The sequence below is a fragment of the Medicago sativa genome, chromosome 7 (assembly GCF_051527215.1).
Source record: "Medicago sativa cultivar Bolivia chromosome 7, Bolivia_mono, whole genome shotgun sequence".
Classification (NCBI taxonomy): domain Eukaryota; kingdom Viridiplantae; phylum Streptophyta; class Magnoliopsida; order Fabales; family Fabaceae; genus Medicago; species Medicago sativa.
The window spans coordinates 20,903,135-21,033,798 of record NC_140755.1 but is presented as its reverse complement, the minus strand read 5'-3'; the positions used below and the strand labels follow the sequence as shown (position 1 = coordinate 21,033,798).

General features: G+C 33.5%; 11 protein-coding genes across 17 annotated transcripts; 1 reads left to right on the top strand and 10 right to left on the bottom strand.

Annotated features, from left to right (window-relative positions):
• Nucleotides 1–16,254: 16,254 nt before the first annotated feature.
• LOC146904974 (F-box protein At2g39490-like) lies at nucleotides 16,255–18,496 on the bottom strand. The gene is made up of 3 exons (XM_085727116.1): nucleotides 17,540–18,496; nucleotides 16,834–16,986; nucleotides 16,255–16,723 (listed from the first exon to the last, which is right to left on the bottom strand). Exons 1-3 carry the CDS (start codon nucleotides 18,359–18,361, stop codon nucleotides 16,502–16,504), a joined length of 1,197 nt encoding a protein of 398 aa, XP_085583242.1. The 5' UTR covers nucleotides 18,362–18,496; the 3' UTR covers nucleotides 16,255–16,501.
• A 2,460-nt stretch (nucleotides 18,497–20,956) lies between these two features.
• LOC146904973 (aquaporin TIP1-3) lies at nucleotides 20,957–23,961 on the bottom strand. The gene is made up of 3 exons (XM_085722779.1): nucleotides 23,660–23,961; nucleotides 22,360–22,610; nucleotides 20,957–21,595 (listed from the first exon to the last, which is right to left on the bottom strand). Exons 1-3 carry the CDS (start codon nucleotides 23,790–23,792, stop codon nucleotides 21,221–21,223), a joined length of 759 nt encoding a protein of 252 aa, XP_085578905.1. The 5' UTR covers nucleotides 23,793–23,961; the 3' UTR covers nucleotides 20,957–21,220.
• Nucleotides 23,962–25,126: 1,165 nt separating this feature from the next.
• LOC146904972 (ABC transporter B family member 6-like) lies at nucleotides 25,127–37,104 on the bottom strand. Of its 2 annotated transcripts, XM_085722778.1 has the most exons (12): nucleotides 36,349–37,104; nucleotides 32,797–32,851; nucleotides 32,517–32,692; nucleotides 32,197–32,397; nucleotides 31,061–31,320; nucleotides 30,671–30,981; nucleotides 30,258–30,478; nucleotides 29,787–30,127; nucleotides 29,289–29,592; nucleotides 28,799–29,180; nucleotides 28,473–28,714; nucleotides 25,127–27,218 (listed from the first exon to the last, which is right to left on the bottom strand). In XM_085722778.1, the coding sequence occupies exons 1-12, from the start codon at nucleotides 36,730–36,732 to the stop codon at nucleotides 25,989–25,991; spliced, it is 4,107 nt and encodes a 1,368-aa protein (XP_085578904.1). In that variant the 5' UTR covers nucleotides 36,733–37,104; the 3' UTR covers nucleotides 25,127–25,988. The 2 variants fall into 2 exon arrangements, with proteins under 2 accessions (XP_085578904.1, XP_085578903.1); XM_085722777.1 differs by having other exon boundaries at nucleotides 28,799–29,592.
• A 4,393-nt stretch (nucleotides 37,105–41,497) lies between these two features.
• On the bottom strand, nucleotides 41,498–44,703 carry LOC146904971 (F-box/LRR-repeat protein At3g26922-like). 3 transcript variants are annotated; one of them, XM_085722776.1, is made up of 5 exons: nucleotides 44,586–44,667; nucleotides 43,005–43,360; nucleotides 42,391–42,632; nucleotides 42,060–42,209; nucleotides 41,498–41,949 (listed from the first exon to the last, which is right to left on the bottom strand). In XM_085722776.1, the coding sequence occupies exons 2-5, from the start codon at nucleotides 43,327–43,329 to the stop codon at nucleotides 41,683–41,685; spliced, it is 984 nt and encodes a 327-aa protein (XP_085578902.1). In that variant the 5' UTR covers nucleotides 43,330–43,360; nucleotides 44,586–44,667; the 3' UTR covers nucleotides 41,498–41,682. The 3 variants fall into 3 exon arrangements, with proteins under 3 accessions (XP_085578902.1, XP_085578901.1, XP_085578900.1); XM_085722775.1 differs by having other exon boundaries at nucleotides 42,391–43,354; nucleotides 44,586–44,703; XM_085722774.1 differs by having other exon boundaries at nucleotides 42,391–43,360; nucleotides 44,586–44,669.
• Nucleotides 44,704–52,989: 8,286 nt separating this feature from the next.
• Nucleotides 52,990–55,781, bottom strand: LOC146904970 (F-box/LRR-repeat protein At4g14103-like). Its single transcript, XM_085722773.1, has 4 exons — nucleotides 55,579–55,781; nucleotides 53,941–54,915; nucleotides 53,629–53,778; nucleotides 52,990–53,519 (listed from the first exon to the last, which is right to left on the bottom strand). The coding sequence occupies exons 2-4, from the start codon at nucleotides 54,889–54,891 to the stop codon at nucleotides 53,253–53,255; spliced, it is 1,368 nt and encodes a 455-aa protein (XP_085578899.1). The 5' UTR covers nucleotides 54,892–54,915; nucleotides 55,579–55,781; the 3' UTR covers nucleotides 52,990–53,252.
• A 2,413-nt stretch (nucleotides 55,782–58,194) lies between these two features.
• On the top strand, nucleotides 58,195–62,745 carry PPL1 (PsbP-like protein 1). 3 transcript variants are annotated; one of them, XM_085722772.1, is made up of 8 exons: nucleotides 58,195–58,291; nucleotides 58,373–58,484; nucleotides 59,647–59,727; nucleotides 59,822–59,904; nucleotides 60,366–60,488; nucleotides 60,577–60,648; nucleotides 62,398–62,494; nucleotides 62,571–62,745. In XM_085722772.1, exons 1-8 carry the CDS (start codon nucleotides 58,229–58,231, stop codon nucleotides 62,672–62,674), a joined length of 735 nt encoding a protein of 244 aa, XP_085578898.1. In that variant the 5' UTR covers nucleotides 58,195–58,228; the 3' UTR covers nucleotides 62,675–62,745. The 3 variants fall into 3 exon arrangements, with proteins under 3 accessions (XP_085578898.1, XP_085578897.1, XP_085578896.1); XM_085722771.1 differs by having other exon boundaries at nucleotides 58,370–58,484; XM_085722770.1 differs by having other exon boundaries at nucleotides 58,195–58,484.
• A 3,777-nt stretch (nucleotides 62,746–66,522) lies between these two features.
• LOC146904968 (large ribosomal subunit protein uL23y) lies at nucleotides 66,523–69,330 on the bottom strand. Its single transcript, XM_085722769.1, has 4 exons — nucleotides 69,214–69,330; nucleotides 69,071–69,104; nucleotides 67,101–67,464; nucleotides 66,523–66,778 (listed from the first exon to the last, which is right to left on the bottom strand). Exons 2-4 carry the CDS (start codon nucleotides 69,084–69,086, stop codon nucleotides 66,694–66,696), a joined length of 465 nt encoding a protein of 154 aa, XP_085578895.1. The 5' UTR covers nucleotides 69,087–69,104; nucleotides 69,214–69,330; the 3' UTR covers nucleotides 66,523–66,693.
• A 1,804-nt stretch (nucleotides 69,331–71,134) lies between these two features.
• LOC146904967 (uncharacterized) lies at nucleotides 71,135–71,803 on the bottom strand. The gene has a single exon (XM_085728409.1). It carries the CDS (start codon nucleotides 71,801–71,803, stop codon nucleotides 71,135–71,137), a length of 669 nt encoding a protein of 222 aa, XP_085584535.1.
• A 6,260-nt stretch (nucleotides 71,804–78,063) lies between these two features.
• MKP1 (mitogen-activated protein kinase phosphatase 1) lies at nucleotides 78,064–89,794 on the bottom strand. 2 transcript variants are annotated; one of them, XM_085723073.1, is made up of 3 exons: nucleotides 86,784–89,794; nucleotides 85,731–85,918; nucleotides 78,064–78,368 (listed from the first exon to the last, which is right to left on the bottom strand). In XM_085723073.1, exons 1-2 carry the CDS (start codon nucleotides 89,343–89,345, stop codon nucleotides 85,862–85,864), a joined length of 2,619 nt encoding a protein of 872 aa, XP_085579199.1. In that variant the 5' UTR covers nucleotides 89,346–89,794; the 3' UTR covers nucleotides 78,064–78,368; nucleotides 85,731–85,861. The 2 variants fall into 2 exon arrangements, with proteins under 2 accessions (XP_085579199.1, XP_085579200.1); XM_085723074.1 differs by lacking the exon at nucleotides 78,064–78,368 and adding an exon at nucleotides 84,056–84,375.
• Nucleotides 89,795–106,431: 16,637 nt separating this feature from the next.
• On the bottom strand, nucleotides 106,432–106,800 carry LOC146904965 (uncharacterized). Its single transcript, XM_085728408.1, has one exon. It carries the CDS (start codon nucleotides 106,798–106,800, stop codon nucleotides 106,432–106,434), a length of 369 nt encoding a protein of 122 aa, XP_085584534.1.
• Nucleotides 106,801–113,772: 6,972 nt separating this feature from the next.
• On the bottom strand, nucleotides 113,773–128,854 carry LOC146904964 (separase-like). The gene is made up of 27 exons (XM_085726722.1): nucleotides 127,237–128,854; nucleotides 126,919–127,099; nucleotides 126,741–126,836; nucleotides 125,970–126,104; nucleotides 125,399–125,865; nucleotides 124,953–125,061; nucleotides 124,723–124,848; nucleotides 123,007–123,267; nucleotides 122,791–122,910; nucleotides 122,456–122,677; nucleotides 122,234–122,344; nucleotides 121,880–122,023; nucleotides 121,423–121,788; nucleotides 121,252–121,341; nucleotides 120,198–120,461; nucleotides 119,978–120,101; nucleotides 119,080–119,874; nucleotides 118,393–118,630; nucleotides 118,176–118,278; nucleotides 117,712–117,885; nucleotides 116,945–117,000; nucleotides 116,620–116,849; nucleotides 116,281–116,515; nucleotides 115,434–115,791; nucleotides 114,833–115,072; nucleotides 114,613–114,700; nucleotides 113,773–114,501 (listed from the first exon to the last, which is right to left on the bottom strand). Exons 1-27 carry the CDS (start codon nucleotides 127,851–127,853, stop codon nucleotides 113,984–113,986), a joined length of 6,468 nt encoding a protein of 2,155 aa, XP_085582848.1. The 5' UTR covers nucleotides 127,854–128,854; the 3' UTR covers nucleotides 113,773–113,983.
• Between the last annotated feature and the right edge of the window lie 1,810 nt (nucleotides 128,855–130,664).

Genomic DNA, 130,664 nt, shown 5'->3' with positions numbered 1-130,664 from the left:
AATAAATTCTATTCATTTTTAATTTAGTCCATTATTTGCTTTTCACGTCCTTCAATACAATGAGAGTAACCAACATGAAATTGTATAGCTGTAGAGAAAAATATTATCTGCAAAGTAGAACATTGATTTCATTCACGTAACAAGCCATAATAATTATTTCAGATTCCATATATATCCTTTGAAATCAATAATGGTGTATCTTTTTCTTATGATTCATTTTATTATGCTTTGTAATTAATTTTTTCTAAACTTATATTGTGTAAGCTCTCTTTCTTAAATTGATGTACTTGCTAAATAAGAACTCGTTGAGGGAGTTCTCTTTCCCGCAATGAGATTCGGATCAAGTCAACAAAATAGATTTAAATTTCAAAAAGTAAAATAAAATAAAATAAAATAAAATAAAACAGACATACGTTTGTTGGTAGATAGAGTTAGTTGAGTATGCCCTAGACCAAAAAAAAAGAGTTAGTTGAATATGCCTAAAGGGGGGTGGACCATATAAATTGCAACCACCTGCATGTGCTTCACAAGTGTTTCTTAGTTTCCCTCTAAATAAACTGTCTTTTAGTGAATAAATTCTAGCGAAAATGCTACTTTTAGCGAATAAATTCTAGCGAAAGTTTCCTAATAGATACTCCATCCATCATAAAAAAAAAAATGCCAAATTCTCTGCCATGATTTCCGACCAGCAAGCAAGTTTATTGGCTAAAGTTGTTTCGCTATCTGCTCGGAACAAATTAATACTCGTTCAATATGGAAAATGCTACTTTTAGCGAATAAATTCTAGCGAAAGTTTCCCGATAGATACTCCATGCATCATAAGAATAAAAAAAAACTGCCAAATTCTCTCCCATGATTTCCGACCAGCAAGCAAGTTTATTGGCTAAAGCTCTTTCGCTATCCGCTCGGGACAAATTCTCTCTGGACATATAACAATACTCTTTCAATGTGGAAAATGCTACTTTTAGCGAATAAATTCCAGCGAAAGTTTCCTGATAGATACTCCATGCATCATAAAAAAAAATAATAAAAACTTCCAAATTATCTCCCATGATTTCCGCCCAGCAAGCAAGTTTATTGGCTAAAGTTGTTTCGCTATCAGCTCGGGACAAATTCTCTCTGGACATATAGCAATACTCTTTCAATATGGAAAATGCTACTTTTAGCGAATAAATTCCACCGAAGTTTCCCGATAGATACTCCATGCATCATAAAAAAAAACAAAAAAAAAAAAAAAAACCAAATTCTCAACCATGATTTCGGCCAACAAGCAAGTTTATTGGCTAAAGCTGTTTCGCTATCCGCTCGGGACAAATTCTCTCTGGACATATAACAATACTCTTTCAATATGGAAAATGCTTTTAGCGAATAAATTCCAACGAAAGTTTTCTGATAGATACTCCATGCATCATAAAAAAAAACAAAAAAAAAAAAAACCAAATTCTCAACCATGATTTCGGCCAACAAGCAAGTTGGCTAAAGTTGTTTCGCTATCAGCTCGGGACAACTTCTCTCTGGACATATAGCAATACTCTTTCAATATTTGATATTCTCTTATTTTGTTTTCATAAATATTACATTTGATTTTCTTTTCCTTGTATTATTATCATTATTATTATTATTATTATTATTATTATTATTATTATTATTATTATTATTATTATTATTATTATTATTATTATTATTATTATTATTATTATTATTATTATTATTATTATGATTATTAGTGGAAACACAAGCAATAAAATGCTATCCGCGTTCTCTAGGGGTGTTCGCGGTGCGGTTTAGTTCGGTTTTGAGACTAAAAGTCATCCGAACCGCAAAATAAAAAAACATGCGGTCTGGTTTGGTTCGGTTGATTTTTAAAATAAAATTCGAACCAAACCAAACTAATGCGGTTTGGGTTGGATCGGTTTGTGCGGCGTTTATCGAGACAATTCAATTTTTTGTTTTCAACAATAAAATCAAGTTTTTTTTTTTTTGCTAAGCCAGGAGAGTGGACAGGCATCAGGGGGAAGCAACGACATCCCAACTAGGTTGGCACCCCACAGAAGCCCCATCCTATGCCGCCAAACTCAGAGAAAAATTTTATTAAAAAAAGGGGAAAAAATTACATGAGGGGGGACTAGGCCAAAACCCTCAAAAATCAAAACATAAACAGAAAAGAAACAGAAAACATAGAAAAAAACAGCAGATAAAAAATAACATTTGTCTACGGCAACCTAGAGCGAGGAAACCCGGTCCGGTCCAAGAAGAAGTCTGTTTGAATAGTCTGAGGCAAAACCGAAAACCAAACATTCCCTTGAATTGAATGACCCAAGTTCGCAAGAGAGTCGGCGCAACAATTACCCTCCCTAAAGATGTGAGAAGTGATAACCTGGATACCTCGGTTGCAAGCGTTATACCAACGATTACGAAGTAGAACCGGGACAAGAGAGTGGTGTGTAAAGACAATCAGAGCACTTGTCGAATCACTCTCCAACCAAACATTTCTCCAACCGTGTTGGTCTGCATACTCCAAAGCAAGAAGGAAAGCATAAACCTCCGCATAAAAAACAGTAGAGTGGCCAATGTTACAAGCAAAAACACCTAAAGGGAAGCCAAGGTGATCACGGAACAGTCCACCACACGCCGCATGAGAACCAATCAAAGAGCCATCCGTATTCACTTTTATCCAGGGGGCCGATGGAGCCTTCCAAACCACCAACAAAATATCACTGACACGGTGGTTATGAGGTGAAACCGAGGATGCATCAAGAAGGTTTGCATCAGTTGCAATGCATTTACCCGTTGAAATATTACCACTAAAACTAATCGCCGCATGGATACGCGCCTTTGTCGAGTGCACAGAAGATGTCAGATTAGTGAACCGCAAAGAATTCCGAGTCAACCAAATGTCATGAAGAGAGTGGACCATTGCTGCCATATAGATGTCACGCATTTGGGATGAACAATTTGGTGGAATGGAGCTGATCAGAGTCTCAAACGATGCCAAATTAAAAGTAATATGTAAAATACCTCCCAACCAAAGCCAAACATTAAAATCAAGTTAAAAAGCTAAAAACAACATATTTGCAGCAATGTTTCCAACAGTGTTTTAAATTTCATCTATCAATATAACAACATAAACCAAATTAAAAACGTGTGCAAACAATAATATTATTATGTATGAATACAAATACTAAGATGTTATCATTCTCTAAAATGTCAAGTAACCAATAAAAATATTTTAGAAATTAAAAGTAAATAAGAAACTCCTTCAAAAAAAAGTAAAGAAGAAACTTATGAGAAAAAATATGTCATTTTATAGAAGTTTCTATTGAGTTTTTATGAGTATTGCTCTAGATGACATATATTTAAGGTTTAATTGAACACTTGGTCCCTTAATTAGTTTCTTGTTTTCGTTTTGGTCTCATACCTACAAAATCTTACATTTTAGTCCTTCAAGTATGGTTCTATTAGTCAATTTGGTCCATAACCGTTAATTTTAACTCCAAATTTCTAAAATAGAATACAAACAATATTGATCCACCATAGACCTTATGAATTATTTTAATTTTAACAATTCGATCTTTTTTATCAAAAAAATTATCGTTGGATCATGAAGTCCATTGTATCTTACGGTATATCGTCAATAGCTAATTTTTTTCCCCATTTATTTATCTTCTACCTCATCTTCATACCATCTTCATCATCAACATTCACAAAAAATCCAAAACAAAAAAAAAAACAAAAACAAAAACTTAAAGTGCATCTGCAATTGAAGTAGCGATCTTGAAGATGATGAAGAGGAGGAAAAAGATGAAGGAAGGAGATGAAGAAATGAGGAAAAATATTAGCTCTCGATGGTATACTGAAAGATACGATGGACTTCATGATCCAAAAGTCACTTTTTTGATAAAAAAAGATCTAATGATTAAAATTTAAAGAATTAATAAGGTTTATGGTGGATTAACATTGTTTGTATTTCACTTTAGACATTTCGAGTTAAAATTAACGGTTATGGACCAAATTGACTAACAGAACCATACTTGAAAGAGCAAAATGCAAGAATTTGTAGTTATGGGACTAAAATGAAAGCAAAGAATTAATTAAGGGACCAAGTGATCAAATAAACCTATGTTTTTTTTTTTAAGACATAAAAATGAAATATATTAAAAAGGCAGTGAAACCACCCTAGTACAAGATGTACTAAATGGCCACCCTGAAACAGTCAGTCATACAAAGTTAATACAATAACAAAGGTCAGTCGATACCCAAACATAACAAAGTGTCCGACCACCATCTATAACAACCGTACACAAATATGGCATTATTAGGTTTTAGCCATCATAACGAATGAAATTTAACTTATGTTGCGATTTGGTTCAGTTGGCAAATTAAAAATCGCAAACTGAACCAAATCATGCGGTTAAGTAAGAAAACGATCTGAATACATGCAAACTAAATGCGTTTTTTTTCAATTTCAATCTAGATTGGTTCAGTTTACAGTTTTTCTATTACATTGATTCGTTTTTGAACACCTGACGTTCTCTACTTGTGCTGCCACAAGAAAGTTTGCAGATACAATACGACCTACAAGATATGGTGGTATGTTAATTGCTGTCCTAAAAGGTAGAACATTAGCACAATATTTCAAGTTTTCCTTTTAGTTTTGAAAATATATATCCTCACGTCCAAGGTGCTATATGACAGTCATTTAGATAATCAGTTTACAATGTCTTGTGACATCAACTTATTACAAAAATGGCATGATGCACCATTTTAACACTGTAATCGTTGTAACCGGTTAAAAATGAAGTGTTTTTTTAGTCAATAAAAATTGATATCTGAATCCATAATTGATCCAAATATATATATTAGAGGAAGAAGAGCATAATAAAGAGAGTTCTCCTAGTTTACTTGAGATACAAGTTAACTAAATTTAGTTTGTTTAATCTAGTTCTTTTAGTATGTGATTATGCTAATTGTAATCTACTACTTGCCTATAAATACTTCATGTAACTACTTTCACATCTATGAGAAATGAGATCTTTTACACACTTTGTTTTCCATAACAATATCAATTTTATATTAACAAAATATTCTCTTATATCTTATATTTATGATTGGTGGGTGTATTTTTACACTAGTGTCTTCATTTGTTTACGCCATGAGTGACGGTAACAAGTTAGAAAATATAAGAAAAAATTCTTGAGATTCTATGATAATGAATAGCCACATACAACACACGATGGAATCGTCAAACTAGTTAGAATTTATGTGGATAACATTTTCAGTTCCCACGGGCGATTGCGACAACCGACAACTAATTCGTCTTATGCCACTACAAGTTACTTCTTTCATCTCAAAAAATGTTTAGCTTGACTATGTATATGTGCATTGTTTATACACGTTTCTTTCTTTTTTCTATTTTTATTGCGCTAATGTGTAAATTATTAACATTGTTTTAAATGAAATTTTGATTTTGTCTTCGTGAGTTTAGTTCAGTTGGTATGGACAATGCATAATATATGCAAGGTCTGGGGTTCAAACCCTGGCCTTTACAAAAAAATGAAATTTTGATTTTGATTGAAATTATAAGTATAAATATTTGCGACTTTCAAATAACAAACTTTTTTGTAAAAAAAAGTAACAAATCTAAAAGGCCATGTTTATGTTTTTGAATGAAAACAATAATATAATTTTTTTACCTTTTTAAATAACACCAACAATATAACATTAATATCTCTAAAAAAATTAAAAAATTCTCGTGTGCTTAACTTAGTTGGTATGGACGATGCATAAAATATGCAAGGTCCGGGGTTAGAACCCCGGCCACCACCAAAAAAATATCTCTAAAAAAAAAAACAATATAACATTAATATAGAAAAATTTGTTTAAGGGTATAATTGAAAGTGAAAAAGGCAACCCAAAATTATGTATTTTCTTTACATGTATTATATATAAAATATTTTGTTCATAATTTTTTATCATTAAAAAAAGATGAATAATAACATATAAGATGCTGAATTTATCTCTATTATATTCTCAAATTACCGAATTTTTATAACGTTCACTAATATATAATTTAAAATATTAAATATCAAAATTTATATTAACATATGTGAAACGATTGATTAGATCCCTAGTTTTAAGATAAGGGAGTATTACATTAGCTAGGTCAGGTGGATACACCAAGTTATCTAGAAAGAAAAAAGTGTCTTCTTTAATTGTCCAGCTAACCAAGGGATTAATAGTATACAAATCTTAATTAACTCATCTAACGTATAGTTCGGCAAAGTTTACTTGGTTAATAAGAAAATATAATCTATTTTATGTATGATTACGTAGCTAATTAAAGTAGACTTTTGTGATCCCAATCAGCATCATTATCGCCACCACCATATCCATCACCTCAGAGTAATTAACTGTCAAAGTTTTTCAATAGCAACTTCCATTTTAAGTCAAGTCCAATTCGAGACTAAATTTGGTTGAGAAGTTCATTAATATAAATAAAGGTATCCACTGGACCCAGCACAAGCAAATGCCAAATTGAAGAAAAAAGCTTTTATTGGCATTTTCGTAACTTTTTTTTATAAGATACAAGAAATCAAATGGAAACGTGGGAACTATTATATCAATTTCATGACTCAGTGAACATTATAGTCAAATAGGAAATAAGAAACTGAGTGTCATTATTTAATTATGTCGGCTACCTGAGAACTAGAATATAGACTTTAAAATTGTTCCAAACTTTTTTATTTTATAAAACACACGTTAAGGCTAAAAAAAATATCAAATACACGTTAATTACGTTGAAGTAATTGTGATATTCTTTTTTTATTTTACATTGGACATTCTTATTACCAAAAAATTGTGATTCTAAATAAAAATTATTAATTTCTGTATGTTCTTTTAAAAAAAAATAAAGAAGAATATTTTTTTTTTTTGGGAAATGAAGAAATTATTATTAGTAACGATAACGCTAACTGTCATTTTACAACTAAACTTACGCTTCATGTACATTTTTTTTCTTCATGTTTCTTAATTTACTATTATTTTTTAAAAGTTTATATTTTTATAAACATGCTAGAATGAAGTTATATTGTTTATATCCTGGAAAGGTTGTAATTGGGTTCGGCTTTGACTTGCATTGCATTCATCATATGTGATATACATTTGTCTTATAGACTAAGGCTTAGGATGCTAAAATACCATGCTAAATCTATGCATAAATAGTAGTAGCTAAATGGAAAGTAAGGCTTAGGATGGGAAATAAATAACCATGCTAAATCTATGCATAGTAGTAGCTAGGACTAGAATGGGAACAAATTACAAGTAGGTAGGTTAGCTTGCAAAATCTCCAGTATTAATTTGGTCTAACTAGTTTGGTCTCAAGCTGACCTTATGCTTCATTAGGTTTCACACTGGTTTGTCAAATCTAACTAAGGATATGCATGAGATGAGTCTCGAAGTTGAATATGACTAGATTTGTATGTGTCAGTTAATTAGAAGTCTAATGACATGTCATAAAATATGACCCGAAATTTATTTTATAGGTTAGGGCTCACAGATATATAATCAAATACATTTTGACAAACAGAACCGGTACACATGGGCGCTGACCCGACAATTAGACCAGGAAAGTTAGGGCGTTAGTCCTAAAAAAAATTAGGTTTTTTTTTTTTTTGAAGAAAAATAAATAAAATTAGGTTGTTTAAGCCTTCAAATATAGAGGTCATCGATTTAACACTATTTATGTTTCCATCATACACTCTTCTCACACACCCTATTTATTTTCAAAAATACTTCGGTTCAGATTATATAATCATAATAATTTTTAAGGGATTTTTAATTTGGATTATACAATCCGAAAATGTGTTTTAACAAGATTTTCAACCAACTTTTTAAAACATCAGTGACATATATTATTAAGATGACATAATTTAAAATGGACAAAAAATAACATAAAAGTAAAGAGACAAGATACAAATTATCAATAATTTAATATATTTTATTAATTAATTAATAGTTTTATAATACATTTACATTAACATAATGCTTATTACACAAAATTATTAGATAACTAAAACTAAATCTGTAGTAGAAGAAGATGGAGGAGGAGGAGGGGAAGGTTTGTTTCCTCTCGCACGTCATAAAAAGGAGAGGAAGTCAATGTTTGTCTCCCTTCGCACATCCTCAAAATGGGGAGATGGGAGAAGGAGACTCTGATGAGCAACCCAAATGATAAAGGGTGTAAATTTGCAAAGTGGCACATTGCCTTTTGACCACTCATACTATCCCTACAACATGATAAGAACTTTTGTATGAAAGGCCAACATGAAAACATTGTAGAATAAATTTATGAAAGAGAAAGATAGAATGTTAAATTGAATGAGAAATTGTGAAGAATGAGTTTGTATTTATGGGGGGAATTGGTGGAGAGTCTTCATAGTGTGTAATGGTAAATCAATAAGGATAAAAAAAATGTGGTCAAGATAGTATGACCACTCAATAAACACACAAAAAACACATGTTTAATGAGCAGTCTTGTTGTCCAAGCGAGCGTTCACATTCTGAACAGAATCAGATTATATAATCCAAAACCATCTCAGAATTATTCAAATCATTATATAATCCGAATTGGTCCAAAACTTTATTAAATGTGTGCTCTGAAGGGTTTGGAACATTTCAGATTGTATAATCAGAATCAGTCAAGCACAAGACTTTTATGTGGTTCATGTTGCACCCATAATTTATGAGGTCCACGATGTACAAAACTTCTATAAATTTGTGTGCTTGGTTCATTTGTTGTAAACCACATAACCATTAACACTTTATCAAGTAGCTAATTTCACCTTAATCCAATCAGCAATAGCCTGAAAATAAATACTTCGCGGTTTATCCTTAAATATGGGGCAACCAAGATATTGGAAGGGAATTGTACCAGCACAAACCCCAACAAGTTAGAAAGAGAATTCATGTGGGCACGAGACATGGAACCCGCATAAAACTTGCTCTTAGCATAATTAATCAACTGCCCTGAAGCTCAAGAATAAAACTGAAAAATATGAAGCAAGCACCTAAAATTTCGCTTCAAACCCTTGCAACATATGAGAATGTCATCCGCATACAGCACATGAGTATAAAAATTCATACCTAATTCATGGGACTTAAATGACCAGTCGAAAGAGCCAAAGATATGCCACGACAAAGCACTTCTTAGGCGAGACAAAATAACAAAGGGGAGAGCGGGTCACCCTGTCGAACTCCACGGGAGCAAGGAAAAAACAAATGGCTTTACCATTCCGCAAAATAGATATACGGGCAGAGTGAAGAATTTCCATAATCCAATTAATAAACGTCAAATGAAATCCAAACTGTTGAAGCACAAGACGAAGAAAATTTCAATCTAAAGTGTCAAAAGCCTTTTTAATTTCAACTTTTAAAGCCAAATTACCTCCTATGCACTTACAATCTAAAAGGTTGATGGCTTCATAAGAAATAATCACACACTAAAACATTTGTCGATCTCGAATAAAACCTTGTTGATTAACCGAAACAATCCGCATGGTAATATGAGCTAACCTATCAGCTAAAATTTTAGTAACAATTTTAAACTGAAAATTAGCCAAAGTAATCGATCGAAAATCACCCAAAGAATCAGCGCCTGGAACTTTTGGAATATGAATAAGAATATTTGAATTTAAATTAGGCAGCAACACCCCCGTTCTGAAGAATTCTTGGACCGAATGGACAACATCCTCACCCACAATATTCCAAAAATGTTGGTAAAAAAAATCTACCAAAACCGTCCGGATCCGGCGCACCATCTCCATTCAGATCAAAGACCGCCCCTTTGATCTCCTCGGCCAAGGGAAGTTTACATAAAAAATCATTATCATCTTCCTTTGCTAAATTCGGAATACAATTCTCAACCATATCATTCGGCACACAGTGATTTTTTCCTTCTAAATTAAATTATTATGATTTTTCTCTTTTAGATTAAATTTAATATATTAGTTTTTAAAAATATTTTGTTTTGTTTTTTTATATTTGGTTCTCTCGTAGAAATGTTGTTGTCTTCGTCACTGAATTTACAAGGAAGAAACAACGTAAACTAAGAGAAAATAAATAAAATATGACCGGAAAGGGTAGAAAAAAATCAATGAAAAAGAAGTGTGGAAAAAAAATAAAGAACCATAAAATGACCCTGCTTATTTTTAATTAAATTTTTTTTTGACAGAATTAGATTTTATTTTTTGAAAATATAGTACCTTGTTTAAAGACCTCAGGGGTTCAATCCTATCATTGATCTGCAGGGATGTTGGTGTAAGAGCTAAAGATCTAGAATTTTATTATAACTTGATGCTTGTATCGAATAATTATTTATTAATTATTTAGACGTTTATTTATTATGTTTATGTTTTCAAATAATAAAGTCTCTATAATAGTTAGTACGTTTAAATGGAATATTATGTACGACTTAATCGTTATACCCCATTAAATATAAGGATATTATTCTTAAAACATTCGTTGTCAAGATTTAGTGTGAAGTGAGATAGCATTAAAGTATAGTGATTATCATGTGGATAGACTGATGATCACATCTTACGCGTCATGGATAAAGACTTATCAAGTCTTCACATAGATATAAAATTAGGAGTAATATTTTTATTAGATTGACCCTCCATGAGAATGGTACATAGAACATTATGTAAATTTATAAGTTATTCTCATAGTGATAAGTGGTGCATTCCATCCTTCTGACTTAGAATACACCAAAATATCATCGATAAACACCACCACAAAACGGTCCAGAAAAGGATGAAATATTTTATTCATATACTCCATGAAGACACCTGGCGCATTAGACACTCCAAATGGCATCACGGAATACTCATAGTGTCCGTACCTCGTTCTGAACGCAGTTTTGGATATATCTTCCGCCTTTACTCTAATCTGATGATATCCTGATCTCAAGTCAATCTTGCTGAACACCTCCGCGCCAACCAACTGATCCATCAAATCATCAATCCTCGGAAGCGGATACCGATTCTTGATTGTCACCTTATTCAACTGCCGATAATCCACACACAACCTCATGCTTCCATCTTTCTTCTTAACCAACAATACAGGAGCTCCCCACGGCGAAACACTTGGCATGATAAACTGTTTATCAAGCAACTCTTCCAATTGCTTCTTCAATTCACCCAACTCTGATGCAGACATCCGATAAGGCGCAATCGAGATAGGACTCGTTCCCGGAACCAAATCAATTGCAAACTCAACTTCCCTCTCCGGCGGTAATTCGGTAATGTCGTCCGAAAAAACTTCTGGAAACTCTTGCACTACCGGCAAATCACCAACTCCTTTCTCACTACTTTCCTTCAAGGAAGCAAACATCATGAACACACTAGCTTCACCATCCAAGGACTTCTTCACTTGCTCCGCGGTCAAGAACTTCCCACCTTCCTCAGCCACCGGCTTAGAAAACGTTACACTCTTGGTCAAACAATTAATGTTAACACCAAAAGTCAACATTCAATCCATACCGAAAATTACGTCCATATGCTTCAATGGAAGACACACAAGATCCAACTCAAAATCAACATGAACCTTAACACAAACCACAACCAACTGAGCCTCTGCAGCCAAAGATACCTTCCCTTGCCAGACCCAACAAACCTGAAACAACCTGCTACTCCCCCACTACGCTCAAACCCACCTAAAAGAACGGAACAGCAAAACAAGTACCGACAGTACTTCCGTACATGTCGCATACAAACAGGAAAATCAACGGGTTTTGGCCTGGACAAGACCGACCACGGCTCTGATACCAACTTGTAACACCCTATTTCTATTAAGCGGTAAAACGCGCGAATACATCAGAAATATTCTAGAAATAGATGCTACGTCTCCGAATAAACCACAATTCATACATGCATAAAGATCATGTTATACTACATAACAGCGGAACAACATATAATTCATAAACAATTTCTGGATCTCCAAACTAAATACAAATGTATCATCCAAATCTCAAATAACAGAATATCTCAACTCCAAATACATAGTTAAATAAAACAACATGCAAGAACTACCCTAGATCAGAGCCCTAATCTAGACACTTGCATGTAAAGAGAGGAACTCCACTCCTCGGCATCAACAAGCAACAACTAAGCATCCTGCACGCCGTCTACCCATCCATACAGAGAGGCAGGCGGTCCACCACAGACCACTGAGGGTTAGCATTACATCATCATAATCCATAAAAGATTTAAACAAGAACATTGATATATTCAAGAATACAAAATAACAAATCATACATGTATTCACAGTATTCATGATTCTCATACCATTCAATCCATTCCATATCATCATTCCAAGTTCATATCAATCAGTGTATCATACACGTATCACATATACATAACCCTCCCTCCTAGAACACTAGCATCACATGATCATTATTATCCCTCATCACTTACATTTCAAGCTATCACATTATTATCATAGCATAGCATACATATTCAACCTCTAATCAAGTCATCAACAAAAGCTCATCATTTATCAACATCAATCAATGAAAACATTACTCACTTCATTACTCATCTAGCATGCTTATCTCAACAAGTACAATTTGTCATATCGAAGTTATAAGCAAGCCATCATCATTAACAAAGAACACCACCACATCATATATGTATAGATGCATATACAAATCTCACCTCTTCATTATTATTAAAATAATCATCATCAATTGATTCACCAAGTGTATAAGCACAAACAATTAAGACATGCAATTAGAGCATAATACAATTATTCACAACCCTCCACAATATTCACCAATGTACATATACACCAATCCACATAATCACAACATTCACCAACACACAAATTCACCAAGTCACATATTCATTTATGACACGACTCATCAATTAATCAAATGCATATGATGCTCTAGACTCTTCTCTAGATGCATGTGGTACCAAACTCCTCCAAGGTCGTCACCTTATGATGCAACAAAAACATCATTATCAACGGCTATAATCAACGGCAATATGGATACAAGTATCCGGTCAACGGCAATATGGATATAACATCCGACACGACATATGATGCATGAACATATGACTCAATCCACAATGCATATGTTCACCACGATTCAACGGCTATAATCAACGGCTATAAGTCAACGGCTATAATCATCATCCAACTATATCATATAGTTCATATCTCCACATAGTTCCTTACATTCCAAATAAAAGAACAATCACAACATATGATCACAAACATCATATTCATCACCTAACAACCATTCATACATCATATCATAATCATATCAATCTAATCATAGAGGGTTCATAAGCAATTGGCCCTCAATGATCATTTTCAATCAAGTTCGTCTCAAAAATCACAATATTGAAAATAATTGAGCACCTAAGCCAAAACCAAGTAAACGAGTTCAATTGCCTATGCCATGTATCCTCTCAAGTCACTTGTGCGTGCAGTAGAGGCTACGTAAGCATTTCATCGGCCAAATAGGACAAATTCATGAAAATCACGAAGTTCGTCTCACTTTTCACAAAAATTTCCATTTTCAAAACAAAACAAGTTAGATCCATCACCTCATAGGTTAAATGCCATTAAACACCTTAATTGAACTCATAAAACATAAATTATTTCTTTCATAAAAGTACCCCTAGATGATTAGAGAGAAGTCCCTATACTTAGGAATAAGTTTGGAAACGATTGGATTGAAGACAAATGCATTTTTGAGGTTTCTGGGCTGTTAAAATCGCTTCATGATCAGTAAGATCGCTTCACGATTTTCACAGCATCAGACTGTGCAGAAAAATTTGATGTTGTTGTCAAAATCGCCTCATGATTCACGAAATCGCTTCATGATTATGACAGCAACAGTTTATGCAGAAATCAACTTTCAAATACGAATTTTCTCAAATAATTGCTATTAAGTCACATAATCCCACTCCAATACTTCCCCACCATCTCCAAAACTTAACCCATTATCAAACCCCTTATAACCACCACTTAAAAAAACTTGAAAAATCATCTCTCATTCCAAAATCACTTAACTAGCTCTTCACATAAAAACCTAAGTTTCTTCCAAAACTTTTCACAACCAAATCTTATAACTAAAAACAGAATTTCATTAAACTTATACCAACACAACAACATCAACATTTCACCTTAATTCATCAAGAATCACAATCCACAATGAATAACTCATTTTCATCAAACTCTTAAAACAACAACTTCATTAAATGGAACACTCATGGCATAATTAACAACATCAAAATCTCTTCATCAATTCATCAATCTTGGTACCCAAAGCACCAATTCAATAACAACATGTTCCAAGTCAATAACAACAACTAATGAACACAAATTCATGCACAATTCAACACCACAACTTCAATTCTCATCAAACTTGCTCAAGAACACAAAGCACCAACAACTATGCATTTAAACATGTTAATTCACATACTAACATACAATTATCACATAAATCATGTTCTCAAACATAACAACAACAATTATGCACGAATTTTACAACAATTAGGTTCAATTCATCAATTTAACAAAAATGGGTAAAGAAAAAAAAAAGATGAATTATGGTTGAAACCTAACCCTCTTACCTCTAGCGCCAAGATTCTCTAACCCATGCTTCAATTTAGCTCCTAGATGATGAATCCCCTCCTCAAGCTCTAACCCTTGATCTTGTTCTTCCCTCTAGCCTCTATCTCTTCTCTTCTCAATGAAAATGAAATGAAAATGTTTGTAACCCTATCTCTTCTCACTAACATTAGTTTATAAAGGCTCACTTAATGGGCTTATCTCACAAACCTTAATGGGCCTAACCCATTTCTAATTCAACCTCAAAATGTTACTACTCACTTACCGGTAAAATATAACACTAACGGTCACTTAACGGTAATTAAAATAATTACTACACCCCCTCTAGTAACTTGGTAAAATAATAACTTCCACTAAACACTAAAAAAATAACTTTCTGCAAAATTACAAAATTGCCACTGCCCTCAAAATGACCAAAATGCCCCTAAGTCCAAAATGACTAAAATACCCTTCTAACACCGAATTCTACGATTCCCAACCAAAAATACACGCAGCGGCAAATAATCACATAAGAGCACATATAACACACATAAATAAATAATAAAATAAAACTACCGAAAATCGGGCTGTTACACGTACAAATGTCTTCCATAACAGGAAGACTATAAAATCCGTTGATGGGTACTTCATGAATCATGTTGAGGGACATGAGTGACCTAGATGAAATTCTCCCTCCTACATAACAAGAGAAATGTCTAAGGGCACAATATTGAATTGAACAAGGATGCCATGTTTTTCCTTGTGTTCAATATAGACATGAGGGAAAAAAGATATTAATACTCATGATCGTTATCACATAAAAGTTTCATTTGATCACATGACATTTTTGTCACTTAGATAGTAGTGATGTGTTGCCAGATACCGCTCACTGTCTGTAATATTAAATATAAGATTTGATATTATTGTCAGTGTTACAATAACTTAGAGAGTCACACACAAAAGGATATATAAATGAGAGATACAAGTGAGATTTATTATGTGGGGGTGTGTTTAGTATGTCGGGCTAACTAGTTAACAAAAGTGATTGGGTTATTGGGCTTACATATGCCTAGTAGTGATCATATGACTAGTTGAACAAACAAGTGGTTCTATAAATAGAATTCTTTTGCTAAAGTAAGATAACACTTAACCAAATTCCACAATTCAGAAACCCAAAAATCGCATGCTCTCTCTAAGTCTTCATTCGTAAGCAACTAGCACTATGATTGAACGAATTTGTTCGTGTGGACTGTGCAGCGGTCCTCCCAATCAAGTGGTGCTTGTGATCATCCATTGAATTTCTTTTTTTTAGGAAATAATCATGCATTTAATTTGACATCAAAGAAACTGCACTACAAGATGTAATACTTTAATCCCGGATCATGTCCACTCATAAGGATCCATTGAAAGGGAAATTATTTTATTTTATCCGCAACGTATATTATGTTTTGTTATATGATTTTCCTTTAGGAGCCCCATTTAAAGCCATTGTTTTGCTATGTATGGATTAGCCTGCCAAAATTGGCATCGTGGGAATCGAACTTAGGATCTTGAGAGAAGCACATTCCAAGATCTTAAATCAACACCGTTAGACAAACCTTTGCACCGATCATTCTTAATAAGATTTCTTGTACATTTTAAATCAAAACAATAAGACTATATTGTAAGAAAAATGATTAGATTACATCACTTGCTCTGTTTATCCACAAAATTGATCAAGTCAAATAGAAATAAAAATATAAAAAACGGAAGAAAAAAAAATATATAACTAGCTAATTCATTTGTAATATCTTGCTTAAATCCGTGAGAAATTTATTATTTATTATTCTCCTTTCTTTACTACATGAAGAAAGTCTGAGTTTAATGTGGTTGATGTGAACAATCACTTCAAGAACTTTAAATCCAAGCAACTCCCATCTGATGTGGTTATCTTTGGAAGTTTTCCCTTGATTAGATGAATCAAACATTTTGCCAATGAAATTTCATCTTTTTGACTTGTAAATCCCATAAACTTTATCAAACTTAGATGTTCTAACTTTGTGCATTTAGTTGCTTGCATGAACCATGAAACGGACCTTCCAGCTGAATAACTTTTAGCATCAATCTGCACCTCAATTAGTGAAACAAGGAAGAAAAAAATGTAATTAAGAAAGTTGTATTAACAAAAAAAATGTAGAAAAGAGCTACAATTATTCCCCAAGAAAAAAAACATACGGTAACAAAAAGTTGCTCCAAGGAAGGACATAATTTCAAGAAGGAGAATAAGGCATCCAAGCAATATTCATCTTTATCAATCCACCTTAACTCTTTCAAGTTATAGAAATTAAAGCATCCATATGGAGGACAAATTGATGGCCATATTAGATCCTGCAAAGTAAAACTTTGTGGGATTAAACTAAAACGTTACATTCTTCATAAAAAAAAAAAAAATAGATGAAAAATCTACTACAAGCTTTTGGAATGCAAATATTTTTTGCTCATCCATCTCTATCTATATCTATTTAAAATAAAACTCTCAACCATCTAATCTAATCTAAAAATAGATTACATATCTCAATCATCTAATCTCCAATATTAAAGTATGAGATTATTTAAAATTAACATACTAGTGTAATCAGAAACAACTAGATATCAAATTAGAAGCGAAGATTAATTATCGTGTGTAACTGCGTGATATTTTATACAACAAGGAATCTAGGACGAAGAGTGTGAGAGAAACAAATCCAACGGTGGCCAAATGAGTGATTGTACTAATGTTAAATTTCAATGACCGCAAAAAACTCGGTCCATGGTTTTGATCCAGTAATATAAGCTAGGTGAGAATTTTTTTACTAGAAATCATACTAGACTCAAATTAATCATGTTACAATTTCTCAATATAACAAAATAAGTAAAATTTTGCAATAGTGAGCAAGCATACCTCAAAAGTCCATCTGCAAAGTGTAAGAATTTGAGAGTTCTTGATTGTCAATAAAGTTGCATCAAAATCCTTAGTCTTAAACTTACCACAGCTTGGTCCTAATCTAAAATCAAGCATGGCATCACAAAGGTTGAAATGAAATTCCGGCAAAATCCAAGGAAGAGGTCCTCTAAATTGAAATGATTTGAGTTTAGAAGTTTTAAGGTGAAGATATTTCAATTGTAAACAATCCAAGATGGTTAACTTTTGAAGCTCAACGTTGGAGTCAATGCTCAAAGATTGCAATCCATTACATGAAATGATTACCAAATTCTCAAGATGGTCCAAACTTGAAATAATGGATGAAGCTACCTCACTAGTCAAATAGCTTATTGATTTCAAATAAAGAGATTTGAGTGAGAAAATATTGGAAGTAAAAGATTTGTAGCTTATCTTTTGTTGGTTATTGAGCTTGAAGTGAAACTCATAATGCATCTGAATATTTTCAATGAACTCTTTCTTCAAAGGAGAGAAATCTAGTAGAAGCTTACTATTATTTGCAATAGTAGCCAATAATACTCCATCTTCATAGTGGAATTGAAGCTTTCTTGGATGCTTTAATGGATCCAAATCATTAAAACTTGTAAGAAATTTAGTAACAACACTAGTGATTTCTTCTTTTGTTCCATATCTAACAATAGCTTCATTCCATAAGTCTCTCCACCTTGTAGATATGAGGATGGTTTCCAATGATGATTCATTTGGTAGAAAAGAAACTATGCGCCCAATAATCTCTTTTGGTAAGTTGCTAAATAAATCCTTTGAAGGATTGTCTTTTTCCATGGAACCTGCTGTTTCAATATGGTTTTTATGCCTTGTTTTAATCAACTAAGATATATAATGACATCTGTATTTTTACCTTTAAATGAGAAAAAATTAATCTAATGGTGCGTCGATAAGATGGTTCAAGCTTAACAAGTTTAATAGTAAGCTCTTTCAAGTCCTAATATAACTCTAAAAATAGTGTTAAAACAAGAAAAGACTATGTGGTCCATATAACTAGGAAGAGAAAGTCTAAGTTGATCACAAACATAAATAAAATATACGTAGGTACATACACGCTTGAATAAGAAAAATTTAAAGATAAAAATAAAAAAAAATAATGTGACTAATTTATTTCTCTTTTAATTTCTTTCATTTATGTGTGCGCCCAAATATTTATAATTTATGGTTATGATTATGTAAGTGTTTCTCATTCTAGGAATTAGTATCTAGTATCTACGATTGTCATCTCTTTTTTGTTACATCTACGATTGATTTGGGATATTCAATTGATGATGATGATGATAATAATAATAATAATAATAATAATAATAATAATAATAATAATAATAATAATAATAATAATAATAATAATAATAATAATAATAATAATTAAATGCAGGTCATGTAGGACTTGGAGTATTTATAATTAGGGAAACTACAAAGTCAATTAGTCTGTGGAGGAGAATTGAAATTGGCAATGTTGTCTTGGTCACACTTCCTACAAAGAGTCAACCATTGCTCACACTTCCTACAAAGATTATGCAATTTGTATTTTAAATGATATAAATTGATTTTAAAATATATTTAAAAACAGCATTGGCCATGCTTATCTTTTGTCTAATTAAATAATAGGTGATATTACTTATTTAAAAATGTTAATGGAAATAGTCTATTTAGTGTACTATACCAAACTTTCATAAAGATCACATTCATGCTCAATAAACCTATAACAAAATATAGCTCGAACTAACATTTTTTATTTTTGGAGTAAATACCTAGGACTAACTTATTTCCAACCATATATAGTGAGCAAAATAAATAAAATCGGTGTTGGAGGCTATAAAATGCATTTATTGTGGCAACAAGTAATGTTTGGTCAAATGTGGAACCATGAAATAATGCATTCGGTGGCTTTTAAATAAGTAGCTTGTGAAATTGGCAAATTTGCCAAGTTAAGAATTATGAATTATTGTCAAAAAATTTACCTAAAGATGCTTCGATTGGTCGAGGATTGTTAAAATTTATTTGATTTGAATTGATGCAAATCTTGTAGCTAGAGATGATGGACTCATTCCCACATAGACTTTTTGACAAGTCTTTTATTATTATTCCTTAGAAAGCTTATTTGTGCCATGTTCTAGAAATATAGTACACCCTCCGGTCACTAATATAAGCAAAAATCTACATTTTAGGTTCATTCATTTAATGATGTATGTGGTCTATAATAGAGACTATGTGCATCATTAAATGAATGAATCTAAAATGTAGTTTTTTGCTTATATTAGTGGCCGGAGGGTGTATATGTTAAAGGTCAAAGTAAAGGTATAGTGATGGAAGGAAAGAAGTTTGAGACTAATTACTAATTAGTATTCCTTTTTGAATTTATTTGTTGTAGAATGCAATTCCTATTTTTACGGTTTAATGGCTGAATTTTTGCTCATGACTATAGTGTGATGAATTTCATTGCGTACATTCGTAATATTTTTAAGAAAAAGGAAAATATTGTGAGAGTTCTAAAATTATAGAATCAAATAAAATACTATGAGAATGATAAATAAAAAGTAATATAAAATATGTTTGGATTTCATCTCAAAAACTAACTAAAATGAAGGTGTCCAAACTAACATTTGCTATACGGATTTTGCAAAATTTTGGTGTTGTATTTTTGGTTTAATGATTGTGTTCTTTATGGATTTGAAATTCAAATTAATAAGATGTATTCTTTCATGTTTACATATGTGCATTCATGAATCCATGCACCTTTGAATTTGAATCACTTTATCATGACTTGATATGAAGAGTTAGATGTTCTCTTCAAATGGTACTAATAGAATGCAAATTGCTGCAAATTTTTAACAAAAATCCATGCTTCTTTAATCCAAATATATGAAAATTAATTTCTAATTAAGTTGTCTGCTCCCTTATCTACACAAGAACAAGTTAGGTAACCTTTATTTTGTACTACTAAATTATTGTTGAAAAATAGTTTCGAAGTAAATAAGCAATTCACTTCAAGCATTTCAAAGTATCTTAAAAGAGATCGTAGTTGCCCTTATTGTATAAAGGAAATAATATAAGGTAAAAGAAGAAGAAAAAATTGCTCATAAGATGAAATTTGTTTACTATTAAGTAAAAAAATATTCATCCTGAAATGTCCTTGTTTGTCTCTATTTTTTTTTTTTTAAAACGGCAAATATTACTGACGACGAGGTAGTGTAAGACACACTAGAACTCGCGGAGTTGAAATTCATTTGTTAGGAACTAATATTTTTGTTGTAGTGTGTCTTACACTACAATAAAATATCATTGACGAGGTAGTGTAAGACACACTACAACAAAAATATTAAGTACTCAATCTTTTTAATTCCTAACAATCTCTAAAGGAGTTGAAAATTCTTCAACAGTTTATTCCCTCCACAATATGGAGAAAAAAACCATACAATAATTAAAATCAATATATATTCTAAAAAGAGGAATGCTACTTAGTACGATAGATATAACATACGAAACACATGAAACATTACATGTAATTGTTTGGAAAGGCGAAATCGCGGTAATTTTGATCTTAGCAGAAACCGCGCACATTGTAGTTGATAATTGACTGATCAGATTTATTCGCATTCTTTCGTCAACGTCGTAAACCCTAGTATTTTCCTTCTAGAAATCACTGTTTGAGAGGGGTTCATGACCATCATCACCAATGAAGATATTATCAAAGATAATAGCAGCAATTGCAGCACCAATAAACGGGCCAACCCAATAGACCCAATGATGAGTCCATGTCCAACTAACAACAGCAGGCCCAAAAGAAACAGCTGGATTCATGGATGCACCATCAAATGCTCCACCAGCTAAGATATTTGCACCAACAATAACACCAATTGCAATTGGAGCAATAATTCCTATATTTCCTTTCTTTGGATCTACTGCTGTTGCATAAACTGTGTATACCAATCCGAATGTCATCACAATTTCAAAAAGAAGTGCATTCCATACTGATATATCTGAGGATATTGCAAATGCTGATGTCTCCTGCAATATGCAAATTACAAAAAAAATCAATTTAATCATTAGTAGAATGTCTTGAGTGTCTGACATGTGTTAGTATCTTACAATGGTGCATGTGATTACATTTAATTAATTTTATTTTCCTAAATTATTATAGATGTCTACGTTTATGTGTTAAGTGTCGTGTCTATGTCTTTTACCATACCTATTTATGTTTAGGTTAGTGCATACAGATTAAAAATAACCATTGATATATATTTTGGACTAAAATACACTCTTTAATCAGTATCAAGATTTTAGTTTACTTCTCCCAACCAAGGGTTATAGTCATAAAATAGAAGGATTAATTAGACCTTAATTCTTAAGACATCATTAATTTGAAACAAGAAAAAAGTTATAACATCCATAACTAAGGAATGGAGGCAGAATCTAACCTAATAGGCCAAAATGGTCTGCTTTTTTCAGACTTGTTGTAATTAAGTAGCCCAACCTAGTCTAAAATATGGGCCAATTCGAGCGGGCTATTGGGTCAGACCAAAATTAACAACTTCACACGCGTCTGCGATGTGTCCGAAATCAACACAACACCGAATTTTTATCGGCGTCTATGTGCATGTGTTGTGTCTGTCTAATATCTAATATATTTGACACGACACATTCAATAACTTATACTTTCTTGAAATATTATCTATGTCTATGTTTCAGTGTCGTGTCTAATGTTTGTATCTATGTCATTCTTTCATAGAGTTCATAAGTATTAGCGTTTAAAGCTGAAGATTAATGGTTACCATTCCCCCAGTAGCAGACTTGAGAAGAATGCAAGCAAAAACTGAACCAAGTAACTGTGCAATCCAATATAAAATACTTCTCAAAAGTGTAATGTTTCCTCCAATGAAGGCACCAAATGTGACTGCAGGGTTCACATGTCCACCAGAGATGTTTGCTCCAACAGAAACAGCAACAAATAGTCCAAATGCATGAGATAGTGATGCAGCTATGAGACCAGCAGGTGTTGCAGGGCCATTGTTGGTAAGTTTGCCTGCCAAAATAACCAACAATCAGTCATTTTACTAGCATCTTAATAATGCATCAAAATGGATGAAAAAAATTTATTCTTGAACCATATAGTCTCAAAATTTTAGCATAAAAGTTACGGAGTCCGTTAGGCGCGAGCTCAATGGTAAAATTTTGACCTTGTAACTTTAAGGGGGCGGAGTTCAAATCTCCTTAAAGGTGTTAGTAAAATAATCATTCAGTACTCATTATAGTTAATGATAAAATCTCCATTCTCCAATTTTATTTGTTAATAAAAGAAAAACAAAAATGTTATGTAGCCAGAATTAAGTATTTACAGTGAACTATTAAATGCGTGAAAGATTTTTACTACTTTGTCTTATAAAAAATTTAACACTTCAAATTACTGAAAACTGAAGTTTATCTTTAAACTAGTGGCGGTGAAATCAAGAACATAGATGTTCATGAGGTGTTTGCTCAGTGGTAAGCATTTGAATTTTTTAACATTAAGAACCAAAGTTTAAATCCCCTGAGGAACGGTTCTAAAATGACAATTAATATCAATTTAATTGATAACAATTTCCTTCATTTAAAGAAAGTGTAAGAATATAGGGATTTTTAAATCCTCTAAAGTGAAAATAAAGAGTTGTTATTTTAACAAACTCGTGATTTGACATGACTTGCCTACGATATCTTCCTTTGTTTGTTACTTAATGGTTGATACTACTCATTTTACACTCTAAAGTGAATTGTTTAGTTTAGAGGAACCGGATCCGGAACTTAGGTAATAAGGAAATGTTTATGGTGGAAACAAAATTGTAAAAACATGACATGTCCATTCATGAAACAGTGACACAGACGATGACATAGACACCGATAATAATTTGAGAAATTGAGAGTGATTCAATATAAACACATCTGTTAGCGTCGAACGCTAACACATGTTTGACACTCGGAAACACCTACAATTTGAAATGTCGATTCTACCTAAAAGAATAAATAGAATGGATGGGGAAAATTAAGATAAGGTAGTAAAACACAAGTTTTAAGTGAATATGTAGAGTGCTTGCTCACTGTAAGCCATGCCAGAGCCTTGACCAGCGAAAACAAAAATGAGCATGGAAAAGAATTCAGCAAATGCAGCTCTAATTGCATCAGGTTGACCAGCCTCTCCAGGAGATCCAATTGCAATTCTATGGATTGCCATTATTATTATTAATTAGTTCAAGAATCGAAACCTATAGAAACAGATCAAAAGAGAAGATCAGATTCTTATTTATGTGTTTCTTGATTATATTTCTTTTCTGTATAATTTGGTTGAAATCAAGGGGAAACTATAAGAGCTTTGTTTAGTGTTTAAATACCAAAATTAACGGCCAAGGAAACGGTCACTGTATGAGACTGTATAGGTACAATTATATGTGCAAGCCATGCATGCAGGTAGTGAAGTGAGTGAGCTACTTGGTCATAGTTTTGCCATGTATGTGGCTGTGATGTAATGTAGCTGCAGATGAAATTTGAGATCTTAAAAGACATTGGTTAGTTGTGATTGTGTAATATTTTCATCAAAAGTTACGGGTAACCTCACATATGAGGACAAACAGAACTGACCAAGTTTAAAAAAAAAAAAATTAATGCGTTTAAGTTCTATAATAATACAGTGGTGATGCAATGGAATTGGTGTGATTTATGAATTGTGTCTGTGTTGTGATGAGTGAGGAGACATTTTTTATATTAGTGAGAGAAAAGTAAATCATGAGTGTTGGCCACATATACTTTCAATATTAATCATCAATGTATTATGTATTCACCCTTCTTACTCGAGTGTAACAAAACAAACTTTCACTAGATACACACATGTTAATAATAAGGCTAAATTGCAGTTTTGGTCCCTTAACTATCTAGGTAATATCGCTTTGGTCCCTTAATTAAAATTCGATTTATTTTGGTCCCTTAACTTCTCTTCTTTAAACATTTTGGTCCTTTCCGTTAGTTTTAATTCAAAAACGTTAAGTTTTCTTCATTTTCTTCTTGAATTTTTCTGAGATTCTTGTTGTTGAAGGTTGATGGAGATGACATGAAGATGAAAAAGAGGAGAAGAAGATGAAGAAAACCTAACGTTTTTGAATTAAAACTAACGGAAATGACCAAAATGTGTAACAGGAAGAAGTTAAGGGACCAAAATAAATCGAATTTTAACTAAGGGACCAAAGCGATACTACCTAGTTAAAGGACCAAAAATATAATTTAACCTAATAATAATATCCTTCAATATTATGTAACGACTTGTACAAGTAAGCAAGATGGTTATCTTTTTTCTTTCTGTATTCTTGTACTAGAAGTAATTTGTTTGAAACATTGTTGAGCACCGCCTTCAACTGGGTTTTAATCCTTAATTTGTCACTTTGTAAGAGTCTAACTCCATCCACTAGACTCGATCCTTGTTGGTTAAGATCTTTTTTTAGCAAGTTATCTTACCCCATGAATTTTTAATCAAAGATAAGTTTTTATTCAATTTTATTTTAATGTTTTGGCAACCAGTTTTTTTTTTTTTGGCAGAAGAATGTTTTTAATTGAATACATTTATTTAGGCCAGAAATATAAATGCATGCTAAGCTCCTTGCTCTTAAAAAATGTTACACTCCTACACATAAACAATGTTATAAACAACGAATTTTGAGCACAGATTCATTTGGCAAGTGAACGAGATCATCTATCGTATCTGTATAAAATATACACGCTGCTATTAATACAGTCATCCAATTTTTTAGCCGGAAGTTTAAACCAAATTAAGGGTTATAAAATGCAGTTGACAGTTTTTTGTTTGGCAGAATATGACGTGAAAATTTGCATCCATTATATACGAAGAAACACTTCGGATTCAAGCAGAAAAAGTGATGCCTTCTAAACTATAACTATATATTTACAAAGATTACAGCTCTTCGATCAGAATTTTCTACAGTTATCACAAGTTGAAAAAAACAAAATCACAGTAATGAATAAGTTTACCGATGCATGGGTTAGGGAGAGTGAAAAAGAAGTCCAAAGAAGGAGCCACCTCAGCAAAATTAACGTTTGATTCCACCCTCTATTGAGAAACAAATGAATACCGTGGACAGAGAACACCCCCAGTTGCCTCCAAAAGAATCCAGCTGAATCGAAAACCAACCAAATGAAAAAATCTTTTATACAGACACCCTACCTATCTATTCATCCTACTGTATCTCTCCTATGCCTACCAATGCCGAGAGCTAATGCAAGCACAGTCATTACAATTTCCACCAGATATTCTTGGAAAAATCCTTCAGGTGAAGAAGTCGTCAGTGGTATGTCTAAAACAGAAAATCAAACTATGTTCATGCACCAACATTCGTAGCAATCACTCATATCACATACTCCTGTACTATACAAGCCGATGCTGACGAATAGCCTTGCCAAAATGAGGTTGCATCAACCGGACATACAGACCATTTTTTGCCACCAACGAATCATGACTTCCCTCCTCCACTATCCGTCCTCCATTAAGCACTACAATATTGTCCACATGCCTCATCATTGCAGCTCTATGCGCTATTAAAACAGTGGTCTTGTTTCCCATTACTAGTGTATCTAGAGCTTCTTGTATCACTCGGCTTGACTCGGATTCAATTGATGAACTTGCTTCATCCAATAATAAGATTGGTGCATTTTTCAGCACTACCCTTGCAATTGCAATTCTCTGTTTCTGTCCTGGGGTTAAATCAACACCTCTCATCCCAACATGTGTGTCATAACCATGAGGCAAGCTGCTAATAAAATGATGTGCATTTGCTATTCTCGCTGCCTCTTTCATCTCAGCTTCACTGGCATTATGCCTTGCATATATAATGTTTTCCCTTATGGTTGTTGAGAAGATAATAGGTTCCTGCTGAATCAAACCGAGGTGGCTCCTTAACCATCTCAAGTTATAGAGCTTTAAATCCCTCCCATCCAGTAAAACTTGTCCGGCAACTGGATCATAAAATCTCTCTATTAAAGATATGATAGTGCTCTTTCCTGACCCTGAAACTCCAACAACAGCAACCGTTTGGCCCCCATTCACCTTGAGACTAAAATTGCTCAATACCAACACTTCAGGACGAGATGGGTAACAAAAATCAATATTTTTTAACTCGATGCTTCCATATACATTGGGTGGCTTCAACGCCGTGTTGTCATCAGGATCAATTTTAGGCTCACGGTCTATAATGTCAAACACTGATATGAGGGATTTTCGCCGTTTAAGTATGTAAGGAGCCAGTCCAAAAGGCTCCACAAGGGCAAATGTAGCAAATGAGAAAACCATGTACTCCCTCAGTGCAGTGGATGGATTTACGTAACCATTTTTAATACATATTGCAGTGTACCACAGTAGAAGGGCATTACAAGCGAAAAGTAGAAATTGTGAAAAGCCGAATGCAAAACCAATTGCCATTCCATGAAGAAAGCTCTGCTTAAATATTTTTTTTAGCTGCAGCCTATAGAGCTCCATTACCTTGTTGCCAGCACAAAATGCAACAACAGTGTATATATTTCTAACCGCATCTTCAAGAACCAAAGATGCTTTTCGGTGCATTTCCTGTATGCCCCTTGAAAATCCAGCTAGCCACAATTTCTGCAATATTTTAACAGGCTGTATTTAATATATATTTTAGGCAAAAGATTAAAATAAATCAACTAAACTTTCCTATCAGTCTTAGCAATCGTTAACAAGTCATTCATTTAATTAAGGAAAAAAACTTTACATTGTGTGTTGTGGAACTCACTTTTTCAGACCATGTTTAACTTTATTTGGATGACCAGGTCATAATTAATATCATCAATTAATGTAGGATAATATTTCCATAGAAACTGACAGTAATAAACAACGTTTTTAACCACTATGTGGAGTCACTAGATGAATCAAAGAATGCTTTACATTACAGTGAGATCGATGACAAAAGTCAAATTTCTTGAAGCATAAAATTAACAATAGACACTACCAAATTAAGCTAATAAAACCATTAATAAGCTAACTGAAATAACAAGATACATTGCAGTTTCATTATCAATATTATCAATGTTAATCACAACCGAATATGTGTTGAGTTTTCATGCAAGAAAACTTGTTATGCTTAATTTTAGAAACAAATAGATCTAGAAATAAAACAAATCAAAAATTACTGTTTTTTCCTTGCTTTTGAAAGTATTTCGAAGTCTTAACACAATACAGACATCTCTACGTTTTGTATTTGTTATCCCAAAAGTGACAATATTCTAGCTGTAAATTCATACCTATTTGTCACAATGAATAATGAATTGGATGAAAGGAAATGATGATATGCCATTGACATGATATCAGCAGAATAAAATCACACAATTGTGGATCAGCATTTATGTTTCATTCATAAACTGAATTATATAAATTTTAAAATCACAGGATTACCCCACTTAGTGGGATAAGGCTTGGTTGTTGTTGTTGTTGTTGTTAAAACCACAGGATTTTGCTAGAGTTATAAATTTCCACAAGCAGCATTGGCATGACAACAAAGAAATATAGGTTCAATCCAATCATCAGGTATTTTAGCTCCAAAACTGTTCATGTTTTGGCCCAACAGTTTTCGCTTTAAACATAGTCGATTCATGTTAAAGTCTTTATGACCAGGTGGTTTAGAGACTAATCCCTATTGTTCTCATTCTGCTACATATCAAAATCAGTTTCAACATATGATAACGTGGGTTTAGGCACTGTCTCTCACATAAGGGGACGTGTTGGGTATGAAGCCATTCCTGTGTTGTCACCCAACAAACTTACGCTTCTAGTATCTTTCGTTCATTGCAAGGGAAAATAGTTAGTTATATTTGGAAAACCAGATGAGTGGGTGAAAACCTGGGCAACTGCAGAAATACAAAGAACTGGAAGGGTTGCAAAAGCCACCAGTGCTAACCGCCAGTGCAGCACAGCACCAATAAGAAGGCCAACAATAACTGCAGCACCATCCTGTATAAATATGGAAAGTCGATTGCTAAAAGCAGCTCGTACAAAAGTAGCATCGTTGGCCAATCTCATGGATAAATTGTCAGCACTGTTTTCCTCGTCATCAAACCATCCTACTTCATTCCGTAGCATGGCTGCCATGTTATTGAAACAGATAAAAATGTTCATAAGTCCCATTTTTTAAAATTAAAAAAAAGGCAAAAGGATGAGTTATGCACCTGAGAACATCATTCTTCTAACTCTTTCTGTCATTTTCTCTCCCATAATACCAAAGTAGAAATGCTGCAAAAAGTTGGCAATAACTGTTACAATACCCATGCAGCCAATGATCAAGCACCACTTGTCTACCTCCTGTTCTAAGTGATGTTCATCGTCAATTCTATAGTAAGCTGCCACCACAAGGCCAATAACATAAGCAAGAAGGGGATTGAATGAACCAAAGGCAGCAGCACCAATGCTTCCTAACACAGCATAAAGCCACTCGGCAAAACTAAGCTCGACCAACTTCCCAAGTGATGGTGGTTTCCGCTTCTGTGGTTCCCTGTCTTCTCTCATTGTAACTGAAGCATCATCAGAATGACTATGTGGTCTACTGAAAGTCTGTGAATGGGAACGTTCATTTTTAGGATCAGATATTAAAAGTGGTGAAATGGGGGATTCTGGGTCAGAACCATTTGATATTTGACGATGTAAAGACTGTATATCAACCTTGGGTAACTCCGGCAGTCTCATTTCAAAACTATCCTGTCTTCTTATTGATGGCTCCTTATCATCTGCATCCAAAGCCTGACCATTTTCCAGCATCTTCTCAGGTGGTGGGCTCTCGACGTTAGGTGATTCTTGAAAGTTAAAGATGACATCTGAAGGCCGCGAATGAGATACATTAGAAATTCTTTGAAGAGAGGGTGACTTCGTCATTCTGGGGGATGGTGGTTCATTGAAGCTATGGCTTGCTGAAGAATCCTTCTCAATTTGAAATGCTGCAGTCTCCTTAAAGTTTCGAGCAGGCATTCTAGGTGATCATTAAAAAACAAAATGTATGTGATTAGCATACAAGTCCAGTGGGTACTTAAATACAGTAAAGACTATGTTAATATTAGTAGTTTATTATTCTAAGTCTTGCCACTTTCTCCATCCTTGTATTTGTTTTTGAACAAATTACAAACAATGTCATGGCAAAGGAAGGAGTATGATTTTTTCAAGTACCTCTTGGGAAGTCTTGCTGCCTCTTCACATCGTAGAAGCTCTGCATATAAGCCATTTAGGTTCAACAATTCGTCATGAGTACCCATTTCAACGAGTTGACCCTCCTCCATAACAGCTATATAATCAGCATTTTTTATGAGACTAAGCCTTCGAGCAATTATTATTGTTGAGCGTCCCAACATAAGCAGATCCAGAGCCTCCTGAACAGCCCTCTCAGCCTCAAAATCAAGTCCACCAGTGACTTCATCAAGCAGAAGAATCGATGGATTTAGAAGCACAGCTCTTGCAATAGAAAGTTTTATTTTCTGCTCTTCGGTCAAAGCTAGACCTGCCCTGCCAACCTGAAAGACAGGAACACCAGCTTTGGATATAAAAATGTGAATGCACTTGACTGGAAACAAATGAAAATACACTCCCCTTCCCCCAAAAAACAAAAGCCATAAACAAATGATCATGCCAACCAAACATCACCTGTGTGTCATAACCTTTCTCTAATGAGCTGATAAATGTATGTGCATGAGCTATTTTAGCAGCCTCTTCAATTTGATCCATGGTGACATCCCTCCCATAAGCAATGTTATCTTTTATACTCAAACTGAGCAAAGCAGGCTCCTGAGTAACTAGTCCTATTTGGTCCCTCAGCCATTCCAAATTCAAATTCTTTATGTTTTCACCATCTAAAAGAACTTCTCCTGAAACAAAGATTAGCATGCCAAGTAAAATTTGCAAATGATCAATAGAGTGCTGCTTTGAATGCTTTCTACATGCACACCATCTAAAAGAACAGGACTTTTCTATGTGCACACCATCTAAAAGAACAGGATTTTTCTACGTGCAAATGATCAAGCAAGGATTAATTATACAGTGTCAGGGAAAGTAATTACCTAATGTAGGGTCATAAAAACGCTCCATGAGTGGAATAATACTACTTTTCCCAGAGCCATTTCTGCCAACAAGTGCTACAGTTTTCTTAGAAGGTACAGTCAGATAAAATCCACTCAAGATAGGAATTTCAGGACGAGACAGATAGCTGAAATAAACATTCCGAAACACTATATTTCCTTGCACAGAGTCAGGGGAAGTGCCATCATGGCTAACAGATGAGGATGATCGGCTTATCATCTCATATAATCTATAAGCAGCTATCCGCCCTTGTTCAAAGGAGTAGAAATTTGTTGCTGCTTGATTCAATCCCCTGAATCAAAGTAACAAAGATTATTAAAGTAAAATAATGAATAAGCAATGAAAAAACATAAGTTGGGAAAGATGCTCACAGGCCACTTAGAATTACAGCAAAAAGAGCTGTTACAATTTCACCACCATGTGCTTTTCCGTGAATAACCAATAATCTTCCAACCCAGAGTTGTAATGCACAAGAACATATTGCAAGTCCATACGTGAATCCAAGACCAAGCCCTTGAACAAGACTTATTAATATGCCATATCTAAGAGTAGCTTGCAGTGATGTTGCATATGAGTACTTGGCAACCGTTTCATTTGTAAATGCATACAATGTCCTTACATAGGAGATTGCCTGCATTGCAAAATAAGGACTACACTGAGAATCAGCAGCGCTAAAATACTTCAGCAAATAAAGAAAACTTCACCATTCTTTCATACAATCCACATGGAACATTTTTATTTTTATTTTTGTTAAAAAAGGTTCAACGATAAGTTATGAAAAAAATATTATGAAAATTCATATTCATTAATTTTCATCACCTGCCTTTTTATTTTAATCTTAAAAACATATAATGTAATTATTTTTTAATAATTTAAAAATTGGTATATCTTAATTTCTCAATATATTAATATTAATTTATTACTTAATATAATATATATAGTATCGAAAATTGGCATATCTTAATTTATGATGCATGTATATATAGTAGGATTGACAGCTAAGCATAGCAGTAACTTCTTAACTAATGCCAGTTCATGGTAACTGACTGAGACAGTTTACAATGAATAGTTGCAGGATAAACAGAAGTGGGTATCGTGAATCATATGGTCTACACTTTAATAGTGAACAATGCTTTCAGAAAGAGATGACTCTAACAGAAACAACAACTTTATATATTTATTCATTTATTTATATCCCAACATAAAACCAAAGTCCAACATTAGATTGAAAATATGTAACAGGCTTATCATACTCACGAAATTTTATACCAACCCAACCATGTTAACAGAAGAAAGATATTCCATTCAGTTACCGAATTGAAACACTTCTATCCTAGCCAGAAAATCAGAAGCAAAAAGACTCTTCAGGAAGATATAACCACCTTGAGAGTTAATCAGATATATTTGACCGAAGAATATGGGTAATTTCTAGGGTAAAAGAATCAAATAAAAAAGGAAAATACTTGGATGCATGTATAACAGATTTAAAACTCAAACAACAAATCACCTGTTCAGCCATGCTAGCTGCTTCAGCATATGCATCTTGGATATTCTCTGCAAGTCTATGGAGGAATATATTTGATATTCCTCCTGCAGCAACAATAAAAGGACCTGTTGCTAATGTTATCAAAGCAATCTGCCAACAATTGATAAGGCCAATGACAAGGCCACTGAAGAATGTAGCCATATTATGAATATAATTTCCAACCTGTATCATCAAAAGAAAATAAACATGTTATATGGGATATACGACTGGATATATTACCTGTAAAGAAGATAACATTTTCACAAACTGGAGAAACTTATACACATTGAACCAAGACATACTTTTTCGCTAAGAGCAGACTGGATAAGCAGCACATCACTCAATACTTGACTCACAATGTCTCCATTATTCCCATAAGTGTCGAAAAAACTCATATCCTGATTTAGTAGTACTTGAACATATTTGGACCTGATGACAGCAGTTTGTCGTTCTCCAGTCAAAATCCAACATGAAACCTCTATTGAACAGGGAAAATACAGCATTAGTATGGCAAATGAATTAAATGAAATATTTAATAAAATGCATTTCTCATGATTAATTTCAATGCATATTTAATCTTACCAATCCAACCAGCAGCAAAAACTCCCGCTGCAATGTAAACAATGGTTAAAGCAAGCTGCAAATGAATAAAATGAGTGAAGTTAGCATAAGTCCATTGGTTCACATATTAAATGCTTTGCAGACTAAAGATCATTTTTCATCTGATAATGTCCTCTTCTAAAATTTCAAAACGTACATCAAAATAGAGCAACAAAGAATTAGATAGACAAATCATAAATAGAGCTGGAGGATAAGAGGGTTCCCCTGAATTCAAGCATTTTATGCTCCCAAATTTCAAAGGTCCCCCCCAAATAGTAGATAAATCAAATACACAGAAAAAAGCCCACAAAAAAATTTTTATTTTGTCTCCTTGAGAAATTCAAAAGGCAAATACAAACGGAATGTGTTTCAAAACTTGACACAGTTACAATGCAATAAAGGGAAGCCCGGTGCACTAAAGCTCCCGCATACGCAGGGTCCGGGATGGGGTCCCACCAATTTGGTGTATTGTACGCTGCCTTACCCTATTTATTACAGAAGAGGCTGTTTCCAGGACATGAACCCGTGACCTTTCAGTCATGTGACAACAAATTTACCATTGCGCCAAGGATCCCCTTAACAGTTAGAAAGCAATAATCGTAGATATAGCTGATACAAGTATGAAGCATTCAAGGCTAGTCTCTCACACAATAAAACTAGCTAAATGTAGTGACTGGCTTATAACAAGCCCAATGGCAAGTAACTCTCTTAATGATATCTCACAGCAAAAAGACCCAGTAAGAGTATTACAATATCAAGAAGTAAAAAGAAGATGATAGTGTTGAAATTCCTTAAAAGGAATGTATAAGCTTCTATAAACAGACTGTATCTGATGGTAAAAGAGGCCATCATTAGCCACAGAAACTGTATATTACTGAAGTCTTCAGACAGTTTGGCCATTCACAAGTTGTATGGTTTATGATAGTTGTTGCATGTACTTATTCCAAGTAAAGGGTATTTGTCATCGACTCATCATTAAACATATAACCATATTACTAATACAAATAGGAGTATGATCAGTATAGTCTAAACCTTCAATTTAATATTGTTGATTATTCTCTACTTATTATGGTTGATTTAGTTTCCTTATTTATGCTTTCTTGAGAGATTCTCTCTTATATATAAGTTTGCATACATCATTGTAATATACAAGTTATTCATTGCAAGTTATTCTAAGTAATACACATCATCTACCTTACATATTTAGCAGAAAACCAATCTTATTTTGATATCTTTTCTAGTAATAGTAGTAAGAGGTCTAAATCTTTAGAGGATTAGAACTTGAATCCTTAGCCATGGAGGATATGTCATTGATATAAGATGCATATTTAAAAAGTTGCAAAGATTCCTTTCTTAATAAGATGAACAGTTTTATGATGGTAGAAAATTGCATCCAAGTTATGTACTTTTGTAATGAAATAAAACCATAGATGTAAAATATGATGCTTAGGTTCCTCCAAGATTATCTTACTTTTCTCATTTTATACTCTATCCAGATTTGCTTCCCATGGAAGGCAGCAAAACCAATCAATTCCATCAAATTAAAACTAATTTACTAGCTGTCTGGATTTTCTTTTCCCAAAAATATACCAAACCCAAATCCCCTCTGCCCGCGGGTATTGTTCACAGCAGCCAAACAACCAAGAAACTCACCACTAGATATCCTCCTCTTTCTACAGCTTGCAAATTGCATTTCCTTGAACATCTGCTCAATGAAACTTAAATATTTTTCTAATCTTCACATCACTAGTAAATTTTAAATCATTAAATCCTAATCCCATCTATCATTTGTGTATGGTTATGAGATCAAAAAAGTTGTAAAGCAAAACAGGGCATATCCGACTGCCAAAAGCTCAGGTTGATGAGAAGTACTTCTTTAGTAGCTCCATGACTCAACCGATCGACTGACGTAGGACTCGTTTAACTATAAACTCACTGAGTTCAACAAACTATGGATAGCCCTGAGTCATGAAATTATTAATGCCAAACCCGCGTGAACAGAACCAGGTAATCCAAGACGATTTTATTTATTAAGGATAGGCCAAAATATCTCAATAATACTAAACAATCTGTTATCAGAAATGTGTACAGATAGACAAAGGATATAAATTCCAAGAAAAATCAATCATGCAATTACCTAAAGATACACAGCCCTGGTTCAATGCAAGAGGTGCAATTACTAAAAGAAAATGAAAAGAGTGCACTGCGGGGAGTGAAAACAATCAGTTTTCAAAAGCAGCCAAAGTCGTGATAAAGATCAGCAGAACTAAACAATTTCTTGAACTTCTTGTTGGAGAATCTGGCTTGAAGATTTTCTAAGCATTGATGTTTCCATATGTTGACCAATTTAGTGGAGACATGAAGCCGAAAACTGGGTACGGCCTTGTTTTGCAGCAACTTATTTTTCACCTTATAGCATAAGTGCTTATGAATAAGCGATTTCTATAATATCAGATAACATAAAGTCAAATTGTTTTCCTATAATTTGTTTGTTTTCATAAGCTATCCTGGAGAGTTTATGGAGAGAATCTGTAAAAAAAAGCTTATGAGCATGTCATAAGTTTTCATAGTTTCTCTGAAACAGAGCAGCAAGTATTTATCCCACTAAACACGTTCAAATAAGTCAATCCAAACAGACCTTAGCAGTACATGTTGTCTATTGCATATAAGATAACACGAACAACATACAAGACACATATTCATATGCATAGTTAAATCCTGAGTATTACTTCCCCAAAATATAGTCCACAACCGCAGTTGGGCCCGCATTTCCCACATTTTGCCGCATTATAAAGGTTCTAAGCATAACCGCAACTTAAAATTATGTCTGCTACCAAGTGAGATAAACCAAACTATCAGAAACCACAACCTACATCTACAAGCCATTCACACAAGCATCGTCATCACCATGTCTAACAACTATCAACCTCATTTGCCCGCATTTTACCCATCATAAAGGTTCAAAGCGGAACTACAACTGCAACCACAATTTAAAACCATGTCTGCTTACAAGTGAGCAAAATCAAACTATCATAAACGAAAACCTCTAAAGCAGCGACACTTATGATCAAAGGCATGTCCAGTGTCCAACACGTGTCAGTGTCCAACCCTAGTAAATTCTATAAATTATAAGTTCTATAAATAAGTTGTGCTTACAAGCTATTCCATGATTTTGAGAATCAAACTTCCAAATTCAAGTATCCATTACATCTCAACATCAAATCATTAAACAAATCAAAAAACAAATAAACAAAATCAATAATTGACAACCCCCAAGCACCAACACTTTTGATCGAAGGCGTATCCAGTGTCCAACACGTGTCAGTGTCCGACCCTAGTAACCTCTTTAAATTCTTTAAATCATAAGCTGTTCTATAAATAAATTATAAGCTGTGTTTACAAGCTATTCCATGATTTCGAGAATAAAATTTCCAAATTCATGTACCAGTTACATCTAAACGCAAGAAGCAAAACAATAATTCAAATTCAAAAGCAATAACTAGGGTTTTAAGCAAAGAATTATCAAAATCTAACCTCGGCAAACCGATCAAACCGTTCCTGCGAAGTCACCTGCCGATCATCCATCGCTAACACATGAATAATCTTGGCAAAATAATGCAAATAAACAACAAGCGCAGTACCATGCGCCGCAGCTGCAACCGAACCAACCGCCATAAGAAACCAATCAAACCGATCAGCACACGTGAAAAGCTTCGAAAACGGAACCGCAGCTGGAGGCGGCTCCATTTCCTCTTCGTCCTCCATTTCCTCTTCCTCCACCGTTTGCGTCGCCGAAACTTCACCGTTAGGGTCTACATACGGCGACGGCGATTCCGGCGGCTCGGAAACTTCCGATACCGGCGTTAACGGTTGCACGTGCGGTGGGGACCATCCGAACAATCCTCGGTTTATCATCATCTTCGAAATTCAAACGGAAAATTCTCTCTCAAATTCAACACAGATCGAATGAAAATTCTGTGAGAATTGTTGAAGATAATAGTTAATTGATTAAATAAAGATTGTTATGATTTTTTTTATTTTCCGGCAAACGACGTCGTGGTGGCTTTCGCCGGCACCGTCGTCGCCGTTGAGCGTTGCAGTTGCTCAGCTACGGAAACGGTTAGAAAAGTGAAGAGAGAGACGCCGTTGTGCGGTGGAGAATGCGAAATTTGTGAATACGAATTTTGATTTCGGGTTTGGGATTTTGGCTTTGGTTTGTTAGGTTTAACGGTCAAACGCCGGCGTCTAGAATGCTTTATGGGTGTTTCTTTGAATTGATTAAAAATTGGCAAAGCATTTGAATGGCATAACCAACCAATTTATGTCACCTAAATGAGTTTAATTAAATATCAAAAAAAAAATTGCATAAAACAAATATTTTTCGCGCGCAAGTGTGGAAATTAATCTCTCGAATCATTGAGTTTTAACGTTGTTACATGTTTAGGAATGAATTCAAACCTAAAAAGATATTAGTTAAGTTAGAAGAGACTCACGACATCTCATCTAAATATCTTGGGTACGAATCATTTGAAAGAATTGAGTTTGATTTGTTAGTAGAACAATTTATTGTATTTACTTCACGACCGAGCTTTGAATTATCGGTCTTTCCTATGAGAATCAAAGGTTATAAAAAAAACAAAGTATCTTCGTGGTAGAAATACTTAATTCACATCAAAAAATTACTCTCATAGTCCTTTAATCTAATTTCAAATAACAATTGTATCATTTTTTATTTTCTTTATTTATTTTTTGATGTCAATTTAGTCTGTTTGCAAATAATTTTCAAGTTTTAAATTTATGTTTTTATAATCTTTTTTTTTAGGGAATGTTTTTATAATCTTGTACGATCTCGAATTTTAAATTTATGACATTTCACTCAGATTTGCATATGAATTTTAGATTTGAAGTTTAAAATATGAAAATGACTTAAAATGAATAAAAATGTTAAATATGGTTTTTTATCTCTATTAATATAACAATTTTTTGTTTTAATCATCAATTTTGCTCCCTCTTCATAAGAATCTCTCCTAAAAAAATAGATTTTTTCTTGGAGTGATTCTTATAACTAAATCGTTGACCCGCGCATAATTTGTGCATAATTTCATTCAAAAATATAAAGTCTACACATAAGTTGAATAAGGAGCATCAAAAATGATGATGAAAAACTTTTAAGAAAATAAAAGTAGAAAAAAAAAATTAGGATATTAAAAAAAAAGTTGATATATTTATACTGGACAACATAATTGAAATTAAGCTGAATGATAAGTGTGTAGTTTTAATTTAAATATTTATTAGCATTTTTTTTTATTTTTTTGTTACAAATAAAGGGACAATGATGTATTTTTATTTGTTTATTATCAATATGATGCCTTTTTGGATTTAAATTTAGGTGGCATTTCACATGGGAAGGTATAAAACCTTCCCACCATGGGAAAATTCACTTTAACAACTAGGATCAATGGAAGAACACAATCTTATCATACACTTTCAACACTATATTATTTTCTAACACCTTCCACCACCCTTCTCTCTCCTTCCTCTCTACCACCAGCGACATCAAACAACATGTAATACATTGTTTTATAAAAAAAAAAATCTGCAACGCAGAATTAAAAAATTTGGAGAAGGTGAGATTGAGCCACCATTTATTTGAATAGGTGCATAGTGTTCATCTTACCCATTTTTTCTGCAATAACAATTAAAATTTTGAATATCAATTGCTAAAATTAATTAAAAAATAAATGACCGCCATTTTAATTACTGTTAAAGTCTTCCTTTATTTTTTGTTTCATTTTTTTTTATTGAATTCAAGGGTTCAGCCTTGAAGCTTTATCAATTGTTGACATGTTCTTTTTCTGGCAATTTTTTTTCCAACTATGGGGTCTGTTGTTTGTGCCCCTCACCACCATCCCTTTTCCCGCCGACCACTGCTTCCGCCTTCCCTCTGTTGTTTGGCACCGCATGACTAGTTTAAAATACTTCCTAATCTTTTTGTTTCTAATTATCAATTCAAACATTTTCTGCAATAGGGCGTAATTTTTAAGGGTAGAAGAATTCAGTCTCAAAGTTCAAGCTATCATCCTAAAATGAGCTGATGGTATTGAGGATTTATAAAACCAAATTGAAAATTTCTTGGATCTCAAATTTATTTGACGTCTTACTTGGGCATTTCTTTAAAAAATGAAAGAAGCAGGTTGTGGAGAGGGTGAATCTTGCAAAGGCAGGTTTGTGAAGGTTGTGGAGATCTGCATATTGTCTACAAAAACAGAAGAAGAATTTGGTTAGGAGGAAAATTGAAAAGGAAAATATGATATCAAAGTGAGATGGCTCCTCCACATTTCTGGTTCGCACTAGATGGGAATTAGAATTGGGATGAGATGATGGGCGGTGAAGCAGCTAGTGGTGTGTTTGATGTTGCTGGAGGTGGGAAGGAGAGAAGGGTTGTGGAAGATGTAAAAAAAATAATCTAATGTTGAGTGTCTATGATAGCACATTTAATCTAATGGCTGAAATAAATTTTCCCATGGTGGGAAGGGATTGTACCTTCCCATGTGAACCTTCACCTAAATTTAAATAAAAGAACAATGATATAGTGAGAGTGCGCTGTGACAAGAATGGCATGCATGCAGAGCTGGAAAAAGGGGTGTTTTTGGTAAAGTCACGGTCAATAATGATGGTTGTATTGTATGCTATGATAAAGAGTAAATGACTTTGATGACATTGATATAGTTTTTGAGGGGACCTTGACTATAGTTGTAAAGGTGACATGTCTTATGCTTGAGAAAGGGAAGAGAAAAAAAAAAACATTACCATAAAAATTTGATTCTTTTGTATATACAAAATAATGTTTTTCTTAATTTAAAATTTCTGGAAACAAATTAAAAAATTTGTTGTTTAGTATTACCTTTTTTCGGTTGATGATTAATGGTTTTACCTTTAAAAGTCCGTTAATATTACCTTTTTTTCTTTTTCAAATAGGCAATAGTTTTCATTATATATCCATTTGATGTTATTTAAGATATATAATGATAATTTTCCCTTTTATAACTATTTGGTCTATTGTTCGATCCTGATTAAAGGAAAAAAGATTATTTAATCCTAACCGATGCGTATGAAAAAACATACATTAAAGAGATCAACCTCTTAAATAGATTTCAGGTATCCGAAATTACGTGTGGAGGATAGGGAAAAGAAAAAAGCACAAAACCATGATCTATAGACAAACTAATAGTACCAAACAGCACACAATTCATCAAAACCAATATGAAGATCAGAATGAGAACTTTAAGTTAATCAAACTTCAAGAACATAAAGCTAATATCAAAATAATCTCTTGTTTTCTTTTCTAGGTACTATGTTTGCTTGCACATGAACTGATATGACAAAATAACATTTGCAGTGAACAAATAAATACTTACAATACACAAATCCAACTCAAAAGTACTTCCACTCATATTAGGAAAACTCATTAATGTGATAAGTTTTGACAACATATAAATCATTCATCTAAATAGAAATAGATTACAGAACAGTTTTCACTTCAACCATTACACAAAAACCAGGAGTGATAGTTTCCAAATATCTTATTTTGTAAATTTCAATGTTAGTGATAGTTGAATGTGAAATAGATTACAGAACAATTTTTATTTATTTAAGAAGTTAAACTAGTCCACCAAAATTTGCACCGGAGAGAATCGAACTTGAGACTCTTGAGAGGAGCACACTCCAAAGTTCCAAATCAAGACCACCGGACCAACCCAAGTGGGTTACAGAACAGTTTCTAAACCTCTTCTTTCCTTTACAAAATGCCTAAACTGTGTATTAGATACAAACCACTTGCAAGTTGATACTAGAGCTGCATTACACAGAAGTCTTTGTCATGTTCAATTTATTACAATATCAATAAGAGAAACTAAGCTTCTCAAGGAAAAACAAGCACAAGTTGGTGTGGTGGTAAGGGCAGAAATCAACGCAGTAGGGGAGATGACACTGTTCAAGTCTGGAGGAGAGCCTCGCAAGGAGGCGGATAAGAAGACACCGTTCAAGCTGCAACTAGGAGGTGAGGTGTGCTATGGCCATCACTGTTCAGCAGCACGTCCGTAAAGCAGCTAGGGCATTGAGTATCCCTCAAAGCAGAATTAAAACGATGCAACAACTTGAATAAACTCAGCACTTTATTTACTCTACCAATGCAACAGTACAACGAGTTAACAACTTACAACTATGTTGGAAGCTAGAATACAAGGAAGTGCAATTGTGATAAAGCTAAGTACTAAAAACAGTACTTATGACAGAAAATCAGCAGAATGCCAAGATTGCCGAAGGAGACGGAGAAGAGGAATCCGAAGAGCAGTATCTAATCTAGACTACGAATACACTTAAATATCTGTTGATAACAAACAATAATCTCGATAGAAAAATATCGAGTTTCGCATAATATGAACATGCATTAGACAAGTGTAGAAGCTTATGAAATACCATGATAAGCACAATATCTCAAGATCAGCACAATATCTCCTTTGATTTTGAGATAACTTTCATGTCAGTCAAGATTAAAGTTATGCCAATGAACATTTCCTACACTTCATATGCATGCTTAAAAATATACACTTCTACAAACTACAAGCTGATTTTCTATAAAATCTCACTACATGCTAAAGAATTCGACTTCAGGGAAACAAAATTTGTGAAATAATATCTATATATAAACTGATTTCATTCACAATGTGTATGCTCAATAAACTAATCTTGGCAATCTAACTAGGTGAAGCCATTTAATTTAACAACACCTTAATTTGGAAATAAAGTTAGATGAATAAATTGAATCCCTTGTCACAAAAGAGAAAGAAAACAAAAAAAAAAAAATGTCTACTGAAATGTCATGAGACAGCTTTCGGGGCATACAGCTTGCAACTGGCTTCTGATATTAACCAGATCAGTTGATATATCACTCGAACACACTATCTGGATCTCTTCTAAAACTTTGGCATTTTTTAAAACAAACTTAACAAATTGGATGTGCTGTTTAAGTCCACGAAAATCTGAAATGCAAAATGATTTGAGAGAATATTTGAAACAGCAAGGCACTGAAAGTAATGGCCAGTCGTCTTCAAGATGTATGAATAACACAGATCCCTACATAAAATTAAATTAAGAAACAAGTCAATGGACATAAGTAATATTAGTATTTTTTTTAACCTCGAAACATGGTACGCAATAGCAGTGAAGCATGATGTAAGATTTACCACGTGAAAATGAAGATCTTTCAGATTAGGAGTCTTTAGGAGAATGTCCATTACTACTCCACTAGTGAAAGTGTTAGCCCTCAGAAACAGATGTGTCAAATTTTGAAATGAAGGAAGAAGATGAATAGTATCCTCTGAAAACTTAAGACACTAGTACAACAAACATAAATAGTTTGATTAATGTGATATAAAGAAGTATCAAATGAAAAAACACACACATTATTAAGGCAACATTGTCAATTGAAATCATCTTATACAAAAACAATTTTGACCAAATCTTAGAGAATATTAAATAATATGAAAATGGTGGGAAGTAAAAAACAAAACATACCTGAAGAAAATCCTTTGATAATTTGAGAGATTTGACACTACTAAGTCCACTTAATAGCTCAATTGCACGTTGACCTGAAACTTGTGTTTCTTCTGGATTAAAACACCCGAGATCTATATTTGCATCAACTATGGAGGTTGATTTAACAAGGAAAAACTCTACTTCTGGATTGCTTGTGCAACATAGAGATAAAAGATTCTCAACATCAATTGTGATTGTACATTTGTCCGAATGATTATAATCTAGATAACAATGGTCAGAATAAATGGTCAACTTCCTTAATGTAGAAATTGCAAAATGGATATACCTTGTATTCATCCAATAACACTTATCCAAGGTCAACTCTTGTAGAACAGGACACCCTAAGAAGAGTTGCTCAACCGACTTCTCCTTTGCAATGATAACATTTGAAACTACTAATGTTTTCAGACCAGGAAAACAAATACCACTAGGAATATATAGTGGGCAATAAAATTCTAAATGCAGCTTGTTTAATGTATATGATGCCGTGAACCTATTAGGTAACACAAAACTACCTTCTAGATGTTCTAGGGAAATTTTAAGATCGTGTACTTTGTGCTTCACAACAGAAGATATAAAAGTACTAACTTTACCTACACCGACGAAACCTCCTTGTGTATTAACGCAGAGTCTTTCTACGCAATTAGATTTGTGAAGTAATTTGTCCACTTGATCTAAGAGGTAATCCGCGGACTTTGAATGATATGACACAACATGACCAATTTCAAAGTCAAAGACGGATAAGTTAGTCCATAAATACCTCCACTTTGTTGCTAATACGGAAGTTCTTATAACATCTTTGGTTGGGAGCAAAGAAAGAATATAGTGCAGAATATCACCAGGTAAGTCGCTAATCATATCTTTCCCATCACCCACATTATGGATTTTATGCTTTTCTAAATCTGTTGCAGATGACATTGTGCTAGCGATGACCTATATATGCCTGCTTCTTCAAAAATATTGTAAAGCAGTGAGAAGAGTTTCCGATTATACAAAGCAAAAGTATGGCTTTACTGATACATAAAACGTGTGGTACACAGATTTTTAATGATACATGCTTGGGAGAGAAGACATAGTATCAAAACGGTGAAATTGATGACACAAACGGGCCAGTAACAAATTATTCAAAAAATTAGTTTTCACTCAGTCACACACCAATGTGCCAAGAAAAAGAGATAATTTTAGTAAATACTTGATTTGGTCAGTAAAATTGTATATTTGTTATCAAAGACATCATTTGTATTTTTAAATACATTTCAGTCATTATAAACTTAATGTCATTATTATTAAAAGTTATTTTTGAATAATATTGATAACATATATAGGAATTATAATTTGATACTATCCTACAAACTAAATTAGGTGTTTAATCAAGGAAATCGAACGTGAGAAAGGAACTTTTCTTGCAGAGAAAAAAAACTTGTTTAAATCTCTATGATTTACAATAAAAAATTACACAGGAATGAAAGGCAAACAAGCAAGTTGCGGCCCTAACTCTTTTTGGATGGCAAAACCAATCCTCTTGAAAACTACGTTGAATATTACACAACATTGTTATGCATATGACCCTTTGAACTCTTAGAAAAATATCGACAAACCTCTAGTGCTAGGAGGCTAAAAGTATCGAACGCAAATGGTATAAAAGCATATTGATTGTCTAAACACACTTTCTCATGTTGATCACTTTGCTTGAAGCAGCTTTAGGGGCTGCTTGTCCTCACAATTAAAGCTCTGGTCCCTAATCTCACAAGTGGGGAAACCGGGTCAAATCCACACATGCATGTTTCCCTTCTATCAATTGAACATCTATTGACCTAAGTGTCGATCTTCCCTCATGTGGGCCGGTCAAGAAATTCACATGCACCCCTACTAATTTATTTTATTTTAATTTTTAAATATAACTATGTCACTAGTATTCAGACAAATAGCATTGCAAAGCAAAACTCCAACTCTAAAGCTATTGCGAATTCTAATTTTGCTACGAGTTTGTAATCTGATTGAAATACCTAGATAGTCATAATATAAAACACATAAATTAAATAAAAAAGCCTATCAAGCACGGTCTCTAAAACAAACACCGGACACGACACGGATACGATATAGGACACTGACAGCCATACATAAGAAGAAATTACAACCGAATAATGCAGGGAAGTGATTCAATTCAAACATACCTGAGATGGTTGAAGCAATATTTTGCCGCAAGTTTTATCGAAGCGAGAGCACCGTACGTCAAAGTTGTTTATTCAGAGCGTAGTAGGCAGGCTTACTGCAGAAGAAAATATATATACTATGTAACAGATTTTTTGGGTTTCGGCCTTTTGTATTCCAAAAAAAAAAAAACAAACCTTTTTTTGGATTTATTAAGATTATTAATTTAAGAATTATAATTATATTAGATTCCATTAAAAATTTAAGTTTAGATAGAATAATTTAGAGATTATAATTTAGAGATTATAATTTAGAGATTTGGATGTTATATCCATATTGCCGTTGACCGGATACTTGTATCCATATTGCCGTTGATTATAGCCGTTGATAGTGATGTTTTTGTTGCATCATAAGGTGACGACCTTGGAGGAGTTTGGTACCACATGCATACAGAGAAGAGTCTAGAGCATCATATGCATTTGATTAATTGATGAGTCGTGTCATAATTGAATATGTGACTTGGTGAATTTATGTGTTGGTGAAAGTTGGTGAATGTTGTGATTATGTGGATTGGTGTATATGTACATTGGTGAATTTTGTGGATGGTTGTGAATAATTGTTTTATGCTCTAATTGCATGTCTTAATTGTTTGTGCTTATACACTTGGTGAATCAATTGATGATGGTTATTTTAATAATAATGATGAGGTGAGATTTGTATATGTATATATACATATATGATGTGGTGATGTTCTTTGATAATGATGATGGCTTGCTTATAACTTCGATATGACGAATTGTACTTGTTGAGATAAGCATGCTAGATGAGTAATGAAGTGAGTAATGTTTTCATTGATTGATGTTGATAAATGATGAGCTTTTGTTGATGACTTGATTAGAGGTTGAATATGTATGTTGTGCTATGATAATAATGTGATAGCTTGAAATGTAAGTGATGGGGGATAATAATGATCATGTGATGCTAGTGTTCTAGGAGGGAGGGTTATGTATATGTGATACGTGTATGATACACTTATTGATATGAACTTGGAATGATGATATGGAATGGTTTGAATGGTATGAGAATCATGAATACTGTGAATACATGTATGATTTGTTATTTTGTATTCTTGAATATATCTTTCATTTCCAATGTTCTTGTTTAAATCTTTTATGGATTATGATGATGTAATGCTAACCCTCAGTGGTCTGTGGTGGACCGCCTACCTCTCTGTATGGATGGGTAGACGGCGTGCAGGATGCTTAGTTGTTGCTTGTTGATGCCGAGGAGTGGAGTTCCTCTCTTTATATGCAAGTGTCTAGATTAGGGCTCTGATCTAGGGTAGTTCTTGCATGTTGTTTTATTTGACTATGTATTTGGAGTTGAGATATTTTTGTATTTGAGATTTGGATGATACATTTGTATTTAGTTTGGAGATCCAGAGATTGTTTATGAATTATATGTTGTTCCGCTGCTATGTAGTATACATGATCTTTATGCATGTATGAATTGTGGTTTATTCGGAGACGTAGCATTTATTTCTAGAATATTTCTGATGTATTCGCGCGTTTTACCGCTTAATAGAAATAGGGTGTTACAAGTTGGTATCAGAGTCGTGGTCAGTCTTGTCCGGACTATTGGACTAGTAGACTAGTATTCTTTGAATTTCCTGTTGTATGCGACATGTACGAGAGTACTGTCGGTCCTTGTTGTGTTGTTTCGTTCTTTTAGGCGGGTTTGAGCGTAGTGGGGGAGTAGCAAGTTGCTTCAGGGGTGTTAGTCTGGCAAGGGAAGATATCTTTGGTTGCGGAGGCTCAGTTGGTTGTGGTTTGTGTTAAGGTTCCTGTTGATTTTGAGTTGGATCTTGTGTGTTCATGATGTTTGCTTCCTTGAAGGAAAGTAGTGAGAAAGGAGTTGGTGATTTGCCGGTAGTGCAAGAATTTCCAGAAGTTTTTCCAGACGACATTACCGAGATACCGCCGGAGAGGGAAGTTGAGTTTGCAATTGATTTGGTACCAGGAACGAGTCCTATCTCGATTGCGCCGTATCGGATGTCTGCATCAGAGTTGGGTGAATTGAAGAAGCAATTGGAAGAGTTGCTCGAGAAGCAGTTTATCAGGCCGAGTGTTTCTCCGTGGGGTGCTCCAGTGTTGCTAGTTAAGAAGAAGGATGGAAGTATGAGGTTGTGTGTGGATTATCGGCAGTTGAATAAAGTGACGATTAAGAATCGGTATCCGCTTCGGAGGATTGATGATTTGATGGATCAGTTGGTTGTTTGCTAAGTTGTCGAAGTGTGAGTTTTGGTTGCGGGAAGTGAGTTTCCTTGGTCATGTGATTTCTAAAGGTGGTATTGTCGTGGATCCGTCGAAGGTTAATGCAGTGTTGCAGTGGGAATCACCTAAGTCTGTTTTTGAAGTTAGAAGCTTTCTTGGGTTGGCAGGTTATTATCGGAGGTTCATTGAGGGATTCTCTAAGTTGGCGTTGCCATTGACGCAGTTGACTCGGAAAGGGCAAGCGTATGTTTGGGATGCTAAGTGTGAGAAGAGTTTCCAAGAATTGAAAAAGAGATTGACTTCAGCTCCAGTGTTGATTTTGCCGAATCCGAAGGAATCGTTTGTTGTGTATTGTGATGCTTCTAAGATGGGTCTTGGTGGTGTGCTTATGCAGAATCGTCAGGTCGTGGCTTATGCTTCGAGGCAGTTGAAAGTGCATGAGAAGAATTATCCGACTCACGATTTGGAATTAGCAGCCGTGGTGTATGTGTTGAAGATTTGGAGGCATTATCTGTATGGTTCTAAGTTTGAAGTGTTCAGTGATTACAAGAGTTTGAAGTACTTGTTCGACCAGAAGGAGTTGAATATGAGGCAGAGGAGATGGTTGGAGTATCTTAAGGATTTTGATTGCCAGTTGAGCTATCATCCTGGAAGGGCCAATGTTGTTGCTGATGCTTTGAGTAGGAAGTCGTTGCATATGTCTGCTTTGATGGTAAAAAAGTTAGAGTTGATTGAACAGTTTCGAGATTTGAGTTTGGTTAGTGAGTTGACACCGGATGGTGTGAGGTTGGGAATGTTGAAGCTGACAAGTAATATTTCGAAGGAGATCAAGAATGGTCAGACGGAGAGGACTATTCAGAGTTTGGAAGATTTGTTGAGAGTTTGTGTGTTGGAGCAAGGTGTCAGTTGGATTGAATGCTTACCGTTGATTGAGTTTACTTACAACAACAGTTTTCATTCTAGTATCGGGATGGCACCGTTTGAGGCTTTGTATGGTCGGAGGTGTAGAACTCCTTTGTGTTGGTATGAGTCAGGAGAGAGTGCTTTGTTAGGGCCGGAAGTTGTGCAAGAGACGACCGAGAAGGTTAAGATGATTCAAGAAAAGATGAGAGCGTCTCAGAGTAGGCAGAAGAGTTATCATGATAAGAGGAGGAAAGACCTTGAGTTTCAGGTTGGTGATCATGTGTTCTTGAGAGTGAATCCTGTAACCGGTGTTGGTCGTGCTTTGAAGTGTCGGAAGTTGACTCCTCGTTTTGTTGGACCGTTTGAGATTATTGAGAAGGTTGGGGTTGTAGCGTATCGGATTGCGTTACCGCCATCTTATCGAATCTTCATGATGTGTTTCATGTATCTCAGTTGTGGAAGTATGTGTATGATGCGTCTCATGTGGATGATTTGGAAGTAAGGGATAATTTGACCGTTGAGACTTGGCCAGTGAGGATTGAGGATCGTGCGTGGAAAGGAGGTCGTTTTGGTTAAAGTGATTTGGGTTGGACCGGCCGGTGAGAGTGCCACTTGGGAATCGGAGAGTAGGATGAGGGTTGCGAATCCAGAGTTGTTTCCTTCAGGTAATTTTCGAGGGCGAAAATTCTTTTTAGTGGGGGAGAGTTGTAACAGCCCGATTTTCGCTAGATTTATTTTATTATTTATTTATGTGTGTTATATGTGCTCTTATGTGATTATTGCCTCTGTGGGTATTTTTGTAGTGTAACATTTTTTTTTGTAATTATTTTAACAAAGAAATTTTTAAATTAAATTTTCATGAAATATTTGTTTAAATAGTTTATCTTAAAATATCATTCTAAATATTTCATCATTTTATTGATTTTTTTTGGATGATAAAATTAAAAAAAAAATTCTGAAATAAAAAGTTATTTCAACCTTTCAAAAATAAAAACCAAAATATGAGGGGGGTTAGTGAGAGAAAGAGTGGTGGTGGCTATGGGGTAATCACGCTGGATTTTTGGATGGGTAGGGATCCTGCCAAGGGGGAACAAAGGGGGGGGGGGGGGGGGGGGAAGGTTATGGGTAATGACTGAGGAGATCACGACGTCGGAAAGCAATCTGATTGGATGATCGAGAAGAGAACAAACTAAAAAATCGTCTCGACATGGAGGATTTGGATTTGCAAGGTTTCGCTCAACAGGTTCTCGCCGCTTAGGTTTTGAAATGCGTAAAGGCAAGTTTTATCCGCAAGGTTTTTCACGTAAAGGCAATTCATGTAAGGATTCAGATTTTGAACAATACATGCATGACAATTTGTATTTTAATGGTTATCATAATTGTTACATGGAAGCTGTTGATCGCCCTTCCTCTCGGGGTCAATCCAAGGGTTCGTAGGCAACAATCTTTTTCTCATTATTGTCTTTGTTCATCAAAGCCATCAAAGGTCCTTAAAGGTAATAGATATGCTTCAAAGGCTTCATTCTATTTCACTAATTTTCCTAATCACTTACAATACATGGAATTGTGTAAGGCTTTTATTGTTTGTGGAATCTTGTCTAATGTTTATGTTGCCCGAAATAGAAATGTTAGAGATCGATTGTTTGGTTTTGTTCGTTTCATTCATGTGAAAGATATTGCTAAGCATAAGAAAGCCCTGAACAATGTTTATTTCGGGCAGCTGAGGGTTTGGGCAATGAAACTCGTTTCGATAGGTTTGGTGGTGTAGGTAAGGAGTCTCCGTAGAGGGAGGATGGGTTAAGAAGAAGTTGAGTGAGGGTGTTAAGTCGAAAATTGGGGAGAAATGTCCTAATGGTGAAAAAATCATCGAGGGAGAAAAAAAGTGAGTTGGGTAAAGGAGGTTAAAGTTTAGCAAGGAAGGAGATGGCTAGAAGTAGTGAGGAGGAGAGGGAACATAGTAGACTGGAGGTTGTTTATGGTCGTAAAACTGAGGATATTTTTTTGCTGACATGATTAAGGGGAAGGGGAATATTTCTGATGGAAAATCGGCTGGTGGGGAGGAAACACGTAAGTTTTCTTTTGATCAAGATGACATTGTTTGAGCAAGTAAAGGGGCTTTTGTTAGAATTTTAAATGGAGAAACTGTTTCTATTGTTCAGCAAAGAAATTTGGATGTAGGTTTTGAAAACATTCGGTTGTACTAAAGGGAAGCGATAATGTGTTGTTATTTTGTTCTGGTAAAGATGACATTATCTCAGTTTTTAAAGAGGCGACCGATTTTTTTTCAATATGTTTTTCACGGAGTTTCGTGCTTGGTCACCATAGGAGGATACAGTTTATGAAAGAGGCATTTGGTTAAGGATTTATGGGGTACCGTTGCACGTTTGGAATACTAATTTTCTTACATTTGTTTCCTTCACTTTTGGGAGGCTTTTAAAAGGTGAGTTTTAACTACTAGGCTACTTGACAAAAAAAAAACACACACACACACACACACACACATTTCCACATTTATAATGTGGAAGTGTGTGTTTTTTGTTTTGGTCAAGTAGCAATAATAATGTGTGTATTTTTCTATTTTTTAAAACTGATATTTTATCTAGCATAAATATTTTAACAAACTTTATATAGTATTTAGATTTTATCCATTAAATATTTTATTTAAGTTATGAGTATTTTATGTGAAGACGTAAAGCAGAAAATACTCCTCAATTTAATCAAAATTATTATTAGAAATAGTGTCATATAAAAATCATTTAAATCATGACCCTTGAGGTTACAAAGTCAACCACGTACCTATCTATGATAATCAAAACAATTGAGAATCTTTTTAGAAATGATTTGTCAAGGTTGAACATCATAAGCCTCCACATAATTTTATCCTAAGTGTCAGAATTTACAAAAATTCATGGTACATAAAATTTTCCCTAATGTCATTGGTCATTGATTCAGGAGCTAAGACATGACCAGACTTTTCCAGTTGCCATTTTTCACGGCTGGAGTTTCTTTCTTTAGGCACCAACCATACATGATCTAGACAAACTAATACCTAACAACCTAATAAAATCATCAAAACCAATTTGGACTGATAAGGCAATGTTCTTCTCCGTGGCTGTCCTCGGACATGCAGAGATGACCCGATCTGCTGAAGCGCGCATTTTCCCTCTCAAGTCCGCACTTATGTAGCCAAGGAGTCATTTTACTACGCTCAAAATAATCTTAGATTGAGAACTTTAAGCTAATCTCAAAATAATCGCTTATTTTTCTTTCTAGGTACTATGTTGCTTGCACATGAACTGATATGACAAAATAACATTTTCTTTGCAGTGAACAAATAAATATTTATAATGCACAAATCCAACTCAAAAGTACTTCCACTCATATTAGGAAAACTCATTAATGTGATAAGATTTGACAACATATATATCATTAATCTAAATTTAGAAGCTAAATCCAAAATAACTGCATAAGATGAGAATAGTAGTCATATAACCTAACAAGTAAGAAGCATCTGATATAAACTTGAAAATTGGCCTTGTCAAACAAAGCCTTAATTCGATACAATTTGGCAGTGAACGACGCTGTTTACAATTCAATACAATCAAGGACACTTCATGAAGAAATTTTCCCTTGATTCTTAGTTTATTTCCTTGAATGCATTAGCATACAAGTAAAGTTTTCATGCTTCACTTCAAACCTATAAAAGGAGTGCAAGTAAAGTTTTTTTGTCATGTTAAGTTTATTACAATATCAATAAGAGAAACTAAGCACTGCAAGGAAAAAATAAGCACAAGTTGGTGTGATGGTAATGCAGCGGGGCAGAAGACCATCGCAGTTTGGCAGCACGTTTGTAAAGCAGCTATGGGCATCAAGTATCCGTTCAGGCAGAATTAAAATGATGCAACAATTTGAATAAACTCAGCACTTTATTTACTCTTCCAATTCAACAGTAAAAGGAATTAACAACTAACAACTATGATGGAAGCTAGAATACAAGGAAGTGCAATTATGATAGGGAAAATGCTGTATAGTGCGAATCACTTTCAACGAAATTATACATTATATGAATGACGTGTCAAATATATTCTGTCGCTAAATTATCTTTCTCCTCCCTCATCGCTTTCCTCAATCTCTGCGATGATTGCAAAAAGACAACGATGATCATCATTTCGGTGATGAAGACGTCTTCGTTATGGTTGAATCCTACACCAGCCTCCATGTGCGGTCGCAGTCAATCCCTGACGCTGGACAATGCTCCGTCTCCTCCTCTCCACAACTGTTTCCGCCCTGTCAGCTCTGACACTATTCATTTCGGTCACATCAACATTATCAGATTCCTCAGCTAAGCTTTGAAGTTGTGGGTTTGTGGCAGGTATTAAATCAATCGGTGTCTCAACTGTTACCAGTTTTTGGTTTACACAACCACCCATTTTGCTGCTAGAGGTGTAATTGATAGGAGCAAAGCCAAAGAGAATAGGGAAGCTGGTTGTTATGTGTTGAAAATGAATTTGAAGACAAATCTGTTTTATTGGTGTGAATCAATCAATGGCAACAACATTGTACAAAAAATTGAAACGTCAATGGCGATAGATGAACTAGGAGATAACACAGTGTGTATTTATCCATTAAGGCTTTATAATATTTTCTTATATTTAATTAATTTTATCGATTTTTTAATTAAAACCAGAAGTTGCATATGGGAGTAGCATTTACGCGTTCGTGAAATTTCGTTGGATCATTTTTGCACTATTTAGCAGTGCTCTTATGATAAAGCTCAGTACTTATGACAGAAAATCAGCAGAATGCCAAGATGGCCGAAGGAGACGGAGGAGAGGAATCCGAAGAACAGTATCTAATCTAGACTACGAATACACTTAAGTATCTGTTGATAATAAACAATTAATTCCGTTGAAAAATATCGAGTTTCGCATAATATGAACATGCATTAGACAAGTGTAGAAGCTTATGAAATACCATGATACTCCACAGCAACTCAGACATTGGACACTACAGTGATTTTGAGTTAACTTGTGTCAGTCAAGATTAAAGTTATGCCAATGATCTCAAGATCAGCACAATATCTCTTGAGATCATTTAGAAGCATAACTGCTTTTAGGTAATAACCAAATATTTGAACTCTAATCGTTGAAACTAATAATACAATTCCGAAAGTTCAACTTGCATGAATATATTAGTTGATTCAATCAAACCATGGAATAATATGTGGACAAGACCAAATAAGCTAATACAATTTTGTGTTTTATCCTCTAAATGGCAAATGGAATTTTTTATCAACTACACAAACATTTCCTACACTTCATATGCTTTCATAAAAATACACACTTCTACAAACTACAAACTGATTTTCTATAAAAGCTCAAGTTAATCCAATAATACACACACACACACAGAGTTACTCCATTCAGAATGTGTATACTCCATAAACTAGTATTGGCAGTCCAACTAGGTGAAGCCATTTAATTTGATAAAGAAAGAAAATAAAATAAAAAATGTCTACAGAAATGTCATTAGACAGCTTTTGGGGACTATAGCTTCCAACTGGCTTTTGATATTAGCCAGATCAGTTGATATACCGCTCAAACATACTATCCGGATCTCCTCTAAAACTCTGGCATTTTTTAAAACAAAATTAATAAATTTGATATGTTGTTCAAGTCCACGAAAATCTGAAACGCAAAATGATTTGAGGGAATATTCGAAACAGCAAGGCACTGAAAGTAATGTCCAGTCGTCTTCAAGATGCATGAATGACTCAAATCCCTACATAAAAATAAATTAATAAACAAGTCAATGGACATAAGTAATATTAGTATTTTTTTAACCTCGAAACATGGTACACAATAGCAGTGAAGCATGATGTAAGATTTACCGCATGAAAATGAAGAGCTTTCAGATTAGGAGTCTTTAGGAGAATGTCCATTACTACTTCACTAGCGAAAGTGTTAGTCCTCAGAAGCAGATGTGTCAAATTTTGAAATGAAGGAAGATGATGGAGAGTATCCTTTGAATACTCAAGACACTAGTACAAAAAGCATAAATAGTTTGATTATTGTGATATCAAGAAGAATGCAACGAATATAAATAAAAAAAAACACATAAATAAGACAACAACAATAATCAACCGAATCTAAGACAATATTGAAAAATATGAAAATGGTGGGAGTAAAAAAATCAAACATACCCGAAGAAAATTATCTGATAAGCTGAGAGACTTTACGCTACCTAATCCACTCAATAGCTCAATTGCACATTGACCTGAATAACGTCTGTCTGGAAAATAGTAACACCCAAGATCTATATTTGCATCAACTATGGAGGTTGGTTTAACAAGGAAAAATTCTACTTCTGGATTGCTTGTGCAACATAGAGATAAAAGATTCACAACATCAATCGTGATTGTACATTTGTCCAAAACATTATAATCTTGATACCAATGGTTAGAATAGATGGTCAACTTCCTTAATGTGGAAATCGCAATATGTATATTCTTTAGGTTCCTCCAATAACAATTATCCAAGGTCAACTCTTGTAGAACAGGACACCCTAAGAAGAGTTGTTCAACCGACTTCTCCTTTCCAAAGTAAACCTTTGAAACTACTAATGTTTTCAGACCAGGAAAAGAAATACCGCTAGGAATATATAGAGTGCGAGGAAATTCTAAATGCAGCTTGCTTAATGTATATGATGCTGTGAACCTATTAGGGAACACATAACTACCTTCTAGATGTTCTAGGGAAATTGTAAGATCTTGTACTTTGTGCTTCACAACAGAAGATATAAAAGTACTAACTTTACCTACACCGACGGAACCTCCTTGTGTTTTAACGCAGAGTCTTACTACGCAATTAGATTTGTGAAGTATTTTGTCCACTTGATCTAAGAGGTAATCCGCCGACTTTGAATCATATGAATTAACAGGACCAATTTCAAAGTTAATGACGGATACGTCGGTCCATAAATACCTCCACTTTGTTGCTAATATGGATGTTCGGACAACGTCTTTGATAGGGAGAAAAGAAAGAATGTTATGCAGAACATCATCAGGTAAATTGTTGATCATATCTTTCCCATCACCCACATTATGTTTTTGGAGCTTATGTAAGCCTGCTGGAGATGACAGTATGCCTCCCATGATCTATACAAAGCAAAAGTATGGCTGCAAATGATACATACAACATGCGATGATAGTAAATATCAAAACGGTGAAATTGGTGAAATTGACAACACAATCGTGCCGGAAAAAAGGAGGAAATTTTAGTAAATACTTGATTTGGTCCGTAAAATTGTAATAATGTGTCAACATAGTCTTCTTCACATAATCAATATTCTAAATATGTTATCAAAGACATCATTCGCATTTTTAAATACAACTCAGTCATTATAAACTTAATGTCATTGTTATTCCATGAAGCACAAACACTCTTTAGATTAGAGGTGTCTCTGTGTCGGACAAGCGTCTGGTGAATTACGTTATTTTCTCAAATTATTAGTTGTGTCTGTGTCTGTATCTGTATCGTGTTTGGTGTTTGTGCTTCATAATGTTATTCTACAAATACAAAGAATGAATCTTATAGAGATAAAAACTATTAACTTTTTTTTTTAAATATATAATTATGACACTACTATTTCTGACAAATAGCAATGTAAAGCAAAACTCAGAGTCTCAAGCTTTTGCTAATTTCGATTTTGCTATCAACACGGTCTGTAACACGAACACTGGATACTTCGAGAATACTAATTTCAAACAAACATGGAACACCGACACCGCTACATATGAAAAAAATTATAACGAAAGAATGTAGGGATAATTGATTCATACCTAAGAAGATATTGACGAATTATCTCACCACTCTGATGCAAGTGAAAAAGCTGAAAGCAAGTGAAAAAGCTTAAGAACCTGATATAAGTCGGAACTATTTATATAGAGTGTGGCAGAAGAAAATATATACAAACAGATCGCCGTAAATTTATAAGCAGATCGCCGTAAGAAATACTGTTATATTAGATTTTACGCAAGAACCTGATATAAGTTTGATCAAAAAATATATATAAAGCAAGAAATACCGAGAAGGAATAGGGAAATTCTGTTATTTTAAACTTGATTTAAAATTTAAATCATATCACCGTGAAATTATAAAGAAAAACCAATTATATCTTATTCTAATTATTTGACACTAAGCATTTTTTAATCTTTTTCGTGTAACAAACAAGTCGTTATTAAATGAGAGAATACAACTGTCAAAAAATTTAAGTCTTTTTATAACAAATAATCTATTTTGTATAGTTGTTTTTTTGGTAGTGAAATAATTTTTTTGGTAGTGCTATTTTGTATAGTTGTATCCAAACAAATAAAATTACTATTTTTTAAATAAATTTTATTACGATAAATAAAACAAAATATATTCTGATTTTTTTTATAAATTTTCTAAAAAAAAAAAGAATTAATAAATTCTTCAATGTAAAAATCATTTTTATTTTACTTCATAACAAATAGGCAGTTTTTTTTTCCTTAAAAAAAAAAACAAACAGGCAGTTTTTTTTATTAATTTTTTAAGAAAAAAAGAGTAACTTAAAATAGTATTTCATACGTTTGTTACAACTTTTTAAAAGAAATTATAATCTAAAAACAACTTCCAATGAAGAGTTATTAAAAGTAGCTTTTAAAAAAAATGTCTTTTTAAAAAGATAGCCAAAAATCACTTTTATATAAATGTATAAAAAAAAATTAAGAGGTTGTTTGTTTAGGTTTTTTTAAAAAAAATTATTTGTTTAATAAAAATTATCACTTTTAAGAGTATTACATCCGTTCGTTGTAGCTTTAGAAAAAAAAAAAAACTAGCAACAAACTCGTGCTAATCACGAGCCCGTGCTCCACACGGGATTGACGTCGAAGCGGGGGTTATGCGTCAAAGCGCATTGCAGTGTTATATGCATTGAGAAAACTGACGTTAATGATAAAGGAGAAAATTATAGTGACCTCCCTTGAGATTTTCTTAAACACAAGCACCCGTTTAATTTTTTTTTAACACACAATTTTAAATTTTTCAATGATTTTTTACGAACATATTTTTTTTTGAAAGAATTATTTTTTACAAACATGTTAAGAACATAAATTCTTTTATAAAAAAATACAATTTTTTAACATGTAAAAAATTAAATATGAATTTTTTTGAAAGTCAAATTTTCAAGATAAAACTAATGAAAATTTGGATATAAAAATCTAATTTTGAGCTAATTTTTTGTGGTGAAACTTTTTATAATGTTTTAAAAAAGCCCGTAAAAAATATTTAAAATTTTAAAAGTTTAAACATAATTAAACAAATTTTAATTTAACAGAAACTAAAACTATTTGTTGAAATTTATTATAGGGACTAAAACATATCACTTTCTTTTATGAGTTTATTTTAACAGAAACTAAAACTATTTATTGAAATTTATTATAGGGACTAAAACATATCACTTTCTTTTATGAGGATTAAAAATAAAATTGACTATAATTATATAGAACAAAAACTTATTTAACCATATAAAAGTGATGTGATGTACTCCCTCCGTTCCTTTTTAAGTGTCTTTTTAGGGTGAATATTTCGTTCCTATTTAACTGTCGATTTGGTATTTTAAGGATACAGTTTGTCAATTATACCCTTTGTCAATTATATTTTTAAATAAAACTAATTAATGCTATATATTTGAAAAACTAAAGTTTGTTTTTTTAAACAAAGTTTGTTTTGTTTTGTTTTAAAACAAAATTTGTTTTTAAGTTATCTTCATATGACTCCTCTAAATCAAATATAAGTTTGTTTGTTAATTTTGTTTCAATAGCAATATTTAAATTTGGTAAAGGAGTAATCTCAACATTCAAATCTATGTCACACGGTGTGAATTTAACATTGATTGAAGCCATGGTTGAACCCTTAATTTTGATTAAAGGAGTTGGAGGAAAGTTAATTTTTCCTTAGCTTTTGATTAATGTGAAGTTGGAATAATTTTGATAAAAAATAATTAAAGAGATATGCATAATATTTAGAAAATTGAAAATTGTTTGTTATGAGAGAAAGATAAAGCGCGCAAAAAAATAGGAATTTGTTGGAGAAAGAGAGTAGTAACTAACAATTGTTTGTTGCATATTAAATTTATTGGAAAGATAAATTGAGTGCAAAAAAAAAAAGGAAATTATTAGCGGATTAAAATAATGGTATAAAAGGAAAAAAAAATGTGCAAAAAGACATTTCGTTATTTTTGTGTTAAAATTCTAAAAAGCGCTTACAAAGGATAGGAGAGAGTATATGTATAGAAAGAAATGAGAGAGTCTATTATTGGGACAAATATTAAGAAGAGGATAGGTTGTGGTTACACTTTTAGCATAATGGATAAGTCAAATTCACAAGAGTGTCCTCCAACCACATAGATAGAACAATATAACACAATAACTAACAAGTTTCATTTTCTTTGCAAAATCCAAGCCAACAATGGCATCCCTTCAGACTTCACCTACACTTCACAGAACTCTCTTTCAGAACTCTTTCCCTCAGGTACTCTCATGCATTAACTTGGTATGCATATATTGTTTTATTCATTCTTTTCTGCTTCTGATAGTGATTGTGTTGCAGAAGCATGGTGGTAGTAGTAGTAGTAGTAGTAGTAGTAGTAGTAGTACTTTTCGTAGAAGAGAAGGCATCTCTTTCATTGTCAAAGCTGAACAAGAACTGTCATCTTCATCAACAGGTTGCTTTCTCAAGGTTTCTTTTATTTTATCTATTGAGCTTGAATTACAGCTATTGTTATAGTATGTATGTATTATGCAGCATGGTCACTTTAGATTGAATGTGTGTCTGGTCTGACGTTATGTGTCTGTGGTGTCATGTCAGTGTATGACACCACAGTGTATGACACATAAAACTTAGTATATACAACACTTCTATACATAAAACTTGGTATATATGACAGTGACGCATGTGATTACATTTTTTGTGTGAATTAGAATTTATAATTATTATATTCAATAACTTTCATTTTCTAAAATTATTATTGGTGTCTTTGTGTCGGTGTCAATATTGTATCCGGTGTTCGTGTTGTACTTTACTTGTACTACATGAAGAAATGGACTTCTTTGTTGCTCTTAGATTCTTATGTTTTCTAAGGATAGGTATTTGCCAAGAGCTTACTGAACCTGCTTGAATCCATGGTCGTTAATGTAGGCAGATTAACTCCTGATGAAGATGCATTGTGCAATGGTTCATCTTGTTGGTTATTGGGGTGTTTTGGATAATTAGTTCAATAAGTGAATTTGATGAGTGGTTAAAGTCAGTCCCTGAAGGAGTAGCTCAGTGGTATAGGTTCTATGTAGGAGGTTCAGAGTTCAATCACGACTGCTAACATTTCTTCCTCCCCCGAACAAATTAATCACTAACATTTGCCGATAAAATAATGAATGGTTAAATTCATTTGCATTCTCAACATTTGTTTTCAATAGAATTTTGGGTTGACGGGAATTGAAAAATGGATTTCAGCATTGCATAAGCAGTTTCTTGAAGCTGCCATAAGGAGTTTATAAAACAAACTAAAAATAGCTTGAGTATATCATATGTTATTTTTAAAACTTCGTCCAAACACTTCTCCGTGTTTTTGTCATCAAATACACCCTGATAGTGTTTTCGTACTTGAATGTATAACGAACAATCTCAGCTAACGCCTCACAAATATCATATAAACCACACATGAACAATCTTGACTAACGTCTTGTTTATGTTTTTGGAGAAACAATACTATGAATTACATGCTACTCAATGTGAATTATAAATAATTTTACCTATCAATTTACATGTTTTAACAACTTCATTAGAGAATTATCTATTTTGTTTTGAATCGATTGCGATACTTTTGTCAGATATATCAGGAAGGCGCCAAGCAATTGCCATTGCAGCTACTGCACCATTAGTTTTTCTGTTCAACCAACCCTCAATTTCTTGTAAGATTGAATTTTAAGCAGTTATTTACCACCTGCTGTCTTTCCTAAATACTGATTCCTGACGTCCTGAGAATATACCCTTGATATGGCTCAGTTGCCGCCGATAATAAGACAGGATTTCAGCCAGTTGTGGATAGGAAAGATGGATATCAGTTTGTCTACCCTTTTGGATGGCAGGTGAGCATTGTTATATACTGTCAGTTTCAGTATGTTGAAGAGTTTCCCTTGCAAATATAGCGAACTTTGATTTTAGTCCCTATATTATTTTTACCCCTACAATATCATAAACCGTCATTTTTGGTCTCTGATGTTGGTTCTATGTTAAAAAATGTCGATGTTGGTAAACATTTGGTGACGTGGCAAGATGTGACTGGGGTGGTGGTGGTGATTCAGAAGTACAAGTGAATGACACGTCAGCCACATCAGCTTTTTTCAACAGAGAACTAAAAACTGACACAAAAAATTATGGTCGCTGATACCGCAGGGGTAAAAAGCAAAAAAAAAGAAAATCACAGGGACTAAAATCAAAGTTCGTTATATCTGCAGGGGCTAAATAAATAATTAAATCATTTGTCAATAAAAGGCTAAAATGGAAGTTAAGGTTAGCTCCTTTTTCTTTTGTCATGGGGAGTGGGCAGGAAGTAGTGATTGAAGGTCAAGATAAGGTGTTCAAAGATGTTATCGAACCACTCGAAAACGTCAGCGTAACAATGATCCCAACAAGCAAACAGGATATCAAAGAATTTGGGTCACCTGAACAGGTTAGAGGTTTACAGCAGTGTGAGTTGCCTTGATTCTAGAAAGAAAAGAAGAGTTGTGTCTTTCATCTTATTTTAAATTTGTTTTCAGGTTGCTGCAACTCTGATAAAAAAGGTTTTGGCACCTCCAAACCAGAAAACAAAGATAATTCAGGCAACTGAGGTTTGTTGTCTTATATCGATTCTCCTTGCTTTTTATGTCATTATAATATTTAAAAAACGAACCAGACAGCAAATTGGTGGGACTGTTTGTTCTTGGTTTCAACTACTTTAAACCGCTTGAACCAAGAAGTAACCACAGTTGAACTGTTCAAAAAACCAGACAGCGCCAATTCATGGTTCAACTTGTTGAACCGGCCAGTTTGGTTTTTATTTGTTCAGCAGCCATCTATGTGCCTTTGGGAAAATACTTGGGTGACATAATGTCACCGTGACATTAAATCTGGGCCACACAAAGGTGTTGTGTTGTGTGGCCCAGATGTGTTGTATGTGTTGTGTGGCCCAGATGTTGTGGCAATGTGTGTTGTGTGGCCCAGATTTAATGTCACGGTGACATTATGTCACCCAAGTGCTTCCCGTGGCTTTGTCCTGGAAGAATGGAATAGTATACTAATGATAGGATTTTACCAATGTCAAGAGTGGCATGTAGTCTCGCATTCCAATCTTATTTTGAAATAGAACTGCTATGCTCCCCCGGCATAGGCCTACCACGCTTCGCGCCTGCGGCGTTTTCGCCGGATGGTCTTTGCCAGTAGTCCCATCCTCCCCACTGGCTGTATGGGCGAGTTGTCCCTCGCTGCTGCATTCTGTTAGGCTATGGATTACAGGAACAAATGTAGTTGAATGAGACAGCAGGCAGGTTACACGTTCCGCTGTGCCGAAATGTGAGGTGCAGGTGGTGATGATCACCCCTGGGTATGCGCTAGCGCCCTTGACAGGCACTCTAGGACCCTCCAACGCTCATGATATTATTGGTAGACCATTGTTATCTTCTTCAAACAACTAATTTTGCTTAAAAACTGAAGTTTAGATGAATACCAGTTGGCCTATTTGGATTGTCTTATTTAAGCTTGTCAACTAACATGTCCATAAGTTGTTTTCGGCTTATTTCCATAAGCTCTTCAAGAGTTTATAAAAATATCTTATAGCTTATAAAAAAAATAGTTTGACTTTATTTTACCTTTTGTTATAGAAATAGCTTACATAGGCACTAATACGGTAAGTGTTTAATTAAATTGTTTCTCCAAAGGGTCTTAGTGGTTTGTAATATTCATACACAAGTTAGTGGTAGGAAATATGGTTTATAATGAAGAATATCCACTTTAATTTTTTGGTTAAAATATCAGATTTTTTTTTAGCTTCCTGAGGATATTTAGCAAAAGGTAGTCATCATATTTACCATTTAGGAATTCCTGGTGAAGATATCTCCAATTTAGAAATATTGTCCAAAAGAAAGGGTAGTCAATATTTCTGCTTAAAGCATTTTATTATCACAAGCAAGTCTTTGGATTTTCTTAAACTGTTAATTTAGTTACTGTTGTCAAGTAGTAAATACTGAAGTTCCTAAATCTTAATCTTCTTGTGTTTGATTTTGTTGTTTCTTTTGTTGAATGTAAAGATACCTAATCACATTTTTGTATATGTGCAACTTTAACAATGTTTCTTATACGCAAAACACTGACCGTAATAACTAATAAGGATGTGCATTGTGTTGCCAAGTTGTTGAGGTCGCAGATTAATGATCTTCAGTTAAGGTTAAATTGATTGGAAATACCGAGTTTAAACCTTGACTAAAACAATCATTGGTCATACTTTACTTATTTCCTTGTCAAACTTTCGTAATCCAGACCCCTTTTGTGTATATTTGAATATAACAAACATTGATCATAGCTTGTTCCATCTGTGTCGCCAGCGTGAAATTGATGGAAAAGCATATTATCAATTCGAGTTCGTTGCTCAGGCTCCAAACTACACTCGACATGCTCTCAGCGCAGTCTCCATTGGCAATGGTATAGTTTTGGATTCTTGTTCTGAATCTTTCAAGTACATTAAGTGATTAAATTCTAAATTATTTTTTGGTTGCAGGTAAGTTTTACACCTTGACTACAGGAGCAAATGAGAGAAGATGGGGAAAGATGAAAGACAGATTGAACACCATAGTAGAATCCTTCCAACTTTTCAAAGTTTGATTACAATCAATTATTTTGTACTACTAAATATAATAAACTCTTCATCGGCAAGAATGTTCATTTTTGAGTTTTTATCTGTTTGTAATTCTTTATTAGCTATTCATCGTTGAAGTCTTTGCAGTTATGGTTGTTACTTTGGAATTGCTATTTAGAAGACATAATCATACTGCATAACAGTAATATGGCAAACCCTTCTGTTTAGGTAAATAGAACTCTTTCCAAAAGATGAAAATGAAAGTCAAAATCATTTATGCAGTCCTTTAACTTATATTTAATGTGTTAGATTATACATATATCTTTTTTTTCCTTTAAAATTGGTTCTTAAATTAAAAAGAACTATATGGTCGTTATGGATGTGATGTGGAAAGTGGCGTTGATGATAACTTCCCCCTTCTTCTCTGTTACAACTTACAATCATCGTCTTCCTCACTATATTGCGATAAAATCCTAGATTTCATGTCCGTTTGAGCGCGTTGCATTCCAACCCCCTTTGCTTGCCTACATGTTGTTGTACCTTCTCGTTCTTCCCCTAAATTCTGTTGTCATATCTCGTTGATTCCGAGACTGATTTGTTTTGTATATATGATTATAGGATGGAGTGTAACTCTGATTTGTTAATCGAATGAAATTCGTGTTTGATTCTTCTCTGTATGGAAGTTGAACCTTGCTGCTTATAACTTTCAAATCCTTTTTATATTCAACATTGTCTTTCACTTGTTTTCATTTGTTTCATTAGTATGTGGGATTACATTAGGGAGGTAGTTGTACTAAGCATTTCAATTTTATATGCAACTTAACTTTAGTCACAACGCCTGCATGAATCAAATATGGAGGTCTCAAATGTGTCTGAATGACTAGGGAGCAAGAAAGTGAGTTTCAACTCAACTACTTCAGTTGAACGACCTCGACTCAACTGCTTCAATGGAACGACCTGAATTTGATATTTTTTTAATTAAATATTACACTAAGGACTCATTTTTTATTAAATAATACAATTAGGACTCATTTTTGTCACTCATGATTTGTTTGCGGACCAATTCAGTCCCTAACAAACTAATATCTCATATTTCAGATTCTAAAATCTGAGAGATATTAACATGCAACTAACGTGACTAAGATGAGTTGCTAGTTACACTCTTTTCATCACTCTCTATTCTAATATACGAGTCCCACATAAAATGGATGGACACGTAGATTTCATCAAATATGAGTGGTATTAGAGCATGTTGCTAGCACTACTCAAGTGACTAATTCAAACTTTAGTCATGATATTTTTCATGTTATTTATCAAATGCAAGGGCATCATTCATTTTTTGTGAAGGAGTTCAAGCACCACCAAGTAAAAAAGCCAACACAGTAATATAATAAATGAAAAGTAAAACATCCCTTTCTAAAATTCGACTTGAACCATGAGTTGAGAATTTAGTTCCATAAATCATGTACCAAGACTGTGATTACTTCACATTAGAAAAAGAGAAACCCAGCTGAATATCAATTGAGCAGAAAATAATTTAGATAAATGACATTCTAACTAATTAATTGTTATTAACTTTTTATTGACCGCTAAATAAAGGTCCTGATTAGACATTTATCTCAATAGACGCATAACGAGCTTGGATTGGTCGATGTAATGTAATTATCACATATGAATCATATCATCATCTGGGGGCAAAATAATATCAACTAGTGAAGAATGGTTTCCAAGCAAACAAAAATATAACTCAACTTTTGCATTAAGATTAAAAGGAAGATGGGTTGGTGATGGAGAGGATTTTTGATGTGGGGTCCAGATGTAGCTCAAATAATAATGTCTATTACTGGGCAACGATGAACACCTTTTCGAGAGAAGTTGTCAGACAAACATGGGAAACCCATATTCATAAGACTCCATCTCCCAAGTATTATGTCCCAGACATGTAACGGTCCCTATCAAAATTGCATATGCGGTAGGCACCTGACTATGTCTGGTTTTTCAAACTAAGAATAAAAACAGGCATTCAGTCATGACTTAAGTGGCTTATGATCAGTTTTCCTTTCTTATTTACCATCCTCATAAAATAATTTCCTAGTAAAAACAAGTTCAATAACTAACATGTATTAGTAAAAACACTTGGAGCTTATTGGATACTAAAAACAGGCATTCAGTCATGACTGAATGGCTTATGACCTGTTTTCCTTTTAGCTGTCCGAATGAAGGATTTTCCTACAATGATATACTAATGACAGGTTTAAGAATATAACATTACTGTGAACAAGACAACCTAAACCAGAAGCTAAAAACCTAATACTAAAATTATAACGAATCCATGAGTCTGAAACCTGCCTAAAGTTACAGTTGATAAGAAATGCATTAAGATCTACTTAAGGATTGCTAACACGTTCAATGACCACCAAATAAATATCCTGAATAGACTTCTAAATAGACACAGAACAAGCTTGGATTGGTGAATGTTATTACTACATGATGAATCACATGACCTGGGTACAGAATATTTGAATAATGTGTGTTTAAATATATGAATACGTTCATAAATGCAGAAGTTTCCAACAAACATACTCCTTTAGCAATTTTAAAAATAATGGTTGTGACAGACAGAGTATTTGTGAATGATAGCTCAAATAATAATGAAGTATATTAATGGGCAACGATGAACACCTTTTCAAGAGATGTTATCAGACGAAATGGGAAACCCATATTCAACAGACCCCATCTCTCGAGTATTATGTCCCAAACATGTAACGGTCCCTACCAAAATTGCAAACGCAGTAGGCACCTGACTATGTCTGGTTTTTCAAAGTAAAAAAAAAAAAAAAGAGAGAGAGAGAGAAACAAATCAGTCAATCAGTCATTGAGTCATGACTGAATGGCAAAATAAGTGTTTTCCTGTCATATGGATATACTAATTAATAACAAATTTTCCATGAGTTCAGAAGCCACCTAGAGTACCATCAGTCATGTGCCAAGTCTGTCATTACCTCGCGAATGAAACCCAACCCAGCTAATGCATGTTTGAAATCAAAATGGGTTTTGGCAAAATCAGTGACAACGTGATTTTGTTGAAGCTCTAATATGTAATTATTGCAAAAATTACAATGGTGCACCATAATAAATTGAACTAAAAAAGACAATGACCCAAACATGAACTAAAAATCTATTGAGAAGAAAAGCAGTAAGAAAATTTTCATCCTATTCAATTGGTTGTAAGCTCGTTCCTTAACTTCCAAATGGTGGTCATGTAAATGTTATTATTATTACATGATATATCACATCATCACCCGGGGACAAAATATTTAGCCACCGTTGTACCAGCCTGCAATAACTAGATATTGTTTATGTGCATATATGAGTTTATCCATAAATCCTAAATACACAATTAGAGTAGAGTGTTTCCAACATAGAACAAACATATACCTCTCCTTTTCCAGTTTTTATTGTTAAAAAGAGGGATCAGAAACTATGTATTTGTGAATGATGTGGGGTCCAGATGTAGCTCAAATAATAATGAAGTATATTAATGGGCAACGATGAACACCTTTTCAAGAGATGTAATCAGACAACATGGGAAACCCATATTCATCAGACTCCATCTCCCAAGTATTATGTCCCAGACATGTAACGGTGCCCACCAAATATGTAAACACGGTAGGCCCCTGACTATGTCTGGTTTTTCAAACTAAAAGAATAAAAAAGCAGGCATTAAGTCGTGACTTAAGTGGCTTATGATCAGTTTTCCTTTCTTATTTACCATCCTCATAAAATAATTTCCTAGTAAAAACAAGTTCAATAACTAACATGTATGGAGCTTATTGGATACTAAATTGGTATTTAAATTATAAAGCAAATGCAATGACAAACTAGTCACAGGTGACTTCAAAATATAAACTGATATCATGAAAATATTCCCAAAATTGAATACACCGAAGCAAATATATAAGGATGAGAAAGGAGTCCGAACACAGGATATCTATCAACTATCTTAAAAGTGATGGATTCTCTCTGCTCAAATAAACAGTACAACTTAGATGATACCAATTTTGTTGGCAACATCCAATGCATCATAATCTGGAGTCAACCGAACATAGGCTTTCTTCGTACCATCAGGCCTGCAAAAGAAAAGAAAGGACAAAAGAGGTTAGTATATCAAATACAAAGGTAATCTGTTCAATATTATACTGTGTGCAACACCGATCTTCTGAAGCACTATAATTCAAAAGCAATAAAACACACTTTTTAGCTTCTTTCCTGAGTTTTAACAGATTCGTCTTTATGGATTCAAGTAGATAGATTTGGTAACTACTAAACAAAACCAACAGGCAAAGCAACTAGTGTTCGAGCTCTAAATTCAGTTGGGATATGTATCAAGAAACATGTTCAACAATAAAAATTTATATATTGCAGACCAAGACAGACTGTCATGTCCATTACCTGATCAAAGTGTTAACTTTCTTGGCCTGAATATCATACATTTTCTTCACAGCATCTTTAATTTTCTTCTTGTCAGCACGGAGATCGACAATAAAAACAAGTGTGTTGTTATCTTCAATTTTCTTCATTGCAGACTCGGTAGTTAGAGGAAATTTAAGAATTTGATAATGGTCCAACTTGTTTCTTGGTGTTGCACTAATGCGAGGATATTTAGGGTTCCTTTCCCTCGACAATGTCTTTGGCCGGTGAAATGTGACAGTTGTTCTGATCTTCTTAGCTTTCTTCTTAATCACTTGACCAGATTTCACAGCCTTGGCAGTCTTCAAGGCCTGAGCTTTGGGATCAGCTTTTTTTGCATTATCACCTGCATAATAATTAAATATAAAAAAAGATCATTTCCATGAATTAAAAATTTCATCTAAGCTTCTAACATTGAATCTATCAAATATAGTCAACTAGAGACGAGAAAATAACTAGCAGATGCCAGTTATAAGTTTTGAACGGAAATTGGTTAGGAAGTGCAACACGGGACTTATGAATCAGTAGTTAAATGGTGACGATACACAACACCCTTAGCAATGTAGTATACAACAAAGATAATGCAGCACGTATGCAATCTATTCTGGTTCAATACTACAGTGCATAGTTCAACAAGCCAACATTTTTTTGTTTTGCAAATTGCAAGTATCTCAGGCAATCACATCAAAGTCCTAACACAGGTTTGAATAAAATGCAAACCTATTTATTCACTCAAAAACTATTGAAAAGGGTCTTGTTTCCATGAATCAAACATTGGCATCTAAGCTTATCAAAGATGGACAATTAGAGACCAGACAAGTAACTAGCTGATGACGGTTATACATTTTGAACAAAAATCGGTTAAGGACTGCAACACAAGACTGATGAATCAGCAGTTAAATGGTGAGTTGACACAATACCGTTAGCAATGTAGTATATAACAACGATAATGCAGTTCTTACGCAATCTAGTCCAATACTAGAGTGCACAGTTCAACACGCTAACATTTTTTGTTTAGCCTGTATCTAGGCAACCACTCGAAATCCAAATAAAGGTTTGAATAAAATGCAAACCTATTAATTCATAAAAATAAAAAAAAATAAAAAAAAAAATATTGAAAAGGGTCTCATTTCCATGAATCAAACATTGTCATCTAAGCTTCTAAAATTTTACATATCCATCTAGCAAATGAGTGCAGTACTGTCTTATAAAAATGAGTGGTTAACAGGTAACACAATACTCTTGACAGTGTATAACACAATACATACAAAAATGCATTACTTATACAATCCAATCCAATTCTACAGAATTCACAAAAAGCAACCATTTTGGTTTAAACAATGTGTCAGCAAAGCACTCAAAATAAACCGATCAGAGCTGAAAAAATGCAAACACAACTCGTGCAGAAATTGTAGGAAAAAAGGCACAACTACACGGTCATATTTTCTTTAAATCAGGGTCTATTTGGATTGACTTATTCAAGTTTATCTACTAACATAAACACTTGTGAGACTGTTCGGGAGAACATATAAAAACAGCTTATGACATGTTCATAAGCTGATTTCAGCTTATTTTCAGAATTTCTCCAAGATATCTTGTAAAAAAAACTTAAAACTACTGAAAAACAATTTCAACTTAATTCTATCTTTTGTTATGCAAATAGCTCATACATAAGAGAAGCTCAAAATTTAGCTGTTTATCCAAACAAAACCTTAGCCATATATCAATATCAATTTATGGACTTTAGTGTTATAACTACACAATAAACCAAAGAGAACAAAATCAAACAAATAGATCCCAAAAAATGCATTAACCATGTGAACCACATCAACATTAGCAAATAAATAAATAAAAAATCACATTTGGACCAAAAAAAATTAACTGCTAGAATCAAAAAATTAGCAACTAAATCATAAATGATAACGATTATGCAGTGAAAACTAAAAACTCACCCTTTGGAGGAGCCATTGAAAATCTTACAAGTTCCTGTTAAGAAAAATAAAATGCATTAGAATTAGGATTTCAATTTGGTAACTAGAAATTGATGAAAGGAAAAGGAAATTGAAGAAATGGAATGAGATAGAAATTCAGAAACCTTGAAAATGGAAGAATGGGTTGTGCAGCTGCAGAAACTAGGGTTTCGAATTGGAGGAGGAAGATGGCTGTTGATTTATAGAGAACACGGAATTACGGGAATAACCTTTTGAAAGCAACGGAGGCTTTTTGGTGTTAGAAACGAAGATTTTTTTTACTAAACGGTAATTATACTAAAAATAATTAAAAAATTAATATTGTCGAATATCTCTTGTATATAAAAAATCTACTAAATAGTTGAATTGTTCCAGTTGTGAATTTTATTTGTTTATATATGTGAAAACAAAAATTTATGTAAATATATGAAAAAGTCGATATGATAAAATTTAAAAAGCTACTATTTTCAAAAATATCAAAATTAATGTAGTGTTTCTATTAGATAACTTTTTATGTTATTTGCAAAACATCGTTCAATGTTTGCACGGCTTCCGTTGCATATTTTATGTGCTTATATATGCGGAACAAATTTTATAAACATATATGAGAAAGTCGATATGGTAAAATATTGAAAACCCATGACTATTTTCAAAATATAAACATTAATGTAGTGTTTTTATTAAATAACTTTTTATTTTATATGCAAAACATCGTTTAACGTTTAATATTTGCACTGCACCCAATGCATATTTTATGAGTTTATATCTGTATAAAAAAATTATATGCATATATGAGAAAGTTAATATGATAAAATTTTGTAAACTCGTGACTATTTTTAAAAAGAAATGAGATCGATAAGAATATCAAGAGTCATGACTATTTTTAAAAGGGAATGAGATAAGAAGATCAAGAGTCATGACTCCTAGGTTCCTTCATTCCTTGCTCGATTTCTTTTTACCAGAACGTCTGTAACTACTATGTCTCAAGCTTAATCAATGATAAAAACCAATTGCTTTTTCAAAAATCTCAATTTCATCCCACTATCATTGCCAAGACTGTTGCAGAATTCACAATTGAATTTATCATTGCAGTGTCTTCGGTAACAATCCCCACCACACCTCACACGATAGAACAATGGTTTGTCACGAATCATGGACTCCCAGGGATAAAGGTCATAGTGATCAGCAAGGAAGAGTGCATATGTGTATTCATGAGGAAGATAACCATAGAGACTCATAGGAATAGATTTGATAAAAGATATGAATGACTACAATATAGTGAGGTATTTATAGGAGTGAGTTGGAGTAACTAACTCCCTAACTAATTTGCTTGCTCTCCAAGCTAACTTGCTCTCCAAGTTATCTTCACACTATATTCTAATAGTCCCCCTCAAACTCAAAGTGGGAAAGCTTACCAATTTGAGTTTGAAATACAATGAAAATTACAATTTATTCTTACTGAAGTAACGAAGTAAAAAGGGAGGAACACAAAACAGCTTCTGAACACAAAAAACAGCGTATGCTTCTGAACAACAAAGAATGCTTCTGATCAGCTTCTGAACAGAGTATGCTTCTGAACAGCGTATGCTTCTGCTTCTGAACAACAAAGAATGCTTCTGGAAACAGCTTCTGGAAAAATGCTTCTGGAAACAGCTTCTGAAACATGCTTCCGGTAACAGCTTCTGGAAAAAGCTTCTGGAAACATGCTTCTGAACCAATGCAGAAAATTGATGCTGAAAACGGCTTTTCCAGAAAATGCACTTCTGTGATTCTTGCGATTGTCCAAACGCAATTGCTAAATCAAAACCACTTATTCCGAACGCGTTTTTCCAAAAAAAAACACTTTTCCAAAATCTGATTCAAAATAACTTCTCCAAAACATGCTTATGGAAAGCTTCAGAACAGGAAACAAGAAACGTAATTCTATGTTGTAAATGCAATTAACCAAAAGTGCTTCTTCAAACTTGACTGTCTCGAAGATGTGCCACCGTGAATAACCGTTTTCCTTCCTCTATCCCAAGGTATCCACCACAAGCGAAATCGAATTTATTGGAGAGTTTTGGAAACGAAGAACAGTGAACACAAATTAAATCTTCTGTCGGGATCGAAAACGACGATTGATTCGTCATGTAGTTCGAAAATGCGAAGCTGATTGTTGATGGTGAAAACAAGTTGTTCATGCTGTTTTCCGACGAACAACCACGAGGCAAAAGGCCTCAAGGCGGCGGCGCCGTAAACAGCGCTCCTCAATCTCACCGGAGCAGTGTGTATGATGAAGTCTTCCGATGCTTCAGAAACAACGAAATCAGAGCAGCGATTCTTCAATTCAGGTTCAAGAACTTGCAATTTCTCATCATCTTCGTGCACAACTAACATAGAATCATCATCATCGACGATGTTGTTGCAAGAAGTAATAAGAACGCAAGAAATCTCACCAATCTTGACGGAAAATCCATCGAATTTTGGTTCGATTGAAGGAGTAGAAACCAGAATGATAGGAGAATCGAAACTGTCGAATCGGATGCAATCATGAGAAGCTGAAGGTTCCTGAATTGCAGGAGCAGAATCTGCGTCAACTGAATCTTCATCTTCATCCCTAGGGTATCGCTCTGATACCATGTCACGAATCATGGACTCCCAGGGATAAATGTCATAGTGATCAGCAAGGAAGAGTGCATATGTGTATTCATGAGGAAGATAACCATAGAGACTCATAGGAGAATCAATAGATTTGATAAAAAATATGAATGAGTACAATAGAGTGAGGTATTTATAGGAGTGAGTTGGAGTAACTAACTCCCTAACTAACTTGCTTGCTCTTCAAGCTATCTAGATAACTTGCTCTCCAAGTTATCTTCACACTATATTCTAATAGTCCCCCTCAAACTCAAAGTGGGAAAGTTTACCAATTTGAGTTTGAAATACAATGAAAATTACAATTTATTCTTACTGAATTAACGAAGTAAAAAGGGAGGAACACAAAATAGCTTCTGAACACAAAAAACAGCGTATGCTTCTGAACAACAAAGAATGCTTCTGAACAGCTTCTGAACAGTGTATGCTTCTGAACAGCTTCTGAACAGCGTATGCTTCTGCTTCTGAACAACAAAGAATGCTTCTCGAAACAGCTTCTGGAAAAATGCTTCTGGAAACAGCTTCTGAAACATGCTTCCGGTAACAGCTTTTGGAAAAAGCTTCTGGAAACATGCTTCTGAACCAATGCAGAAAATTGATGCTGAAAACGGCTTTTCCAGAAAATGCACTTCTGTGATTCTTGCGATTGTCCAAACGCAATTGCTGAATCAAAACCACTTATTTCGAACGCGTTTTTCCAAAAAAAAACACTTTTCCAAAATCTGATTCAAAATAACTTCTCCAAAACATGCTTATGGAAAGCTTCAGAACAGGAAACAAGAAACGTAATTCTATGTTGTAAATGCAATTAACCAAAAGTGCTTCTTCAAACTTGACTGTCTCGAAGATGTGCCACCGTGAATAACCGTTTTCCTTCCTCTATCCCAAGGTATCCACCACAAGCGAAATCGAATTTGTTGGAGAGTTTTGGAAACGAAGAACAGTGAACACAAATCAAATCTTCTGCCGGGATCGAAAACGACGATTGATTTGTCATGTAGTTCGAAAACGCGAAGCTGATTGTTGATGGTGAAAACAAGTTGTTCATGCTGTTTTCCGACGAACAACCACGAGGCAAAAGGCCTCAAGGCGGCGGCGCCGTAAACAGCGCTCCTCAATCTCACCGGAGCAGTGTGTATGACGAAGTCTTCCGATGCTTCAGAAACAACGAAATCAGAGCAGCGATTCTTCAATTCAGGTTCAAGAACTTGCAATTTCTCATCATCTTCGTGCACAACTAACACAGAATCATCATCATCGACGATGTCGTTGCAAGAAGTAATAAGAACGCAAGAAATCTCACCAATCTTGACGGAAAATCCATCGAATTTTGGTTCGATTGAAGGAGTAGAAACCGGAATGATAGGAGAATCGAAACTGCCGAATCAGATGCAATCATGAGAAGCTGAAGGTTCCTGAATTGCAGGAGCAGAATCTGCGTCAACGGAATCTTCATCTTCATCAATGTCGGAAGCGGAAGCGGAAGCATCATCATCTTTATCCCTAGGGTATCGCTCTGATACCATGTCACAAATTATGGACTCCTAGGGATAAAGGTCATAGTGATCAGCAAGGAAGAGTGCATATGTGTATTCATGAGGAAGATAACCATAGAGACTCATAGGAGAATCAATAGATTTGATAAAAAATATGAATGAGTACAATAGAGTGAGGTATTTATAGGAGTGAGTTGGAGTAACTAACTCCCTAACTAACTTGCTTGCTCTCCAAGCTATCTAGATAACTTGCTCTCCAATTTATCTTCACACTATATTCTAATATGGTTGTCTCCTGAATTTGGGCTTTTAAAACTTAATGTTGATGCTGGATGTTTTAATGATGGGAGTGTTGGATGGGGAATGGTGCTTCGTGATCACAATGGTGATGTATCCTTTGCAACCATGCATAGAGAAAGAAAGGTTATCAGTCGAAGCGTTGAACCCACCTTAGCCGAAGTTCTTGCCCTTCGCTGGTGTCTGAACTGGATTTTAACTTCCAACCAAGATGGCCACTTTTTAGTTGTGTGAAATGCCTCCAAGGCAAAATTCAAGTTGCTTCCATTAGTAATGTTATGTTAGATTGTTGTGACATGTGTTATCTAGTTTGTCTAATTGTATGGTAGCTTTTATTAAAAGATGTAAGAATGATGCAACCCATAGTTTAGTGGGATTAGCTAAGCAAAATGGTTCCAACTCTTGGGTAGGATTTGTTCTAGAACCTACTGCTAATGTTATTTGTAAGGACAAGGTCCATCTTATCTGAATGAAATATGTTTGAAGTAAAAAAAAAAAGAGATCTATATTTGATTTTGAAACTGAAATTTGCTTCATTATGAGTCTTTAACACTGATTATATCATTTTGATAAATTTGTTTCTTTGCAGCAAAAAGGTCAAGAGGAAGAGTCAAAAAATCGATTCCTTTTCCAAGAATTGATAACGGTCATCCCAAAAAAATTTGTCTGGCTCCGCCACTGACAGTAGGTTGGTCTTAGTATTTTTTGTTATAGGCCTACTAAAATAATGACACCCCTTCAAAATTATATTATTAGAATTGCTTAGTTTATGCACAAGGAAAAAGCTTAAGCAAAGAATTTAGGGTATCAAAGTGAAGTTAAAAAACATTAAGTTAAATTTAAAACATAATAAATGGCAAATTAATTAATGTATAACAACACTAATAGGAACCATGAACAATCTGGAGAAAAAAGTTAAAAAAAGAGAGTGGTAGACATAAATCTAAAAAACAATACAACACACACAACCGAAGATAACATTGCCAACTATTTTTTTCACAACTTACCGAGCCTAGCTTAGTTCCGGTAAATAATTATTTTTTTGTTGATTTAAAATGACCTAAACACAAGTTCCCGCTCCAAAAACACAAACACCAATCCCTTGACAAGAAAATTCATAGCAAACTCCAAACTAGAAACCACCAATGAAATCATGAGGATTGTCAATCATTTGAAATAAAAAAAAAAAACTTATCCCTCTAATTTTTAAGAAAAGTGATTATGATAATCTAAAATAAGCTAGCATGTAAGAAAAATATATCAAATATTATTTAAATTAGGGATCAAACTTAGACACTCATAAAAAATAATTTGATTTATAATTTAAATTGAGAGTTTTACTTTTAATTTAGAAACTCGAGCGTTATGAATATTAATTAAAGAAAAAAAATAAAAACATGATTATTATTATTAATTAAAAAATAAACATTGAATATTAGATAACTCATACACAATTGATTTTTCCTCATGAATGAAATATGAATCTTATAGTCATTCATTTCAATCACCAATAACATAACCAAGCATTTTATGTATTAAATATGACTCTTATAGTCATGCATGTCATATGAGAATAAATATTATATATGTTAAAAATACAAAGTGAGTGTAAACTATAACTCATGTTATATTTAGTAGTGTTCGGACGGGCACTCCTTCTTGTATGTTCGCTCTTTTTATTTCACTAATGCATATAAATTGCGACCAATAGTTTTTATGAAATTTTGATTAAAATTATTCAGTTTTTTATTAAAGTTAAAGGTATAGGTAATACATATTTTTCACTTTCATATTGTAACAAACAATACTTATCTTTTCAATGATACCAACAATATAATTAATATAATATAAATTCTTATCTTTTTGAATGACACCAACAAAATAACATTCTAATTTGTTAAAAAAAAAAATAAATAACATAATAATAGTCAAATATACTTAAGGGTATAATTGAAAGTGAAAAAACCAACTCAAAATCATGTATTCCCTTTACATATAGTATAGACGTATTATACATCTATTATGTATCAAATAAATATTTTTTTAAATTATTATTTTACGGACAAATTATAAATTACATCAGTTAGGACGTTGAACATAGATAAGGAAAATTATTAACAGTAAGTTAGATGAGAAAAATTACATCTATTCTTTTGTATTTTTTTCTTATTTCTTTTTGCATACATGTTTAAAAATAAAGACATTTTTGCAAATTAAACCAAAAAAAAAAAAAAAGATATTTTTGTGAACGTACGAATACCAAAGATTATTACCCATTTAACTATTAATATATACTTTTTTTTTAGGGAACTATTAATATATACTATTATTAAAAGTTTAATCCTCTTTAAAAATTTATGTATACTATATGAATTACTCCCTCCGTCCCATAATATAAGCAAAAAAAAAATCATTTTCTTTGTCCCAAAATAGAAGAAAAAAGACAAACTTTTATTCTATTTAATCTTGTTTTTTTAAAAAAATCTCTTTTCCAAGAAAAACTTTTGTTTATTCTCATAAAATTAAATGCAAATTACATTCAATTTTCTCTCTTTTTCATTTTTTCCATAACTAATAGCCAATGAAAATTGTTTTTACATCTTCCTATAAAACTTTTTTCAAAGAAAACACAAAAAACTATACTGCAAATTCTTATGTTTTAATTTTCTTAACAAGTGTGATTTTTTTTTTTGCTTATAATTTGGAACGGAGGGAGTACTACACATATTGGTGTCTTATCTCATCCAAATTGTGTTCAAAGTGTGTGACTCTCTTATGAATGACATTAAGGTTCACACTTCACATTTTTTTTTGATGGCAAAAGCAAAATGACATACAAAGAATAGAGGGCTTCCCAACGAAGTTGACACTCCACTCTAAGCCTACGTATGTCAAATGCTCATATATATTAATAAAAAAAAAGAAAAAATACATAAAACTGGGGGGACATAAAACCTGACCCAATGAATTCAAGTGAATCAACCCTAACGGAAATTAGAACTAAGATCAACAGTACACTCGATTAAGCCTTAGTTAAAAATGATGTTTGCAAACACCAATCAGGTCTATAAGTTGGCGGCGAATGAACCGACCGTCAACATTTGAACGGATCACGTACCATTAACCCCTTGCACCATCAGCAACAAGCATTAACGAGATTGAAGACCATATCGATTAATCAACGTTAGACCAAGATGAGTTTCTCGCTACCTTCCACCACCAACGTAAGGTTGTTATCAACACATCATTGTTCGGCCATCAACACAAACGTCTGTAATTTAAATCAAATCCCCTGAAAAATTTAGATGCTTCCTCGAAATGACTACAAAAAATGTAATCATTCTTATTAAAAAAATAACTGAATAAAGTAACTGAATTTGTGTAAAATGATTGGCCTTAACTATATAGTGTCTTTTTATTTTTTATTTTTTTACGAAAGTTGCGTTTATCTTAAAACTTATAAGTACAATTTGACCTATATTGAAAGAAAAAAAAATGCTGAATTAACATTATTCAAAATCCTCAAAAAAACTGTTCAATATGAAGGTAAATCTGAAGTCTAATATATATTAAAAAAATAAGAAACTGTTTTGAGTTTATTATTATAATGAAGATTGATTTTTTTTTAATAAAAAAAACCATATCTCAAAAGTAATTTCCATGAAAAATTATTTCAAACTAGTTATGTAAAATTGTTTTTAATTATTTTCACATTTCATTTTTTTATATAAGTTGTAACGATAAGATAAAAATTATTTCACGTGTCCAACTTTATAATGTCCAACTTTATAACGAATTCCCCTAGAAAAAAGCTAGTCAGACTCATCAACAGACAAACCCAATGCCGATGTTTAATGAAAGTCCTAAAATGTTCGAAATCACTTTGAAAAATAAAATTATATAGAGCATAACCATAGAATTCTCTACCTTTTGACAACTCGATTTCTTCTTTTTATCTTTTATGTGACTATTTAATGTATGTTGCATTTAAACAAACTTCAAGGGAGGTTAGTGTAATTTTCCTTTGTTTAAAAAATGTAATGAATCCTAAAGGGGCTATCAACCATATCAAAATCCAATCACAATCCAAACTCGAAATCTCATTAAATATATATTTCTCACATTTAATACTAATGACTAAATTCCAACTTAATTAAGTTGGTTGGGTGTTGGCTCGGGACCTTAAACTGTGCTCTTTTCAAGGTCTCAAGTTTGATTCTCCCCAATGCCAATTCTAGTGAACTAGTTCAGCTACTTAAAAAAACATCTACAAAACCTAATGGACTAAACCCTAAAAAATTACTCTCATAATTGTAACATAACCTAATGGACTACCAACCATATCAAAAACTAATCACAAATGAAGAAAACTTATGAGGAACAACAAATTATATATGTATAGTACTACCTATTTCATTATGAAAATGGAAAGCACGCATCAAAAGCCATCAAATAAAAAAAAATCAGCTTAACCACAACAGTTTTGGCTTTGGAATTGGATCAGTCCAAGATTATTAGTAGTCTGCACATATATAACATTGCAAGGGATTTCTAAAATAATAATTGGCATAGTTGTCTATCATACAAGCATGTTTCAGTAATTTACAATGTACAACTAAAGCTATGTGAATTTTATAAATGAAGAACTTTTACAACATCGAGCTATTCTATCAATTCAGAAATTCTCAATAAGCGATACATTTAATGAAGGACCTGAGATTTTTCTTCCTCCATAAATAACATGAGAATATTTAAAAAAATCAGTATGTTGAAAATACATGTTTAGGTTGAAAATGTTAAAGCATTGTAGAATCATCAGCCAAGCTACAATGGACTCATTAAATGGCAACCTCCTGAAAGCAACATATACAAAATAGTAAGTCATAAGTGGCATAAAATTGAATGCATACACACAAAACAGATGAGGTGATGAAGTGAAGGGTCACACACACACGCAACCTAGTTTCCAACACTATCCAAAAGAATTCACATTCAATCATTCCTGAACATTTTTTAATGGTCAATTCTATTGTACGCACAGATGAGACAACTCTTGCATCATGCACAAGTTAGCTTCTACAATTGGATCAATAAATTCTACCCTTGAATTAAATGAGATATGATGTGATTATTGATCCAATAGTGAAAAGGACATGTGTGCATGGTGTAAAACCATTTTACTTGTGCATGTTAGACAAAGCCTTTTTTAATAGGTAACAATCTTTTGATCCTTGAAACATGATTAATAGGTAACAATCTTTTGATCCTTGAAACATGAAATTCTAGTAAAATAAAGACATTAAATGGTAAGTATTTTTCTTATACTCGAATTGATATACATGAAAAAATGAGGTAGGTTACTTTCATCAAATAATACATGAAAGCATAAAATAAACTAAATTACTCGTATATTCAAACCAATAATACACTAATATATGAAGTTATGCCTGCCCCGATTTTCTTATTAGAACCTATGTTCAAGATAACCCTAAATTTGAAGATCAAACAAACAACATAAGTCCCGCTCCAAAAACACAAATACCAATCCCTTGACAAGAAAATCCATAGTAAACTCCCAAATTAGAAACTACCAATGAAATGGTGAGGATTGTCAATCATTTGAAATAAAAAATTTATCCTTCTAATTCTCTAGAGAAAGTGACTCTGATAATTTGAAAGTTAGTTAGGGGATAAGAAAAATATATCAAATATTAATCAAATTAGAGATTAAACTTGGATACTCATAATCAATAATTTGATTTTAAACTTAATTTAGTTAAAGGCTTAAATGCACTTTTGATCCCTCTATTTTTACTTAATCGAAATTTTAATCCTCTATTTTTAAAACACCATTTTGGTCCCCCCTATTTTATATTTCTTGAGATTTTTTTGGTCCTCCGTCAATTTTGATGATTTGTCACTCTAATTAATGACACGGCTGTGATGTGGCATGTGTGTGTTGGTTTCTCATTTTCCATATCATTTATCGTAATAATTAATTATATACATAATAAAACTAATTGATTAATTATTAAAAAAATAAATTAAATTATAAAAAGGAAGGGAATTAGATTGGGGAACCATGAACCCTAATTTCTAAAATCCTCGATCTTCATCCATCCATCCATCCATCCATCTCCGTCTTTTCCAATCAAACCCAACAACCTCATTCTTTCTCGTTTTTTAAGCACATCACCTCTTAGATCAATGGATGAGAAGTGGATTCTAGCACATAATTTGTAAGTAACTTCATGTGCCAATTTCCAAAAATAAATAAATATTAGACCCACTCTGGACCCCTATAATTCCAGACCAGCGAAAACAATTAGGCATTATGTAGTTGCTGAACCTGCGAAATTCTAAAGTAAGCAGATTATTTTGTGTAGCAACTCACTAGTCTCAACCCAAGCAAGAATGTCATTAACAGGAGGGTAGCACGCCACCATATTTTCCAATATTCTCTCCAAATATATTTATTATGTATATAATTAATTTTTTTTAGGAAATATGTATATAATTAATTGTTAATTATTACTATAAATGACATGGAAAATGAGAAATACAACACACGCATGCCACCTCACTACCACATCATTAATGAGAGTGACAAATCATCAAAACTGACGGGGGGACTAAAAAAATATCAAAAAATATAAAATAGGGGACCAAAATGGTGGGTTTAAAAAATAGAGGGATTACTTGTAAAAAAAAAAAAATAGAGGGATTAAAATTTCGATTAAGTGAAAATAGAGGGATCAAAAGTGCATTTAAGCCTTAATTAAATTGAGAGTCTTACTTTTAATTTAGAAATTCAATTGTTACAAATATGAATTAAAAAAGATAATAACATAACAATTTATTTATTTATTTTTGACAAAAATAACATAACAATTATTATTATTAGTTTTAAATTAAAAAATCAACATTGAATATTAGATCGCGCACACACACTTGATAAAAAAAAAATATCACTCACACACAATTGATTTTTCCTTATTCTCATGAATGAAATATGAATCTTATAGTCATTCATTTCAATCACCAAAAACATAACCAACTGTCTTGTGCATTAAATATGACTCTTAAAGTCATGCATGTCATTTGACAATAAATATTATATAATGTTAAAAATAAAAAAGTGATCGTAAATTTTAACTCATATTATATTTAGTAGTGTTGAGATGGGCACTCCTTGCCCGTCTGTCCACTCTTTGTATTTCGCTAATGCATATAAATTACGACCAAAAGTTTATATGATGTTTGATTAAAATTATTTGGATTTTGATTAAAGTTAAAGGTTTATGTAATAGATATTTTTCACTTTCATATTGTAACAAATTATACCTATCTTTTTCAATGATACCAACATTATAACAAATAGTATAATATAAATTCATATCTTTTTGAACAACACCAACAAAATAACATTTTTATAGTTAAATTTATTTAAGAATATAATTGGAAGTTAAAAAAACCAGCTCAAAACTATGTATTCCTTATTTTTTTTTAGTGGAGTGTCGAGAGTTTGAACCCTTACCCCTACATATATCATTCCCTTTATATATAGTATAGATGTATTATACATCTATTATATATCAAATAAATTATTTTTTAAAACAATTATATAAAATTTATTACTTCACAAGACATATTATAAATTACATCAATTAGGAATTTAAACATATATAAGGAAAATGATCAACATTAAATTAGATGAGGAAAATTACATCTATTCTTTTGCATTCTATTATTTCTTCTTGTTGATTGCAAATTGAACCAAAAAAATTGCGAACTTACGAATACCAAAGATTATTACCCATCTAATATTAATAAATATATACTATTATTAAAAGTTTAGTCTCTCTAAAAATCTAAGCATAACATTTTGGTGTCTTTTGAGTTTGGGACCCGTTCTTCCAAATTGAGTTCAAAGTCACCACTCCTTCACACTTCACACCCTTCTCGACAAAAATGTTAAGGTCACATTATCCTTATCTTCCATCTCCGATGTAAGAATACATGACACCAATTATCCCTACTCCTCGGTCCTCATCCTCCACCTAATACAAATTTAATTAAAAATATTTTTAAAAGACATAATTGCCCTTAATGGTAGAGTTTTTTTTTTGCCGTAACTTGAGAATTTTTTTTCTTTCCTTTTTCTGCATGATTTAGTACTAAAATTGTGCTTAGCTTAGAACTTAAGAAAAAAATCTCCCCAAGTAGGATTTGAACCTATAAGTAAAATTTGACCTATATTAAAAAATGTAGAATAAACATTGTTCAAAATCCTCTAAAAAGACTGATCAACATCGAGATTGATTCTTTTAATAAAAACCATCTCTCAAAAGTAATTTCCATGAAAAATTATTTTCACATTTCATTTAAAAAAAAATTGTAACGATATGATGAAAATTATTTCACTAGAAGGTGTGTCCAACTTTATAACGAATTCCCCTAAAAAAAAACTCCAATGAAATAATTTATCAAACTCGAAGAAGCTAGTCAAACTCATCAGCAGACTCGTCAGCAGATAAAAGCATTGGACGTTGATGTTTATTCAAAGTCCATGATCTCAACATACTATTTGATCTAAAGACCCCAACAAGGTCAAAACTTGTTTCTTTTTTTAAATCCAAAGACAAAGTCGGTATTGAACACCAATAGTTATGTGACCACAACTGTGGTTACGATGGTGTTAACATTAAGGTTGATAATGGTATGAACATTATCAGCATGATTTCAACATTAGATCAACCCAGAATGTGCGTGTTGATATTCTTCCAGTTGATAAGACTAACATTAAAGTTGAAAATGGTATGTGGACATTATCAACATGATTTCATCATTAGATCAACTAGAAGTTGCGTGTTGCTATTCTTCCAGTTGTTAAGACTGTTTACAAGAACTTCTGATACAATGTTAATGAGAAATATTCCATCAAATGTGATATTGTATGTTGATTTCTTAAATAATATCGGGTGTTTTGTTATATTTTGTTTTTCACTTGAAAATTGTGTTGTAATTGGGAAGAAACCTACAAGGAATTTACTAAAAAAAATTATTTAAAAAATATAATGAATCCTAAGGTACTACTAACCATATCAAAAACTAATTACCATCCAAACTTGAAATCTCATTGACTATACAACTTGAGTTGGTTTGATGATATTGACTTAGGCCTTCAACTATGATCATCTCAATTTGGAGCATTGCTTAAATGGAGCATACATGAACTCTTCTTTTGAGTTACTGTCCCCAAAATTATTTTCTACTTGCTTTCACACACAATCAATTTCCATTGTTATCTGCTATCTTCCCTCACCACACATGCCTATCAATTCCCAATCAAAACAATACACCATACAATATGCCTCTCTATTTTCTTCACAGATCTAACAAAATATATTATCACTTTTTGATTTCTTACTCATATAAGATCTTTAATTTATTGATCTACTCCATGCATCAACAACACAGGAAGAGCTTTTGGAAAAAGATCCGAGTCTTTTACATTCATTCATTCTAGATCTTGCCTTCAACAAAAATTTGATTTCAGTTGATTTTCTGTGTTTTGCTTCTGCTTTTGAAGTCCCCTTAATTGGATTTTTTTTTTTCTTTCAGATATGAGCTTTTTTTTTTGTTCTGTATTGCAACCCGTATGAATTTATCCGTATCAAACCCGTATGAGTTGGTTTGATGATATTGACTTATTCAACTGTGATCATCTCAATGTCTCAGATTCGATTCTCCCCAATACCTATTCTAATGGACCAGTTTGGCTACTATAAAAACATCTTAATTCGATATTGTGCGCATAATTATTTATATACACTACCAAACCAAGCACACACCCATCTGGTCAAAGATTTAATCTTAACAAGGTCATACAACTCGGTAAAACTGTGCAAAAACTACTATAATTGTTTACAAAATATAATAAAGGCTTAATTAATGATTTGGTCCCTTAAGTTATTTGTTGGTTACATTTTGGTCCCATAAGTTATTAACGTTACAATTTGGTCCCATAAGTTATTAACGTTACAATTTGGTCCCTTAAGTTATTTGTTGGTTTCGTTTTGGTCCCAAACTACTCCCTTAACTCTAATAACTTATGGGACCAAAACGAAACCAACAAATAACTTAAGGGACCAAATTGTAACGTTAATAACTTATGGGACCAAATTGTAACGTTAATAACTTATGGGACCAAAATGTAACCAACAAATAACTTAAGGGACCAAATCATTAATTAAGCCTATAATAAAACATAGTGAACTACCAACGATATCAAGAACTAATCACAATCCCAACTCAAATTTACATTATACATTTCTCACATTTAACATTCAACACGTCTTCAATAAGATTACCTCACATGAAGAAAACTTATGAGGAACAAAAATTAAATAAGAAAAAATACTAGCTATTTCATGAAAATGGAGAGCATCCATCAAAAGCCATCAAACAAAAGAAACGTCAGCTTAACCATATCAGATATGGTTTTGGATCAGCCCAAGATTATTAGTCTGCACATAAGTAACATTGCAAGGGATTTCTAAAATAATAATTGGCATAGTTGTCTATCATACAAGCATGTTTCAGTAATTTACAATGTACAACTAAAGCTATGTGATTTTTATAAATGAAGAACTTTTACAACATCGAGCTATTCTATCAATTCAGAAATTCTCAATAAGCGATACATTTAATGAAGGACCTAAGATTTTTCTTCCTCCATAAATAACATGAGAATATTTAAAAAAATCAGTATGTTGAAAATACATGTTTAGGTTGAAAATGTTAAAGCATTGTAGAATCATCAGCCAAGCTACAATGGACTCATTAAATGGCAAACTCCTGCAAGCAACATATATACAAAATAGTAAGTCATAAGTGGCATAAAATTGAATGCATACACACAAAACAGATGAGGTGATGAAGTGAAGGGTCACACACACACAACCTAGTTTCCAACACTATCCAAAAGAATTCACATTCAATCATTCCTGAACATTTTTTAATGGTCAATTCTATTGTGCACAGGGGAGAAAAGTCTTGCATCATGCACAAGTTAGTTTCCACCATTGGATCAATAAATTCAACCCTTGAATTAAATGAGATATGATGTGATTATTGACATTTGTGCATGGTGCAAAACCATTTTACTTGTGCATGTTAGACGAAGCCTTTTTTAAAAGGCATCAACCTTTTGATCCTTGAAACATGAAATTCTAGCAAAATAAAAATATTACTCCCTCCGTCCCAGTATAACTAAGCCTTTTGCTCATTTCACACGTATTAAGAAAAAGTGTATAAATGAAAGAGAGAGAGAAATGGTTTTGAGTGTCTTTGTTAAGTATTGGTGCATTCTTCTTTCTCATAAATGTAAAGTAGAATGTATTGAATTGTGAGTGGTGAAAATAATATTAATTAGAGTTATAATTGGAAAAAAGAAATTAATATTGTATTGAAAAGTGAGATGAATCAATTTTTTTGGGACAATATTTTTTTGCATTATGGGACGGAGGGAGTAAATGGTAAGTATTTTCACACACGTCTAAAGAAAATCATTAATTACTTTATTTACAAGGTAACAATTTTTTTTTTGAACCAAGTGTCTTTATTGCGGTAAGAGTTACTCTTACTGGTAGGTGGAAAGAATAATTATACTTGTTGATATAGCTAAAATATAATAAATGAAGACATTGTAGAAAAAATGCAGTTAATTCTCTACTTAATATGAGAAGAAGTGGGTAGATGTCATAACAATATGTAACATTTTAAAAAGTTTTCCTTTTCCATAGAGATTTAATGTATTATCCCAAACTTAAAAACCAATTTGAGTATCTAAAACAAAAAACAAAGGTAAGACTAATGCAACTGTGTTCAGAATGGTTAGTTCCGATAGTCACATCGGACACGAGTCATCTGCAAGTGCAAAGTTCATAATTTTGCTCCTAAGACTTTGTTATGGTTTTCATGGTATCAAAAGACACAATCATGTAATTAAAACAATGCAACACTCACTAAACCACGACGTTAAGTGTGTAAAAATGCTATTTAAACCACGACGTTAAATGTGTAAAAATGCTATCAACAGTTGATAACAACTGTAGGAATTTATCATGATAAATTAGTCAAAATAAAGCAATATAAATAAATTAAAAGCTCAGAAATAATAATGCAACTGCTAGGAGGATTCGATTCAATACCTTGCTGGATTTCTTTTCCCACGGGAAATCAAACTAGAGCCTTCAAAATTGACATACATAGAAACAGCTGCAGATGAAGGAAAGGTTATGAAAATTTACTTGAACTCAGGTTTCTCCGAGTAACTCTTGTGCTACAATGAACTCAGTAGAGCAAGGAACTCTTGCGGTTCTTCATTCTCTTTAACAATCTATTTTGGAAGAGAATAAACATCAGTATGAGAATTGAAAACATCACAACAATCCACAGTGCATGAAGCTTAATTCAATCTTCCGTGAAAATAGAAAAAATGAAATGAAGATTATAACATAAATCAACAAAGGCTAACACAAGAAAAGGTTGCTGAAGGGCTTTTATCAACAAAGGCTAACACAAGAAAAGGTTGCTGAAGGGCTTTTGTTTACTACACCTTTACAACAATAAATAAGACTGATTGTGAATTACAATTAGCAACTTTTAAACCATTTAAGCTGATCATCAATTTCACCCTTTTTTGAGTTTTTTCTTTAAAAAGTAAAAAAAATGAATGTGGTTTGTGGATAAATACATTCCAAAAGAAGGCCAACCAAAAATCTTAAAAGGTGAATGAAAATTGAGAAAACCTCAACCCAAACTTACAATAGGTTTAGTTTATGAAGCACTGACCCAGACACAAACATCATTCACGACAATGACACAACACAGATAAGTTGAGAAATAAAATATAAAATAATGGAATACATGTGACGGTGTCGACACATGTCTGACACCGACACACCTTCAATATGAAGTATTAATGCTAAATAGGGTTTTGTTTGAGAATTCACTGCATCTTATATTAAATTATCAATCCCACTCTGAAATGGAAAGAGGTACTTCCCGTTTTGGGAGCTAAAGAAAATACTGCAACGTTTTTGGTAAAAAAAAGTATGAAGTCAATTCCATTTCGTGCATTTATACAACATCAGAACAGTCCATTTATATTATATATGAAAGGCATGTCATGATTGATGTAAATTGATTATAGTGTGGAGTTATAAAGTGTGAGGTGATAAAAGAGAGATCAGATCACATACCTTAGTGACTGTATTGTGCGGCAAATTAAACTGAGCAAGAAGATCACAACCAATTTTGTTCCAGTCAACTGCCCCAATCAAATCAGACCGTCTATCACTATCTAACCAAACCTGCGAAGCATCCAGTTTGAAAGAACTCCCTATCCAAATATACAAAATGTTTCTTGCATGCATATGTATGCTTGGAGAGAATACAGCAAAAGCAGCCTCTGAACCCAAATGAGTTGCACCAAATGCCTCAATCTTTTCTAAACTTGGCCAGCGATATACTAAACTTTGTATCTTACTACATTGCGACGAGCCACTCTCGTAATCACCCTTTGATGATGCAGACTTCAAATCTTCTCCAGATAAACTATCTACTGAAGGTTCAACACAGTTCCTGAGAACTGATGGTTCATTGCAGCCCACGCTATCAGCAATGTCTGGACATGAAGCTGGTTCACACTGTTGAATTGAATTTGTACCTCCATTTTTGACATTAGCGGTGGACTCGAACAAATATTCTATACTGTCTGAATCTTGCACACAGCTAAAGTTGCTGTTAGCAAGAACACCATGTTCCCGACTGGAAGGAATAGTTGATGGTTTATCTATTACTTTTGTGTTATCATTCATGAGAGGCAACTTCAAAGATTTCGATAAACTACCTCTGCGTTCAGCAATGGAAGTTGATGGTTTTTTCAATGGTAAAGAGGCAGATCGAGAACATAGATGTGGCGATAACTTGACACCATGGATATCTGTACAGTTAGACACTGGTTGAGAACTATAATTTGACAAGAGGGACAAATTAGAGAAGCTAGACAAAGATGACGATACTGGGACGGGAGTAAAAACGAGAGAGGAAGAATCTGGGGATAATTCTAACAACAACTTTGAGTGATTGCTAGAATCAGAAGAAATGGAATCTGGAGAAACAAAAGGAGGTGAAGAGGAAGATGATAAAGATGAGTCAGTTGACAACATTGATGGTGATGGAAATGAATTTGCAGATGTATGAATGCACAACATGGAATCTGAATAAACCCTCGGTAATGATAACTTAGGGGCTGAGAGAAACTCCTTCACATCAGGACAGGAATTTTTCCGCCTTAAAATACTCCAACTACTCTCTCTTGCAGGAAGATGGGTTTCATGATCATTCTCCGATGATCCAAACGGAGGCACAAAACCTCCCACGATGGCTTTTCTGAAAACTTCAAAATCAACATCGAACGCATCCACTTTCCTCTCACCAGGAAAAATTCTAACACTTGATTTGCAACTTTCTACTCTACTCCCAGACATGTCCATCAAAGGCAAAAACTTTGAAAAAGCATCCCAAAACGAACGTGGTTCCTCACCTTCCTTAATCATGATAATCGATCCTTGCACTCTCTCATACCGGACAATCTGATCCGCAGCCCCTCTAGCATCCCTTTCCATGATAGACGCACAATACTTACCAATCCAAACATATAACGCCGAAGGAATGTGCACAATAAACACACCCCTAGAATCCAAAGCAGACAAAGACGGATCCGTCAACATCTTTGGAACAAGATGCAAAGGGTCATACGGCGAGTGAGGAGCAATCCTATACATTCTCAACAACGAGCTCGGACTAAGTGGAAACGCATGAACCCTTTTCTGACACTGCAACAACTGACAAGCGAAACCCATATTCGGATCGGCAATGCCCCTCGCCGCCTTCACAAACTGAAAAGCATCATCGAAACTCTGCCCTTCCCTCCACATAAGATAAGCAATAACAAGAGACGTCGACCTCGACACCCCTTGACAACAATGAACAAACACCCTCCCACTCTTTTCCCTAACATCCTCAAAGTAATCAAACACATCATACAATATACTAGTAATATCCTCACTAGGACTATCTTGTAACCACAAAGTCCTATACACAAAATCACCTTTAAAATACTCAGGACACACAAAACCAACACAATTCAAAACATGAGTAATCCCATTCCTTTTCAAAATCTCTCTATCTCTAGCAACAGCATCACCACCAAGATAAACATGTTCAGCAACTTTAGAACATTCTTTATCAAAAAAAGCAATTTTATCTCTCTTCACAAGTCCACCATTATTCCTACTATCAGGATTATTATTCTGCTGAATTGTAGACAAATCAAGTTTCAACCTTTCACCATTATTATTACTACTATTACTATTACTATTACTACTACTGCTATTACCATTACCTCTCCCACCAGGAGTAATAGGTGGTTGTGGCCACTCCCCGATATCATCGGAACTCGCTTTCGGCCACTCATCTAAACTCCGGCGAGCAATCGAAAGCGGCTGAAGGGGCGGCAGACATGATGATCTTGCCTTGCAATTCTGCTGTGACCTTGGCGTCAAAGGCGGTGGAGGAAATCTCCGGTTAGTATTATCTCCACCACCACTGCCGGAATTCGGATCGGTGAAATTCGATTCCGGTTCACCGGAAGGATTTGCGGCGGCGGAACGGGCGGAAGACCATGAAGCTGAACGCCAAAACATTTTCCGGGAATTTGAAAGGTGGCATGGAGCTCGAGCATCGTCGTTACCCACCATGCCAAATCGATTCGAAATCGAAACAATTTAATGGGTTTTGAAGAAAGATTCAAACTTGGTGGAAGAAATTGGAGAATTTTCGAACCCTAATTCTTGCTCGGAACCCTAGAAACTAGGTTTTTGTAATAGAACCAAAACGGTGTCGCATTGATGAGAATTTTGTGAAATTGAACCGAAGCGATTTATGAATGAAGTAAGTATTTGAAAGAGAAAGAAATTGGGAATATTGAAGTGAAAAATGGATAGAAATTGGGAAGAAAGAAAAATGGAATTATTTATTTTTTAAAATTTTATTTTGTGATTTTATAATTTAGAACATGATGAATGAAATTTGGGATTTGATTTTGAGAGATGGGTTTTGATTTTGAAAGGTGAATTGGGATTTTGGAATTGGGAAAGAAAGAAAAAGGGTGTTTGAGTTGTGAATGAGCTAAGGGGAAGTGGCTTATAGGAGGGAAGAGAAAGGTTGAGTTATACTAAATAGTATTTGTCATGAGTGTGAGAGTCTTAATATTTTAATGTCATTTTTTTGGTCAAAAATAAATTAATTTTATACCTTTTGAGTTGGGTGTTTTTTTTTATTCTTTCTAAATTTCTTTTTAGTTGTGTATGAAGGAAAACAGTTAATGGTCATGATGATGGTCTTGCAATGCAAATCTATAAGTTAACATAATCTATATTTAGAATAAAGTATAAATTATATAAGAAGTTTTAGTCAAACATGAAACTTGCTTAAATGATATATTTGGTTGTTTAAAGGAAAATAATCTATACATAACTTTTTTGATGTTTTTATGGCTTGTTTTTAGTATAAATAATTGCAAAGATTGGATTCTCTTGTAAAAAGAATCTTTAATTTAAGTGAAATCTAAATCATCGTCAAAAAAATATATATATAAATGATTTCCTAAAAAAAAGAAAAAAAAAATATATATATATATATATAAATGATTAATTAAAAAGGAATGGAAAGTGAGAGTTTTTTAAGTCCAAAGACTAAAAAATATAAGAATATGTTTGGCATACACAATAAGCTATTTTTATTTACGTAGATTGACAAAATGACAAATAACCATTAAAATTTACACACACAAGTGAATGGACCGGGGTTTTAATCTCAGTCATGGGATCCGGCCTAGTAATTTTTTGGCATTTTTCCGGTTGAACTATGATTTGTGGACGCATAATAAGCTATTTTATAGCTAATAGTTTGTAGTTTATTTTTTTGGTGTTGACCCTCCGACTCCCAGAAAAAAGAGTCTATAGTAATCATGAGTTCGGTCGAAAGGTAAGTAATATCTCACTAGAATTGTTTCACCCAGAAATCGAATTCACGATCTCTTGAACAATCCGTCCTTTTGTATAGTTAATTAAACAATTGAGCTCAATTGGTTAGTTAATATTTTGTAGTTTATAAACTCACATGAATAAAAAAGACATGGTTGCTAACCGCCATTTTTTTCAAAAGTTGATAGCTTATTTTACTAACTTATAACATTTTTATAAACTTAGTAAAATCGCTTATAGCTTAAAGCATATATCTTTTTTTTTCCTCTCAATTTGCGCGCGCGCGCACACACATGTATGTGTGTGTCTATATATATATATATATATATATATATATATATATATATATATATATATATAAAAGTTAATTCAAACACTACATATTCAATCAACTATCAAATATGAATGATTTTCCATACTGGTAAGATTGATTAAAAAAGACAAGAATAAATGCTATCAAGTGTCATGATCAAATGTCTTTAGGACACTTGTTAAAAAAGCATAAAAAATGAAGTTTAATGTTAAAAATGACATTTTTTAGGCTTTTGAGTAATTGACCACACAACTTTCAATTCAAGACTACTATATTTGATTCCATAACAAGAGACTCAAAGACACTTGTCAACATAACCCAAAAGACAAATATAGAGCCATAACTAGCTAACCAAGTCAAAATAACCTAATTGTTTTAGATCATATAACTAAGAAGTCCAACCCAACCTAACAAATGATCTCATTGGGTTGGCTCATCATGTTGAGCCAAAATTGAGTCTTTATAATTTGTGGAAAAGGGGTTTTCAACTTTTAAATAGAGGAGATTATTAAGGTCAGAGGAGGCATAGTTTTGTCACGCCGATGCTTGGAATAAGGCATCCTTGTAAGAAATTAAAACCATAAAATGAGGATGATCGAAGGACCAACATTTGAGGGTGGGTGAAGATTTTCTGTGTAACAGCCCGATTTTTCGCTGGATTTAATTTAATTATTTTTATGTGTGTTTGTATGTGCTCATATGTGATTAATTGCCTCTGTGTGTATTTTTGGTTGGGAATTGTAGAATTTGGTGTTACAAGGGTATTTTAATCATTTTGGACTCAGGGGTATTTTGGTCATTTTGTGAGTAGGGGTAATTTAGGAATTTTGATGAGGATTATTTCTAGTGATTAGTGAGAGCCGTTATTATTTTATTAAGCACTAGGGAGTTGTAGTGAATTGTTTTATAACCGGTAAGTGACCGTTATTATTATATTTTACCGTTAAGTGGGTAGAAACATTTTGATTTAGATTAGTAATGGGTTAGGCCCATTAAGGCATTGTGAGTTGAGCCCAATTATGTAGAGCATATATAAACTCTAGTCTTTAGAGAAAATAGGGTTTACATAATCATTTTTCACATTTTGGGAAGAGGTAGAGAGAGAAAGGGCAAGAGAAGGTAAGGGTTTGAAGAGGAAAGCTAGAGGGAGCTAGAGGAAGGTAGATATTCAAGAATTGGAGCTAAAGTGAGGCCCTAGTTTGAGATTGTGAAGAATTAAGGTAAGGGGGTTAGAATTCAATCATAATTAATAGTTGTAGTTCTTCCCTAATTCTTTGCTTAAGTGGTTAATTTGAATTTGGTTGTAGAAATTTGTGCTTAATTGTAATGATATGATTATATACATGAATTGAATGATAATTGTGTTGTTGTTGAATTTGTATGACAAAATGTATATATATGAACATGATGGGTTTTTGTATGAAATTGATGAAGAGTGATGTTGTGGTTGTTGAATTGTGAGTGAATTCATGATTAGTTGTTGTTAGAAATGTTGTTGATGAATTTATGCATTAGGTATCATGAATTGGTGAATTATGATGAGATTTGTTGTTGTTGTTGAAAGTTGTGGAAGTTTTGGTGAATTGGTGAATTTTGTTGAGTTGATGTTTTAATCTCAAAATTGATGCATGTTTAAGTGTTTAGTAAGGTATATGACCTGTAAACATCTTTTGGATTAAGTTTTGGGGTTTGGAATGATCAAAATTGGGATTTTGGGGTGAAAAGCGTTAGAACCCGTAACAATTTTTGACAGAAACTGTGACAACGCGCTTAAGCGTGTTGCAGCGTGCTCCAAGCGAGCAGCTTCTGGGACCAGGTCGCTTAAGCGTGCTCCAAGCGTGCTAGGTCCAGAAGCTACTGGAACTTGGACGCTTAAGTGTGCCCAGGACGCTTAAGCGTGCCCAGGACGCTTAAGCGAGCTGCACCAGTTCAGCACTTCTTTGTTTTTCGTTTCGTGCACTTGGGGACCAATCCAAACTTTCTAAAATGTTTCTTTTGACTTGTTTAACCTCTGTTTATACACTTAAACCTACTGGAACACTGTTTGAATCGAATTGGACTTGATTTTGTGAATTGAACTTAACTTTTGAAAAATGGTCTAAGAACGCCGATTTTTCCGAAACTTGTTTTCTCATGGAATTGAAGTAGGGTTAAGGTTGTACTCTGTATATATGATTTCTAAAAATGGTTGTGATTGGTTTCATCAAGTCTTAACTTGTTTTGCTTTGAAAATGGGATTTTCTTGAAAAGTGATAAAGAGAGACGAACTTTGTTATTCTCATGATTTCGTCGTGGTTAGCCGGTCAAACGTGAATGTATAATCTACTGCACTCATATGTGGCCTAGATGTATACTTAGTTGAGGCATTGGAACTTGATTACTTGGTTTTGGTTCAATTGCTTCAATTATTTTAAAATTGTGGAACGATAGACGAACCTTGTTGAAAATGGTTTTAAAGGCCGATTTCTTATAAATCTTTCATGCCAGTTTTATGTGATTAAATGAGGATGTGTGAATGGTTGTTAGGTGTTGAATATGATGTTTATCATAAGGTGTTGTATTTTTCACTTTACTTGGTTTATGAGAAAGTATATGGAATCGTTGAGCTATATTGTGTAGCCGATGTTGATATATGATGATGACTCTTAAATTGAATTGTGATTTGTTGAATGTGTGGACATGAATACTTGATAATGCAATTGTTGTTGAATTGATCAATGTAATTGGAGGTGTACTTTTACATTGTCGTTGGTGGTTGTTTATGTTGTAAGTCACATTATTGGGTCGTTGTTGTATGTCCATGCATCATAATCATATTGAGTCATATGAGAAATGTAAAATGAGTTGTACTTTTACATAGTTGATTGTAAGAGGAGGTGTACTCTTGCTTAAGATGTTTTGTTGGCATTTAATGTTTGTTGTTATGGTACCGCATGCATATATGTGTCAAGTAGGTGCATTGCATATTGGCATGATGTCGTATTTATGACATGTGAATGATGATTGTTGGCGATAAATGTGGTTGATGATTGCATGCTTGATATAATTGGAATGGTTGTAGGTTTATATGAAAGTTAAATGCTCTTATGAAATATCTAAGACTTGATTTATTCATGTCATATTGTTATATATTGATTATGATTGATGTGAAGCTAACCTCCAGTGGTTTTGACTGCCTACCTGTCTGTATGGATGGGTAGACGCTGTGCAGGAGTAGTTCGCTTTTGGCGAGTGCTTGGATAGCGGGAGCTAATCTCCGTTATCGATTTGGAGACGTAGGTTTAGGCTCTGATTAGGTTGTCGGTGTCTTTATGCTTTTATTGGATTTATTTTATTTTGAGATTTGACCCACTTGTCGGGATTGGAGAAATTATATGATGATGTGTATTGACCATGGCATATATATTTTTGGAGATGTATGATTTGTATCCGCTGCGACTGTTGAGATATTCTTATATATGCATTGTTGTTTTGGATTTTGTTGAAACGTAGCGTCTATTTCTTGAATATATGCTTTATTCGCGTGTTTTATTGCTTTAATAGAAACAGGGCGTTACATTCTGCACAGAAAGAAAATCAATAAAATCAAAAATTATTGCACTTCCTACCAGAAGAAGTTGCATTTTAGCTTATTATAAGAAGAAAAAATTACAATATTGTGGTGTCACGTTACTATTTACTCATTTTGCTTGTAATGTTCTAGACTTTAGCACTTGAATGAAGAATGTTTTATTATCAAAATATTGAAGTTATATTGGAGTCTCACTTTGTCAAGATTTCTTAGGACCATGCTTGATGATTTAACTTGATGATGTTTATTTTGGTGATAAATGAGTGTGAATTACATGTATATGACTTGGTGATTTATTTGGTGTCAATGACTTCTTTGCCTAAACTTTTGAAATGAAGGAGTGTAGTTGGTAAGTTGATTAGGCAAGGGTTTAGATGACATATATGATTGATGTGAATTAGATGATCGATATGTATTAGGAAAGTATGTACTTATGTAAAATGAATAGAGTGGCATGTAGGATTATAATTCCTAGATGATAAGTTTTGTGTAATCGATGATTGAACTAGATAAGGAATAAGGTGAGAAATTCTTATGTTGTTTGATGTTGTCAGGTGATAGATTTTGATAATGTTGATTAAGAATGAATATGTTGATATGAGATGATAGGAGAAAGATAATATTCATGTGATATTAGTATTCTAAGAATTGTTGAGTATGTATATGTGTTATACATAAAATCCTTGAATGAACATGTTTGATTATGCTTTAATTGTGAGATGTGAACTAACCCCCAGCGGTCGTTTGGTTGACCGCCTACCTTATTCGTATGGATGGGTAGATGGTGTGCAGGAATAGTTTGCTTTGCTTTGGTGAGTTGCTTGAGGATAGCTTGGAGCTACCTCATTTACTATATTTCGGTGTCTTAGACTTTAGGGCTCTGATTAGGGGTCGATCTTTGATGTTTACCTATATTATGACTGCTGGAGATTTTTGAGACTATGTATTGGTTATTATATGTGTAGTATGTTGACATGGCTACTTGGAGAATTATTTTATTATCGATAAAACTGTTGAGATGTTTTATTTTATCTGATGATGAGATGTTATTATTATTCTGCTGCAACGTTTGAGAAAATATATCTATGCATGTTGAACTTATGGAAGAAGTAACATCTAAATTCTTTATATGATTGTATCATTTGCATAAATTATCGCTTTTAGAGTTTAGGGTGTTAAAATGTGGTATCAGAGCCATGTCGATCTTCTCCGGACCAGAATTGGGTGATTTTCCTGTTTGTATGCGAATGGTATTGAATTACCTTCGATACTTGTTCTGTTGTTCTTGTCTGTTGATTGTTTTTCCGGTTGTATGCGACATGTACGAAAGTATTGTCGATACTTGTTCCGTTCTTTTAGGTGGGTGTGAGTGTAGTGGGGGAGAAGCAGGTTGCTTCAGGTGTGTTAGTCTGGCAAGGGGAGGTATCTTCGGATGGAGAGGCTCAGTTGGATGTGGTTGTGGTTTGTGCTAAATGTCCTGTTAATTTCGGTAACGTTCATTTTGTGTTGGATCTTGTTTGCCTTCCGTTGAAGCAGATGGATGTGATTTTTGGTATGGACTAAATGCTATCTTTTGGTGTTAACATTAATTGTTTAACCAAGAGTATAACATTCTCTAAGCCAATAGATGAAGTAGGTGGAAAGTTTTTGACCGCCGAGCAAGTGAATAAGTCGTTGGATGGTGAAGCTAGTGTGTTTACGATGTTTGCTTCGTTGATGGAAGGTGATGAGAAAGGAGTTAGCGATTTTCCGGTAGTGCAAGAGTTTCCGGAAGTTTTTCCAGACGATATTACCAACTTACCGCCGGAGAGGGAAGTGGAGTTTGCAATTGATTACACCGTATTGGATGTCCGCATCGGAATTGGGTGAGTTGAAGAAGCAGATGGACGAGTTGCTCGAGAAACAGTTTATCAGGACAAATGAGAAAATATATCTATGTATATTAACATCTAAATTCTTTATATTATTGTATCATTTGTGTAAATTATTGCTTTTAGAGATTAGGATGTTACAGAACCGGTCGCACAGAATACTTGAGAATTAAAACATTTCTAAAGCTTGTACATGACGTATGATGAACATGATAGATGAAAGCGAAAGAAATAAAATTGTACAAAATGGGTGTAAGCCACATAGGGCTACATAATATTATAAGTAGTACGCTCGGTTACAACATCAAAACTACATCACGTAAAAAGAAAAATTACATGGCTATTCAGGCCTGATTATCTTCTTCTCCTTATTCATCCTCCTCGAGCTCTTCGGGGACCAATTTTCCATATTTTACCTCCTTCAAGAAACTAATACCTTCAGTCATTGGGCAATTGCATTCTGAAAGCTATGCCTGACAGCATCATAGAAGTCATTTTGAACTTCTTCAATCTTGGCGATCTACTGAACCCTATCCATATTCTTTAGGTCGACAGGTTCATGAGCCCCACGAGCATCATTGTCTTCTTGAGCTTTCTTTAACAACAACTCTAAATCCCTCTTCTTCTCTTCAAGAGTCGCCACCTGGCTAGTTAAATCTTCAGCAATCTTCCTCAATCCTTCCAGATCCTTATTTAAGACCTTTATTTTTTTGTCTTTCTACAAGGACGCCTTCCCCAACTTGGTGACTTTAGCTTTGAGCCCTTCCTTTTCGCCTCTCAATCCATCAGCCTGGGCCTTATACTCACTCTCTTTATTGTTCAGAGCTACAACTACTCCGAGCGCCTTCATCAAACCAATGACGCCCTCTGTCATGGCCCGACTCCTCCCTACTGGTCCCAGATCCTCCACTAGCTCAGAGTCACTATCACTCTAGCTTAGAGTAGTTTCTGGGCCGAACTTTTTCGAATTGGTCTAGATGGTCGGAAGAGTGACGACTGCACCCTCTAGAGTCTCGACCACATCCTGCTACGATTGCACCACCTTACCCTTTTCGACCCTTGATTGCTTGGGCGGAGGCTGAATGTCGAGCTCAATGGTCGGTGGTTGAGTTGATCCAGACTGGTTAGCGTGAGGCCCAACAGCTGCAGTAGCAGGCGAGCTCACCTGAGAAGAGGATCTCATGGCTCCTACCATAAGATTTCCAATGTTCTGGGGATCCTTCCTCTTCATTATAGTAGGCTTAACTTCTACATTCTTGCTGAGTTACTTAAGTTTTTCTTGGAGGTTCGACATCGTACCTATGAACAGTAAAATAACATAAATTAACGAGATTATTAAAATAATACATAAGTATAGGAGCATATCAAAGATAACTTAAAAAACCTCGCGGATCTGAAGATTTAACGAGATCCTTGGTGTTAATATAACAAGGTTTAGTACGATGTTTTCCCTCAGAATCGTACAACATGTTACCATTCTTATCAACATGAGTGTAGGGGGAACAATTTTTCTCCAAGCCAAATGGCTTGCAACGTTTGTTGGATGCCATGAAATTTTTGGAAAGTTTGGATGATTTTTGTGATGAGTTTCGATTTTGAATGGGGAATTGAGATTTTAGAATTGGGAAAGGAAGAAAAAGGGTGTTGAGTTGTTGAATGAGAAAGGAAGGGAACATGTTTTATATAAGAGGAAAGAGAAAGGTTGAGGTATACCAAATAGTATAGTATTTGTATTGAGTGTGGGTCTTATTATTTTTTCATGATGACTTTTGGTCTTTAATAAACACCACTTGAATGGATGGGCATTATTGTAATTTTATTTTTTCTAATATTTTGTAGTTAAAAACATTGTTTTTTTAATGCTACACCACATTTTATATTTTACGTCCTTTTCCATAAATTCAATTCAACCTTTTTTTTTCAGTAACCAAATAAAATAAATATTTAACCCTTTTCCCATCAAGATTTAGTAATGCTTTCATTTATTGAGTTTTCACCTACACAAACCCAATTAAATTCCCTCAACTTTTTAACCAAAAATAAATAAAATTCCCCTCAACTTTTTTTAACAATTAAATTGAAAATAAAAAAGCAAAACGTTTTTAGTATTATCTCTCTGTTTTTTGTTTTTGTTAGATATTATGTCTCTATTCAGGAAACAACGAATAGTTTAACTGGACGTTTTTATTTATAAAAATAAATAAAATCTTAGGATAGAGACAAATATTTATTGGGACATTATAAAACAAAAACAAAATTGTTTGGAGGTTCCTAACTTACTCCCACCTATAGATATCACTAGTTCAATTTTGTAGCTAAGGTTTTTTAGTCAAAAGCAAGAGGGAGTATGCTTCATACTTTTCATACAAGTGCATCACAAATAGGGGTGTTCAAATCCAAACCGATCCAAAATAAAACCGCAAACCGATCCAAAAAAACCGAAAACCGCAAAAAACCGAATATATTAGAATGCGTTTGGATGTTGTTTTGTAAAAACCGCTAAGATCGGATCGGATTTCGGATCACTTTTTCAAAACCGAACCAAACCGAACCGAACCGCAAAAATAAATATTAATACTTATTTATTCTTTTTTTTTTGAAGGAATACTTATTTATTCTTTTATTAGTATTATATATTGCATTATTATAATCATTGTTAAATTGTAATCTTATATATTCCACTAATTTAATCTATATTATTATTACTTCATATGTTTCAAAAATAATTGATAATTTTCATACTATAATTTTAATTTTTTAATTTATTTTGCATCAAACCTATTATTTTTACCATGTTTGTGTAATATTAATATTAATAAAAAAATAATATTTTTAAAAAAAGAGTAAATAAAAAAATATATTTTGCATTTTGGATATCCAAAAACCGATCCAAATTAAACCGCATATATTTGGATCGGTTCGGTTCGGATTTTTTTAGAAAACTCATCCAAACCGAACCGAACCGCATGTGATTTTTATTTTGGATCGGTTGACATTTTGCCTCAAAACCGATCCAAACCGCACCGCGAACACCCCTAATCACAAAGCAACACGGGCATAATTAATGAGCATGCAAACATAAAATTTGAATTATCTATCGCATATACTTCGACTTAACCGGTCGCACAAAATACTTGGGAATTAAATTATTTCTGAAGCTTTTATATAAAGTACGATGAACATGATAGATGAATGCGAAATAAATAATATTGTACAAAATGAGTGTAAGCCACAAAGGGTTACACAATGTTATGAGCATTACACCTGGTTACAACATCAAAACTACATCACTTAAAAAGAAAAGATAAATTACATGTCTATTCAGGCATGATTATCTTCTTCTCCTTATTCATCCTCCTCAAGCTCTTTGGGCACCAACTTTCACCTCCTTTAAGAAACTGATACCTTCAGTCACTAGATCGACCTCAGGGTTTTCACCTTGATCTGGGCCACTGCCTTCTGAAAGCTATGCTCGACATCATCATAGAAGTCATTTTGAACTTCTTCGATCTTGGCGATTAACTGAGCCTTATCCATATTCTTAAGGTCGACAATTTCATGAGCTCCACGAGCATCATTGTCTTCCCGTGCTTTATTCAACAACAACTTTAAATCCCTATTCTCCTCTTCAAGAGTCGCCAACCTGCTAGTTAGCTCTTCAACAATCTTCCTTGATCCTTCTAGATTCTTCTTTATGACCTCAATTTTTTTGTCTATCTGTGAGCGCACCTTCACCGAGCCCTTTTGGATCTTATATTTCTTCTTGCTGTGTTTCTTAAGTTTTTCTTGGAGGTCCGACATCGTACCTACGAACAGGAAAATAACAGAAATTAGTAAGGAGATTATAAAAATAATACATAAGTATAGGAGCATATCAAAGATTACTCAACAACCTCGTGGATCTGAAACGAGATCCTTTGTGTTAATATAACGAGGTTCAGTACAAGGTCTTCCATCAGAAACGAACAACATGTTATCATCCTTATCTACATGAGTGTAGGGGGGACATTTTTTCACCAAGTCAAATGGCTTGCAACATTTTTTGGATTCCATGACAGTTTTGCAAAGTTTGGATGATTTTGAGAGGGGAATTGGGATTTTAGAATTAGGAACGGAAGAAAAAGGGTGTTGAGTTGTTGAATGAGCAAGGAAGGGGAAGTGTTTTATATAGAAGGAAAGAGAAAGGTTGAGTTTTACTAAATAGTATTTGTATTAAGTGAGTCTTATTATTTTTTTCATGATGACTTTTGGGTCAAAAGTAAATAATTTTATACCTTTTATGTTTGGGGGGTTTCTTCAAAAATAGTTTTAATGAAGGAAAACAATTATTAGTCATGATGATGGTCTTACAATGCAAATCTAAAACTTAACCTAACCTATTTTTAGACTAAAGAATATTTATTTAAGAAGTTATTGTCAAACATGAATCTTGCTTAAGTGGATATATTTGGTTATAGGAAAATAATCGATCCACAATTTTTTAATGTTTTCTTTGTTTGATTTTTTGGTATAAATGTTTTCAAAGTTTGAATTCTCTCGTATTGAATTTACTAAAGTGAAGTCTAAATAATTACCTTTGTAAAAAAAAATATGAACCATCAATTATAATGGAAGGCAAAGTGACTTCTTTTAGCCAAAGACTCAACATTTTTATAGTTGATAGTTTGTTTTTTATAAATTCATATCACTTAAAAAGACATGCTAACTAGGATTTTTTTCTCAAGAGTTCATAAATTATTCTTACTAGCTTAAAACATTTTTTGATAAATTTATTCAAGTAGCTTATTGCTAAATAATTTAGTCTTTCAATTATATTTGTGTTATCATAAGTTCTTTATGTTATTCTACACACACATATATACGGGGATATATACGGGGCTGCTAATTTACACCCACCCCAAAACATTAAGGTGCAAATTATGAAGCTACACCCACCTAAAATTATTAAGGTCAAGTTAGCAACCTACATCCACTTGATTATTTACACTCATTTTTATAACTTTTAACAAATAATTTACACCTACTTTTATCATTCCAAATATTGTTTCATTAAAAGTTTGTCTCATATTATTACATGTTTATAAGTTAGTCAACATTTTTTAATGAAAAATCAATTTTCACTTGTCTACTTTTTTTATTTACAAATTTTTCATTTTTTGACAAATTTTTCGCTTGTGTCTTTTTTGTTCGAAACATAACTTTTTTTTAGAGGAATTCAAAACATTTTAGGTGATCCCTAAAAAAAAAACATTTTAGTTGAATCCAAAAAAAAAAAATTGTTACTTCATTATCTTTTTAACGAACAATATGTTAATAAATAGTTATAAACTTAAATTTTTGTTTTGACATTAATTTATTTTGCTACTAGTTAATGCTCTGAAGTTTAACACTTGGAACTACATTGAAATCATGTTCATTAATCGGAACAAATCAACATCTTTCACGCAAATTCAGTCGAAAAACAAGGGAAACAATTTTGTCCATATGCTAGTTACTAAACTGCCCTTCAATTTAAAATTAATTTGAATAGGGACAAAAGGGTGTTTTAGTAAAATACAAATGAGTGTAGCTTGCTAACTTACACCTTAGTGTTTTAGGGTGGGTGTAAATTAACAGTCTCATATATATATATATATATCAATAGTATATATATAAAGTAAGGTTTTTTATGCCACATGTCACTTCCATATTCATTCTCAATATTTTTATTATTTTTTCTATTTTATTTAACATAAATATCTCAACAAACTTTTGATCTTATGCACTCAGTATTTTTTATCTCAACAAACTACACATCAATCAATCAATCAATCAATCAATAGTATATATATAAAGTAAGGTTTTTTATGCCACATGTCACTTCCACATTCATTCTCAATATTTTGATTATTTTTTCTATTTTATTTAACATAAATATCTCAACAAACTTTTGATCTTATGCACTCAGTATTTTTTATCTCAACAAACTACAAATCAATCAATCAATCAATCAATCAATAGTATATATATAAAGTAATGTTTTTTATGTCACATGTCACTTCCACATTCATTCTCAATATTTTTATTATTTTTTCTATTTTATTTAACATAAATATCTCAACAAACTTTTGATCTTATGCACTCAGTATTTTTTATCTCAACAAACTACACATCAATCAATCAATAGTATATATATAAAGTAAGGTTTTTTATGCCACATATCACTTCCACATTCATTCTCAATATTTTTATTATTTTTTCTATTTTATTTAACATAAATATCTCAACAAACTTTTGATCTTATGCACTCAGTATTTTTTATCTCAACAAACTACACATCAATCAATCAATCAATCAATCAATCAATAGTATATATATAAAGTAAGGTTTTTTATGCCACATGTCACTTCCACATTCATTCTCAATATTTTTATTATTTTTTCTATTTTTAAAAACCAATATTTTATTTAACAAAAATCGGGTTTTCGGGCTACTTGATCGGATTGCTCCGAAACATCCCTAGAAAATCAGAAAATATTGAGAATCCAAAATTCAAAATTCTCAGAAAAATCCAAAATCCAAAATTCCAAAATTCAAAATTCCATCGTTTAGACCCATTTTTCATTTTTATTAATTTTTCATATTCTCAGAAAAATCTGAAAAAATTTCCATTAATTTTATTTGATTTTTAGAATTTTTTGGTACTATTTTTTATATTTTTATGATTTTATTTGACAGGTTTTTAGCATTTTTTACTTAGTTTTTTGTTGTTTTTAAAAGGAAAACTCAAAACTATTGAAATGTGAGAGTCTGATGGCTGATTATACATAAGAATTGTCCGTATTATAAAATCCAAAATAGTAAACATGAATCCAAATTTTAAAATCCGGAATGCACAAGGGCATTTTTAGAAATTTTACAGGGCGCGGGAGAAGGCAATAGAGTGGGAAAGTAATAGTCCATGTTTAAAGGACCCAAAACTATTACCACTTGGACTAATTCATTATTGATTTTGTTACACTTTGTATTCTTGCATTGGACATTCATCTCATCATTTATATTTATTTTTAAATTTTTTTTGAAATATTTATATTTATTTTTATGATATTATTATAATTGTAAATTTAAATAAATTCAATCTAATATACTGACACATGTATTCGTGCACACAAACTTATAAAACTTATTTAATATCTAACCCGGGCAACGCCGGGTCTCTAAACTAGTATATATATATATAGGGTTATGATAGAAGACACCTTTTGTGAAGGTGTCTTTTATCAAGTTACTCTATGAGCATTTGTTAAAAGACACCAACTACTTTTTATGAAGGTGTCTTTTATCAAAGTTATAACTAAAAAAGTGAAAATCACACCTTGAGGTGTGACTTGATAAAAGACACCACACTACTTTTTATGAAGGTGTCTTGTAACATAACCCATATATATATATATATATATATATATATATATATATATATATATATATATATATATATATATATATAGTACTAACTACTAAATAAAAATAATAATTTTTTCCTTCCTAAAAAAAATAAAAATAATAATTTTGGTGCCCATCGATAGAATGGTGCCCTGGGCCGCCGCCCCTGAAGCCCGCCCTCAGGGCCACCCCTGTCTATCTATCTATCTATCTATCTATCTATCTATATATATATATATATATATATATATATATATATATATATATATATATATATATATATATATATATATATATATATTATTTCTTAGAAGGTGTGTTTTAACAACATTCACCTTAAGGTGTATTCAACAACTTTTTAGTTATATCTTTGCTAAAACACACCTTAATAAAAACTAGTGTGTATCCTAGCAAACCCCTATATATATATATATATATATATATATATAGGGTTGTTAACTTGCGCCCACCTAAAAACACTAAGGTGCAAGTTAACAAGTTACACCTACTAGTTCTTTACCAAATTACCCACTACTATCTTTTTAAAATATGTTTTAAGTAAAGGACAAACTTGTAAATTTGCTTTTATTTTATTTCTTAAACAAACAAAATATTGCTACCTCACTGTATATGGTTGCTAACTTACTATTCCCTAAACACATGAAGGAGTAAGTTAGCAAACTTACTCTCACTTACTTTTTACTAAAAACTTCATTATGTCTTTAATAAACACCACTTGAATGAATGGGCATTAGTGTAATTTGCTTTTTTCTAATATTTTGTTGTTGAAAACTGTGTGAAATTAATCTAAAGTATTGCAAGATATTGTACAACATAGAAGAGTAGAGATAAAGGTATAAAGAGATAACAAAAGAGTATGTTGTATTGCTTCTCAAGTGTGTCTTTACAATTGTCTTTACCATATAATATGAGTCCTATTTATAGGATACAATATGAGCAAGTGAATGATCACAGTAATTAAGGACCACTAATCATCCATTCACTTATGGGAGTTATGAGAAGGTGGAAGACTAAGGATGGACATCCACTAAAGTCATTTATTCATAGCACTCCCCCTTGGATGTCCATTAAGATATGTCTCATTAAAACTTCACTAGAGAAAAACCCAATGGCGAAAAATCAGTGAAGGAAAAAGAGTATAACATCCTTTTTTGTCATAATCTGCCTCATTAAAAACCTCACTAGGAAAACCCAGTGGGATAAACCATGGTTAAGGGAAAAAGAGTGCACCTCATAAAGACAACGAAGAAGTTTAAATAATATTTCATACTAGTCACTCAAAAAATTTACTTGGCGGTAACTCTGTAGAAAAATATGATTTATCTCCATACTTTTCTCCAAATTAGCGGCTCTTGAGATATCTTCATATTGAGTTGTTGAAAGAACTTCCTTTTAAAACTAGAAAACCACAAGTTTCTTGTATGTATAAAATCATAATCTTTAATAAAGAACATTATCCACTTCCTTGATGTGGTGTTAGCATTTTCAAATGATCGGGTGATATTGTTCTTTCTCTAAGGTACAAATTGTATGCTTGACTTTGCTGCAATATCTGTATTGACAAAACTAAAATACCACAATATATATAATAAGCAAAATACATTAGTGTTCTCACTTGACCAATTCAAGTTGTTCATAATTTTCTTGAGGGAATGATCTTTACTCACATCAAGTAACACTCACATCGAGTGACATCACAATCATTCTAGTACATAATCAATTAGATTTGTCCATATCAACATTTATATAATAACAAATTTTAGAATCTCTTCAGGATTTCTAATAATATTTTATACCATTATCATAAAATCGATTATAACGAATTCATTTCCAAATTCTTAAAATGGACAAATGATGTCATCTTTTCAATAATTTTGATACTACATATTACGCAAATGAAATCCTTCTGGGAATTTCTTATATCACTATCAAGTGAGCAATACAAATATATTGTAGCACATCTTTCATATAATTTGAGCATTTCATGTGCTACTGAACTTAATCAAGTATGAAAAAGTTCTTGAATTCACTTCAGGTGAATATGTGTTTAAATAATATATGTCTCTTACAAATAAATGATAGACATTTACCAATTCACTTCAGGGGAACATATATATATATATATATATATATATATATATATATATCCATTTAACTTCACACATTCAAGTGTGCGAACTACAAGTCCAAACAAATTCTACTTTATGAAACGAGTTTGATTTCACTAGAATTGTCTCTTTCCATTTGTATTTCTTTATCTATAATCTTTAATAGACTTTAACCCATGATCCTCATTATTACTTATCACATATAGCGCTATATTATATCCAAAAACACGTCGACGTTGACTTTACTTCGGTTCCATCTCATTCCATTGAGATCTTTCATTCATGACATAATTTATTAATATTTCATATGTTTCGTGATCGGTTCTTCTGAAACTAAAAAAATTAATTATGTCATAAAATTCTTTTAGAGTTTCATATGTATCCTTGTTTGAGTTTTCTTTCCTTTAAGCTCATTTTCTTATTCAAGGCTTTTTTACATTTGGAACCGATTGATCTATCATGCTTCAGGCACGATTGAAACTCATTTGTAGTATTATATAATCTTCATGATATGATCAAGAGCGGTATAGCTTTTGTTTAGAATCTGAAGGCCAGATACAAGAGTTTGAAATCTTGAATACATGGTTTCAATATTTTCATCCTCCTTTATTCTTAAAAGCTCATACTGATGAACTAATTGGTTAGCCTTAACCTTTTTAACCTGTTGGTTTCCTTCATAGGTAGAGCATATTGACTCAAATATGGATTTAGCTATAGACTTATCCATTATCTTGGTATATTCTAAATGAGGTAAAGCTTCCACAAGAATTCCACGTAATTTGTGATGCTTCCTATAAATTTTCCTCTGACCCTCAATAAGACTATTTCTGTCTACTACCATTCCTTCTTGCTCTTCCACCATGAAAACTGAGTAGCATCTCCATTGAAGTATGGAGATCTTATAGAATAATTGTTCTTTTCAATAGTGGAAGTGTTGTAATCATAGTTGATTGTTGAACTGTTGTTCTACCAGAACTAGAAGGAACAATACCACTTTCATCAGTTAACGTCTTTTTCTCTTTGGATATTTAACTGTGACATGGGTAAGTAGCTGAGCACATAGAGTGCTCTGATACCAACCAAAGGTGTGAAAAACACAAGAAGGGAGTGTTAAACTGCGTTGGATTTTAAAATCTTTATAAGTGTTTTAGCACTGGTTAGAGTCTGAAGTTGTTTAGCGTCTGACTCAGAGTCTGATAGCAGCGATGTAAAACAAACACAAAGATATATATGAGAGAGAAAGTGAGAGAAAGATAGAGAGACACACACACAGAGAGAGAGAGAGAGAGAGAGAGAGAGAGAGAGAGAGAGAGAGAGAGAGAGAGAGAGAGAGAGAGAGCATAAGGTAATTATACTAGTTACTCCTACAATCCAGGAGTAGTTCAGTCCCCTTGCACTTTCAAGGGATTTTCACTATAATCACAATAGATTGCAATTGCCCAATGACACAACCAAGATACTTCCTATGCTCAATCACACAAGCAAGAGACTTCCAAGTTCTCAATCACAATTGAAAGAGAATTTTACAAATAAACGAGTTTTCTTACACTTGATATACAATTCAAACATAACATACTCTTAACACTTTAAAATTTCTAAGATATGAACTTAGTAAGAAATTCTTAAGTGTTCTATGTGCTTTTGAATTTGACATAGTAATGGCACAGTTAAAATTGAAGAGTCTTATTGTTGTTCTTTTAGTCTTCAGCTCCTCTTATAGGCAATGATTTGAGAGACGTTGGAGAGTTTTAGCGCATTTAGAGTGATTTAGAAGATTCAATGAAGAGTGTTGGAATGTTGCCTGATATGGATAATGTCGTTGATGGGACATTTGAAATTCCTTTACTGCAACTAGAATTATTTGTTCATTCGTTTTTCCTTGAAGTTATTTGTTTGTATCTGCACACGATAAGAAGAAACAATTTGTACTATCTGAGTTTGATAAAGACAAATTCAGAAGAGGACAAAGTCTGACGTGGATTCTGGGTCCCTCAGAGTCTTCTGTCTTTCACAGTCTGGTGATCTTCAGAGTCTGATGGTCTTCAAAATTTGATGCAGATCTTCAGTTTCTCTTGATTCCAAATGCTCTTGTATATATTCTTCCTGGATCAAAGCTTGATTTTATACCATGAATTTAAATCTATGATCCTGCATACTTGAATATATATTAGCTTATCTAATTGTTCTTTAATACTTTGTTATCATCAAAACTCTAGAGGTATTGTACAAATCCTATTTTGTTCCAACATTTTTGCTCCAATCCAAATGGTGAGGATGGTTCGTAACGTTTGTTGGGTGCCATGACAATTTTGGAAAGTTTGGATGATTTTTGGGATGGGCTTTGATTTTGAGAGGGGAATTGGGATTTTGGAATTGGGAAAGGAAGAAAAAGGGTGTTGAGTTGTTGAATGAAAAAGGAAGGGGAAATGTTTTAAATAGGAGGGAATAGAAGGGTTGAGTTACACTCCCTACGTCCTAAATTATAGGTCACTTTAGAATAAAAATTTGTCCTAAATTATAAGTCGCTTTACAATACGAATGAAAATTTGTCCTAAATTATAGCTATTTATTATTCTCTCTTATTTCGATTTTTTAATTTATCTATCCCATAACATTTATTAAGGATAATTTTGTAAAACAACACATAATATCTCTTTTTCATAGAAAATTAATTACATTTCTTAAAATGCATGAAATGTCCAAAACGTCATATAATTTGGAACAGAGAGAGTACGAAATAGTATTTGTATTGAGTGTTAGAGTCTTAATATTTATTTTTATGACGATGACTTTTGGGTCAAAAATAAATAGTCTTAATATTTATTCTTAAATAATAGTTTTAATGAAAGAAAACAGTTATTAGTCATGATGACGATCTCACTACCAAAAAAGTCATGATGATGATCTTGCAATACAAATCTAAACTTGACCCAACCTATATATAAAATACAGAATAATTATGTAAGAAGTTATAGTCAAACATTGTTTTTAAGAAAAGTTATAGTCAAACATGAATCTTGCTTAAAAGGATATTTTGGTTATTTAGAGGAAAATAATCAATACACAATTTTTTTTAATGTTTTCTTTGTTTATTTTTTTGGCTTGCTTCCATGGTTTATTTTTCGTATAAATGTTTTAAAAGATTGAAATCTCTCACATAAAGGTTTACTAAAGCGTAATCTAAATAAATACCTTCGTAAAAAAAAATATAAATTATTAATTTAAAGAGAAGGTAAAGTGACTTTTTTTAGTCAATGACTAAAAGGATAAAAGTTCTAAAACAAGTTATTTTTATAGTTGATAGTTTATAGCTTATAAATAAATCTCACCTAAAAAGGCATGGTTGATAACTATTTTTTTTCTTCAAGAGTTTAAAACTTTTTTTTTTTGACAAGAGAGTTTAAAACTTATTTTTACTAGCTTATAATATTTTTTGATAAATTTATCCAACTAATTTATTGCTTATTGTTTCTTCTCTTAATTATATTCATGTTATCTTAATTTGAAAAAAATAAATATTAAATAAACATAAATTCTTTTTGTCATTTCATATATAGTTATGATAACTCAAGACAAAATTTCAAACACAATACAGACACCACCGTATATAATACATATAATTTGTTTTTTCCCCTCTCTCTGTCTTCTCTCCCTCCAATACTACTTCCTTTCTCTCTCATCTCCCACCCACCAACCATCCACCACTCATCTCCCTGACCACCGATGACCGTCGTCGTTTCACCATCAAAGCCTTCTTCTACAATCTTCGTTCACCACCATCACCACCATTCTCGGATCACCATCGTCACCCCTCTCCTTAGATCCACGTTCACAGAACCACCACCACCACCCACCAAACTTATTCACATATCCATTTCTCACCCACCGCCACAACTGTCATAATTGTCCTCACCACCACTGTTTCTCTCTACAACCACCGCCGCCTGAGCTCTCGCCCTCACATCCATCATCATCATCATCATTAGCGGCCACCCTTTCATCTTCCGTTCAGACATGGACCTCCACCACCGCGGCATCATCACCACCACCTTCTTCGTCTTCTTTCTTTCATTCTAGATCTCGAAGTCATCTATCGTTCTTTGATTCCATTTGTGTTTATATGCTTAACAATTTTTCTCTAACGATGGTGGTTGTTGTTGATAACAATGGTGGTTGTGATGAGGACGGTAGGAGATAATGGTGGTAGGGAGAAGGATGGTGGAAGAATGGAGAAAGAAAAGCTCACACATAGAAGAGAGGAAGAATGAGATCTAGTGTATTTACAAAATTGCCCCTGCTACAAATTATCCATGGTTATCATTTATCTTTCACACACACACACACACACACACACACACAGTAGAAGTAAGTTATCTTTATAACAAAAATTTACTCAAAAAATTAGATATGCTAGCATCACACAATTTTCTTTTATATCAATGTGTATCAATTATCATATCATAGGTCCATATGTGATTCTTCTTCTCTTGTTGCATTTCATCATGTATATTCCTTGTTTTCTTAATTTCCTTCAAGATAATCCAGATGCTCCCATTCCTTCTCCATGGACACAAATATGCGATGTTTAGGTGTATGTCATATTTAGTTTTTTTTATTATTCATATATTTTACATCGTTAAAATCCAACTAATCAATGTATTTTTTTTTTGAATTTTCCCTTATCATAGACATCCTTAATTTTATTTAACCACATTGAGAATGGATTCTTGATATATGATTTTAGGTCGCTGGTCAATATTCGAAGGGGGATTTTATGGTACAATTCTTGTTATTATGCAACTATAGATGTTTCTTATATCCGTCGAATGATAAAAAATATTCGACATTCAAATGTTCTTTCAAGTGTTTATCACTTTCCCATTACTTGTTGTGTTGATATCATTATTCATTGTATTGTGGAGCAACCAGTGTTTTGATGTTTGTTATGCAACTGTCTTGTTTGATAACAAGTAACAATTGTTTATGCTTGTTAGTCAATGTATATGACAATGGCATAACAAACATCGAAACACTAGTTGCTCCACAATACAGTGAATAATGATATCGGCACAACAAGTAATGCGAAAATGATAAACACTTAAAAGACCATTTGAATGTTGAATATTTGTTATCATTTGTCGTATATCAGGAACATCTATAGTTGCAGAATAAGAAGAATTGTCCCATAAAATTCCTCTTCAAATATTGACCAGTGACCTAAAATCATATATCAAGAATCCATTCTCACCGTGCATGTGGAAAATTAGCCATGACTATGATAAGGAAAAATAAAAAAAAAAAATAAATAAAATACATTGATTAGTTTGATTTTAACCCTGTAAACATGTGAAAAATAAAAAACTAAATATGAGATATGAGTTTTTGTTTTCACAAATCTGGTATATGAGAGAGATATACCTCAACATCGTATATCTATCTCCATGGAGAAGGAACGAGAGCATCTAGGTTATCTTGAAGGAAATTGAGCAACAAACGAATATCCATGATGAAATGTAACAAGAGAAGAAGAATCACATATGCATCTAAGATATGACAATTGATATACATGACCTTAAAGTAAATTGTGTGTTGCTAGCATATCTACTACTAAAATGTGTATTGTGCATTCCTCCTTTTATATTATGGATAGTGTTACATTGAGAATATCTATTGTTTGTACCAATTAGTTTTTCAAAAAAGGGATTTTGCTATGTACTTTGTACTTGCTGGTGTTTTATGGGTATTTTGATCATTTTATATGTGCTATCATGTTGATATGAGTTGAATATTTGATTTACCTCATCTAAATGTTCGAAATGGACCAATGGTTCATGGTGTTTGGACGAATGACCAAAATGTTATGAATTTTTTGAAAATGGTGTTTGGGTCGATGTCATGACAATGTACATGTGTTATTTGTCACTTAATTGTATTTGGACGTCTGACACATACTAAATTTTTTGACAAGTGCACCATATCACACAAGTAGTAAAATAATAAGTATATCACCACCACATGGATTTTCGTTTATACTAGACAATTGCCTTTACTTAGATAAAAACAATTAAATGGGGGGTTTGCATAAGAGTTTATTTTCAAAAAAATAAAGCAGAATTTAACAGAATAATAGAAGACGATTAGGATTTCTTGAATTCACTTTATGTTCTGCTTGTGTCAAACAAGGTTCTAATCCGACTAGCAATTAAAGGTATGAGAGATACTATGTTCATGACATTTTAAAAAATAGTCCTATTCCAGTTATGATTCAAGGTCCCATTTATCTAATATATAAACCTTATGTCTACGTTAATATCATATATTATCAAAATAATTTCATCATGTTAAACAAAGTCATACCAATTAAAAGCATATGTTTAAGTGAATCACCTTAGCAATTGATAATATATGTAGGTACATACAAAACTAGTGTTAATAGCGAGCTATAATCTAGAATCAATTCAAAATTGATAAGAAGTTGAAAGTCATCAAGAACAAGATATACCAAATAAACATAGTTTTAATTTCAATAGGAGTAATCATAGATCATGTGTTTCTCACCATACCTCAAAGGTTCATCATTCAACCCTAATATATGAAATTTTAGTTACATATGATAACGATAATAAACAACATAATTCAAAAGATAGATATATAAATAATGGTGTGGTTCTTCAAACATGTTTCCAATACTTCAAGAAATCACCTTAGAGTTGTTAGATCACACCTTACATCTCAGATCCGTCAAAATTTGGATCCCTCATTTTTAGGAAAAACTAGGTTTATATACAAAAATTTAGGTTGCGCATGCGTCTCGCGCATGGGCTTATGCTCCTCTTGTATGACACTTATTAAGGTAGTGTTAGTTTTTTTGTTTTGTTTTGAATAAAATGCAGTGTTAGCTTTTGATTGGTCTGTTGTGCTCATCTTGTGTGCCTTTGTCTACCTCGCATAACTACGATATGTTGAATTCAAAATGTTCATAAGATGTCTTTCGGACAAAAAATTTCTGTGAATTGTTTTGTTAACTTTAAGGTTTTAAAGGGTTTAAGGATGTTTGTTCATGTAAGTCTTAGAGGGAGACCGGATGGAGGTGGTAACTATTGGAGTGATGGGACCGTTGTGGACTAATGTAGCGAACCAAGTTGTCATTGACGACCACTGAAAGGTGTTGGATATCAACATAGATGTTTGTTTTGGAAATTAAGGGACGCTTCACGTAGAAGTGAGCAGATATCAAGGTTTTCAGTGATGGTTTTGAATTTCCGTCTTCGGCAAATCGAAGGAGTAAGTGTTTGTGAACGAAAATAAGTGAGTATGGTATGGGTGATGAAAACCTATAAGGATTTGAAGTCAGACTTACAATTTTGGAATAAGTTATATGATAATATCATAAGATTTAAATTATGTTGTGTTGTTAGTAAAGAAAAGCAAGACAGGTGAGCAATGTGTCAGGGAACAAATAAGTTGGACGATTGGAGACACCGACTGTTGAACAAATATGGGGTTGCAAAGTGTTTCAAGAACTAACCTGGGTGTGGATTTTTGTGAAGGACACAGAAGTTGACAAAATATTGAGTTGTACAAACCTTTAAAGGAAATAAGAATGGTCAGAATAACATACTCATCCGGGACAAAAAAAAAATTGTTAGCAAGAGGAAGTCTAAAGAGAACTGAAGTGGTATCAGATGATATTTTGAGGAAGATATATAACTCATGAATTCAAAAGAGATGGAATAAGAGAGGGTGAGAAGCTTTTCTAGAGATGTCAGATCATCACATTACTCGTCTAAAAACAATTCATGTTTGGTTTAGTAATAGTATGGATATATAGATATAGATAAAAGATAGAGAGATAGAGATTCCTTACATGGAAGCAAACTCATGCATCTTCACAAATTTATTAGCAGAAACAATATTTGGTAATTTGGAAACTAACATGATAAATTTGATGACACTTAAATGAATTCTACTTGCGATTGAACCTCTTTAATACAATTCAAAACCCAGAGTGGTCGTGAAAGTGGCTTCTTGTTTGTTTGGTAAGGCTAAATATTCTTTTTCCTCGAAATTCCAGTAGGAACACCATAGCATATGGGAGCTGCCCCATTTAAGAAACGAAGGACGCAAGCATTACGTGCCTCACCCATAAAAGCCCCAATCGTGCGTTTGTGGCTACACTTATTCTCAATTGAATCACTCTCGGGAAACTCTAATGATTTCTTCTTTGGGACTTTTCTCTTTGGTCTACCCTTCTCGCCCTTCAAATTAATGGCCTCAAATTCTTCCGATAGTAAGTTGCACTGCAAGCATTGCTTTGCAACTTCGGACCTTTCTTTCAACCAAGCATCTAGCATAACCTTGCTAAATAGATTTATATCCTTATCTGTTACCTCCCATAGATTGGCAACAACGAATGGAGAACCAACCAGCTGATAAGACAAAGGAACGCCTTGCGGCGCGTAGCTCCCATATAAGGTCAATGAACCACTGCTGCACCCCATCAGAAATGTAGCACCACATTGCTGCAGTTTCTGAATCTCGTGTATGGGAATGTATTGTACTCCTGTGAAGAGACATACGGTTTAACCATTTTATAAATATAGGACACGCATGGAATAACAATATATAATATGTATGCACTATGAATTATTTTATATGTTTTCTCAAGCTTTACCACTTCCATGCCCAAAATATATAAAAAGATCATGACTTTCCAATGCAGAAATCATTTCCTTGACGACGGGTTTAGATCCTGCCTTGCCCTGTAAAGTAACATGACAAAAAAAGAAGACATAAATATTCAATAAATTTGTAGATAAAACAGCTAGCAGGAGTACAAGTAGACATAAATATTCTTCCAAGTTACTCTTATCAAATATAAACAGATGCAATACCTCAATGTTTTTATCTCGAAAATAATTCTCAAATTTAATTTGAGTGCGAACAAGATCACCACCTGGATTTACTAAATAAAAAGCATCAAGAGGATCTATAGAAGGAAAGGGCGCCAAATTCCTTCCCACTTGAACCTTTTGGTAGGTTCCTTTATCAAAAACAGCAAAGATGCTACTAACTGAAGGCATACGATAAACTTCCTGATTCCTTAGTATCGGCAAATTTTCCCAAGGGATCATCTGTTGCAGCAAGAGTTTTGTTATTGAAGTTTGTATTAGTTATTTGATTAAAAGCTCACAATACTATCCGTTAAAACAAAAGTATATACAAATACAGTTTGATTATTATATATGTTAAAAATACTGCTATTTCGAACATCATTATATGATCACATATATTGATTAATGAAATATGAAATAGGAAAAATTCATTTCCCATTTTTACATACAAGGTTGAAATGAATTTTAAAAAGTATAAGCATTCTATTAACTTATTATTACACCATATCACTAAATGATGTATTTGCAAAAGGTTGAAATTACACTTCAAACAAACTATTTCAAAACAACGTAATAAGAAAGTCAGAAACAGTTGAATTACCTGCACCTCAGAATCCAACACAAGAATTACAGGCTCTCTATTCCTAGAGTCATCGACTTCTAGCACATAAAAGGCATCATTTAATAGTTCAAAAGCAACCTCTGATGAAATTAATTTATAGGCTGCATTTCCAAATATTCCACTCCTTGCTTCCTCGCAACAACCTCCTTTATCAAAGAAGAAGTCTTTCTTTGAGTCTCCAAGAATAATTTTAAGAAGACCTTCATTTACCTCTAAGTTGCACTTAGATCTTAGATCATTCACAAGATTTTTAAGCACATAGTCAAAATAATTGCTATTTAACCATTCTCCAAGAAGCAAGCATTTCCATGAACCAAACCATAAATCTTCAATATTCCTGGTAAGATATGACAATTGTAAAAGAAGAGAGAAAAATTAATAGTTTCTATTTTTTGTTGACAGAATAACAACTAGTTTCTTTAAGGTCAAAACTACTTCTACCTTGTCAATGATGTTTTAAAATTTGTATGTTATTTGTGTGAATTTTGTGTCTATAATGCGATCACACACCTTGTATTTTAATGGTTTTACGATAAATAGATCGAATGCTTATTTAGTAAGCACTAACCTTGGAAGTTGTATACACTAGGAGTAATAACAATCAATCTAGGAAGTTATACAATTAAAGGAATATCTAAAGATTCTTGATTTTAACAGATGTCATCGTGAATGGTAATAATGCCATTAGATTTCAAGTTTGTTAGTATGAATGTATAAACTATAAAGTGAGCGTTCCATAGTTGTTCAACAGAGAAATGATACAAAATATGCATAATACATTCTTAAATCAAAGTTTGCAAATTGATGAAATCATACAATAGTGCACCTCAAGAATTTTTCAAGACGACAATCAATGTTGAGTCTTTGCTTCCAACATAACATCCTATTATGTTCGGTATCTTCAAAATTCGACGAAAATGACAAGAAATTATCTTCCAAAATGGATTTGAAGGCTGGTGCAATTTCATCAACCATTGCATAACCCCATGGGCAATGCCAAGTTTTACTAGGTTTCCCACACATTTGAAAAAATTCTGAACTAGTCTTCAGATCACCCTTGTCTGAAAAAGACGATGAACAATTATAAATTACCTTGCCAAACTTCATGAAATTTATATGCATATCATCTGATATAATGTACATTGTACCAAAAAGAGATATATACCTGGTAAAATAGAATCTAGTGGCAATAACATCACAACAGGTTTAGTCTTAAAATCCAGTCGTGAAACCAACATCCATGCGCAAACGCGTGTAGGACAAGGCAACAAGTCCTGTAGTAAACTAGTATATTCATTTTGAAGCAAACTTATACTGATGATGGTTGTGAGAGGAAGACTAGCAAAAAACTTCTTCACATATTCTGTAAGATCTATGGTGGAATCAGGAGCAATTCTGCAACACGAACAAACACATACAGTTAGAGTAATGCTTCAGGTTGTATTTGAAATTATTCATTTGTTCATTATGAAATAAGAACAATATTTTACCTTAGTGAATCAATTGTGCCTTCTTTCATGCAAGAAGATCCAGTAACAAATGGACCCTGAAATTGAATAATTTAATGCCTTGTGTCTGTCATATATATCGTAATGCAGCATAATAAAACAAAAGGTGAAGCATATGACAAATGCCTTTATATTTGTTATTGAAAAAACCAATGGTAAACTACTTGTCCTATGGCCTATGGGTACCAACACGAGGCAACTCAAATGTTATAATTAGGCGACTAGTGGCGGACCGCAATAAAGCTGGTTTTCCAACAGGATGGTATAATCTTAATTGGCGTGTTGAGAAGAGAAAAAGACAAATAGAAATCAGAGACGATTATGGGAAGCAACACGTTGCTTTTGCTAAATACAAATAAAATAAAACAAACATATGCAATGACAAGGAAAGCATATTATCTCAACACAAGTTTTACTATTTAAGAGAGATGGAATGCAGGAATGTTTTGGGGTGGTTTCCTTGTCATTATGAGAGACAAGGAAACACTAGTAGAAAAATGGTACACAAGCTTGTGAGAGAGTGTTTAAGACATATGTATTTTGTAATTATGTTAATAACTGGATACATCACAGTAATTAGGCTTGCTAGGTATACCATGGTCTATATAAGCACATTAGTATTTATACACACAATTTTTAAATTCCAACATTTATTTTCAAGAGTCATAGTTTATGGTAGAAGACATGGATAAAATTCCATAATATCGATCAACATGGATATATGCCTCAACATCAACAAGAGATTGTACCTTGCATCGTTCAGTTAAATGTGAAATAAATTGGTAAGTAGGATAAGTTCCAATTGCAGCTTGGTGGAAGTATGAAGACCAATAGTTTTCATCTAAAACCTTGCTAAAAGACGGCGTTGAAAATTGTTCACTCAATGAAGAAACCGCATACACCACGGCAAGCAAGTTAGACACCTATTACAGGATCATTAGCAAACTAAGATCACAAAACTGCATAATAAAACAATAGTAACCAAGAAAGAGATCAAAAAGCTTGGTGTGGATTTCAACTACCATAATAGACAGTTGTAGATAGCCAAAATATGCATTCTTCATATTCAATTTTATTTTATACTTTAAAAGTTGCCAAGACATGTATCAACGTCTAAGGCGTTTAAAATTACGAAATTATAGTCAATCAAAAAAATTAAACCAATTAGGTGAAAATTGTCACAGAATAATGACATGAAGATTGCGAATATGACCTTTTGAAAAGCGATGGGAACCTCGCGACAGAGTACAAAAGCTACCATCAGCCAAGAAGACATGTCTTCAAACTTGATTTGAGATAGATTACAAAAAATGGTCCTGCAAGGATAAACCAAAATGTCGGAAGTCTATAAAAGTTAGTAAACCATTCTTATATCATTGCTGAACTGAGAGGCAAGTCGATATCAGAATGTTTTAGATGTCAATGCCTACCTTGTAAATTTGGAATTATAGCATTTCAAATAATGCCAACATATGCTATAAACTATCTCTGCACGCTCAATAGCAAATACATCTCCTGGTATCTCCTTCGCAACCATTTGGTGAAAATATTCTAGAGGAATTGATGAAAATGTGTGGCAGAAGGGGTTTCTTCCAAACAAAAGTGATATGCTACTTAGAAGAATTTCCCGTGCTTCGTCGATTTGACGAGGATATGCAAAACACTTCACTGCAGATTAACATTCATATAAGAAACAGAAAGAAGCAAAACCTTTTTTATACATAAGGTTATGTTTGGATTGATGGTATAAAGTGGAATGAAGTAGAATGGCATAACATTCATTTAAAAATCTAACTAGTCTAGTCTATTCTATTTCGTTTTATTCCATCTTATACTATCAAGCCAAACATATCCTTAAAAAATACACGACTCAAAGTAGTGAGCGATATTTCGTGTATGTGTGTGTGTATAAAGAGCAATTCACATGCCAACATGAGTAAGCTTTCATATTCCAGAAGGTCTCTTCAAATGCATGAAGACACGTATCACGATTTTAGTGGGAAGCTAGTTATTGAATCAATGCTTAATCTGGTGAATTTACAACCAGTGCTTGAAAATTATGCATTTTGTTACCACTCTATTTACACGAGAAAGAAAATATGAAATGGTACACATACCTACTCGAGTGAGTAGCTTCATTGAAAGTTTCCTCCGGACAAACTCCCATTTAAGAATAATAAAATCATTTAACAACCCAGATTTCAAAACTTCAGATGGAAGGCAGTTCCAACACTTCATTTTAGAGAAATTACATGGTATCGCACACCTTGAAGAAATGCTGCAACCTATCCCTGTCATTGATTCCTTCCGACTAAGCATATCAGATGGACCAGAAATTTGGTTCCCTTTCACATTTTCGTTGACTTCTAACTTCCTAGAAATGCTTGTATGTTGGTTCTGCATAGCTCTATATCGAGAACGAGTTATCCTTGTTGTACTTTCAACTACTATGTTTGGTTCCTTGGATATAACTTTGGCTTCTTTTTTAGACTTTGTATTTTGTTTAGGTCCAACCTTGGTTCCTGGCCCAACTTTTGTAGATTTCATTACATCTTCACCTGCTTCATTCAATATGGAGCAAGTACAAGTCTTTCCAGCAGCACATTTTGCATCGGCTGTAGTTGCATCACCATCATCTTGAGGACAACTCAGAGGGTTTTTCCATTCAGACATAGTTAATTTATTCATAGCTGATGTGTACAAATTTTTTGCAGAATCTGTAGAAATACCCTCATCAAGGGAGTTAAATTTACTTTGACATAAATCTCCACGATGCCCATAAAGAGTAACTTCAAGTATTAGTTTACACTTTGAGCAACAAAATGGCGTGTTGTTATCATCCAAAATCTTCTTAGCATATAGAAGTTCCTTTTCTGCCAAATCCCAAAGTCTTTTCGTAACATACAGTTTTCCTAGTAATTCAAACCAAAAAGTGGCAAATTAATTTTACACTGAAAACGGAAAACAAAAACTTATCAATCTGTGGGGGAATTAGGCTACAAGTAACTTACATACCTAAGATGGAAGAGAAAGCAACTATAAACAAAGGCAATTGAAGTGAACACGATATTGCTTTCCCCCATTGAAGATAGGTTTCAGCCTTATTTCCATCTCCGACAATTTCATAGATGGCTCCTATCTGCATGGATATATGACATTAAAATGAAGTCCATGAAAGGTCTCATACAAATACTATAATTTCAAAAATGAAAGGATGACAAGATATATGTCAAACCTGAAGAGTGCTCTCAAGGTAACACTGCATAATTTTCCACGGACTCAAATAATTATCTTTCAAGTCCCATGATTTTGAATCAAATAGAAAAACTTCCCTGACAACTGACATTTCCACTTCAATTTTATCAACGCCGTCCATAAGTTTCTTCGAAAAATTTGCAGGTATATTATTCGCTTCAATATGCTTCTGAAAAATGTGCCTAAATTTCACTTTGAAGAGCTGGTCATGTAATCTATGAGCTTCTTTTGCGAATGAAAGAGCCTAATAAGATAAAAAAGACATGACATAGTATAAATCAGGCAAAGAGATGTAAAACATAACAAAATTATGACTTTCATTGATAGGTCAACCGTAAATGCCTCCAAAAAAAAAAAAACACACACACACACACAGCTTTGAACTTTTGGCTTTTAGAAATCAATGTTTGCTTGTTTGAATAGGAAAAAAATATGAAGGAGAAGACGACAAGGTATCATAATTAATCAAGTCTAAATCCATTATGCTTTTTCATTTAAGCTTAAATTGTGCCATGATAACATACCACCCTTCATATCAGATTTTATGTTGGGCCTAACTCATCCATACAAAACCGGTTTGTAAGTTGAGGGTTGCCCATGCTTTAAAAACACTACACAGGTCATATCTCTAAGCGATGTCGGATTAAATCCAGCCCCTCAAAGCCAACACAATGAATTTGTTGGAGGCTGCAATGAAGGCAACCCAAATGCCGTAATTAGGCGACTAGGGGTAGACCGCAATAAAGGTGGAATTTCAAACACTTCACCTACCCCACCAAGAAGATTGTTAAGGTAGAAAAAACATTAACCAATAAGATACTTAGGGTAGAAGGAACATTGATAGGTTATCACACATTAAAGTCCAAACCAGTTTTGGCTTACTAGAAGTAAAAAAATCACAGAAGTTGAAAATTGATCACCAGCATTGCAATCTCTCAAATGAACAACAACACTTATGAAGAATATGAGACATGCTTCAAATAGCAATGATGATCACTATTGTAAGGACTAGAATCAAAATCATTGTTACTTACCTCTAATAACTTTCCATTTGCAACGAGTCTTTGGCTCAAATCACCGTAAAGATATCCAGCAAGAAAAGTGCAATGATTTGGAACAGGAACCTAGGAGAAGATTAACAAAGAATAGAGTGATGAGTTAAAATAAAATAATGAATGATAAATAATGTCTAAGCAGGACCATACATTTGAAACTAGTTTTAGTGCAGCTTTTTGAACTTCGTCAACTGTGATTTCTACTTGAAAAGCGCTACCATGATCGCAAGAACTCCTATGAGAGCTTGCAAACAAAAAAGAGAAATTTTGTTGAAACCCTATTAATGAGGATTGGTTTCCTTTAAGATTATGCATCCAGAAATTAATATTTGAAAGATCGCTGAACTCATCCAATGAGTTCTTGATGAATGCCTCGTTCACAGGAGAAACACAGAGAGCGTGACTGAGCCTTCTACTTTCCCACAATAAGGTCAACCACTTCTCAGTTGAGACACTCTTCAATTTGAACAACCTGATAACCAACCGGTATGCATCATTGAAGAGCTCCATGAAACCCTAAAGAGATATTGTTGAAACCAAAATACTGTCACCATATATCTTATGCAAATACTACATGAACCGATACCATTTAAGAAGAAAAACGGACCTTCAAGTGTAATAAATCAATTACGTTATAAAGTAGAATCATTATATTGTCAAACAGTGCAGAATATTCTCGCTCTTCAAAGTGATCCAAACAAGAAATGCCTAACCATAGATCCAAAGCAGCCTTAACATCTTCAAAAATTTGCTGCTTAAGGTACAGTCAAAGATAAGCTTTTTTGATCAATAATGAGAAGATGATTACAAAGAGGTGAATTAAAAAACCCTTCAAATTTGTAAGAAAACTTAAAGAAAATAGAACAAATAATACATCAAAGAAGTTGCCAAATTCCTCGACATAAATAAAAGTGAGAAATAGTCTAATGACAAAGTGGAAATTATCAGCTTGTTTTAGTACCTGCGAACAAGGTTTAGCTTCCTGGGTACATAGTGCACGTAGACAATATGCCACACACAACTCATGATAAATGGGAATTGATTTGGTACACATCTCACCAGAAATCTCCTTCTGCGGAAGTGGACTTCATATTAATGGCTTATGCATCTCAGATACAAAGAGCTTTACAGAAAATAGACGGTAGATATTTGAGGGAGACACTAGAAGAACCAAACTGCTTACCATTATTATGATTGCTTCTGACAAGCACTGAATGCAGTCTCGGAGACCAACTATGCCGTATAACCTGAATGCCTTTCCCTTTCTGACTAGAGTTTGTGCTTTTTGAAAGCTACTGTTTGGCGTTATATATATCTTTTTAAGGAGGATATTCGTGATTTTCATTTGCATTTTCTGACAAAATTCTGGGCAGTAATCAGTCATCTCCTCGTATGCAGTAAGCTCCTAAACAGACATGAAGGAGAAAAAGAAAAGATAAACATTGTAAAAAGTTCCAAAAAAAACATCGAACACATAACACGTAAATTGTGACGGAAATGTCTACAAAGCCGCTAAACCTGCTCTAAGATTGTGCCAATGTTCGCCTTTGAAAATTCTGTGTAAGACGACAATAGGCTGTATAATAAGCTTGGAGAATCAACTCTCTCACCAACATCCTGAAAACGTTTGCACTCTATCTACGTGCATATAGTATGATATCATAATCAATAGGAAGAAGCAAACTTAAAACTGTAACCTGCTGAATACAAAAATTAAATGCTTTGTAATGCTACCTTCACCCACTTCTTCAACACAGGTATAGGAACTGGAAGCTTCTCAAACAGATCGTTAGCACTCGACCAGTTTTTAAGGGTCTCAATCAATTTCTTTCTTATCTTAATATTGTTGGTTTCATCAAGAATAACTAAAAGTGTGGCATTTCTTGTGTAAACATCCATTACAAACTCGTTCAAAGCACCTTCTGAGAGATTACCACAATGGTTTTTAATATAGAGCCATGATGTTTTGCAGCACAAATTTAGAACCTTCGTAGCCTGCAGTGATACATCATACAAGAACAAAATTTACTTCGAAAAAAAATTACATAATTAATATTTAATTTTAGATACAACTCCTTCAGATTCTCATTGTTCAACGATAATGTAAATATTTGAACTTGTTTAAATTTGCAAAGTCGTAAGCAATTGAAAAAAGGGAATTATTGAATACAGCGAATAAATTGACCACGACAAGGATCCCGAAGGGATTGAAAGCGAGACTTGAAAACTGTAACCCCACTACCTTCCGTGATTTCTGCCTAGGAAGAGTTTTTGATTGGTCGATTGCAATTTCGCGAGATTCTCTGTGAAATCTCGCGCTATGAATAGCAATGCTCTTGAAAAAATGAAACAGTCTTGCATGATTTGCTGTGTTTTACTCATAGTTTAAGCATTATTACTTTTATGCACACTATTTTTCAATTTCTTTTTTCTTAACCAATGATTCTGAGTCTCCATTTAATTTAGAGTAATTTACACTCCCCTCCCCTTAGAGATAATCATTTCACTACCTTAAAATATACACTCCCCTCCCCTCCTAAGCAACACGAATTGAAAAATTACGTTTTTCTTCCTTTAAAGATGATTGAATTACATTCCTCTTCCTCTTATGTTAAAATCTACACCCCTCCTTTTTTTATAATCTACACTCCCCTCTCTTGTTAAACACTTCCATTTCAATATAATCAAACTTTTAATGCATATATTTTTCCATCTCTTTTGATTCACAATATGATTAACATATAGTTTCATACACTATCATCAACATACTTTTTTTCCAAGATACGACAAAAGGTGTTGAGTCCTCAAAATTGGCTACTTTGTCTCATAAGCCATTGTCAATTTGAAAAACTTGCTTGTAGTTCTTTTTTCTAGTTGTGTCAATTGGTAAGCTACATCCAATTTTGATTAACTTCACTCTAATTTATAGTCAATGTGGTATCTTAATACACACCCCCTCACACCAAGGACTGAATCTAGAGCACATTCACATGTGGATGGTGGAATTCCGCACACACTCTCACATCTTGTATTGATCTGAATTGCTAGAAAATTGCAGATGACACAATAACAAATCTAGGATAGGATTTTTATACCATCATAGAGTAGTTTAGCCTAACTGACTCAATCCCATAAAATAATGTATAAGTTGTTTGTCCTTACTAAATACACGCAGGTTTCATTAGTTAACAACATGTACCAAATAAGATTCGTGTAATGGCTCTATCTATATTGCACTGCATACGACAAGTGTATGAGGTTTCCATGAGATATATATTACATTGCATGGAATCTTAGAAATCATGGTTGAGCCTAACGTAACCCCAAAAAACCAGCTTGTGAGGTCAGGATTTCCCCAATTTATATACACATTGTCAGATTATTTCTTATCCGCTGTTTGACTCTTTAGCACGGAAGATTTAAATAAAAAAAATGGAAGGAAGGAAATACCTCTTTTGGTTGCTTGTTTTTGTACAAAACTATGCCAATACTATAGAGACAATCAATTACGTATTTAAACCATTCTGTATCAATCCACTTGCTATCACTGATATGCTTAATCAATTGTGTGCTCTCCTGAAATAGTTACAAATAACTTAACAGAATTCTGTGAACATTAGATATTTTTAGTAGAAATGACAACATGTAAACAGCACTTCATGATAGTAAGTAAGGAGAACCTGGACTTTAAGATTGGTTCTGATGGAAAGAGTGAAAGCTGCCAAAGTTACCGAGGGCACGTTTTTACTCTTTCTGTCAACCAAGTTATCATTCTTTTCAAATGTAAAACTGCAGTAAGAATGAAGTGGAATTTAGATGTTTATCATCACACTTAGCACAAGATGAAATAAACAGAAGGTATAATCTTTCAAACTTGTCGCCATATCTTATAAATAACCAATATGGTAAAAAAATATGTTAGAAACTACTCAAGAGTTAATGTGAAAAGTGAAAATCATAGTATAAAAGAGAGTGGATATAGAAGACAAGCAACAAGAGGAATGGGAATACTTTTTTTGCATAAAGTGAACAGAATAGCCGATGTAGAATAGAATAGAAAGACAATTAGGCCAAATATGAAAAAACTCTACTTCACTAAAATTGCTTAAATATTCACTAAATATACCTCGGACTATGAAGAATAAATTGGCAAAAGGCATGAAATACGTCTTCAACAATCGAAAGCATAGTCATAGCAGAAGCATCGTCCTTTCCAGTTACTAACTGTTTCCTTTCTGAATTTATTGTTTTAGCAAGCGGTTGGCATAGAAAGTCCAATGCTTTTATGTAAAAGGAATGGTAAGTCGTGGAATTGTCACAATCAGAAGCTAACTGTGTGCATGTGTGGCCGTCAAATTGTTGGTCTACAACATTGGATGACATAAAACTACTTCTGCTGCGAATATGCAAGGAACCGAGCAAAGTTGGTGAACTTTGTAGTATTTTCTTATTTTCAAGTAAAGCTCCCAGCAAACATTCAAATTTTGCAATGCCAGGGGATACAAGATCTTCGGCTCTTGACCTCAAATTACAGCTAACAAGGAGCAATCCAGCAGCATAGAGCCTCAATATTGAATTAAGGGGTCTCATAAACTGCCAAAGTGGTAAATTACTTCGATTAAAGTGGAATACAAATGGTTGACACAAATGCATGAATAACAACTACAAAGAAAAAAAAACGTTGAAGGAAATAAAACCTGTTTATAATGCTCTGCTGTTTTGTTCAGATATACCGCAAATGTATAACAAAAACTTGCATCTGTAGTCTGACTTTTAACGGCACAATGATATACAAGTTTAACAAACTCTTGTCCAGCATTTTTGTCTTCAACCTGCAAGGATAAGTATATTAATGAATATAAGAATCAAGATCTCCAACAAGAAAATACCAACATTGTTGTTTAGATGGAAAACAGACTAAATTAGTAATTAAAAAGAGGTATTATACAAAAATTCATCAAATGAACAAAATCAGCTTGTAATTCTTTTTCTTGGAGTAGTCCAAGAACAATAAAACTTTATACTAGTGTTCTTACAACTTGAACTTAATGGCATTCAATTGAATCAAATTAAGAACAAATGGCATCACTAGATTTGCAAAATTTGATCCAAAATCATTGTCAATAATAGCGCATCGTAGAAAATAGAGGATTGCCAAAAATCCGATATGAGAAATAGTGGATAGTGTAGCAAGCAAATAGAGTAAGTCACAAAGCATTTGAAATATAAATAATTGTATATAAAATAAAGATTCACATTATTAAGTTATTTTGTCCTTGCCGATATAACTGATATATAAAAAAGCACCGCTATTTGCAGTCTAGCGAAGTTAACATATCATATCGGCTATCCCCAAATTCCGATATTAATAGCAGCATAGCTACAATATATCGGTTTTATTTTTTAATCAAAACTGAACAAGAATCACCTAACTCTAGCCATTGAATTTCAATCACATACAACCTTACCTTGCTTTTAGGAGCAACACAGTCCAATATATCCATGACATACAAGAATTTATTTTCCTCCCACCTGAAAAGTAAGGAGCACATGTTTTGGGAAATCTGCATTCAAAATTTCATCAACATGACTGGTGAAATATATATATTGATTTGCATCACCAAAAGTAAATAATAATTAGTTTACCTTGAACAATTGATCTTTAATTGAAGACTTTGCATACTTAATCAATGTCGTTCGGCAAAAAGTGATCACCAAATCTTTATCAGAGAATGATGTCCTCTTCTCGAGTAAATTTAAAGCACATTTACCCAAGTGATATACCAACAACTTATGAAACTTTTCATACGAATCGAAATCCAATCCCCTGAAACAGTAAAGTTTGTTTTCTAAGCATGGCATTGAATAACCTACCTTTAATCCATAGCATACAAAAGAGAAAATTGCGCCGAGCATCAACGCATAAAATAAAGTAGCAATGGAAGCAACAAAACATTAACCTACCTAAGCCATGGTTTTACTTCATCCATCAATTGAAGCACCCTTTTGAAGTAGTCATCTTCTTTATGAGAAGAAGCCTTTGATGCACACCTCACTAAGGTGACAACAACCTCAACAACTAACAACGAGAATGAATCTTTATCATCTCCACAATTTTTCCCAATTTCTGGAAGAATCTTCTTCCTTTTCACTCCCGGGGGCAGCCTCTCTAAAAGCCTAAATCCTTCAGCTTCAGCCTCGTGGAACCGATCACATAACTCAAAACAACGAACCAGTCGAAGTCTTCGGAAATGGATTGCTGAGGGCTTGGAATCCAAATGAGGAAACACTGCTTCTAAACAATCCAAACACAGAAAATAAGTTTTGAATAACTCGAGGATTAAAACCTCATTGGATTTTGAAATTTCTGGAAGACGTTTCGGGAGAATTGATAGGGAGGTGTTGATGAATGAAATAAAACGTTTCGCTAATTGTCGAATTAGGGTTTGATCGTGGTTGGAAGAGCAAGCATTAATATCTGAGAAGGGACGGAGGTAATCGGAAACTAGGGCGTAAATTCCCGTGGAATCGGAGGTTTCAAGCTTCGAGATAACAGATGATTCAGTGAGAGGAGAAGCCATAGAGAGAAAGAGAGAGCGAGAAGAAATGATGCGAAGAATTAGAAACTATTGAAAGCGTACTCAGAGAGCTTAATTAATTTCCAAGGCGCCAACCCTTCCGGTTTCTAATTATTTAAAAAATAACGGCCTTTTTCATAAGGTCAGGGTAGATTTTTTTTTCCCTTAATCTACTTTTTTTTGGCAGTGTTCCCTTAAATCTACTAACATCTACTAACAATATATAAAAATTGAATTACAACAAAATTTCATAACCGTCCTTATTAAAACTCATGATCTCCTTAATTTTATGTGCATAATGATCATTTTGCAAAATTTAATTCATTTGTTTTTTTTTGAACAAGCCGAAATAGAATTATATTACCACACCGATAGCAGTTCCCAAGCACAAGGTGTGCCTAGGAGACCACTACAAATTTACAAAAGGGAACATCTACTAACAATATATAAAAATTGAAGTACAACAAAATTTCATAACCGTCCTAATTAAAACTCATGATCTCCTTAATTTTAAGTGCATAATGGTCATTTTGCAATTTTTTTTGTTTTTGAACAAGCCAAAATAGAATTATATTACCACACCGATAGCAGTTCCCAAGCACAAGGTGTGCCCAGGAGACCACTACAAATATACAAAAGGGAACAGTGTCAAAAGGAGACAAAACCAACGGTGGTTAGCCAATGCCCAGACAAGCCAAAGGACTTGACCACCACCTATGAGTACCAAAAACAAATATGGCTTTTTTAGCTTTCAGCCACGCTAACGATAACAATTTAATCTTATCAAGTAACCTAGGAACATCAGTTACAACATTATTAGACAGTCGGTTGTTACGTTCGTTCCACAACACCCAGGTACAAAGTAACCAGATTAACTGTAGAAACGAACGCTTAGCTTTGCCAACACCTGTCATATAAGTTAATTGCATCAAGTGATATGCTATGTTGTTGGAATCTGCCCGACAAACCCAATCCAGAGGCGCACCTGCTCCCATAATGGTGTAAACGAAGTCCAAGATAAAAACAAATGGTCAGCTGTTTCAACATGACCGCACCCTGACACACAAAGAGTCGCATCTGTCTGAATTATACCACGAGCTGCCAAATTTGCTTTAGTAGGTAAACGATCCCGAATAAGTCGCCAAGCAAAAATTGAGACCTTCAAAGGAACCTGGAGATGCCAAACTACGTCCAAAGCGCTACCCATATATGGATTGTCAATAGCTGTTAATAACTCATAAGCACCTCAAACTAAATAACCTCCTATAGGGTCAGGAAGCCACACCTAAGTATCTGAAACATTATGAAACAGAGAAACATCAAGCAGTAAAGCCCTACACTCCTCTAATAAATCCTCCTCCCACGCCCACAACCTACGACGCCAACTCCAACCCTCCCCACCCTGCACCAGACCAAGGGAGAACATATCAGCCACTGTAACTGTTTTCTTCTCTGCCAAGTCAAACAACCTCGGAAACCTCTCACAAAGGGGCACACCACCACACCATTATGGACCAAAACAGCGTATCGGTCTCATCTCCCACCTTCCTCAACACCCTATCACCGAACCAACCACCACCTACAACGCCATCACCATCATGAATCCTCCCTACCTCCCTCCACCAAGAAGAACAACTCCGACCCCTAACCTCCAACCTCCCTCCTACTTCGTCATAACGGGCGATTAAAATATGATACCACAAACCTTCTCTATCCACTAACATCCTCCAACACCATTACCCCCAACCCTCCAGACTCCTTTGAAGAGCACAAAGTATTCCAACCTGTCCAAGTAATTTTCCTACGGTACATCAAAGGAACCTTAACCACTTTGCAACTCAACACCGAGGCTGCATCAGACAATCGCAAATCAAAAATATTAATTCCCACTAGCAAGCTTTTATATTAAAATTCACCTTCAATGTTGACAACAACTCAAAAAGGACAAGGTTCGCCCGAAGTGAACGAACATTTGCCCAACTTTTGTTACCTAACAACAAAGTATCATCTGTAAATTGAAGATGTGAAGCAACCACCGGATTGACTGCTCCAATCGAATACACCATGAACAATTGATTTTCAACCATTGCTTTCATCAAAATGTGGAGTCCCTCAGCTTCCAGAAGGAACAAAAAAGGGGATAGTGGATTCCCCTGACGAAGGCCCCATTGAAGCGGAAATTCCTCCGTAGGATTACCGTTAACAAGAACAGAAGTTGTAGCAGTGCATACGCATTTTCTAATCCACTTCCTCCACAAGACAGGAAATGACATGCGCTCCATAACCGAATCCAGGTATCCCTAATCAACGGAGTTGTACGCCTTTTCAAACTCCACCTTAAACAACATGATTTCCTTCTTTAAATTACTGGCTTCATCAATCACTTCATTAGCTATAAGAATACCATCAAGGATTTGTCGATTCTTAATAAAGGCAGACCGAGTCTCGGAAATGACACTGCCAATAACCAACCTCAACCTATTGGCTAACAATTTTGCTATGATTTTATACATAATCCCCACCAATGAAATGGGTCGAAACTCATTAAGTCTCTGAGGGCTATCCACTTTCGGAATAAGAACAATGAAAGTAGTGTTAATACCTTTGGCCAATTTCCCATTGTAGTGAAACTCAAAAACAAACCTCATAATGTCATCTTTTAGCTCAATCCAGAACTCCTTTATAAAACTGAAATTAACCCCATCTGGACCCAGACTTTTAAAACTATCACAGTCCCACACAGCCGCTTTGATTTCATCCACATAAAACGGTTTGATCAAGCCCACACCCTCAGACAAAGACAGCGTACATAAT

Excerpts from the sequence above, each read along its gene's own strand:
- LOC146904974 (XM_085727116.1), bottom strand. The coding sequence starts at position 18,361 with ATGGAAAAAGACAATCCTTCAAAGGATTTATTTAGCAACTTACCAAAA. Across the intron at positions 16,987-17,539 it reads TTTGCAGATGGACTTTTGAG|GATCTAATATGGCCATCAAT; the intron begins GTATGCTTGCTC and ends TTTACTTTGCAG. Across the intron at positions 16,724-16,833 it reads TGGAGCAACTTTTTGTTACC|ATTGATGCTAAAAGTTATTC; the intron begins GTATGTTTTTTT and ends ATTGAGGTGCAG.
- LOC146904973 (XM_085722779.1), bottom strand. The coding sequence starts at position 23,792 with ATGGCAATCCATAGAATTGCAATTGGATCTCCTGGAGAGGCTGGTCAA. Across the intron at positions 22,611-23,659 it reads AGGCTCTGGCATGGCTTACA|GCAAACTTACCAACAATGGC; the intron begins GTGAGCAAGCAC and ends TTATTTTGGCAG. Across the intron at positions 21,596-22,359 it reads AGTCTGCTACTGGGGGAATG|GAGACATCAGCATTTGCAAT; the intron begins GTAACCATTAAT and ends TGCATATTGCAG.
- LOC146904972 (XM_085722777.1), bottom strand. The coding sequence starts at position 36,732 with ATGATGATAAACCGAGGATTGTTCGGATGGTCCCCACCGCACGTGCAA. Across the intron at positions 31,321-32,196 it reads CAGCTAGCATGGCTGAACAG|GCAATCTCCTATGTAAGGAC; the intron begins GTGATTTGTTGT and ends TTTGCAATGCAG. Across the intron at positions 30,982-31,060 it reads GCTGTAATTCTAAGTGGCCT|GGGATTGAATCAAGCAGCAA; the intron begins GTGAGCATCTTT and ends ACTTTGATTCAG.
- LOC146904971 (XM_085722775.1), bottom strand. The coding sequence starts at position 43,329 with ATGTCATCTGCAACAGATTTAGAAAAGCATAAAATCCATAATGTGGGT. Across the intron at positions 42,210-42,390 it reads TATCAAAGGATTTTCTTCAG|TGTCTTAAGTTTTCAGAGGA; the intron begins GTATGTTTTGTT and ends TTGTTGTACTAG. Across the intron at positions 41,950-42,059 it reads AAGATCTTCATTTTCACGTG|GGATCTGTGTTATTCATACA; the intron begins GTAAATCTTACA and ends AATTTTATGTAG.
- LOC146904970 (XM_085722773.1), bottom strand. The coding sequence starts at position 54,891 with ATGGGAGGCATACTGTCATCTCCAGCAGGCTTACATAAGCTCCAAAAA. Across the intron at positions 53,779-53,940 it reads TATCAGATAATTTTCTTCGG|TGTCTTGAGTATTCAAAGGA; the intron begins GTATGTTTGATT and ends TTTTTGTACTAG. Across the intron at positions 53,520-53,628 it reads AAGCTCTTCATTTTCATGCG|GGATTTGAGTCATTCATGCA; the intron begins GTAAATCTTACA and ends ATTTTTATGTAG.
- PPL1 (XM_085722770.1), top strand. The coding sequence starts at position 58,229 with ATGGCATCCCTTCAGACTTCACCTACACTTCACAGAACTCTCTTTCAG. Across the intron at positions 59,905-60,365 it reads TCTACCCTTTTGGATGGCAG|GAAGTAGTGATTGAAGGTCA; the intron begins GTGAGCATTGTT and ends GGGAGTGGGCAG. Across the intron at positions 60,489-60,576 it reads AATTTGGGTCACCTGAACAG|GTTGCTGCAACTCTGATAAA; the intron begins GTTAGAGGTTTA and ends ATTTGTTTTCAG.
- LOC146904968 (XM_085722769.1), bottom strand. Across the intron at positions 66,779-67,100 it reads AAAGTTAACACTTTGATCAG|GCCTGATGGTACGAAGAAAG; the intron begins GTAATGGACATG and ends TTTCTTTTGCAG.
- LOC146904967 (XM_085728409.1), bottom strand. The coding sequence starts at position 71,803 with ATGAGTCTCTATGGTTATCTTCCTCATGAATACACATATGCACTCTTC.
- MKP1 (XM_085723073.1), bottom strand. The coding sequence starts at position 89,345 with ATGGTGGGTAACGACGATGCTCGAGCTCCATGCCACCTTTCAAATTCC. Across the intron at positions 85,919-86,783 it reads CGCACAATACAGTCACTAAG|ATTGTTAAAGAGAATGAAGA; the intron begins GTATGTGATCTG and ends CTTCCAAAATAG.
- LOC146904965 (XM_085728408.1), bottom strand. The coding sequence starts at position 106,800 with ATGGTGGAAGAGCAAGAAGGAATGGTAGTAGACAGAAATAGTCTTATT.
- LOC146904964 (XM_085726722.1), bottom strand. The coding sequence starts at position 127,853 with ATGGCTTCTCCTCTCACTGAATCATCTGTTATCTCGAAGCTTGAAACC. Across the intron at positions 123,268-124,722 it reads AAAACAAGCAACCAAAAGAG|GCTACGAAGGTTCTAAATTT; the intron begins GTATTTCCTTCC and ends GTATCACTGCAG. Across the intron at positions 117,001-117,711 it reads ATTTAACTGAACGATGCAAG|GGTCCATTTGTTACTGGATC; the intron begins GTACAATCTCTT and ends ATTCAATTTCAG.